Source organism: Myxocyprinus asiaticus, chromosome 34, assembly GCF_019703515.2.
Source record: "Myxocyprinus asiaticus isolate MX2 ecotype Aquarium Trade chromosome 34, UBuf_Myxa_2, whole genome shotgun sequence".
In the NCBI taxonomy this organism is placed as follows: domain Eukaryota; kingdom Metazoa; phylum Chordata; class Actinopteri; order Cypriniformes; family Catostomidae; genus Myxocyprinus; species Myxocyprinus asiaticus.
The window spans coordinates 41,026,803-41,170,981 of NC_059377.1; the positions used below are offsets into that span (position 1 = coordinate 41,026,803).

At 37.9% G+C, this 144,179-nt stretch overlaps 3 protein-coding genes and 1 long non-coding RNA gene across 6 annotated transcripts; all 4 read left to right on the forward strand.

The window, feature by feature from the left end:
• The first annotated feature begins 52,696 nt into the window (after positions 1-52,696).
• Positions 52,697-65,161, forward strand: LOC127425365 (transmembrane protein 196). 3 transcript variants are annotated; one of them, XM_051671290.1, is made up of 4 exons: positions 52,697-53,098; positions 53,719-53,775; positions 60,658-60,927; positions 64,535-65,161. In XM_051671290.1, the coding sequence occupies exons 1-4, from the start codon at positions 52,934-52,936 to the stop codon at positions 64,598-64,600; spliced, it is 558 nt and encodes a 185-aa protein (XP_051527250.1). In that variant the 5' UTR covers positions 52,697-52,933; the 3' UTR covers positions 64,601-65,161. The 3 variants fall into 3 exon arrangements, with proteins under 3 accessions (XP_051527250.1, XP_051527251.1, XP_051527252.1); XM_051671291.1 differs by having other exon boundaries at positions 60,658-60,912; XM_051671292.1 differs by having other exon boundaries at positions 52,697-53,080.
• A 3,815-nt stretch (positions 65,162-68,976) lies between these two features.
• polr1f (RNA polymerase I subunit F) lies at positions 68,977-85,551 on the forward strand. Its single transcript, XM_051671289.1, has 4 exons — positions 68,977-69,295; positions 73,815-73,956; positions 75,771-75,979; positions 80,288-85,551. Exons 1-4 carry the CDS (start codon positions 69,021-69,023, stop codon positions 80,727-80,729), a joined length of 1,068 nt encoding a protein of 355 aa, XP_051527249.1. The 5' UTR covers positions 68,977-69,020; the 3' UTR covers positions 80,730-85,551.
• Positions 85,552-126,708: 41,157 nt separating this feature from the next.
• LOC127425367 (uncharacterized) lies at positions 126,709-130,390 on the forward strand. Its single transcript, XR_007894608.1, has 3 exons — positions 126,709-126,934; positions 127,071-127,278; positions 129,994-130,390. It is a non-coding gene; the product is annotated as an uncharacterized LOC127425367 (long non-coding RNA).
• A 5,320-nt stretch (positions 130,391-135,710) lies between these two features.
• On the forward strand, positions 135,711-137,682 carry twist1a (twist family bHLH transcription factor 1a). Its single transcript, XM_051671293.1, has 2 exons — positions 135,711-136,370; positions 137,160-137,682. The coding sequence occupies exon 1, from the start codon at positions 135,825-135,827 to the stop codon at positions 136,338-136,340; it is 516 nt and encodes a 171-aa protein (XP_051527253.1). The 5' UTR covers positions 135,711-135,824; the 3' UTR covers positions 136,341-136,370; positions 137,160-137,682.
• Positions 137,683-144,179: the final 6,497 nt, after the last annotated feature.

The following is a 144,179-nucleotide window of genomic DNA, read 5'->3' on the forward strand; positions in this document are numbered from 1 at the left end:
TTTTTTTGGAATAAAATCAAAGAAAATTAAGAATATTTTAAGACAATTAAGTTTATTTGCATTGTTAACATTATATTCATGACACTTAAGCACATCCACACATTACATTCTAATTACTGTAAAACAGTCAATTTTGAACTGCATTGCAGTAAAAACAAAAGTACTGTAATACAATTATTTCTTATTGATTTAAATAGACATAAATCATTTAAATAATTTAATTAAATAAAAAATAAAAACAATTTAATAAAAAAAATTAAAGGCAATACAAGTACTACTATGATGTATAAATAATTTAAAAATAATTTTTAAAGAATCATTTAAATAATTTAAGTAATAAAACAAATAATAAAAAATATTATAAAATATTTATTGTCCTAAAAATACGCTTATTTTTTTCTTAACCAAAATCAAATATACAGTTTCATGAGATTCAAATAAATAGCATATAATAATGTTATATATATATATATATATATATATATATATATATATATATATATATATATATATAATGTTTTATTTGTTTTACATTTTAATAAAATAAAAATAAATGAATAAAGAAATGTATATAAATAAATAAATATAATAAAGAAATAAATGTAAATAATTTTATTTTATTTAAATAACATGTCAATGTTTTCTTCACATTACAGTAATTAAATAAAAAAATGAATAAAAAAAATTAAAAGCATTATTACTATGATGTATAAATAATGTTTAAAGAATCATTTAAATAGTTTAATTAAATAATAAAACAAATAAAATAAATTCAAATAATTTAATCTCATTGAAATAATATGTTACTATTTTCTTTACATTACAGTAATTAGAAATTTGGGGGGAAATAACGTCATAAAATCTTTATGGTCCTAAAAATACACTTATTTTTTCTTAACCAAAATGTTCTTTCTCTTGATTTCAGACTGAAATACTGTTCGACCTAAAGACATCTTTTAAAGAATAATTTAAATAATTATTATATATATTATATTATATACTACTATGATGTATAAATAATTTAATATATATATATATATATATATATATATATATATATATATATATATATATATATATATATATATATATATATATATATATTTTTTTTTTTTTTTTTTTTAATTATTATTATGGACTTCAACATATACTTTATTTAGTTTGTATACCAAATGTTTTCTAATATCATTTAAAAATATTTTTTTTTTCTCTTGATGTAAACTTTATTAAAGCAGTATTTCTGCTCTTGGCAAACAAATTCACTACACAGAAAAACAAATCTGTAGTAGCCTGTTTTTCACATTTTCTATGTCTTAACATCTAAAATCTAATGTCACAGAAAACCCCCCACTCAATCCATCATAAAAGTGCTTTGTGGTGAGAGTTAGCATGATTTACTAGCCCAGTTTACAAAGTCAGAGCTCAACACAAACGTCCCCATTAATGCTTTTATAGATTCTGGACTTCACCAACAAGCCAAAAGTCTGTGAGAATGACACAGCAACCACCTTCCTCAGTTCCCACTCGGTTTCAAGTTCAGAGTCATACTATTACATCAATAGCGTGGGTTGTGAGCAGTCAACCACTCTGTGCTTTGTGGAGTCACTGCAATTTCTTCACCGTATGTCTATAATTGAGGAACACAATTGCCACAATCTGACGTAAAATTATGTTTAAACTGAGTTCAGTTTTAAGTTAAGTTCTAAACTGAGGTTTTGTGCTGATGTGACCATGTATGGTGTATAATCTTGAAGACCGCAGAGTGGTGCGATGTTACTGAACAGGTTCTGAGTCCTCAGGGCATCGGTCTGACCACAGGACACAAAAACAACAAGTGAATGAGAAAAATACTGACGCAAGTGGGCTTTCATAAAAAAAAAAAAAAATAAAAAAATAAAATCCCCTGAACTAATGAAACAAATGTCTGTGTGATAAAGCTAAATGATAAAGAAAATACAAGATAAAATTAATTTTAAAACTAATTAAGAACAAGAAATGAGAAAAGTAATCAGATGAATTGAAAAAATAAGTAAAAATTAAAGTGAATAAAAAAGAAAAAAGTATACAGAAATAAAATGATGCAGTGCAATCAGTAAGTGCAGCACAGTGCTCAATCAGTAAATGCACAGTTAAACAGATGTGTTTTCAGACTGGATTTGAATGTGGCTACTGTTGGGGCACATCTAACCTCTTCTGGAAGCTGGTTCCAGCTGCGGGCGGCATAATAGCTAAACGCTGTCTCACCTTGTTTTGAGTGAACCCTCTGTATGTCTAACTGACATGATCCTAATGATCTGAGAGGTCTGTTAGGTTTATATTCAACAAGCATATCTGAAATGTATTTAGGTCCTAGTCTATTGAGCGATTTATAAACGAGTAATAGTACTTTAAAATCAATTCTAAATGTAACTGGAAGCCAGCGTAAAGACCTGAGGACTGGAGAAATATGCTCTGATTATTTTGTTCGGGTGAGAATCCTGGCAGCGGCATTCTGTATGAGCTGCAGGTGTCTTATGGGCTTTTTGGGAAGGCCGGTGAGGAGTCCATTGCAGTAGTCCACCCTACTGGTGATGAATGCATGAACAAGTGTCTTTACTGGACACAAAACATCTAATTCTGGCTATATGTTTGAGATGATAGTAGGCTGATTTAGTTATTGCTTTGATGTGACTACTGAAACTGAGGTCTGACTCCAAAATGACACCAAGATTCCTTACTTGATTTTTTGTCTTTAGACACTTGGAGTCAAGGTATGTGTGTTCACCTTGGGAATTTCGCCTTTGTTGCCAAATACATTGACCTCTGTCTTGTCGTTGTTTAACTGAAGGAAGTTTTGGCACATCCAATTGTTAATTTCATCAATGCACTGGCACAGAGAGTCTATGGGGCTATAGTCATTTGGCGATAGGACTAGATAGATCTGGGTGTTGTCTGCATAGCTATGGTACGCAAATTGGTTCTTTTTCATAATTTGGCATAGTGGGAGCATATACATGTTGAACAGGAGTGGTGCAAGAATTGAGCCTTGTGGGACTCCACATGTCATGGATGTCCACTCAGATTCATAGTTGCCTATGTTCACATAATAACCCCTCCCTTCTAGATATGACCTGAACCAGCTGAGGACTGTCCCAGAGAGCCCTACTCAGTTTTCCAATCTGTCTAGGATAATGTTGTGGTGAAGTGTCGAAAGCAGCACTGAGATCTAATATACCAGCAATGATATTTTGCCTGAATCATTATTTAGCCGAATATCATTAAGGCTCTTTATGAGTGCCATCTCTGTGCTATGATGTGGTCGGAAACCAGACTGGAAATTGTCCAAATAGCCATTCGAGATTACGAATTTGTTCAGCTGATTGAAAACAAACTTTTCAATGATTTTGCCTATGAAAGGAAGGCTGTGAGAGAGGCAGTGGCTCTGATGTTTCCGGAGGCTTAAGTACGTTATCTTGGCTCCCAAGATATTTTCCAGGAAATCGTCCTTGGGTCCTGTATCTTGGAGTAGTTCTGAGTTGTCACAGTCTGACTGTAGTATGCTCAGTGTGTGAGGCTCAGCCTGGATTGTGTCCCTGAGCAGTGGATGTTGTGTCTTTGCTATGTTATTGTGGGATTTATCGATCAAATGTCCATCCAGGTGCTGAAGTGTGATCCTGTGGTCACCCTGACACTGTGGTGGTGTTTGTGTGCCATCCAGGTTGAATGGATTTGTGCACGTTGCAGATGGATGTGGAAGGAGAGAGAAGTCGATATTGTATTTTAGCACTTTTGCACCAAGTTTGTTTGGGTGGAGGCTATCTGATTTAAATAGTTCTCTTTTACTCCAGAAAAGATTGAAGTTGTCAATGTAGTTCAGTCCTCTCATGTTGCAGGTTTTGTCCAGCCAAGTGTTTAGACTTAGCAACCAAGAAAACATATTTGTTCCTCGGGCTGGGAGCGGTCCACTAATGAACGACTGAACTTTCAATGTCTGAAGAGTTTCAGAAAGTTCATTGAAATCCCTCTTAAGGAGTTCTGACTGCTCTTTCCGAATATAATTTTTCCACAAATGTATAACAACCCGATTCACAGTCTTATGGTTCATCAGAATGTTCAGAAGTCCCTTATTTACCTCAGAAACCGTAGCTCGAGGAAGGCAGCAAGTGGAAGTAGCCTTGCTACCAATGTTTCTGGTAACGGAGTTCCCCACTACCAGAGTGCTGGGCTCGGCTGTGGTCTCAGCTGAACGCAGCTGCCTGCTCTACCTTGAGCACCTGCCAGCTGCAATGTCTATGCCTGATCACGTTTGGGGTTTCTTCCTCCACATTCATTAATGGTTCAAATCTATTTTCAAGACATATCGGGGTGGAAGAATATCAGTATTTGTTAGTTGAGTCATATCTGGAGTGGAAGATGCCAATGCTGCAATATGCAATGCTTGTGCCTGTCTGATATGTCGAGCACCTTTTGGGTCTAGCTCCCTGTTTATGCCATTGGTTTTTGCTCTCACTTTCATCAGTCACTTTTGCCACCTGTTCTGATGGTTTTTCTAAGCTCAGCCACAGGCTGAGGGGGTCCACGGTGACGCTCTCCCGTGTGTTCTGTCAAGGGTGGCAGTACTGCAAGTAGTTTTGTTTCAAGAACTGCAATCTTTTGTAGAAGTCTATGGCAGTTTGTGCAGCAAGTAGTGTTTGATCTGAAAGGGGGCATTTTCTTTCTCGTCTGTCTGTGTGAAGGCAGCTGTGTTATCCCTTTTCAGGAATGTAAACTGCAGGTAGTAAGAGGCTGGTAGGCCGCTTTCACAGAAAATCCTCTTTTTGTAGTAATATTTCAGTCCCAAAAGTCTCTGGTTGTAGTGTTGGTGCCAAATTAGGTAGTTTTGAGGACTGTGCTGAACTTCTGATATGAAAATTAGAGATTAGAATGCAAAAGCAAGGGAGCGACGCACGGAACAGTAAGCAGAAGTGTCTGAACAGTAGCGAAGCAGGAAGTAAAATTAGTGTAACACATTATATTTACAATTCCTGTATTCAGATTGCAGTTATTGAAAAGTGCATCACTTGGGTCACACATATTTCTAAAATAATATTATTTATGTATAATGCATTGAACACATGATTTACGTTCCTATGTACGTCTGTTTGTGTTTCTGTGACAGCTAAAGAGTCACTAATGAATCATACTCAGCGAGAAACGTGTGTTTCTGAGTGCATGACTTGCATGTGACAATGACAAGGAGGAAATAGACGTTATTTTGAATTTGCTGAGTGGAAAAACAAACTAGCAGTGTGATTACTTTTTCGATGACATACCTAGTAAAGTAATCTGATTACAATTTTGTGGATTACTTTTTAAGTAACTTACCCAAGACTGCTTATAACACAGTGCACAAATCACATTTTGGAAAAAAATATCAGGACAGGCAGCTGTTAATAAAGGCCTTTAATCACCAGGAAGAAACTATTAAAATAAAGCCTTAAATAAAATTCAACTGCTAACTAAGTTAATCCATTTTTAGTTCCATAATGGGTAGTGTATTTCAGAGCAGTGTCAGAAATGTCAAAAGTGTTTTGAAATGTCAAAGTTTTATTTTAATTTGGAATGCTCAATTCCCAATGCATTCTAAGTCCTCGTGATGGCGTAGTGACTCGCCTCAATCCGGGTGGCGGAGGACGAATCTCAGTTGCCTCTGTGTCTGAGACCGTCAATCCATGCATCTTATCACGTGGCTTGTTGAGCGTGTTACCGCGGAGACCTAGCGCGTGTGGAGACTTCACGCTATTCTCCACGGCATCCACGCACAACTCACCACGCGCCCCACTGAGAGCGAGAACCACATTATAGCGACCACGATGAGGTTACCCCATGTGACTCTACCCTTCCTAGCAACAGGGCCAATTTGGTTGCTTAGTAGACCTGGCTGTAGTCACTCAGAACACCCTGGATTTGAACTCGTGACTCCAGGGGTGGTAACAAAACTTTTTAGAAGAAGATAGAGCTCTGTCAGGTCTTTATAATGGAAGTACACAGGTGCCAGCACTTTGAAAGTCCAAAAGTCACATTTAGGCAGCATAAAAGTAATCCACACGACTCCAGTCAATCAATTAGTGTCTTCTAAATCAAATCGATACGCTTGTGTAAAAAATAAATAGATAATTAAAACATTATTCACTTTTAAAAAGCGCTTCCTGCCAGCAGCTGACACATCACGTAGCTGTCGCGTGACTTATGCATGTCAAACAGCATCAGAGCCCTGGATGAATTATTTACTTGTTTCTTACATGAACCTATCGATTCACTTCAGAAGACATTCATTAATCGACTGGAGTCATGTGGATTACTTTTATGCGGCCTAAATATGACTTTTGGACTGTCAAAGTGCTAACACCCGTGTACTTGCATTATAAGGACCTGACAGAGCTCTTTCTTCTAAAAATCTTCATTTGTGTTCTGCTGAAGAAAGACAGTCATACACATCTGGGATATCATCAGGGTAATTGAATTTTGGGGTGAACTATTCCTTTAATAAAGCTCATTTGGTATCTTTGGATTGTGGACTTTTGAAAAAAGGAGCGTGGGTAAAGACTCCCCTGCTGATCTCTAAATAGAAAACTAGAGGGTTGAGCTCAGCTAGAATTGCTGGAATCTATACATTTTTTAGGAGGAGGAAACCAGCTTTGAGTCAAAACTGGAAATTCACAGTCACCACAGTAGAGCTGACTACATACTGATTGTGTGGTATTACAGCCTGTGGTTTTCAAGAGACAGATAAATATTGATTTCTTTGAGGAACACACCCAAGGACAAAAAGTACAAAAAAATATTTAAATGAACAGTATACTGTAATCTGTTCCTTTATATGAATAAAAAGCCATGGGTCACGGCTAAAATTAGTTAACTGAACGTCACAATTAAATTTTTTTTTTTTTTTTTGCACATCTACCCAAATACTTTGAGTGCTACATTGCAGAACCACTTTTTATATACTATGGTACTGAATCTCTTTTTTATCTGTCTGTTTCACTTTCACTAACAAAAAGAACTAAAAAGTACCATGCACTGAAAACCCTAATAAGTTGACTTTATTGATTGAGTAATCTACTTCCCTCAATTAAATTGAGTAATGGTGTCTCCAAAACTTGTGGAATTAAGTTAACTTAACTTGGTGTTCATATAAAATGAACTTAACTATTTAACCCTTATGTTGTTTTCTGGTCATTTTTTGACCCGGACGACTTTTTTCGTACGTATTTTTTTTTCTTTTTTCACATAATCCAATTGGAATAAAATGTATTGACTTTGTTCACATATGGTTTCTGAAAACATACAAAAAATTTGGACCTTTTTCTTAAAATTTTTTTTTGGTTTTATTTAACTTTGTTACACTTGTTGTGTTCCCGGTCAAAAATGACCGGCCATTGGAAATGAATGGATTACACAAAACAATACAGAAATATTAAGTGTTCAGGAGCATTCCAATCCTTTAGATGAGCACATATGTGAATGTGTTTGCACTAAGTCCTTGGACATGTGCACACACACAACACACACACACACACACACACACACAATGTGTGTTGAGCGCCCTTTTGTGCATCGTCTTTCCATGTTGAGGAATATTTCAAAATCTACTTACCATGTTATGTTGTGTTTGGGCTTGTTTGAATCGGGATAGTCTGCTGTAAGTTACATATGTTATTGTCTATGTAATAGACAGTTTTTTTCACATTTTGTTATATTGCAGCCTTATGCTAAAATGCTTTAAATTGTTATTATTTTTCCACATCAATTTACACTCCATACCCCATAATGACAAAGCAAAATCCAGATTTTTGATAACTTTGCAAATGTATTAAAAAGAAAAAACTGAAATCACATTGACATAAGAATTCAAACCCTTTGCTATGACACTTGAAATTTAGCTCAGGTGCATCCCATTTCTCTGGATCATCTTTGAGATGTTTCTACACTTTGACTGGAGTCCACCTGTGGCAAATTCAGTTGATTGGACATGATTTGGAAAGGCCTGTCTATGTAAAGTTTCACAACTGAAAATTCATATTATAGTAAAAACCAAGCCATGAGGTCAAAGGAACTGCCTGCAGAGCTCAGAGACAGGATTGTGTTGAGGCACAGATCTGGGGAAGGCTACAAAAAAATGTTGTCTGTATTGAAGGTTCCCAAGAGCACAGTGGCCTCTATAATTCTTTAATGGAAGAAGTTTGGAACAGCCAGGACTCTTCCTCTGGCCAAATTGAACAAGGGCCTTGGTAAGAGAGGTGACCAAGAACCCGATGGTCACTCTAGTTGAGCTCCAGAGATCATGTGTGGAGATGGAAGAAACTTGCAGAAGGACAACCATCACTGCAACACTCCACCGATCTGGGCTTTATGGTAGAGTTGCCAGACAGAAGCCTCTGCTCAGTGCAAGACACATGATAAAAGCACCTAAAGGACTCTCAGACTGTGAGAAACAAGATTCTCTGGTCTGATGAAATGAAGATTGAACTGTTTGGCCTCAATTCCAAGTGTCATGTCTGGAGGAAACCAGGCACCACTCATCACCTGCACAATACCATCCCAATGGTGAAGAATGGTGTTGGTAGCATCATGCAGTGGGGGTGTTTTTCAGAGGCAGGGACTGGGGGACTGGTCAGGGTTGAAGGAAATCTGAACGCAGCAAAATACAGAGATATCCTTATTGAAAACCTGGTCCAGAGCGCTCAGGACCTCAGACTGAGCCGAAGGTTCAACTTCCAACAGAACAATGACCCTAAGCACACAGCCAAGACAATGCAAGAGTGGCTTAGGGACAACTCTGTGAATGTCCTTGAGTGGCCCAGCCAGAGCCCAGACTTGAACCCAATTGAACATCTCTGGAGAGACCTGAAAATGGCTGTGTACCGACGGTCCCCATACAACCTGACAGAGCTTGAGAGGATCTGCAGAGAAGAATGGCATAAAATCCCCAAATCCAGGTGTGAAAAGCTTGTCGCATCATACTCAAAAAGACTTGAGGCTGTAATCGCTGCTAGAGGTGCTTCAACTAAGTACTGAGTTACGGGTCTGAATACGTCTGTCAATGTGATATTTCGGTCTTTTCTTTTTAATACATTTGCAAAGATATAAAAAAATCAGTTTTTTGCTTTGTCATTATGGGGTATGGAGTGTAGACTGATGTTGAAAAAATAATTTAAAGTATTTTAGCACAAGGCTGCAACATAACAAATATGAAAAAATGGAGGGATCTGAATACTTTCTGGATGCACTGTACTGTATGGTTCAGGAAGTAATAAGGAAAAACATGACAAAAAGACACTCCTGTTTATTATATTGTCAGTGTCAATGGGAATTTCATCCATTAAAACTCACTGCAGTTTGACCTCTGAGTGAAAATTGCATTCTACAAATTGAGACCTTTCCAATGATACCTAACACATGGCTATCTCATTTTTTGTATGGTTTTACCAACTCTAAATTTAATTGTTGTGATAAGACATTTGCAAATGATAAGAACGAAACAGTTCTTATTTGTCAGCTAATTAAAAATGCATTATTTAAGAATTGGTAGGATCAGCTATATGCATAGTAAAGTCCAGATTCTAAGTGTTAAAATTACACCTAGGATGCGTTTCCCAAAAGCATCACAAGCTTAAGTTGATCATAGAGACCATTGGCACCAATGGTTTCAACGATCTACTTAGGCTTTCAATGCTTTTGGGAAATGCAGCCCTAATTTGTTCAGATCAAGAAAGTGGTTATTCATTTATTATGTAATTATTATATATTTTTTGGTTTCCGCAGGGAGTGCCCCCACTTGCTCGTAATGAGCTCAGTTCAATTAACCCTTCTGTCAATAAAAATATATTGATTTTTAAAATATGTTCAAAAAAAGGAGTACAAAACCTGTCATAATTACTAAAAAAGAAGTTGATAAAAAGATCTAATGCAATATATTGTGATAATATATGAAATATGGAAAATGTATAAACAATCTCAGTGGGCCGGTCATTTTTGACTGGTAACACAAAATGTGTTAGCACAAAACAAACACAACACAAGGGTTAAGGTAACTAGATGCAAGTAGACTAAACTCAGATTTGCTATTTAAATATTGTTGTTTATACTTAATAATTGTAATTAAATTAAACTCAATTTTATATGATACAATATCACAGCTTAAATAAAGATTGTAACTGATTTTAGGTGAATCATAAAATAAACTTAATTCTCCACAGAAATGCATAGACACCTGTGCAATTGCACATAAACAAGTAAAACTAAAATAGTGTTAACAGCGTCCAACTTGACCAAAGGGGATACAGATCAATCGAATGGTGACATCACACGAAACAACTATTTGCAACACGCACACACAAAAAATAAAAATAAATAATAATAATAATAATACAATAGAGCTAAAACCCCTACAACTACTTAAATCCATCTATAAATTCCCATAATTAAATAATTCAAGTGCGATGGATAATGGGTAATCCCCATAGCCTCAATTTTGTACTCACTTAAAATCTTAAATCTATGGATTATTGAGATAAATAAGTTTAAGGAAAATAGATATTTGGGTTATGAGCCCAAACTTGACATTTCAAGTAATTAAAACAACTTGATTTTTCCAGTAAAGACAACATTAGTGTTTACAGTGTGGGAATGCCATAGTTTACCATGTTTACAGTGTGGGAATGCCATAGTTTACAGTGTGGGAATGTCATAGTTTACAGTGTTTACAGTGTGGGAATGTCATAGTTTACCATGTTTACAGTGTGGGAATGCCATAGTTTACAGTGTGGGAATGTCATAGTATACAGTGTTTACAGTGTGGGAATGCCATAGTTTACAGTGTTTACAGTGTGGGAATGCCATAGTTTACTGTGTTTACAGTGTGGGAATGCCATAGTTTACAGTGTTTACAGTGTGGGAATGTCATAGTTTACAGTATTCACAGTGTGGGAATGCCATAGTTTACAGTGTTTACAGTGTGGGAATGTCATAGTTTACAGTGTTCACAGTGTGGGAATGCCATAGTTTACAATGTTTACAGTGTGGGAATGCCATAGTTTACAGTGTTTACAGTGTGGGAATGTCATAGTTTACAGTGTTCACAGTGTGGGAATGCCATAGTTTACAGTATTTACAGTGTGGGAATGTCATAGTTTACAGTGTTTACAGTGTGGGAATGCCATAGTTTACAGTGTGGGAATGTCATAGTATACAGTGTTTACAGTGTGGGAATGCCATAGTTTACAGTGTTTACAGTGTGGGAATGCCATAGTTTACTGTGTTTACAGTGTGGGAATGCCATAGTTTACAGTGTTTACAGTGTGGGAATGTCATAGTTTACAGTATTCACAGTGTGGGAATGCCATAGTTTACAGTGTTTACAGTGTGGGAATGTCATAGTTTACAGTGTTTACAGTGTGGGAATGTCATAGTTTACAGTGTTCACAGTGTGGGAATGCCATAGTTTACAGTGTTTACAGTGTGGGAATGTCATAGTTTACAGTGTTCACAGTGTGGGAATGCCATAGTTTACAGTGTTTACAGTGTGGGAATGTCATAGTTTACAGTGTTCACAGTGTGGGAATGCCATAGTTTACAGTGTTTACAGTGTGGGAATGTCATAGTTTACAGTGTTCACAGTGTGGGAATGCCATAGTTTACAGTGATTGTACCATAGTACTACCACATGAACAACTACCCATCTCACACAAATTTAAGGTGCTTTTGTCATAAAATTAATTCAACTTTTGAGTGTTTAACTGGGATGACCGTGAATCACCTGAGGTGCTGGTAAATCGTTAATGTTTACATTATTAATGACTGAGTTCGTGTCAGCTACATTACCTTGAACTGCATTTCACAATGTTTGTCTTGGAAGATTCACAAAATGTCTTCCTTCGCAGCCTCTTTGATCAAACCAAGTTCTGAGGAAGAAATAAAAATGGGTTGGAATTGTTGATGTGTAAAGAGAGAGCTCACCTCTCGTCTGATGTATTTTATTGAGGAGTTTCCGGTCACATACAGGACTTTGAGGGACTTTCCTTTTGAAAAAGAAACTGACTGAGTATTCCTGACCTCAGCACCTTTAATCTCTCCTGATTTCCTGGACACCTGTGAATATTTGAGGAGCATGTGTTACAAACACTAGATATCGTGCTCGAGCATTCTCAGAATGACAACAGTTGAGAAAAGGGGGAAGCACTACTCCCAGAAAATGACAAACCTGACATTTAATGAACTTTAACACTCTAAACACAGACATTTCCTCTGTATAGTAGGTCTGTTGTTCTCAGAGCGTAAAATATTTTCTAAAAAGCCAGCATATTTCCCCATGTTATCTCCCTACAGCTAATCTACACATTATTTGTTATTTTTAAGAAACAATGAATAGTAGTTAATTATAACTTATATATATTTACCTGTTTTGATAATTAAGTATACAATGTTTTGTTTTTTTGTTTTGTTGGGAGGGATTTTTTATCCCCTTATTCAACCAATTTGGAATGGCCAATTCCCAGTGCGCTTTTAAGTTCTTGTGGTTGCGTAGTGATTTGCCTCAATCCGGGTGGCGGAGGATGAATCCCAGTTGTCTCCGTGTCTGAGACCATCAACTCGCGCATCTTATCATGTGGCTATTGAGCGCGTGGAGACATAGCGCGTGTGGAGGCTTCATGCCATCCACCGCGGCATCCGTGCTCAACTCTGTGCCCCACCGAGAATGAACCACGTTATGGTGACCATGAGGAGGTTACCCTATGTGACTCTACCCTCCCTAGCAACCAGGCCAATTTGGTTGCTTAGGAGACCTGGCTGGAGTCACTCAGCACGCCCTGGGATTCGAACTAGCGAACTCCAGGGGTGGTAGCAAGTGTATTTTTACCACTGAGCTACCCAGGCCCCCTTAAGTATAGAATTATTAACAATTTTATATACATAATGGTGGCCAAAAGTTTGGAATAATGTACAGATTTTGCTGTTTCGGAAGGAAATTCGTACTTTAATTCACCGAAGTGGCATTCAACTGATCACAAAGTATAGTCAGGACATTACTGATGTAAAAAACAGCACCATCACTATTTGAAAAAAGTCATTTATGATCAAATCTAGACAGCAGCCATCTCTCCAACACCTTATCCTTGAGTAATCATGCTAAATTGATTATGTGGTACTAGAAAATCACTTGCCATTATATCAAACACAGTTGAAAGCTATTTGGTTCATTAAATGAAGCTTAACATTGTCTTTGTGTTTGTTTTTGAGTTGCCACAGTATGCAATAGACTGGCATGTCTTAAGGTCAATATTAGATCAAAAATGGCAAAAAAAGAAACAGCTTTCTCTAGAAACTCGTCAGTCAATCATTGTTTTGAGGAATGAAGGCTATACAATGTTTGAAATTGACAAAAAACTGAAGATTTTGTACACCAGTAAGAGAAGACTCAGGGGTGCAGGCCTTATGGGAAGAATTGCAAAGAAAAAGCCACTTTTGAAACAGAAAAACAAAAAGAAAAGGTTTGAGTGGGCAAAGAAACACAGACATTGGACAACAGATAATTGGAAAAGAGTGTTCTGGATCTTAACCCCATTGATCTTTTGTGGGATCAGCTAGACTGTAAGGTGCGTGAGAAGTGCCCGACAAGACAGCTACATCTATGGCAAGTGCTACAGGAAGTGTGGGGTGAAATGTCACCTGAGTATCTGGACAAACTGACAGCTAGAATGCCAAGGATCTGCAAAGCTGTCATTGCTGCACATGGAGGATTTTTTGATGAGAAATCTTTGAAGTAATTTAAGAAGTTCTGAACATTTATTTCAAATTGTAATAGTAATTTTTCACATTATTAATGTCCTGACTATACATTGTGATCAGCTGAATGCCACTTTGGTGAATAAAAGTACCAATTTCTTTCCATAAGAGCAAAATCTGAACATTATTCCAAACTTTTGACTGCCAGTGTATGTATATATATATATATATGGATGGATGGATAGATAGATGGTTAGATAGATAGATATGTATCACCAAATAAAGAGTGCTATTAGCGCCATCGTGTGGCGAAAAAAGTTTATGCAGTTTGTTTCAATCATTAATTTTCTTTATGCAGGAATCTGGGGCTAGTTGCCACTCTTTTCTCTTCAATGTTTATTTTTTGACAGTCTAATTCTGCATAAGATCCTACTTTAAAGTATTGGCTCCAAAAGAAAAAGGAAAAAAGTACAGTTCTTTTAACACCCCTATAACAGGAATGTTGTCACTATAGGAACCTGTTGTTTATCGACACTGATTTGAGAGAAAATAATTAAATATTGAGTAAAAAATACACTCCCCAAAATGTCAGTATTTAAAATTTATTTTAGGCTATTAAAAAAAATGAAAATCATAAACACACTTCAACTTTTTAGGATAAAATTTAACTTCATATATATATATATATATATATATATACATACATACTCACATACTTTATTCATTATATGTGTATCTATTTTTTAATTCACAAAATTAACCTATTTTAAGTTTTGAACTAGCTGTTTGAAACCAACATACAAAACCTCTGCTAGAGAAAACATGTATTTGTGCATTGGACTCTTGACTCAAAGCCTTATATTTATATTTACTGAGATATAGTCCTTGTGACAACTTCCTCGTGTAACAACTTGCCCCAGTTTCCCTAGTTATTATAACCTGCTGCACTGCCTTGTGTATTTGGTTATTTGCTTATTGACAAAGATGTAAACAAATATTCATGAATAGGGGGGAAACAAAGGTGAACGTTTAACATTTATTCAAGTAGCAGACATCATTGAAAACCCCCATACTGATCAATCACTCATTTCAATATTGGGGCAGATATGTCTATGTCTATATAAAATGAATAATAACAAATCAAAATTACAATGCTGTTATGAATCCTGCTGCTCAAAAAAAAAAAAAAAATCATATGATGTGATGTTGAAAATGACACCAAAGGACAGACTAAAACTCTCGTGCAGACAGACAGATCTCTGCTTAAAGTGCTGTGATTGCAAATCTGTCTGTCTGCAACTGTACACAATAACTCAACGTTCATTCAGCAGAGAGAGAGAGAGAGAGAGAGACTGCAGTGTAATGACAGCATAACCTTTATTTAGTGTGTTGAAACAGACACCAGCTCAACTCTAATGACACGTCCTCTAAACAGACTGACGCAGGCTTGGAAATTGCAGCGTAAAGAAAAGTCTACACTGAGACGAGGGTCGTTTTATTATATGTTGCCAGCCTGTCTGAACTTCTCCAACTCTGAAGGCAGAAATTTCTAATCAGCACTATCACTCAAAAATAAATGAGATTTGTACATTTACTGAGGAAAATGCGAGTGCTGTTTGCCCTTGCAAAAATTGCTGCCGCAATGCTGGTTTTGATATGTGGTTGCAAATATGTTCTGAGTGCTTGATTTGAGGCATCATTCATGTATGTAACAAAAACAGTGCAGGATGAGCAGTAGCAATATTAATAGTAGCAAACACCACTAATAACTCTTCCCAAATGAACTCATAATCTCTGTTTAATTCAGTGGAAAGTATCATTGTTAAAATGCACATATACAACACAAAACATCCATCCTCACTACAGTAATAGACTTGACCTTGTTGAAAAGGCTAATGGCTGAGGGTGTGAATCAATGGAAATGGGTTACACAAAGTGCTATTAATCATCATAGATCAAGTTACAAAAGGAAATGTAGATTTGTGCTAATAAAAATCAGCCTATGTAAAATGTATAAGCCTTTGATGATGATGATGATGATGATAATACCATAAGAGATGTAATTAATGAAAAATGCTTTATACATATTTTATACAAGCAATAATAGAAACAGGCCCCAAAATACACTTGATGTTGAACTCAAAGTCATTCATACATTTCAGGTGACTTCCATGTTCAAATGCATTTTTGGGGCCTGAATACATGTGCTTTTGTGCTAAATACCAGCATGGCTAATCACAGGTATGCTAATATTCAGTACAAAAGATTACATTTAATGCAGTGACATTCATACTTAATGTCATTTTAAGTATTTAATGTTTTTGTACAGGGCTCGACATTAACGCTTGTCCGGGACAAGTAGATTTTTGAAGGGGCAAGTGGAAGACAATTTGACTTGCCCGACCGGACAAGCAGACTAAAACGTCAAAAACAAAAAATAACGGGCTATATTTGTGAAAGCATAGGCCTGTGTCTCTTATAAGTTCATATTTTTATTCTGCTGTTGAAAATAATCAAGAGTGCGTAATTTTGTAATTCGCTAGTGATCTAGTAACAGCTGCGCCCAGTTTGATTGACAGGCGGCGTATGTGTGTGTGCTGAACATGCGCACGTGTTCTGAAAATATTCGCGCTAATGCAAAATGCCCGTCTTGGTGAGGTATTCATGTAAACACAGACAGCGATGTCTAAAGTAAACGTGAAGATGTTGGCCATCAGTCATAATTTTAGAAACATATACAACATAAACTTTGACATGTCACTTGAGCATGTAACTTAAATGTCCTTTTTTCTTTCCGGACAAGTAACTTTATTACTTGGACAAGTGAATGACCAATTTTTTATGTTGAGCCTTGTACTAGATACTGTATTAGCATTGCTAATCACAGCTATGCTAATATTCATTTCAACAGATCGTGAGTGTGATATTGTTTTCTTCAACATTCCAACAATTATATAAAATTAAGTAACTTGTGTTTCAGACAAAAATTGACCAGCTATTTTGGTTATTTTTGCTTTGCCAATGAAAATAGTTCAAAATGAAAGATTAGCATTAGCATTGGAATTCTGTGTATTGACAGACAATCGTAGCAAGGGTTGCCATCTGTCCCGTAAAATAGTGGATCGTCCCGTATGGCATCTGGGCCAATGGTGTCACCGCGTAAATTGTACAAGATCATTAATTTACCTTTGATGTTCATCCCTTACCCAAAATTGTGCCTATGGAGGGTAAGGGACTGTCTAAAAAGTCCTCACATTGTGCTTAAAGGTGTTAAACTCTAGAGACAGCGTCCCATATTTTTGTATAACTTCAAAAGTGGCAACCCTAATCGGAGTGATACAAACACTAAAATGTTTCAATGCGGTTACACAAAAGCACTAGAAAGCACAAATCAAATTAGATGACTGGAACTGCTGTATAAATAATATATGTTTTACAAAATAGTGGCATAGAAACATTTTGAAAAGTCTGGGGACCCCGAGGCACTTTTTAACTGGCCTCCCGTTGTTCCACTTCTGTCATCACAGGGCACAAACCTCTCACTTACATTTCACTGAAATATAAACCACTATCTCAGACACATCCTCGGTTAAGCTACACAGTTCCGTTCATCAGAGTTTCACCTAAACGGCCTTAGTGGACAATTCCTGCAGCCTCAGGAGACATGCGGTTCACACTTTTCTTGTGTGTGGCGTTTCATAGTTAATGAGGGTCTTGTTTACTTGGACAGAAATGACACTGACACAGCAGATGTCACCTGAGATACTGTGAGATAAGAGAAAATCAACAGGACTGATACTTTCAGTCACACACTCACACACACACACACACACACACACACACACACACGTTTGTTTTCTTCTATCATAGTAAGGACTTTCCATTGATTTCCATTGTTTTTATACTGAGCTAATCATGTTTTGTATGCCATAAATCTAATCATTAAATTATTAGACAAGCAGACAATCAGACAGACAGATCCACATATAATAAAATAAATACAGGATATTAGAAGCTATAAACTAGGTACACAATATACAAAGTATACATTACAATAAACCAGCCTGAAATCATGAAAATTAAGTGACTGCAGCAAAATGTTTGCAAAATGACATCACGTGTGACAGTAGGTACACATTTCCGAGGTGAAATGTCCACTGCGTGGTGCTAAAAGCAAGTTAAATGTTCTCCCAAACAGATGAGGTTTTTAACGTTAATGAGCTATCGAGTATTAAATCAACAAAACTACCTCCCTACCCTAAACCTTGAACCTAAACCTAAACGATAGTGTCAAACCTTGTCATTTTGTGGTGCTTCTATGACACTTTTGGCTCAAATGTCAACTTGTGTGCTCTTCAGGACTCATACCCCAATTCCTTTACATCACCAGTGCAATGCCTTATCAGTTAAGCTATCGCTCAATTTACTTGCTCTTGAAGAAGCTTGGAAATGTAGTTGGTTACTTTAATGCAAATGTTAAAGTTAGTCATGCACTATAGTAAAAGTGTTTAGATGTCATAAGATAGCATTGTGTGAGGAACAGGACGAAAAGTTAAGTAATTTAAACTGATAATCTGCCATTTTGCTTGTGATTTCTGTGAAAGTGAATAGAATTAATTGTTGTTGTAATGCCTCTAGAGTTCATTTCAATTTGGCGGATTTATTTAAGTAAGTATAGCTGCAAGCCGGAGACCTCCAAATGGGGGTGGAATCTCCAAATTAGGGTGGGGTTTACTCCTAAAGGGGGCATCCCTTCCACTCACAGTTAGGGTTAGGGAAAGGGTTGGGTTAGGACTCCCGCCCCTTTTTGGACCTCTGCCTGCAGCTATACCCTTCTCGATTTATTAGCCTTTTTTCACTAGCAAGGGTCACCTCAAATGTCATCACTGTTTTTATTTATTTTATTTATTTTTGTCATATTTCACAATATCGGTGTGGATATTGTTTTACATTTTGCACACACATGTTTGTTTAGCTATCTAAATGGGGACATACCATAGACTAACTGTTTTTATATCAAATACTAATAATAACAACAACTATAGACTAACCCTAATTCACACCATAACCCTATCATAATATTTTTTTTTTTTATTTTTTTTTTGCATAATAAGAAATTAAATCATCATTATTTAATTAATGTATTGATCGCCTTTCCAAAAAAGTAAGTCACAAAATGTCCCCAAAGGGAGGTTTTGTCTGATTAAGCTCACTTCTGGGTACAAATTTGTCCACAACTATAATAGTAATACAACTATAGTATACACACACACACACATGTTTTCCTGAAGTCATTGAAAGTGAAACACATCCTGTATCCCTCTGGTAGATTTTGGATGGTGTTTTTGTGCCAAAAGATTCCAGCCCTCAATTATTAATGGCAAGTTCATTCATTAAACATCTACCTCTTACTGAAATCTTTAAACAATCACACACCACACACACACACACACACACACGTTGGTGCAGCTATCATTATGAGGACTCAATAGACATGATGATTTTTATACTGTACAAACTATAGATTCTATCCCCTAACCCTAACCCTACCCCTAAACCTAACCCTCACAAAAAACTTTCTGCATTTTTACATTTTCAATAAAACATTGTTTAATATGTTTTTTAAGCGATTTAAATTATGGGGACACTAGAAATGTCCTCATAAACCACATTTATAACATAATACCCTTGTAATTACCAGTTTATAACCTAAAAAAAGTCCTTGTAAACCACTTAAACCTGCCCACACACACACACACACAACCTACCAATGTCCAGCAATGGTTGTTGACTCTCTGACGGCTAAAGTAATTGGCATCCGTTATGGTGGAGAGAACAAATCCGTTCTACAGCAAGACACCAATCCAAAATAGCTAACCCAAACATTCTCATTCCCGTCTAGACTTCTAAACTTAAGGAACAGGAGTGCAACTTCCAGTTAACATGAAAAAGGAGCCTGTTTACTTTAACACACATGCCTTGTTTTACTGTGAGTGATTCACTGCAAGTAATTTCTCTTAATTACAAGATCTAGACTCGCAATTGCAACTATTTCCTGCAATTTTGACTTAATAACTCACAATTATGACTTTCTATTATTATTATGGAATTGCAACTTTATATATCTCGCTGTTTTGATTATTTCTTGTATTTACGAGAACTAGACTCTATTGCGACTTTATATTTCACAATTGGACTTAATATCATGGTATTGCAACTGCATTTCTCACAATTGTGTCTATATATTTCACAATTGTGACTATTTCTTGTATTTACGAAATGTAGACTCACTATTGCGACTTTATATCTTCACAGTTGCAACATTATATCATGGTATTGCAAATGTATTTCTCGCAATTGTGACTTTATTTTTCACAATTGTGACTATTTCTCTTAATTACAAGATCTAGACTCGCAATTGCAACTATTTCTAGCAATTGTGACTTAATAACTCACAATTATGACTTTCTATTATTATTATGGAATTGCAACTTTATATATCTCGCTGTTTTGATTATTTCTTGTATTTACGAGGTCTAGACTCACTATTGCGACTTTATATTTCACAATTGTGATTATTTCTCTTCATAACAAGATCTAGACTCGCAATTGCAACTTTATTACTGTAACTGCGACTTTATATCTCATAATTATGATTTTATATCATGGAATTGCTACTTATATCTCAGAATTGTTACTTTTTCTTGTATTTATGAGATCTAGACTGGCTATTGCGACTATAATTCTTCACATTTGAGACTTTATGTCATGGAATTGTGACTTTTTCATAATTAAAAGATATAAACTCACAATTGTGACTTTCCATCTCACAATTATGACTTTACATCTCTAAAGAGATCAAAAATAAAGTCACAATTGTGAGATATAAAGCCACAAAATTCAGCTTTTATGTAATGTTTTCAAACACCATTATGTGGGCAATCTTACTCCTTTGACGCCCATTCAAAATTAGGTGTGTATTTCGATAAAATAATTTTTTTGTGAGCAATAGATAAATAAATAAATCACTTCTTAAAAGTGTAAATATTCTTCAACCCCTTCTCTCCAATTGCCTGGCTCCATTCTGGTGTGTAACAGCCACTTTTCACAATCAATACCAGATGGGAAAATTGCAGATGCTTTATTTCTTTTAGACAATTTTATTGAACAGATTATTAAAATGTCAGAGCAGTATATTGAGGTTTCTAACATAAGCAATTCCATTCCAATGCTTAGCAAGCAGAAACAAATGAAAAGTGAGATAATAGCGTTTAATGTGCTATTGATAAACAAATAGTGATGAGAAGGCAATGAAAGTGACTTAAAGTTTGTTGTGGCAGACATATCGATTGTACAATAATTTGTGCATTTATTCGTCTGCAACATGTTGGTGTCAGCGCCTACAGTTTATGACTGCAATGTGCATTTGCATAACAGGTCTGTGAATATTTGAATATTTATTTGGAAAACACTTTCTCTCTCTTCTGTTATTGTTTGCTAAAGTACAACACAGGAGTTGTAATGTACCAGGAGAAAGCTATCAGTAAGCATTCCTTTTTGTTTCAATAGCAATATACGTATATAAAAAGAATAATTATATTTATATGATGTTTGTCAGAACACATGGCCACTTTTAAAAGAAATTCAGTCAGTTTTTCATGACAGAATGTTTTAGTTAAGGCATCTACCAGCAGTGGCTAATTGCTCAAGCTAACCAGTCATGCTAATCACTCTGACCCCTTAATGTACAACTCACTAATGAGCTAATATAGATTGGACTTAGTGGAAGCAGATGTTTCGTACTGCGGAGCTTTAAAAATCCTCAGTTTGTGGATTGCCAGCGCATGAAACACACTTTTTGTTTCTTGCATTGGATGAATGAGTGTGTTTATTGAGAGTGTGAATATGGAAAGTCTGATTATGAGTTTAAAGAGGGAGAAGTTGGGTTCGGGGTTCTTTGATTTCTCTTTCTTATCCTTCCACCTACATATGTAATATTGCAATTTGTGTAAGGAAAATAATGTCTGGAAAGGAAAGAATATAAAATATGTTTTGATGTTTATTGAGAACAATCTCACAAGATTCATGTAAGTGTGCAATGTATGCTCAATGTTTGTCTATTAGATTTTAGAGGAAAAATACACAATGGCATACTGTTTATACTATTTTTGCAGCATATAGTATGCTGTGCACAGTCAGTGCCGAAATGTACAGAATAACAAGAGCACACTGTGTGAAAAACTGTATCCCACAGTGTAATGTGCTCATCTTGACCATCTATTCCCAGTGTGAGGAAGTGTGAAAATCAACTGTGATTTTAATATCCCTGCCAAGACATTTTTATGCAAAATATATTAGATTAAATATGGAAAATATCCACATTTATTTCTCAAGATAATTGGATGCCACTTGCTGAATTACACAGGCAACGTAAGGAGGTCATGTGACAACAGTAAGCATGTTACATGCACGTTCTTACACTGATTAACAAGCCGACAATGTGTGTGGTCATTTAAACTGCTTTCATTGGTGCAACGGCCCCAATATACTGTACTTCCGGAAAAGTTCCTCTTCATTCATGGGTAAAAAGAAGTTCTAAACAGGCGAGCAATGGTATACTGTTTGCGAACATTCAGACACCAGCCACACCGCTGTGGGAGGCATTTAGAGGAGCATTTAAATATGAGGACGTTACATGTAAAATCTTAAAAATGTGTTATCAATGACATTATGCCTCATTCTATGAGTATAAATCACATGAGGTCAGTAAAAGTTGTTTTAACCACTCTAAGATTATTTAAAATAATATATATGCAGTAGAGTATAGGTGGAGCTCTAGGTCACAACGATGATGTGGACCAATGGCAGTAAGAAGGTGTTTAGCATCCGGTAAGAATTTGTCCTAAAGGTTCTACCAGGCATGCTGTTACGAATCACCGAAATGAATGCAAAAACACCTTCTTTTTGGCTAGATTTTGTTCTAATGACGTCACACCCGTTCATTCTTCGATTTCGTATGAAGTATATCGAGGCCTTAAGGTCATAAACGGCTTGAAAATAAATCGATCAACACGGGTAGATTTTTACCCATTACCCTGATTTCGTGTCACATGTAAACGCCTTAACCAGCGTTCATACCGGCTTATTCTATGTACGCACAAGTTGAGCGCATGCCTCTTCACGGTTTGATGTCAAAACCAGTGAACAACGCAATTTCTTTTCTTCAAATTTGTTCCTGGGTAGTAAGTGTTATTTCCTAATTGCCTATGCCTCAAAAGTATAGAAAATGGCTATTATTCCCCACAAACTTTGCTTTTGTGACCAGGACAGTGATATTTGGAAATGTACCTATTTCCAATGAGAAAACGGGTGAATGTGTGTCTTTTCGTTCACATAAAGTCAGAAAAAAACAACATATGAATCCAAATTAACATGTATTTATACTAAAGTAATATTCAAAGCCGTGCTGGTCCACAATGGTAACAAGTACCCTTCTCTTCCCCTGGCTCACTCGGTGCACCTCAAAGAGGATTACAACAGCATCAAGACCTTGCTGGACACCTTGAAGTATGATGAGTACGGCTGGGAGGTCATAGGAGACTTCAAAATGGTGGCATTCCTGATGGGTCTCCAAGGTGGTTTTACCAAGTCTCCCTGCTATCTTTGCCTTTGGGACAGCAGGGACACCAAGGCGCACTACCACAGGCGGGACTGGCCACAGCGGACCGAGTTCACTGTGGGGAGGAACAACGTCAAGTGGGAGCCACTGTTGGACTGATGCCACCACTGCACATCAAATTGGGCCTTATAAAACAATTTGTCAAAGCTCTAGATAAGGAGTCGGCAGCCTTCAAGTACCTTCAAGACTTCTTCCCTAAGCTGTCTGAGGCAAAGGTCAAAGCCGGTGTCTTCTTCAGACCACAGATAAAGAACGGTTCTGGATTCATATGTTGTTTTTTTCTGACTTTATGTGAACGGAAAGACACACATTTGTCAGTTTTCTCATTGGAAATAGGTACATTTCAAAATATCACTGTCCTGGACACAAAAGCAAAGATTGTGGGGAACAATAGCCATTTTCTATACTTTTGAGGCATAAGCAATTAGGAAATAACACTTACTTCCCAGGAACAAAAGTTGTGCTATATAGTGTAATCAGATCATTTCAAATCTCCTTTAAGCACGTTTCTTATGTTGCTTTTTGTTGTTGTTGTTTTTTTTGTGTTTTTTTTTTACAATGATTTTTGGTAGTTTGATAGTGCATATTGCTGTGCATGTAAGCACACTTTGTAACTTACTGTTTTTCATTTTTTTCAGATATATTTGTTTTGTATGCAATATATAATATAATATTTAGTAAGTGGTATGCAGAAAGCACTATGCTAGTATTCCATTCCAACCATATTTATAATGTTTATCGTTGCACACAGCACAATGTTTTATTTTTAGAATTGTTTTGCAATGGATTGCAGGTGCAGTATGTGGTTAGCAGTATGCTAGTATTCTGTTTTGAATATACTGTTTGAAACGTTTATCACTGCACAGTGTTTCACATACTAAATTGTACGTTATATACAATACACTCTGTGCAGTATGCAGTAAGCAGTATGTTAGTATTCCATTCCATTAAACATAGCCTGTGGTGTGGACCTCGGGTCAACATAAGGAAGCCCTTTAGTCATTACCATAGACAGTCTATGGTCATTACCCATTAATCTTTAGAAGATCACCTTCAATCCATGTATTTAACTACCTGTCTGCTAATTCATTAGCGCTATAAATGGATCATTGAAGTTCTGCAGACAGCTTTAGGTCTATAATTGAGCCACAGTGGGGGAAAGCATTCCCGTCGAGCCATCCAGCAGAGGGATAAGCCGAAGGCCAATTTGAGCCCTGCAATTAGAGTTAATTATCCGCTCCTAAAGACTGTACTGCAAACGGAAAACTCGCACAGAGGTATGCCACGGCGCATTTACGGACACAGTATGAGTGGATAACAGTGTGAGAGTGGCAGAGCTGACGTTTGCTTATTCTGTGATATGAATGTGGATTTAAATTATGTGAAAAGTGTGAGGCTTGCATAAAAATACCCAGCGTTTGAGAAGAACAAATGTGCTGCATGCTGAGAGTAGTGACTGTTAACATTTAAAGATGATCCATCAGAAGTCCCAAAACGGCTGAGAGAAAACTTACGGCGTATCAGTTTATTCATTGGTGGTTTTACACTTTCAGAAAAATGGTGTCATGTACAAAGACGAGCATCACTATTATTATGACTCATCATACTTAGGGTTGGGAAATTTTAGAAACACTAAGTATTAAACTTTGGCATGTAACTCATCCTGTACTGTTCTATGGACATGAACAATACCTCAAATCATGTGGATTGTTGTAGGGAGTAATAGGTTTGTTGCCATAAATAGGTATGTTGCTAAACTATCAGTCTTGAGTAATTTTTGTTATATTTTATAGCCATAAAACTTGCAATGCAATAACCAATGGGGTGGCAGGGTTTTCTCACATGCACAAAGTTATCATATGTCTTCAGAAGACTTGGAATATAGCACACAAGTTGTATGAATTACTGCTATAATACTTTTATGGTGCTTTTTTGGCCTTTTTGGAGCTTGACAGTCATTGGTCACTGTAGCTGTACAAACTGATTTTGCCTTTTAGTTATCATAACTTAAAATTAGAATAACTACCCTGGGCTGCGTTTCCCAAAAGCATCGTAAGCCTAAGTAGACTGTAGAAACCATTGGTGCCAGTTGTCTCTACGATCAATTTAAGCTTGCGATGCTTTTGGGAAACACAGCCCTGGATTGATCTTGTTACAATAAATAAATTATCCAAGTTTTTGTTGGCTGAACTTGTGATACGTTATTAAACTTAGAAAAACTATTCAGCTGAAATATAAAAATATAAGTCAAGAGAATTACATTCAATTATTCAGATTCCCAGCATGCACTGCAGCATGAATAAACTGTATGCAAATTGCAGTGTTACTGTCTTTTCATTTTTTACAATTTGCAGCTTTTATTTATGGTCTTGGTTGTTGTGTCACTTTCAGTTATTTTTCATCTAATCTAATCACATAACATCATGTGTTTTGATGATTGTCACCATCATTGAGATTTGCGTGTAAAGTGTTGAATCCCATGTGTGTCTCCTTGAAAAGCTTCAGTCAGAAAATGATTGTCTGAAAAGGTATTAGACACTGGTTTCTGATCATCAACTGGCCTTTTACCATCAAACAGCAGCTCTTTTAATACTGACAATGGGATAGCCCTAATTACTTCTGTGGTTATCATCAGTAATATTAAATGAAAATATGAGTAATAGAACTTCTATATTCAATTTGAAAATAAAGTCAAGTTTACATAAAATATATTAAGCTCATTTAACAAGTTATAAGTTAGTTAAAAGTTAGTTAGTTTAGTTAGTTGGAAATTATTTTAAGTCAGTAAACTAAGACTAGTAAACTAAACTAAGTAGTTAGTTACCAACTAGTTAACTAACTAACTAGTAAACTAACTAATAAACTGGTGAACTTAGTTAACTAACTAACTAAACTAAGTTAGTTAGTTAGTAAACTAGTAACCTTACTAACTAAACTAAGTTAGTTACTAAACTAAGTAGTTAGTTAGCTTAATAGTTTACTAACTAACTAACTAACTTAGTTTAGTTAGTTTACTTGTTTACTAACTAACTACTTAGTTTAGTTAGTTTCATAGTTTACAAACTAAGTTAGTTAGTAAACTAGTAAACTAACTAACTAAACTAAGTAGTTAGTTAGTAAACTAGTAAATTAACTAACTAAACTAAGTTAGTTAGTTAGTAAACTAGTAACCTTACTAACTAAACTAAGTTAGTTAGTTACTAAACTATTAAACTAACTAAACTAAGTAGTTAGATAGCTTAATAGTTTACTAACTAACTAACTAACTTAGTTTAGTTAGTTTACTTGTTTACTAACTAACTACTTAGTTTAGTTAGTTTAATAGTTTAGTAAGTTAGTTAGTAAACTAGTAAACTAACTAACTAAACTAACTAGTTAGTTAGTTAGTTAGTTAGTTAGTTAGTACCAAAACAAGATTGATTTCAGGTATCTTTCCAACCCAGTGCCATGAAGTTATGAAGCTGATAGAAATAAATGACACAACAAACAAATTATGCTGTTTCCTAAGTTTCATTTTATCCCAAACCAAAACCTAAGCATAAAGTCTAACTTATTACCCAAACCCTAAACATTATCATGATTTTAATAGCACAATAGCTTTTGTATTCCACGTAAGATAGAAAACACTGGGGTTTGGATCAAGACGATGGAAGCGGGTTACAGGTTATTGATGTGCATCAGTCATTTGTATTGCATAAATTAATATGAAATGAGTAACCAAATTTCAAAGATGTTTCCTCTCTTAAAATATAGTGTTGGATAGGAGGCTAGCTAAAAAATAATAATAAATAAGTTTTAACTGACATGTTTGTCAGAACACAATAAGACTCATTTTTAAACATCATCTCTCATCCATGACTTAAAATCATTTTTCAGGCACAAGAGACCTAATCAAGTCTAAATCCTTTCTTTGGTCTTACAATCTCAGTCTTTTGAAAGGGCTGCAGTGAATCATACATTCACTAGGGCCATACAAACCCCCAACCAACATCATAAGTTACATCCTTTATCTTAACTGGCTCCCTTTGAGCAAATTAGGACATCATACTCCCCAAAAGGCCACCAACATCTTCCATAAATCGATAAGAAAGCTATCAGAATGAATGCCATTGACTGACTCTCTTTCTAATTCTTTGGGTTGCAATTTCTAGATCTAGAAGGTAAATGTACTATATAACAAGTAATAATGTTTTTTTTTTTTTTTACTTGTTCATTTTGAGCTGTGTACTCTTGTGTTGTTTATAGATTAGATAATGAGCATCCTTCATATTTTAATCATCTTGTTTTTTTAATGAAAGGCAGAAAGAGAAATCCCATTTAATATTTCAATTATTTGTCCTAAACAGCAATGAGTTTTAAATCGAGAGCAAATGGAGACTTTTGTTAACATATCCTGCTTCTTAGATGTTTCTCCTGACCCGAGTTCTCATGTGTCTCCTTTAGAGTCTCGGTTTTGAGAGTTTTAGTGCTTAAATTTACCAAGATACCAAATCTGCAATCAGAAGTCAGATCTCAATATGAACTTTTCTCATCATTCTTTCAAGACGAGATGGTCTTAATAATGCTATCCACATTCATTTTATAGCTCTACACTTATACTATGTCAACAATTGTCACTTTTTTGTCTCTTTTTATTTCTCTCAAGTAATTTCAGGAGAAACAAAACTTAATACTTGAGTGAAACAAACTGAGAATGCCATTAAATCCTTTTGAGCTATGAAAGGAAAACCTCTGAGCAATAAAATCAGCTCTTATACTCTCTAAGTCTAGTTGTTATTGTGTTCACAATGAAAGCTCATTTAAACAAATTTCAGATCAAACTGTGATTGTTCTGAATAAAAAAAAAACAAAAAAAAACATTATGCTTATTTTTACAATTGTCATGGCTTCCCCGATTCTAGTCACATCATCTGCTTGTTAACGGTCCACTATGAACCTTTTATAAAAACTCCCCTCAACATCAGATTAAGACAGAAATGTTTAACGTCTCATGTTTTATTCCTTTCCTCTGATCTGTCCATACACTCAAATCGGTAAATATTTAATGTCAAAAGGAGAAAGGAAAAGTGTAAATCGGTTTGGCTTGCTCGGTTTTGAGACTTATGCCAACTTCAAATTCCCATATACAGTATATATACACTGATCAGCCACAACATTAAAACCACTGACAGATGAAGTGAATAACACTTATTATCTCATTGGAAGCAGGAAAAACGGGCAAGCGTAAGGATCTGAGACTTTGACAAGGGCCAAATTGTGCTGGCTAAACGACAGGGTCGTCCATCTCCAAAACGGCAGGTCTTGTGGGGTATTCCCGGTATGCAGTGGTTAGTACCTATCAAAAGTGGTCCAAGGAAGGACAAAGGGTGAACCGGTGACAGAGTCATGAGTGCCCAAGGCTCACTGATGCACATGGGGAGCAAAGGCTAGTCCATCTGGTCCGATCCCACAGAAGAGCTACTGTAACAGAAATAGCTGAAAAACGTAATTCTGGCCATGATCGAAAGGTGTCAGAACACACAGTGCATCGCAGCTTGCAGCGTATGGGGCTGCGTAGCCACAGACCTGTCAGAGTGCCCATGCTGACCCCTGTCCACTGCTGAAAGCGCCCTCAGTGGGCACGTGAGTGTCAGGACTGGACCATGGAGCAATGGAAGAAGGTGGTCTGGTCTTATGAATCACGTTTTCTTTTAGATCATGTGGATGGCCGAGTGCATTGTTTTCTTGGGGAAGAGATGGCAGCAGGATGCACTATGGGAAGAAGGCAGGCCGGTGGAGGGAGTGTGATGTTCTGGGCAATGTTCTGCTGGGAAACCTTGGGTCCTTGCATTCATGTGGACATCAATTTGACACGTGCCACCTACCCCAGATCTCAGTCTGAATGAGCATCTGTGGGATGTGCTGGACCAACATGGAGGCCCCACCTCGCAACTTACAGGACTTAAAGGATCGAGATGCGACAGCCCTATTTAAATACGAATAAAATTGAAATTTTTTTATTCAAATTTTTCACCCATTTTTTTAAATGTTTTCAATTGTTTGTCTGAGAAACTAAATTAGAATTTTCAATTATTACCTAAATGTATTTTCAACACTTATATTTTTGTAAGTCAAAAATTATCTTACTACCAAAATGATCAAATATTTCCAAAATTCAAATATTATATTATCCTGAATATAATGTGTATATATTTTTATTTGATTCAGATTTTTATTTGATTCAGAAATAGATGCAAGATGGATGTCTTAGACTGCTGTGTCTCTTGCAGGAGTGGTGTGCTTTTTTTAGATGCTATGTCATGTTAAAAAGAACTTCAACCTTTAAAAACATGTTTTGAACTTGCGTTAACCTGTGTTCAACCGAATACATGTTGAACTGTATTTGTTGCACTGCATCTAGCTTTTTTTAGCGCAAGAACGGAATCAGTCCGAATGACCCCTCTGTCATCGTTAGTGCTTGGCACACATCTAAAATTTGAATGCACAGCTTTATCATTCAAATGTGAATTTTTCACTGGAAGTAAAAGGTCAAGTAAAGTGCATTACATTAGGGAAACGGGATCTCACGCAGTGTGTTCTGGTTGTATTCTACACATTTTGGCAAATGTGTTCATCCAGGTATTCTATGGCATACAGAGAATGTGCATACTGTCCCAGTGCATACTGTATACTATCAAAATAGTATGGAGTGTGCTGTTCCAACTATACCCCTTTTGATTCCTTCTCTCTTTCTCTGCAGTTCATCTATTTTGGGCAGACTCTGTTGACTCAGGCCCCTTGTGAAAGTGAACCGGTGGTCCAACAGCAGGGCTTTATTCCAAACTCCAACAATGTCATGAGCAGTAGTCCAATTGTTCTGTGCTGTTCTGTCAGTCTCAACTCTTCAGCTCTTTGGAGTCAGAAAGTCTTGTTACGACAGCAGAACAGCACAGAGACGTGGCATCGTGTTGTCCTTAACAGAGCAATTCTTGACAAGGCCACAACCGAGCAGCTCGTATTCAAGTCATCAGCTCAGCGCTTCTGTGAGTTACGTGACATGGATCATGTTTTCACCATGTCAGGTTGTGTTTAATGCATCCCACTTATATAAGGGATGGACAATAATTAATGCCTTATATCTGCTTGAACATACAGTGTATGAAATGGTGGAAGTTTCATAGTGAGTTTGCTATTGTGTTATATTTGTAGATGAATATTGGGGGATTTATGCTACTACATTAATACTACTGTAACGCCACATGGCTGAAAATGGCTTTATCATTATTTTTATATACAATATACTTAATCATTTATGTGCTTTGTTAATTGATCAACATCAAGATTTTTGGTTAAAATGTATATTGATTTCTAAGAAAGTGTAACATTTTTGCTGCTGTAACTGGCCACCAAGTTTTTCACAATTTTTTAATAACCCTAAATGGAAAACCTGTAAATATCATGGAAATATCATGCTCTGTTGTGAAATATTTCATGAGCTAGATATTGCTCTTCTGTAGTGTAAAACATGCTTGCAAATCATAGTGATGTTAAATAATAAATCATTATCCAATAATCACAAACAACTGGAAAAGTCATGGAAATTCATTGGTCAAAATGTGCAGGAACCCTGTTTTTTTACAGTTCACTTCAATGAGTCTTGTGTTTAAACTGTCCATCACAGAAAGCAAGACAAATATTTACCTTTATCTCATTTAAGATAATATGTATCACTGTTTGGCATTTCATGTGAAACTACTGTACCTATATACAGTATTGTTCTTATTTTATTTTTTTTACTGTACGGCATGTTTACAATCCCTTCATACTGCAGAGAGAGAGAGAGAAACCTCATGACATCATGAAGGTCACTCACCCCTGTGTGTAAGTTACAATGCTTTTCAGTAATTCACTCGTTCACATGTATTCACACTCACTGCAGTGTCAGAATATTGAATCTCAGTCCTGCTGAGAAGATCTGACAGGTTTTGACATCTGTGACGGACTGTCACGACTCTTTCTGCTCTTTTGCTGCCATCAGATTTTGGAAGCAGTAAAAAAGTGAGCTCAGAGGAATTCATTTCCACCGGCCATAATAAGACAAAAATATTCCATTCTGTTCTGTTTTTTGCTAATCTGTTTTGTTTCAGTCCATTACGATTCGTTATATTCTATTCTGTTGTGATCTGTTTTTTTTTTCTGTCCTAGTATATTCTTGTCCATTACAATCTGTTCTGATATCTAAAGCTTTTATCTATTCTATATTCTATTCCGATCTGTTCTCTTTCAGTCTCTTCTTCTATTCTGATCTGTTTTATTAATTCTATTCTATTCTAGTCCATTTCATTATTTTTTGTTCTGTTCTGTTCCGATCTACTCTATTCTATTCCGATCTATTCTATTCTGATCCAATCTGTCGTTTTTAATTCTATTCTAATCTATTCAGTTCAGTTCTATTCTAATCATACTCTAATATATCCAGTTCAATTCTATTCTAATCATACTCTAATATATTCAGTTCAATTCTATTCTAATCATACTCTAATATATTCAGTTCAATTCTATTCCAATCTATTCTGTTTATTAAATTCTATTATATTTCTTTATTTCTAATTCTCCTGTTTTCATTTCTCATTATATAATTAATTTCAATCTGTTCTGTTCTAGTCTATACAATTATTTCTATTATAGCTAAAGTTTTTATCTATTCTATTCTGATCTGTTCTATTTCTATCTGTTCTATTCTACTTCAGTCTCTTCTTCTATTCTGATCTGTTATATTAATTCCATTTTATTCTATTCTAGTCCATTTCATTCTATTTTGTTCTTTTCTGTTCCGATCTACTCTATTCCATTCTGATCTATTCTATTCTGATCCAATCTGTCATTTTTAATTCTATTCTAATCTATTCAGTTCAGTTCTATTCTAATCATACTCTAATATATTCAGTTCAATTCTATTCTAATCATACTCTAATATATTCAGTTCAGTTCTATTCTAATCATACTCTAATATATTCAGTTCAGTTCTATTCTAATCATACTCTAATATATTCGGTTCAATTCTATTCCAATCTATTCTGTTTTATTAAATTCTATTATATTTCGTTATTTCTAATTCTCCTGTTTTCATTTCTCATTATATAATTAATTTCAATCTGTTCTGTTCTAGTCTATACAATTATTTCTATTATAGCTAAAGTTTGTATCTATTCTATTCCAATCTGTTCTATTTCTATCTGTTCTATTCTATTTCAGTCTCTTCTTCTATTCTGATCTGTTATATTAATTCCATTTTATTCTATTCTAGTCCATTTCATTCTATTTTGTTCTTTTCTGTTCCGATCTACTCTTTTCCATTCTGATCTATTCTATTCTGATCCAATCTGTTGTATTTAAATCTATTCTAATCTATTCAGTTCAGTTCTATTCTAATCATACTCTTATATATTCAGTTCAATTCTATTCCAATCTATTCTGTTTTATTAAATTCTATTATATTTCTTTATTTCTAATTCTCCTGTTTTCATTTCTCATTATATAATTAATTTCAATCTGTTCTATTCTAGTCTATACAATTATTTCTATTATAGCTAAAGTTTTTATCTATTCTATTCCGATCTGTTCTATTTCTATCTGTTCTATTCTATTTCAGTCTCTTCTTCTATTCTGATCTGTTATATTAATTAAATTTTATTCTATTCTAGTTCATTTCATTCTTTTGGTCTGTTCTATTCTGATCTGCTCTATTCCATTCCACTGTTTTTAGTTCAAATCAATTCCATTCTATTTTATTCCCAACTATTCTGTTGATCTGTTGTATTTAATTCTGGTGATGTGGGCATGGCAGAGCGATGTCTGTGGAGAGTGAGGCCGGGAGAGGAAGAACGGTAAGGATTGACACCTGTAGGGTAATTATCTCTAACAGCTGTTCTGTGATTCAGTGAGAGCTGGAGGGGGATAAAAAGGGTGTCCAGATTGCCAGAGGGGAGAAAGAGAGAGAGAGAGAGAGAGAGACATGACGCTGATGCAGTGTGATTCTGTTTGGGCTGAAAAGCCATTCGTTTGTGTATTTCACTGAAAGAGTGATGTAAATAAAAGACTCACGTTGGATTGTTCACCCAGCTCCCGCTTCCTCCTTCAGAGTGTTAAATAACCTTGTAACATTCATTCTATCATACTATATTTCTAATCTATTCTACTCTATTTAAATTTCTCTAATTCTAGTCCATTTCACACTGTCCTGTTCCAGTCCGTTCTATTATAGATATATCTATTACATCTACACTTTTTTATTGTATTCCAATCTGTTCTATTCTATTTCAGTCTCTTTTATTCTCATCTGTTTTATTCTATTTTAGTCCATTTCATTCTATTTTGTTCTGTTCGGTTCCGATCTATTCTGATCTGTTGTTTAATTTTATTCTATTCTTGTCAATTCCACTCTATTCTATTCCAATCTAGTCGGTTCTGATCTGATATATTCCATTTTATCCTATTTTGATTTGTTCTATTCTATTCTATTCTATTCTATTCTATTCCATTCAGTTCTGATCTGTTGTAGTATTCTGTTCTTACCTGTACTCTTTTGATGTGGATCTCTGCTAATCTTTTCTTTTCTGTGTCATCTAGTGCTGCACCATTTATCAAAAGGATTTAATTTTGATCTTCAGTGAATATTTTCTCTGGATTTCCTCACCACCTACAGTAATGCAGCAAAGTGCTAATGGACCCTAAGGTGGTAGATTTGTGTCTTTGTGTCCTCAGTGTTTAATGTGAGTTGGAGGTTACAGGTCTTATGCTGCCATTGATTTCCAGGCCATGTGTCTGAACCTCCAGAGGAGCTGACCCATTGATCTCTGTCTTTGTTGCCATCAGCAGCAATTGGGCTTCTGTCCTCCACTCGCTGCCTTCTCAGGTTAAGTGACTTTCTCCAAGTCATCAAATGCACAGACAGTGTAACAGGACACTCCTTCTCCTCCTCTTCTCCTTTAGTCCTCTCTGTTGAAGTCAAACCTTCAGGGATTTTATGTTTGGCCAGAAAGAAACCAAGGCAATCAATGGCATTACATCAGATGGAGACGCCATGAGTCTCTCCAGAACTTTTCTTTAAAGTCAACATGAAGGCAAAATAAAACCCATTGACTTAATACAAGTAGCCTTATTCTGAATGATTCATAAGTGCACTTATATACAGTGTATATACTGTATACTGTATGTATAGAACCAAAAACCCAGGACGAGATGTTAGAACTGTCCCTTGTGCCAATAGGTGGTAAGCACTTTTCCGAGATTTGCCTTGTTGTTGGGAGTGGACGATCAACTGGTGGGGATTCTCCGAGTTATGTGGGAGGTAAATGTTGGCCAGGGTACCATTTTGGGTCAACTAGGCACAGGACACATCATCAGTAGTGTGCCCTTGCATAATTGGGTGTTTTGGCCTTTCAACACTATACACCCTCCACAAGGGTGGCCCGCTTCAGGATGACCAGTCCTCAGCTTGTGTCCCGTGCTCAAACTTTCCCGAAATTCACCCTGTTGGTGAAGTCTGCAGCTGGCTGAAAGGTTGACAGGTGGGAGTTCTTGAGTGGTTTATGTTGCTTTACTTGGGGCCCAGTACGGGTCATTCTGCTTGAGCCAAATCCACTGGCTACTTCTTTCCGCCACCTCTGAGACTTCTCTGATGGTCTTCCGCAAAGCCTGACCGTGGATTCCGAGTTCTTTCAACAGTCTGATGATAGATGTATATATAATATATTATCAAAATGTAAACTCACTCTGTGCTTTTGCAGTGAGGACTCTAATTTTTGTTATTAATGAGCAAAATCTATTTCTATTGGATCTTTTAGCTACTTGAGCAGAAACATACACCAGATCTGTGCAGTGTTCCCTATCTGTCACTCACTCGACGTTGTGTCGATGTAGTGACACTAGGGGTCACTCTGGTCTTTGATAAAAGGCCAATGAAAATTGGAAAGTGGTATTTGCATGCCACTCCCCCGGACATATGGGTATAAAAGGAGCTGGTATGCAACCACTCATTCAGATTTTCTCTTCGGATCCGAACGGTCATGCTCACTGAGCTGAATTCCCACGACTGTTCATTCACCTCTGCTGGATCTGACGGTGCATTTCAGCGGCTTCTTCCCCCTCTGCACTGGTGCAATGCAGAGAATGCCCCTGGGCACTTCGGCAGAAATAAAAGAGTATATTTCTCTAAAAGAGTATATTTCTCTAAAAGAGCGGCACACACAGAACGTCTTTTTAAAGACGCGTCTTTCTAACGATGCTTTTCCATTGTGTGTTATTCCTGGTTTCGCTCGTTATCTCTCGCCTTCTGACGGTTACGATCACTGTCTTTCATGTCTGGGCACTGCTCACACGGAGACAGCATTCGTGGATGGTCATGTTCTCATTGCGAGGACATGTCCATGGCAACGATGCGGTCACGGCTCGCCTTCGTAAGAAAGCAAGCCACCACAGAGGCTCCCCGCCTCGGTCCTTTTACCCACGGGTATGAGGCCAGTGTGGCTAGCACTGGGGGCGATTTGGGGACCCCAATGTGACCGCCTCCGCCGGGTATCCCCCCGTGGACCTCCCATTCCCCAGCACGCTCGTCTGCCCCGATCAGGCTTCCGGATGAGTCCGCCGGCTCGTCTCATGGCGAGTTCGACCTCTTATTCGGAGCCCGCGAAAGTGATAAACTCTCGAGCGCAGCATCAGAGAGCGGGCTCATCCAGTCGGAAGCCTCAGCTGGGCTCCTCCCTTCGGGGACGATTGCCCAGTCACAGGCTGATGACGTCATGCTTTCCTGGGTAGCCGCGAGCGTCGGCTAGGATGGAACCCTCTGCTCTTCCCTGAACCCTTGCGGCTCGATGATTGGTTCCTGGGCTCGCGGCACCGCTCAAAGCCACGCCCCACCCCCGTTCCTTTCTTCCCGGAAGTGCATGAAGAGCTGACAAGGTCGTGGGAGGCACTTTTTACTGCCCGGTCCCGATCTTTTCAGCTTCCCCGCCCTCACTACCCTTGATGGTGGGGCAGCCAAGGGCTATTCGGCAATCCTCCAGTGGATAAAGGCCCGCAGAGCGCCGCCACCTGGCGCGGGTGCCCAAAGCCCCCATCCAAGGCCTGTAGGTTTATGTTGTCTCTGATGGCCAAGGCCTACGGTGTTGCTGGACAAGCCGCCTCTGCCATGCACACCATGGCTCTCTTGCAAGTCCGCTAAGGCGCTAAAGGAACTGCACAAGCAACGGAGCGACGGAGGTCACGGCGTGGTCTCTCGGGCGGACAATGTCCACATTAGTGGTCTAGGAGTGCCACCTTTGGCTCAACCTGGTCGAGATGGGTGAGGCCAACAGGACACGATTCCTTGCTGCCCCCATCTCCCAGGCTGGCCTATTCAGCAACAACGTCAAGGACTTTTCCCAGCAGTTCTCGACGGTGGAGCAGTAGATGGATGCTAGCCGGCATATCCGCCCCGGCTCGGCTCAAGATCCCGCACCCCGTCTACTCATTGCCAAGGGCGTCCCCCTGCAGTGACTGCACCGGCTCCACCACAGCCCGCCCCTTCGGCCCGGCCTCGGCGTGGAGCCCACCACAGGAAGCAGATGCCACCCGTCTCGCGGCAGCCCAGAACCCGTGAAAGGCTTCAAAGCGCCCTTGAGACGGGCAACCCAGGGACGACGAAACCCGCTGCTCTGGAGCTGGTAAGCAGATCTCTCCATTTTTTTGTTACCTTTTGCATTCAATTGCACTGCATGCCCAAGTGGCTGCAGTACTCAAGAGTTCAGCAAGAGCGGTTTCCTTGTTCCCTGGGTCACGTATCCGGTGTGCACGGCCGTCATCACGACCATCGTCCACCACTCTATTTGGCAGGTTTGGCGCTCCAGCGGCAGTCTCCAGCCCCTGAGCGCCCAGCTGTGGCACAAATCCACCCCCGATGTGACAGTCTCCACAGGTCACGATGTGGTGCGGCACCTCAAGCTCCATCCTGCCGCGAGGCCCCACCTGCCGGTACGTCCGATGACATTGTCCCTTTGGCCCCCCTTGCGCGGAACTTGGACGCGTGGCTTGCGCTTTCCAATCCGTCGCGATGGCTGGTCCGGACCGTCCGACTCGGCTACACGATTCACTTCGCCGGGCGTCCGCCCAGGTTCAGCAGTGTCCACTTCACCTTGGTGAAGGACAAAAACGCTGCCACCTAGCCACTCACATCCAGGGCAACCTCAACACTACAGTGGACGCGCTGTCATGAAAGGTTACCCTGAGGGGGGAGTGGAGACTCCATCCTCAGGTGGTCCAGCTGATTTGGAGTCGATTCGACAGGCACAGGTGCACCTGTTCACCTCCCAAGAATCCTCCCCACCGCCCGCTCTGGTACGCCCTGACCGAGGCCCCCCTCGGCATAAACGCGCTGGCACACAGCTGGCCCCCTGACATGCGCAAATATGCGTTTTCCCCCAGTGAGCCTACTTGCACAGACCCTGTGCAAGGTCAGGGAGGACGAGGAGCAGATCATCCTGGTACCACCCTACTGGCCTACCCAGGCATGGTTCTTGGACCTCACGCTCCTTGCGACTTCAGGCGAATTCCCCTGAAGAAGGATCTTCTTTCTCAGGGACGGGGCACCATCTGGCACCTGTGACCAGCGACACGATCACTCAGGCTGAATACCTCCAGACCACGCCCCGTTCCCTCATCGGACCTCTCTGTAGTTCTTCAGGGTCTACAGAGAGCCCCTTTTGAGCCTTTGCAGTCAGCCAAGCTTAAGGTACTCTCTTTGAAGACTGCCCTCCTGACTGCACTCACTTCCATCAAGAGGGTAGGAGACCCGCAAGCGTTCTCTGTCAGCGAAACGTGCCTGGAGTTCGGTCCGGGCTACTCTCACGTGATCCTGAGACCCCAACCGGGCTATGTGCCCAAGGTTCCCACGACCCCTTTTAGGGACCAGGTGGTGAACCTGCAAGCGCTGCCCCAGGAGGGGCTGTCGTCGCTGTGTCCGGTGCACGCTTTACACATCTATCTGGATCGCACGCAGAGCTTTAGAATCTCTGAGCAGCTCTTTGTCTGCTTTGGTGCACAGCGGAAAGGAAGCTCTGTCTCCAAGCAGAGGATCACCCACTGGCTCATTGATGCCATAACTATGGCATATGTCACCCAGGACATGCCGCCCCCGGTAGGGCTACAAGCCCATTCTACCAGGGGTGTAGCGGCTCCCTGGGCCCTGGCCAGGGGTGCCTCTCTAAGAGACATTTGCAGAGCAGCGGGCAGGGCAACACCCAACACCTGTGCAAGGTTCTACAACCTCCGGATGGAACCGGTTTCGTCCCAGGTAGTGGCACGCAACACAAGCGGATAAGCCTGGGATAGCCGGCCGGGTGTATCGATTGCACATAGCGCCTTCCACCTCCTTTTGAGCTGAAGACGTGTGCCATTAATTCCCAGTAGTGTTCACAAGTTTGTTCCCCCGTTGACTTCCTCCGAGCCCTGTGGCAGTAGAGTTTTCGGAGAGATTCGCTGCTGACCCAGTACATGCGCTAACTAAGAGCCCTGTTCTGGGGTAGGTGCTCTGCATGTGGCAGTTCCCTGTAAGGCTAACCCCATGCGATATATATCTTCCACTAATTCGTTTCCCTGTTGGCAAACTGCATCTTCCTTGGGCAGAGTTCCTCTGCCCCAGTCTCCGTGTTTGTAGTTACTCCTCCCCCATTGGGCAGGATCTACCTTGAAGACTCTCCACATGGTTGGAAAAACCATATGACGTATTTTTCCACTTAAATATCCCCCCCTCTCTTTGGGCGAGGTGTGGTCTCCGCTGTGTCTTCCCCTTGGGAGGGACACCCCCCTGACTAGACCTGACGGCCCGGTCGGATAATCCCCCTTCTTTTTTAGGGAGTGGAAAAAAGAAGGGGAAAAGAGGCCACGACTGGGTTAAGCCTGTCTCTATCTTTTGGGTAGTCGACTTGTCCCCAAAGGGCCGTTCGACACTCAAAACTATGTTGGGGGTGGTTACGTGTCAACCTGGTGTGCTGGCTATGAGGCACACAGTAGTCTGCCCACCACACACCGCCAGTTCACGTAACACAGTTCAGCCAATTGTGGCGTTTCGAATAGGGACCCCTAGTGTCATTACATCAACACAATGTCGAGTGAGAGACAGATAGGGAACGTCATGGTTACTTGTGTAACCTCCATTCCCTGATGGAGGGAACAAGACGTTGTGTCCCTCCTGCCACAACGCTGAACTACCCGCTGAAATGGCCGGATATGTCCGGGGGAGTGGCATGCAAATACCACTCACCAATTTTCATTGGCCTTTTATCAAAGACCAGAGGTGTCTCGGGCTCCCAAGAGTGACCCCTAGTGTCACTACATCGACACAACGTCTCGTTCCCTCCATCAGGGAACGGAGGTTACACAAGTAACCATGACGTTTCCTGTGCCATTCTATATAATGAAATTCCATAAAAATTAAACACCATTTAATGCAGACCATTTCATTTCTTTATTAGAGTATTTATCACTTTTTTGTCATTTTAATTAAAGCTGTTGATTTATCGCATTAAGTCAGTGTGATTAATTACTTAAAAAATAATTAATCCTGCCATATGTAAAGTCAGCACAGCAAATATTGAAATGTGCGATTAATTCGATTAATTGATCAGCATCTTATGTAATAAATTAGATCACAATTTTTAATTGATTGCCAACCCTAATTTTAATATACAGCAACAAAAAAAGCAGAGACTAAATCTGTTTTTTTATTTGTATCTCACATGTTTGGCAAACAAATGTAATTTGGTTTGGTACTGCTATATGAACTTCTGCGTACTGTTAATCAGCTTTTGTATTTCTACACAAGATTTTATCTCATTCATTTAATCCTTATTCAATAAATCTGCAGCTTTTTTTGTTGCTATTTTGTGCAAACGTAGTTGACTTTAATGGTAAAGCTGTATTTTAGTCTGTCATGGATTATGAACTTCACATTTTGATCAAGACAAGATTTGCTTTGATGTTGACCGGAATGATGGCCATATGGTGTCCTTACGAGGGAAAATAAGACACAAGAGAGCAGATGTCCAAAAAAGGCCTTTTTTTTTTTCCTAGTGTTTTTGTGCCCAAACATTTCAAACACAGAACCTTGTTGTTCCTCGCAATGACAGTTAAGCTGAACTTTACCTTCATCAATTTAGCAAACACTTTTATCCAGAGCAACTTCCAAAAAGCTAATTGTCTAAAAGCAAATAAATGCTATTAATTAAATGTTAAATTAATGTTATCTGTCAGCGTGTATGTGTGCATTTCCACTGCTGCAGTTCTATACTGTGTGCAACATCTGTGTGCATTAATTTCCTTCAAGAAACCTCCAGTATCAGCATATATAACTGCCTGATGTTCGGCCAGTGTGAGGAAAAATGGTGCTCTCAAGCAATTAGCATACAATGCACAAATCTTTCTCACATAAACACTGTCTTCACTGCAGTTCTGCTCATGCAGGAGTCGCCACTGGCTGTTTCTGTCTTTATCATCCTCGGGGGTGTAAAACCGACCCCAGAGTCCTCGTTTCCTGACCAATGCTGTACTTTGCTTTCAAACATCCTTAGGCATTATAACTAAGAGGACTTTTGACAACTAACATCAATATCTCACAAACTGAAAGTTGTTTTCAGTTTGATTTTGATTGGATATATCTGATCAAATCAAATATTTAAAATATAAAATCAAATAAATGATACATCTGATAAAATTGAAAAATAACTAAGGTTTAGGTTAAAATGTATATGTATGAATAAGGGAAATTGCTTATTTTAGGTGCTGTAACTGGTCAGTTTTCACAATTTTTAATTACCTTTTTAGCTTCTTTAAAAATGGATAAATAGAGTACAGAAGTACAAATGTTGCATTTAGTATCTCACTTGAAATATCAATTATGTTACCATGAGACTAGTGAGATATTCTTTTACTAACCTTGTCTGTGCAACTCGTGTCATGACAGAGTACTTTCTCATACAGTATGCGCAAGCATACCAGAAATGGACTTTTACATAGAAAAAAAATCCACCCACAGAAAATAAGTTCATTATCCATAACCAGAATTTTTTATTTTTTTATTTATTTATTTTTTGGAACAATTAATACAGGCACTTTTAACAAAAAAGACAAGCTGCACAATGTTTTCCCCCCATAGACTTCTATTGTAGGTGGGTTACACAAATTATTTTCTAGTAATTTACAGCATGTTGATTGAAATTTTTTTAACTCTGTTCATCCTTTATTCTCCTTTTATAATCATTTGCTTTTTTTTTTTTTTTTTTTTTTTTTTTTAGTATTTTGTCTTGTTTTCCTGTAAAAATATCAATACATTATTAAAACAGAAAACTGTATATTTTATTTGAGAATCAAAATTACATACAATATTATGTCTTATTTTCAGAGAAATCTGACTAAATTTGGTGAGGTTTATGCTTAAATCAAGAACTATTTCTATTATAATATATTAAATTATTATAATATATACAGTATATATACTATTATAAGAAAAAAATATTTTTTTTACCCCATTGGCAAAAAGTTTGTTCATGTTATAAACATAACACTCTTGTAGTCCCAACTCAAATGGATTGAGTAAACTTCCATTTATAAGTATAAATGTTATGGCAGACAGCGCCGTAGTTTCCAGGGGGGATGGGAGGATGTAACCCCCCAATAATCAAAACAAGCAAGAACAACCCCCCCAATATTTACTGTATACCATGATCAATGGAAACATGTAGATGCTTCACGCTGCACTTTAATTGAAGCAAAATGACAAGATACATTGTCTTGTTTTTTAGAGGAATCTCACAAAATGCTGTAAAAAAAAAAAAAAAAAAAAAAAAAAAATTATTCAAAGGGAAAATAGTTTTTTCTTACCCCATTGGCAAATACTTTTTTCTTGTTTTAAGTGTAAACCTCACTAAATTTTGTTAAATTTCTCTGAAAACAAGACTTAAAGAATAATAGTTCACCTCTCATGATTTACTTACCTTTAAGCCATCCCAGATGTGTATGTTTTTCCTTCTTCAGCAGAACCGAAGTGAAGATTTTTATAAGCACATTTCAGCTCTGTATGTCCATATAATGCATGTAAACAGGTGCCATCCTGCTGCTGGCTGTTTGACGGTCCAAAAGTCATATTTAGGCAGCATAAAAGTAATCCACACGACTCCAATCGATCAATTAATGTCTTCTGAAGCAAACCGATAGGTTTTTGTAAAAAATTAATTGATAATTAAAACTTTATTAACTTTTTAAAAAAGCGCTTCTTACTACCAGTCGACGCATCATGGAGCTGTCGCGTGACATAAGCGTGATGGCTCGTTCTCGCGAGAAGTCGGAAGCGCGCGCTTTGTTTACAACAGAGGAACAAACATCACGCGTGAGTTAGGCCATTTCAAACAGCATCCAAGCGCTGGCCGGAAGTAACGATTTAAACGTAAAAACGTTTTAATTATCGATTTGTTTCTACCAAAACATATCGATTAGATTCAGAAGACAATAATTGATCGACTGGAGTCGTGCGGATTACTTTAATGCTTCCTAAATATGCCTTTTGGACCGTCAAACAGCCAGCAGCCTAATGGCACCCCTTCACTTGCATTTTATGGATAAACCGAGCTGAAATGTGCTTATACAAATCTTCATTTCGGTTCTGCTGAAGAAGGAAAGACATATACATCTGGAATGGCTTAAAGGTGAGTCAATCATGAGTAGTTTCATTTTGGGGTGAACTATTCCTTTAATATCTTGTTACATTCTGCTTCTTAAGTTATCTTTTCTTGTTTTAAGGATTTTTTTTTTTTTCTCCAGAAAATAAGACAAAAATACTATGCAAAAACATGATTTTGTTTTGCAATATAGAAGAGAGAAGGTACTGATAGTGAAGACCCAAATCTGCACATATATATTTGGTGTATTTTGATGTATGTAGAGACTCTGAAATACCACCAATTCATAACAATATTATGGAATGTAAGAATTGCTGCACAACAACACGGACACCAATCCATTATTAAAAAAAAAAAAAGAATATACTGGAAAATATACTGGATGTGGTTGTTAGTGGTGGCCGTATCATTATAACTGAGTTCCCACGCATTCACAGGCAGCAATGTTCTCAGTATGTGCCAATAAAACTGCAGGTTGGCAAGACCCCTTTGGATTGAAGCGATCCCTCGTGGACCATTAAACAAGGCTCCAGGGCGATCCATGACATGGGCACATTTCTAGTGTGACAAAACTGAGTTATTGCAGGGAAAATCAGCTCTGGTTTAATGATGCAAAGAGTCACAAAAACATGGGGTTAAATAATGCGACAGACAAGTACAGTAGTCCCAAAAAGTATTTGGACACTTAAGATGCTTAAAGATGTGTGAATGTCAACCGATAGATAAAACAATGGCAAAACAAATGCTGCTCAAGCTTTTCTCAGAACTGTCTTCACTTTTCAGAGCCATTCTTGCTCAGTAACTATTAATCAACTGGTGTCAAGGTGATTTTAAGTGGATGTATAAAGTATTTTCCCCCTTAAGTTCACACAGGTGTCCTAGCAGAGTTAAGTGTTCCACTAATGTTGTTTTATGATGCAATTATGACATTCATAATTTTCTGTGTGTGACTTCAGTATGTCAGTGTAGTGAGACTGTGATTTGTGGATGACTGTAACACTTCTGTATGTTTACAGTATCATGATGTTGTTTTGTGTCTGTCTGAGCTGAGTTGCAGTTTTCTGGTGGACGGGAACACAATGAATCACTCCTGTATGAGATCCTCCACCTTACAAGAGGAGAAAGGAGGATGAAGAGACACAAACACACTGTGGTGGATATAAATAGACGGGGAGGATGTGTGTGTGTGTGTGTGTGTGTGTGTGTGTGTGTGTGTGTGTGTGTGTGTGGAGGAAGCAGCTCTTCTGTCCTGCTGTAAAGATGTTAATGGAAGTTAATATGGTGCAAAGAAGCATCCTGACACACAGGAGGAGCTTGAGCAGCAGAACAGATTTTGCCAGAGGAGACAAAATTACACTCATACACACACAAAAATATTGTGATCTTTATCATTAAGAGAGTATTCTCTCTCTTTCTTCTGAAAAGCATTCAAACTGCATTCTACTCATGTTGGAATGATCATATTTTTGGGATGCCACCCCAATTTCGTATTACATGATTACAAGGTTTTCTTTCAAGCTCCATCTTCGTGGGTTGGGGGCATGCCATTTAAAGAATCATGGCGGAACCTAATTGGTTTGAGTCATAATTACTTGTTTAGCTTTTGTACGCATTTTGTGTACTCTTGATGAAGAATTGAGATTGAGATGAATGGAATTGCAAACAGAAAGCTCGGGGTTGGTTGGATATGTTTTCAGTCTCTGTTGAAGATCACTAGTGGAACAAACGTTAAAGGGGCATTCATTCTCTAGCTAGTGTTAGCATTGCTCTTCTTCGTGTACTTTAAGTACTGATACGACAGTGGTGTTAGACACTGTACTGCCATCTATCGATGTGGATCAGCATGATCGTCTTTGCTGCCCACATCAGCTCTGGAATATCATTTGCATCTGGAAAATGTCGGAGTTTGAGGTAATTTGTAAAGTTATTTATTACTACTATAATATACTGTAATTGCTTTACCTAAAAACAAACATCAGAATTCAAGTCTTTTTGGTTGATAACCCGGTTCCTGCTTCCTCCTTTCCGATGAACAAGAGGCTTATCTGCCACACTGGTGCCGAAATCCGGGATTGGAGGAAGACCCGCCGTCAGAGAGCCCTCGCCTGGAGCGGTTCACCAGGAGCCAGACGGCAACGGGCTCCTCTGCCTCCTGGCGAACCGCTCCAGTACCACCAGATTGCGTATCCTCGGTGTCGCCATCCTCCGTCAATGGTGAGGGCTCTCTGACGGTGCGTCTTCCTCCAGTCCCAGGTTTCAGCACCAGTGTGGCAGACAAGCCTCTTGTTCATCGGAAAAAAGGAAGCAGGAACCGGGATACCAACCAAAAAGACTTTTAATAAACAAAACACAACATAAAACTGCTTTCCAGCATAACCAAACACACGTCGACACTCACACACCGCTCTGTGTATCTCTCTTTCTCTCTCTCTGGCATCTCTGGCTCCTCCTTATCTCTCTCTCCCACAGATTGGGGAAACTCAGCGCCAGGTGTGCATCCTCATGGCCTGGCCACACCCTCCTCCTCGTCACAGTGGTCTAAACAATTAATAATTTCTTACCTGTCCAACAAAAAAGAAGCAACATCGGCATCACTACTCATGTGTTTCTCCGTCATCAAATCTTTCCACCTTGTCTATGCCGTACTGATGTTACTTTTTTTTGTTGATTTTCTCCCCTTTTCTCCCCAATTTGCAATGCCCAATTCAATGCGCTCTAAGTCCTCGTGGTGGTGTAGTGACTCGCCTCAATCCGGGTGGCGGAGGACGAATCTCAGTTGCCTCCACGTCTGAGACTGTCGATCCGCGCATCTTATCACGTGGCTTCTTGAGCGCGTTACCACGGAGACATAGCGCGTGTGGAGGCTTCACGCTATTCTCCATGGCATCCACGCACACTGCAAAAAATTATTTTCAAGACAAGTATTTTTGTCTTGTTTTCCTGTAAAATTATCTAAACATTCTTAAAACATGATTTATTTACTTGTCAAGCAAAATGGGATAAAATATTAAGTCTTGTTTTAAGATAAATCTGACAAAAGTTTGTGAACTTTAGACTTAAAACAAGAAAAAAAATCTTAGATTTTAAGTCTAAAGTTCACTAAATTTGATTAGATTTCTCTCAAAACAAGACTTAAAATCTTTAGATATTTTTACTGGAAAACAAGACAAAAATACTTGTCTTGAAATCATTTTTGCAGAACTCACCACGTGCCCCACCGAGAGTGAGAATCACATTATTGCAACCACGAGGAGGTTACCCCATGTGACTCTACCCTCCCTAGCAACTGGGACAATTTGGTTGCTTAGGAGACCTGGCTGGAGTCACTCAGCACACCCTGGATTTGAACTCACGACTCCAGGGGTGGTAGTCAGTGTCTTTACTTGCTAAGCTACCCAGGCCCCACCCTTGTTGTTTCATTAAATATCTCGTCCTCTGAGTGGACTAGAATCTAGGTGTCATTGGAACACTGAGATTCTCCCCCTTGCGTTGATATAAAAAAATGTATCAGCTATAGTCGATAACATATATTTCAGATGATTTGTTTATCATGCTTTTCCTGCTGGATGGCATATCTTGTTCTGGACAACTAAGATATAACATTGGATTATTCAGCCAAGCAAGTGCACAGACAAGTAAAAAATGGCTAATATTTTAGAAAGGGCTTAATGTAAATGCAGATATAAATTATTTGGCTACTTGGGGCTTACCGCAGCAGTTATCGGTGCATAGAAGAGATGTTTGTATTTGATGACTTACAGAAATCATATTTCACTGTGTGATTCTTTTGAAAATCTTTTGAACTGTGGTATTAGTGCAACATAATAAACTGTACAGTCACATTCCTGAGAATGAGAGCTTTCATTTGATATATGACTTGTCCATTTAGGTGCTATGTGAAAGACTTTTATTTTCATATAAATAGTTCTAACCCATAACCTCAAGGGGGCACTAATTTGCGACACCATTTTTTTTTAGGCCTTATTTTATTTTATGTAACATAAAGCAGAAGTGTTGGTTATCTCTGAAAAGTTCAGATTCTAAGCTTTCAAATGATACCTCATATACCTGACCAACAGTATATACCATATACGGGGACTTTTTTTTTTTTTGTGATATAGCGCCCCCATTTGGATCCACCAGCGAGTCCATAGAGTTTACATACTAACACCACTCAACACAAATTTGCCTGATTGGATTATTTTTTATGTTTAATATAAGGAGTTTTTTTTTTTTTTTAAAGATTAAAAACTCGACAGGTTTTAATCTATGATAGATTCAACGGGTGTTCATCAAGAAGGCAAACATTTAGATGTCACAATGTTTTAGTCAGCACTTAATTTTGACCCAGAAATTTCCCTGATCCAACCTCCCTTATAAGTTAGTTTCCGTTCTGAACATTCCCTATGTCAAAAAATTGTACAGTCTTTTATAATTGTATTTAATCCTAACTGGTACAGCAATACCTGAAGAGCAAATAATACATGCTGTACTTTCTTTCTTAACACATCCACAAGTTCTAAAAATATCTCCAACACTTCCATCCCACTATTTTCAGTGTGCCGGTCACAACTGGGTCTCGAATCTGACAATCAATCCACATTCACACAAACTCTGCAAATAAGAGAGAAAGAGAGGAAAATGTGGCCATACTCTGTTGTAGAATGAGCGAAAACCAGATGGAAAATGAAAGAGTTTGATGACTCAGCACATGGGGGTGCCTCGTTAACCAATCAATGCTGAGATTCTGGTCATCTAACGTTACCAAGCAGATCAGCAGACAGCGGAGGCGGTGCAGTATGGCAAATTACTACACACGAGAGATAAATGGAGAAATGTTCTGCTGTTCTGCATACTGGATTACACGTATTACGGCAGTTTAATCAAAATTTAAAAAGACAACATAAAAAACACTCAAATTTCAAATTAGCAACCACCACCACTTTCTTTAGAATATGTAAAAGTAAGTACAAATATAAAAAATAGATAAGGAGAGGGCAGTTTGCCTGAGGCTATATTGAACATTTACAACATAAACAAAGTCCTGTGGTTTTGTTTTTTGTGATGTCTACAGTTGTTATCCTGTAATGAGGCTGAAGTGTTGATACGCATTTTAGACATGTTTCACACAGTACCAGTGTTTTCATTTTTGGTTATTTCTTTCAGTTCTCTGCATGAGTGTTGGCTATGAATTATTTAGGGCATCCATTTAGCTGGATAAATTAAATTCCTTTGGCAAAGACTACAATTTCCTGTTCTGGACGTACACTAACCAAGTGCTATTTTTAATGCATGAAATAAAAGTTTATTGTGGAATCTGAGATAAAATAATTCACCTAAATAATGCTATGTAATTCTCAACTGTATAATAAAAATCCTCTTTAATGTCCATCTTGCTTAGATCCTTGCTCTTCCATGCTCATCTCTAGAAAAATAATGCTATAGAATAATGCTCTTTACTGCTTAGCTTTAGAATGATGCTGTAACTTGCTCAAGAATAATAATACTGCTCAGTTCTCAAATAACACTATAATGTTAGCTCTACAATGATACTCTAGCTAACGCCTTATAGTGCACATCTCTGGAATGATGCTCTAGATAATTCTCAGCTCTAGAATAACTCTCTATAATGCTCAAATCTAGAATCACACTTTATAATATTCAACTAAAAAATAACACTCTAAGTTATATTCAATAATGTCCAGTTCTAGAATAACACTCTATAATACTGAGCTCTAGAATAATGCTCCAAATTATATTCAATATTGCACAGTTCTAGAATAACACTCTATAATGCTCAGCTCTACAATAACACTCTAAATTATATTCAATAATGTCAACTTCTAGAATAACAAGCTATAATGCTTGGCTTAAGAAAAATGCTCCAAATTATATTTAATAATGCTCAGCTCTAGAATGATGCTCTATAATGCTCATCTCTAGAATAACCTTCTAAATTTTATTCAGTAATGCTCAGTTCTAAAATAACATTCTATAATGCTCAGCTCTAGAATAATGCTTCAAATTATATTCAATATTGCTCAGTTCTAGAATAACACTATATAATGCTCAGCTCTAGAATAACACTCTAAATTATATTCAATAATGCTTTGTTCTAGAATAACACTATAATGCTCAGCTCTAGCATAAAACTCTAAATTATAGTTAATAACGTCCACTTCTCGAATATAACAATCTATAATGCTCGGCATAAGGAAAACACTCCAAATTATATTTAATAATGCTCAGCTCTAGAATAATGCTCTATAATTCTCAACACTAGAATAACGCTCTAAATTATATTAAATGATGTCCAGTTCTAGTATAACACTAATGCTCAGTTCTAGAATAACACTCTTAACTGTATTTAATAATTATTAGTTCTAAAATAACACTCTACAATGCTCAGCTCTACAATAATGCTACAAATTATATTTAATATTGGTCATTTCTAGAATAACACTCTGTAATACTGAGCTCTAGAATAATGCTACAAATTATATTCAATTTTGCTCAGTTCTAGAATAACACTCTATAATGCTCAGCTCTAGAATAATGCTCTAAATTATAGTCAATGATGTGTTGTTCTAGAATAACACTAATGCTCAGCTCTAGAATAACATTCTAAAATATACAGAAATGCATTGTTCTAGAATAAGCCTATAATGCTCAGTTGTAGAATAACGCTCCAAATTATATTCAGTATTGCTCAGCTCCAGAAAAACACTACAATACTCAGCTCTAGAATAATGCATTAAATTATATTAAATAATGCTAAGTTCTAAAATAAAACTCGATAATGCTCAGCAATAGAATAATGCTCCAAATTATATTTAATATTGCTCAGTTCTAGAATAACACTCTATAATGCTCAGCTCTAGAATAACGCTCTAAATTACATTCAATAATGCTTTGTTCTAGAATAATACTAATGCTCAGCTCTAGAATAATGTTCTAAATTATATTCAGTAATGCTCAGTTCTAGAATATAATTCTATAATTCTCAGCTCTACAATAACACACTACATTATATTAAATAATTCTTTTTTCTAGAGTAACACTCTATAATGCTCAGCTAAAAAATAATGCTCCAAATTATATTCAATATTGCTCAGTTCTAGAATAACACTATAATACTCAGCTCTAGAATAATGCTCCAAATTATATTCAATAATGCTCAGTTCTATCATAACACTACAATGCTCAGCTCTAGAATAACGCTCTACATTATATTCAATAATGCTTTGTTCTAGAATAATACTAATGATCAGCTCTAGAATAATGTTCTAAATTATATTTAATAATGCTCATTTCTAGAATAACACTAATGTTCAGCTCTAGAATAGCACTCTAAATTTTATTTAATAATGCATTGTTCTAGAATTACACTAATGCTCAGCTCTAGAATAACGATCTAAATTATATTCATTATTGCTACATTCTAGAATAACACTCTATAATGCTTATCTCTAGAATAATGCTCTAAATTAAATTAAATAACGATTTGTTCTAGAAAAACACTATAATGCTCAGCTATAAAATAATGCTCCAAATTATATTCAACATTGCTCAGTTCTAGAATAACACTAAAATACTCAGCTCTAGAATAATGCTCCAAATTATAATCAATATTGCTCAGTTCTATAATAACACTACATGCTCAGCTTTAGAATTATGTGCTAAGTTTGATTAAATAATGCTCTGGTCTAGAATAACACTCTATAACAATCAGCTCTACAATAATGCTCTAAATTAATTAATGCTTTGTTCTAGAATAATACTAATGATCAGCTCTAGAATAACTCTCTAAATTTGATTCAATAATGCATTGTTCTAGAATAACACTAATTCTCAGCTCTAGAATAACGCTCTAAATTATATTCAATATTGCTAAGGTCTAGAATAACACTCTGTAATGCTCAGCTCTAGAATAATGCTCTAAATTAAATTCAATAATGGTCAGTTCTAAAGTAAAACTCTATAATGCTCAGCTCTAGAATAACATGCTAAATTATATTCAATAATGCTCTGTTCTAAAATAACAATCTATAATGCTCAACTCTAGAATAATGCTCTAAATTATATTAAATAATGCTCAGTTCTAAAATAAAACTCAACAATGCTCAGCTCTAGAACATGCTAAATTATATTCATTAATGCTCAGTTCTAAAATAAAACTCTGTTATGCTCAGCTCTATAATAACGAGCTAAATTATATTCAATAATGCTCTGCTCTGTTCTAGATTAACACTCTATGATGCTCAGCTCTAGAATCAAGCTCCAAATTATTTTCAATATTGCTTAGTTATCGAATAACACTATAATGCTCAGCTCTAGAATAATACGCTAAATTATATACAATAATGGTCTGTTCAAGAAAAACACTCTGTGGTGCTCAGCTCTAGAATAATGCTCCAAATTATATTCAGTATTGCTCTGTTATCGAATAACACTATAATGCTCAGCTCAAGAATAACACTAAATTATATTCAAGAATATGCAGTTCTAGAATAACACTAATGCTCAGCTCTAGAATAATGCTCCAAATTATATTCAGTATTGCTCGGTTATCGAATAGTACTTTATAATACTCAGCTCTAGAATGACACTAAAATATATCAAGACTGTGCAGTTCTAGAACAACACTAATGCTCAGCTCTAGATTAACACTCTAACTTATATTTTAGAATGTCCAGTTCTCGATTAACACTATAATGCTCAGCTCTAGAATAATGCTCTTATGTTCTAATTCTCACCTCTAGAACAATGTTCTTCTACTCTTTAATACATTTAATATAGAACTCTGTTCAGCTCTGCACAATTTGCATGACAGCTTTATATGGATTCCAAATCACTGACTAGCCATTAAGCAAATACCTGATTTCCAGGCAGCAATTTGACTAGCTTTTAAAAATCAGATCACTGTAGCTTTTAAGAATGTTTCCTCTTTCTTAATTGTCCCTGTATGTCTTGATCAAAACTGCTGCACTTTTGCTGGTGTGTGAAGAAACAAATGTTCCAGAGAAACAGTAAGTGTTAAAAAATAGTGCATTTCTTTTTTTGTGTAGCTATATAAAGCTCTCCAAGAAAATTTATTCGCATGACTATTGATTCAGTCTAGTCAAACCCCTCTCTAATAAATTATAAATGTGATGGCATGTCTTAATGTGCTGTGATGATAGGTGCTGTTAAGTGTTAAACTCAATGGTTTCATGCAATAAACTGCCCAGGACAGATTTACTCTGATCAGCGCTTTTACTCACGGTTGCGCATAAACGCGTCGGCAGTGTGTGCGTCAGGACATCTGCCCCGCTGTGTGACAGTGTTTTGCTCTTCACAACATCTCCTGCAAGATCGACCTGCCAGATCAGATCTAAAACATTTAGAACATCACTGTTCTAAAACTTGTCAAATACGTCGCGTCAAATAATTATGTAACGATTATAACATTATTTTAATAACATACTGCAGTAGTAGCTGCTAGTACCGTAGAAAGTGCAGGCTGACAATGGGAGGGGCTTTTACTCCAAACTGAGGGTAAATCACATGGGCAGGAGAAGAAACATGGTAAACAGTGTGAGGAGGAGGGTAAAGTTAAACTGGTGGCGTTTACGCACCATGGAGAGCGTCTTTGCGCACTGATTCATGGCCATCTAAAGACCCATATCCTCACATCTGTAAATCTGTTCGAGGAATACTACTTTGTTATGTTCATCTGCACACTTCTCAGGATCTAAATGTGTTGTGTTCATCTCTGAAGATGGAGTGAAGCGTTGAAAAGACCGTATATTTTTGCGCACCTGTCAGGAAGGATGCCCGATCGAAGATGTGCTCAAGCCGAAAGATCATCTGGAGTTTGTTGGTTCTGTCGGTGCTGGAGATAGGGCTCGGGGTGTCCAGCATAGTCCTGGGCGCGGTGGGCATCAGCCGGGCGAAAGCGAAGCACAAAACCCAACAGGGCGACGCATCTCCGGTATGGAGCGGAGTGTGTGTACGTCTCACTTCTTTTAGTCTTCTTCCAGCATAAATTATTGATCCGAATAGCTATTCAATGACGTTAAGGAAACACAAAACTCTGACATTAGCCTACATTTTCATGCTTATTTTTATTTAAACACTTAGAAGGATATATAATCATCCAAATCTATTAATCTAAACTAGATGGCACACTTTTTCATCTTTCATGAGATTATGTGACTTTCAAATGTGAGCTGTTATGACTTTGTTGTTTTAAACTTATCTTAGGTTATTTACTCTGGCTCTTCACAGACACAAAATCTCTGTACATTTGCTCTAAACTCCTCATAATATGTATTTTTAGTGATTTTGACATATTGTGGCATTTTCAGAGTGTTATGTTTGAGATAATTCTGGCATCATGAACTCATATTCATGAACTCCTCATTTGTGCACGTTCACGTCTAGTTCTGTTTTGGTCTCTCTGAAACAAGTCTTATAGGGATTCCACTGTAATCTGAACCCAGTATGAGTATTTAAATCCCACAACCTCCTGTTTTCTTTTCTTTTGGTTTATTTTGAGTGTGATTAGAAAATAGTTCTGACCGATCAATCATTAATGATCTCTCATTTGTCTGTTGCTTTGTCTTCTAGTTTCTCATCTGTGGAATGTGTGGCATGCTGTGTGCACGGAAAAGAACAGGATTAATCGTGAGTACACACACTCTGTAGTATTCTACTGTACAAATAACACACACTTGACTGTATGCACAATCTGATGTACATGTACTGTATGGTTTCTATCATGGTTGAGATCTTCCATTAGCTTCTGTCACTCTTATCCTAAGCTAATGATATTTTGTATCCTCTACCCGTCAAATTAACCCTCATAGAAACTATTCAATATTTTGACATTTTCATTAAGACATTATTTTGATTATTATGCCTTTTTCCACGTGGGGATTGTTGCTGGTCCACACAATGTTACTGATTTCAGGTTGTTTTATCATTGTAGGGACAAGCGGTACTCACATATCCTAATCCACACACACTTTAGTATTCTGGAAAACATTTTCTACTGTACAAGTACAAACATGCTACTGTAGTGAAATATACACTCATCGACCACTTTATTAGGTACACCAGTACATCTACTTAATGATGTGATTATATAATCAGCCAATCGTGTGGCAGCAGTGCAGTGCATAAAATCATTCAGATACGGGTCAGGAGCTTCAGTTAATGTTCACATCAACCATCAGAATGGGGAAACAATTTAATCTCAGCGATTTGGACCATGGCATGATTGTTGGTGCCAGATGGGCTGGTTGTAGTGTTTCTGTAACTGCTGATCTCCTGGGATTTTCACACACAACAGTCTCTAGAATTTACTCTGAATGATGCCATAAACAAAAAACATCCAGTGAGCAGCAGTTCTGCAGACGGAAACACCTTGTTGATCAGAGAGGTCAACAGAGAATGGCCAGACTGGTTCGAGCTGACAGAAAGGCTATGGTAACTCAGATAACCACTCTGTACAATTGTAATGAGCAGACTAGTACACGTAGAACATGTAGAACCTTGAGGCGGATGGGCTACAACAGCAGAAGACCATGTTGGGTTCCACTTCTGTCATCCAAGAACAGAAAACTGAGGCTGCAGTGGGCCTAACATTTGTGTACCTCAACAGAAATCCAGATTTGTCAGACCAGGCGATGTTTTTCCAATCATCTACTGTCCAGTTTTGGTGAGCCTGTGCCTACTGCAGTCTCTGGCACCAAAAAGCATGCCACGGTCGAAATGACTGAGATCAAATTTTTCCCCATTCTGATGGTTGATGTGAACATTAACTGAAGCTCCTGACCCATATCTGCATGATTTTATGGATTGCACTCCTGCCACACGATTGGCTGATTAAGTAATCGCATGAATATGTTGGTGTACAGCTGTACCTAATAAAGTGGTTGGTGAGTGTATACTCTGTATGTAGCTGAATGTAACTCAGATTTGTTTTGTAAGGATGAGTGAAATACATTTTTGTGGTAATCAACATTATGCCACAAATGCTGTCCATTGAGCTTAACTTGAACCCGGAATATTCCTTCAGTTATTTTTATCACTTGGGTTTCAAATAATTCTTAAATATTATTTATGTAGAATACATTTTAAACATGAGTCTGTTTGTGTTTCTGTGAGAGCCGAACGACGTGCGCCCCATAACGAGTCATTCTAATAAAGAAACACGTGGTGCTGAGTGTAAGACTTGTGTGTAACAATGAACAAGAAGGAAATATATAAATCTTTTTTGAATTCGTTGGGCGGAAAAACAAGTGTTGAAAAGTGAAAAGTGTTTTAGAAAGGAACTTAAAAGTAATTTGTAATGCGATATATTTTTCGAAATACTTTTTCGTAATCAATAAGTCATTTACGTAATCACAAGTAATTAGTCATTTGTAGTGGATTACTTTGTTGAGTATACTATACTACTAGTACACACACTCTAGTGTACTAGAACACACAATCCATTATATATGATCGCACACATTGTAGTCTCCCAACATAAATTCTACCGTACAAGTACAAACACTCTAGTATTTTAGAACAAACTCTTTTGTACTAGTACACACAAACTCTATTCATTCAGTACACAAAATCACATTGCTGCTGTACATTTCAGTGATCTTACTTTAGGATATTATTGTTTATTGACTTTTCAGAATTATTACAGGTTCTTCAAGACGTTCGTCAATGAAGAACACTGAATTATTTTGCTGTTACAATAAAACATCAATACTAATTAAACCACAATTTTAAAATAAACAAAATTTAAAAACATACAATATTAAGATATACAATTTACTAATCTAACATCAAACACCCCATATTACAAAGGTGCTTTCTAAAATCCACAATCATTTAGAAGTCTGCACATATAGGGAATGGGTGATATCCGACATCTCTCAGTTCGACATCTTGGTCAGTTTATTTGAATTCCTTGTCTGGTGACCTGTAAGCTCCTCCCTGGGGGCGGGGGGGGGGGGGGTAGCCAGTCTCTGAAACTAGACTTGTATAGCTTTCAAGCAAAGTCAAGACACAGTTGAATTCGTCTCTCTGCTAGAGTGCACAGTCCAAGGAGACAGAGAGCATCTGTGTATCTTAAATACCTTTGACCAAGTATAATTTTACAGACCCGTTTCTGCACACTTTCCAGCCTTTTAACTTGATCTGCAGTCAAAGAACTGTGCCAAACAGGAACTGCATACTCCAGCACAGGGCGCACATATCCTGTATAGATGATAACCAGTTCAGGGTCTCGGACACCACATTTCTTTAACCGACGGAGAACAAAAACCTTTTTGTTGGCCGAGGTCAACATGTGATCCACTTGACTATCCCATCTCAAATCACTCTGGAGGGTGACCCCCAGAACTTTAACAATGTCATAGACTTCCAAGACGTTCTGTTCAGTAAAAATTACTGGCCAAGCTGATACCTGTCTCATACTAGTGACATGTAAAACCTTGCATTTCTTTACGTTTCTTTAGAACGAAAATCTCAGTTTCCATCTTAATCTAGAACAGATTAGTTAAATTGTTAGTTTTGGGATGCAGTATCAAATGCACGTGGCCACAAAAGTCCACATCAGGTGCCTAAGAGACGAACTCCAGCTCGCAGTGAGCATGTGTAAATATCTCAGGATACTTCACTTGTGACAGGAGATACAATTAGCAACCTCAGAGTGGAGAGAGCCGCCCCAGCAGAGAGTGTTACTAACAAATCAATACTCATGTGACACTTTAGTCTGAGAGAATCCAGATGTCTCCTATTCCACTATCCAGTTCTCTCATATCTTATATCTTATACCAAATATTTTCACACTTGCTGTTATTTCTACAGCTTTGTTGTTTACAAGCTTTCAGATATTTCCTCATGCACAGTTCACCAGCTCTCTCCTGTTGATTCAATTTGTTTCCTGGGCTTTTATGTACTGGAGAGCTTGTACTGTTTCCATACAGTATTGAATGGCTAAAAGGAAACTCGCTCCATCAGCCCATAAAAGTTCCCCACATTTACGGAAGGAACAACTTGAGCATCTTGTCTGTAAATCTGTCTGTAAATATTGAACTCTTCAGTAGCCTGTGTAGATATTCTCATGTCAGAAGAGTTCAGAAAATGTAGATAAAAACAACAGTGTAGTACATTTTTAACATAAACACAAACATTGTGTATATAAAGGTGTGTTTGGATATTCCTCAACAGTGTTTAATGTGATATGGGCTATGTTAAGAATGGAATACTAGCAAAATGCTTGCTGCATACTACGCAGTATATAATGTAAAATAAAATAGTATGTGAAACGGTGTGCAGTTTTAGCAAATTCAATCTTGCATTAGTTTTAGGAAATTTGCCCATATGACACAGAATGATTGTTCGGAATGGAATACTAGTGAATTACTTATAGTATACTCCACAGTATATATACTGTATACTTCCTACAGTTTTCAGAAAACAGAACCGTGAAACAGTATGGAACTGTAAACATTTCAAAGAATCAATATATACTACAATCATGCAACAGTTTTAGTAAATAAGGCCATGTGACTAGTGGTCATCTGATATGTGTTTCAATGGCCAATACCGATATCTGGAGAGCAGGATGGCCGATAAACGTAATAAATTTAACAATACTCCAGCCAGGTCTCCTAAGCAAACAAATTGGCCCGGTTGCTAGGGAGGGTAGAGTCACGTGGGGTAAACTTCTCGTGGTCACTATAATGTGGTTCTCGCTCTCAGTGGGGCGCATGGTGAGTTGTGCGTGGATGCCGCGAAGAATAGCGTGAAGCCTCCACACGTGCTATGTCTCCGCGGTAATGCACTCAGCAAGCCACGTGATAAGATGCGCGAATTGACGGTCTCAGACGCGGAGGCAACTGAGATTCATATTCCACCACCCGGATTGAGGCGAGTCACTACACCACCAGAAGGACTTAGAGTGCATTGGGAATTGGGCATTGCAAATTGGGGAGAAAAAATGAACAACAGCAAATCAGACACAAACTTTTGAAAGTGAAATACTTATTTTATGCAATATTTACTAAAATGTGCAGAAAGACAGAAACAGAAAGTGCTGACTATCCATTGCCAAAACTGTAGGTAGATTTTGAAACTGACTCAAGGGAAAGTTAACAATTCTGTTAATAAGCCAAGCGAACATGGTTACCATAAGTAGTACGCTAGTATTCCATTCCGAACAGTCATTCTGTGTCACATGAAGTGACAGACCAATATATTGGGCAGGCCAATTAATCGGCCGATATTTGGCCATTTTGCCATTATCGGCATCGGCCGATTAATTGGCCTGCCTGATATATTGGTCCGTCACTACATGTGAAACAGAATGACTGTTTGGAATGGAATACTAGCATACTACTTATGGTATACTGCACAGTATATACTGTATACATCATACTGTTTGCAGAAAATAGAACATGAAACAGTATGCAACTTTAAAGACGTTGCATGTTTAATTCAGCAAATGCCCTCCAGTTATCATCTCAGAAATAATAAAATATAAATATATAAAAAAGTCATTTTGCACTTTTTTTTATAACTATTTTAACTCTAAAATATTAAGAATGATTCAATATATTATTCAAACATGCAATAGTTTTAGTAAATTAGCCCATGTGAGTGGTGGTCGACCAAGATGGGTTTTAATGGCCGTTGCGGATACCGATATCTGGAGAGCAGGATGGCCGATATAAATGCCGATAAACATGCCGAATAACATAATACAATTTACTCAAATTTGCATAAACTTGAAAATAAAAAGTGTTGTCGATCCATTGACAAATCTATTAGTAGATTTTTGAACAGACACAGGGGAAAGTTAACACTTCTGTTAATCGGCCAAGCGAACACGTTATGGGCTGAAACGATACTTGCAAAATTGCCAAATATCGTCCGATATATCGGTCTATACATGTGACACAGAATGACTGTTTAGAATGGAATTCTACTTATGCTATACTGCACAGTATATATTGTATACTTGCTACGTGAAACAGCATGCAACTTTAAAGACATTGCATGTTTAATTCAGCAAATGCCGTCCAGTTATCATCTCAGAAATTAAGAAATAAATAGTCATTTTGCACTTTTTTTATCCATTAGCCCATGTGACACAGAATGACTGTTCGGAATGGAATACTATATTGTATACTTCCTACTATTTTCAGAAATTATCATGTTTAACAGTAAGCAATGATAAACATTTCAAAGATGTTGCATTTTTAAATCAGAGAGCGGCATCCAATTATCCCTTATGTAGTTATTTCACTTTTTTTTTTTTTATCCAATTTGGGCAACCCGAACAATTAGTAAGTCAAGTGAGTTTAAAAAAAAATGATGGTTTCAATTATTACTGATTCATTAATCACACTGGAAATCAGTGAAGTTGAGTGCATTGCATTGGTGGATACAGCATTGCGAGTCTTCCATGTATGCAGAACATTTGCACACAGTGCACATTATTTATACTGCAAACTACAAAAAATAGTATGGTAGTGTGCTATTCTGAAAATGCCCATGGTGTCTACCAATGGCAGCATTTGTACTGTGTGTGCCGTCCAGGATAGCGTGTAAATGTGTCCGCTGTACTGCAGAATCAGAGTCTCTCTCTTTGTCTCTGTAATTTGTGGTCAAATCTGTCCTGAAGTGTTGAATTAGCAGTTTGCTGTTGGCAGATAATACCAACATGTCTGTACGCGGCCTAACCGATTGCAAAATCACAGAGCAGCACAATCCATTCTACTGGTATACAATGGTCTCGTCATCTTGCCCCGTATACAGTTATTCTGCTGTGCTGTACGCTTCTCGCTTAATATACTTTGACCTTTATAAGTATGGACAGTATGCTGTTGAATTAATGCGCAAAGATCACAACTTTCTCTCTTCTTTCTCTCAGTTCAGTACAATGTGCTTCATTAGCATGACTTATTACAGAATATTGTCTGAGCATTTAGTTGATGAACAGTATTGGTAGGAACAATAATAAAAACAAACATTAGTGCACATTATAAAGAACAAAGGCAGTTCGTAGAGTGTTTACTTATTATTATAATTGGATAGCTCCAGCTCTAAGATTTGATTGGATGAGCCACAAACAATGCCTTTGTATAATAGTTGGTATTATTCAGATTGCAAATGCTTTTTAATCAAATTATTCAAATTAATTATTTGCCATAAAATGACAATTGCAGAGGGCAAATATTGCCCTTAAATAAACAAAAAATATATTTAACACTGGCTGGGAGTCCCATATTTTGTTATGATATCATGTATTTTGGCGGCGAGATGCGGATGATGAAACGACTTCCCAAATTCAAGGCTTTCTGTCCTGTACTAAAGCATAAAAATGCTATAGGGGGAACTGTGCTGATGACAATAATAATAATAGCTGTAGACAATTATAAGAATATCAGCTGACAGAATGATTGCTTATAGTTGAGATTATACATATAGCATGTGCGTATGGCATACACATACAACTAACAATTATCTAACTCTATTTCTCACTCTCTTCTCTCTCAGATGATATTATTTTCCTCCTGCTGTATTTGTGGGTTAATCAGTGGAATCCTGAACTTCCAGTTTGTCCGTGCGCTGCTCAAGCGTTCAGATGCCACGCGCTCTCTTCATTTGGCCGTCATGTCTCTTTCGTGTCTCGGTATCAGCAGCTGCACTCTGTCCACCTGGTTGACCTGCAGGCTGGCCAGCAGCGAGCAGCAGCGCATGTTTCTGGAGCGAGAACATTCACTACATCACTCGCACGAAATGGCAGAGAAGGTACGCCAGGAGCTGGTATGTTTGTGCTGTTTTGTGTGGCAGTATCTTACACACTTAAAGTCAAAGTGGAATTGAATTTGACCCGTCACATTACTAAACTTATTGTAAACAATTCATTAGTGCATGTTATTCCAGAGAAAATAAAAAATAATTGTTTTTGCTATCTTTCAAAAAACTTGCTCTGCCTCTGAAATGACAAATATTTTCACCTGACATCACCTAGGCTGGAAATAATAGCCAAATAGCTATTTAAGCATAAAATCTTGGCAATATTTAACACAGTATTTTAATGCCGGATAAAGTTTACATCTTTACGCCAATTGGTGGCAACAAAATGTGTGTAATGTGTAATGAGTGGGTCATTGAATCATTGATTCAACTGATTTGTTAAAAACAATGGAAGTGAGTGAGAACGATTAGTTCAAAAACACTGATTCGTTCACGAACACTACTAGAGCAGTGAAAAGATTGCACAAATCAATCATGAAAGTATGATGCACAGTACGTAAAACACAGATTCACGCTCATTCTGCTAAATAGCTAAATATTTCCGCAGTGTTCAGAACAACTTAAGCTCTGTGGACAACAACTAAATTTGACATGCTATTGATTACCACAAAAGTAATTTAAACTCTTCGCTCGGGTCATAAATACAAGCAAAGTTTATGATTACAGAAATGCACTTACAATTGAAGTCTATGGGTCCAGGATAATGGAACCACCATCATGGTCAGTTCAGTTAATTTAATAAAGTTTATGCCAATAATAGCAAATCATGATGAATTTATAAGCAAGGTTATTGGGACACGAAATATTCTGTTTCACACCAAAATATATCACATTACAGAAGCAAAATGGATTGCAGATCATGCGTCTTGTTGAGGAGAGGTGTGCTTTTACCTTTCAATGTGATCAAACTTACTATTTTTGCCTGGTGAGTGATAAAACAGGCAGGAAAAACCCCACTGACTTATATTGGAAGAAGGGACCCAAGCCATATCTAAAGGGGTCATTTCTAAAGTTTGGTGACTTTTAAGTCCCCAGTACAAGCTATGGTATTTATCATGTTTAATTTCAACCGAAATTTACATTTAAATTTAAATAGGCTTGTTATAAAGAATAAAGACTGTTTGTATTGTACACATTGCTGTGGGCCTAAAAGTGCAATTTTAAATCATTGAAATCATTTTAATTTATTTCGCTAGTTTCATTTTCTCATGTCTTAAACATCTGACAAACAAAATTGCTACTGTAAATAATAACATTTCTAAACAATGTCCATACAATTGAGTGTTAAGTATTACATTCTCTCAATAGCATGTATTATTTTGTGGTAAATGTGTAATTTTAACAATGATAGTGGAGGTTTTTTGTTTGTTATATTTACTTGATATATGTTTCCATGTCCATCCTGTTATGGAAACATATAGGGACAATTAATGTAATTTTAAAATGTAATATATTTATGTTAACAGAAATAAAATCATCACTTTAGCCCTCCTATGGTATTGCAAAATGCCACCTCCCTTTAGTATTCATGGTGATTTTTGACTGGAAGATGTGTAACCTTTTTTATAAGTTGAAACATGAAGAATATATGAGCATGTGACATAAATTGAAGGCTGATTTCTGCCATCTGTTGAACAAAATATAAATAATATGACTTGAAAACCATGTCATGCCAGTAACAGCCAGTAGATGGCTGTAGCCACCTACTGTGTAGTCTGATGGCTTGTTGTAACCTAATTTTATATTTTATCACAAGATATGCATTTGGATGCATATTTAGATATTATCAAACTATTATTTGTCAAAGTTTAGCATTTGATTAGAAGTGTCAATTTTTGCATTTAATTTCATTATACTTGCAATCAAACCTGACCATGGTGTTACAAAGAGAAGACACAGAATAAGCATTTTTCTACCAATATTTTATTTGAAACATGAAAATGTAATAACTCAAAGTAAATGCATAATAATGTCAAGAAACAGTAATAAACTGCAAAAAGAGTATAAACAGAAGAATCAGAGTAAACATTTTGCAATTTAAAACTTTCTATAGTAAAATGTATTTAGCAAATTTGTGCGCACGTGTGTGTGTGTGTGTGTGTGTTCTGCATTGTGAGTGTGTTGTTGTCTCACCCCTTCATTTCTGAGTGTGTGTGTGTGTGTGTGTGTGTGTTTAGCATTGTGACTGATTTATTTGTTTGTTTGTTTTTTGACAAATGTAAAAAAAAGCTATGTGTTATAGTCTCACCAGTTTATTATTGTGTGTGTAAGTGTTTGTGTGTGTGTATGTGTGTGTGTGTGTGTGGGCGGGTTTGGGTGGTTTACGAGGAAATTTTTTTAGGTTACAAACTAGTAATTACAAGGGTATTATGCTATAAATGTGGTTTATGAGGACATTTCTAGTGTCCCCATAATTCAAATCATTTAAAAAACACACTAAACAATTTTTTATTTGTTTGTTTTTTTAATGTAAAAATGCAGAATGTTTTTTGTGAGGGTTAGGTTTAGGGGATAGAATCTATAGTTCGTACAGTATAAAAATCATTATGTCTATGGAGAGTCCTCATTATGATAGCTGCACCAACACGTGTGTGTGTGTGTGTGTGTGTGTGTGTGTGTGTGTGTGTGTGTGTGTGTGTGTGTGTGTGTGTGTGTGTGTGTTTTGCTCTGAGGATGTTTTAGAGTCTCACCCTGTAATTTCTGTTTTTATCTGCATTGTGGCTGATTTATTAATTGTATTTTGACAGATCAAAAAGAATTGCTCTGTTTTTTGGTCTTTCCCATTCATTTTCAATGGTCGGTCAATTTTGACCGTGAATATTTTTATTTTTTATTTTTTTTTAATTTTTTTTTATGACCACTTATCGACTTATCGAATCAAGCCCATTTTTTATTTATTAATTTTTTCTATTTGTTTTTTTTTTTTTTTTTATGTTCAGATGGCAAATTGAGGAAATGTTTCCAAGTCTTTTACTGCTCAGATAAAGGGAACCATTTTTATTAAATGAGGAAAATTTATTTCGATCAAAAATGACTGAATAACATAGGAGGGTTAAGTTTACATACAGTATGTTAGCTGGATATAATTCACAGATCCTGTAGTGGCTAATTTTACCCACTCAATGTCCACCCTGATGCAGCCCACCTAACCCAATGGACATCTGAATTTATTAAGTCATTAAGCTTGACCTGTATGATTTATAAAATCTCTAACATGTCCCTTTAATGTTGAAACATAAAGATACCTATAAAAGTATGTTTCATTTTCAAAATGTTCAAAGCCGGAAAGTCACCGAATTGTAGGAATGACCCAGAGACCAGACTATCATAGAGCCTTTTAGGGATGGACATCAAGCAAAAACCTAGCAGATACCCAGAACACCCTATCAACCGAATAGCAACATGCTGAAACACACTCAGAACACCATAGCAACCAAATTGCAACATTTCGGCAACCACCCATAACACCCTGACATTGTGACAGCAAAGACATGCAACACTCATTTTCTTCCGAAAATCTAGTAAAATGGATCTTGTCTCTCTCTTGTCTTTTTGAATATACATTTCATACCACTTTCTCACAAACTCTGCTGTTGTTTCTCTGTGTTGGCAGGAGGTTTTGGACACCAGCAATGGCATCTCTCAAATCTCCTTCAGTGGACGGAGCGCCTCGCCGTGACTGCTCGCCAATGGTGCCGTGCCCACACACTCTTAAAAGCACAGTTCTTCCATTTGATTGGCTGAGGCAGGCTGACAGTCCTACATTCTGACTGGCTAAATCCGACTGACAGTTCATTCTGACTGGCTGAGGCAGACTGACAGTTGAGTCAAGTGGAAGTATATTCAGAGAGCAGATGTAGTGTCAGATAACAGTATTGAACAGACTGACAACCAATCAGTGTCTGGTTACCTGATGACCTCAGGAGAGGTCAGTGCAGAAGACCTTGATAAACAGCCAACAGAAAGCATTCCACTGAGTGTGAAATAAGCATGCAATTTATCTCTCCCTCTCTCTCTCTCTCTCTCTCTCTCTCTCTCTCTCTCTCTCTCTCTCTCTCTCTCTCTCTCTCTCTCCCTGTATCTAGATAAAGGGAATGTTGAATCTGAAATTGTAATCCTGATATTGTATGGTATACTGAATGCTTTTATCCTGATTGTTAAAAAGTGCACACTGTACAATGCCTGTAAAATATTTATTAATTTACAGTATTTTTATATGGAGGCTTCATATGAAAATGAAATAAAGATGTCAAATGTAATTAGTGGGATATTGGCTGGTCATTAAACAATTAAAGTTCAGCTCAATCGACAGCATTTGTGGCATAATGTTGATTACCACAAAAATAAATCGTTCCTCTTTTTCTTTAAAAACAGCAAGAATCAAGGTTACAGTGAGACACTTACAATGGAAGTGAATGGGGCCAAGTTTTGGTGGCTTTAAAGGCAGAAATGTGAAGCTTATAATTTTATAAAAGCACTTACACTAATTCATATGTTAAAACTTGTGTATTATATGAGCTGTAAAGTTGTTTAAATCGTCATTTTTCAGTCATTTAAGGGTTTTAGGGTTTGTTGAAATGAAAAGTTGTAAAATTGGCCATAACTTGGCCATAACAGAAATGATTATTAAGTGATTTTATCACACTAAAATCATGTAAACGTGCATATTGTTTACGTCTTGTGGCTATACTTTTGAAACAGTGAGTATTGTAATGTTTACAGATTGGCCCCATTCACTTCCATTGTAAGTGCCTCACTAGAACTGTGACTTTTACTTTTTTTAAAGAAGAGGAGCAAGTCAAAAGGAAATTTTGGAATATTATGCCACCAATGCTGTTGATTGAACTTGTATTGACCATAAAACACACGTGCTAACACTCAACCTTGTCTTTTCGGTGACTTGCCTTTCACATATATTATGTGTAATAGTAGATACATACAATTTCTAGCCATAAAATAACAAATTCTGGAATTTTGAAATAAAGGATTTATATGCTTTGGGTTTAGAATAATGTATGCATCTGAAAATAATATCAACTCGTCCCTCATATTCCTTCTAAGACCTTATCTTTTTCTGGTTCTGTATGATTACCATATACAGTTGAAGTCAGAAGTTTACATACACCTTAGCCAAATACATTTAAACTCAGTTTTTCACAATTCCTGACATTTAATCATAGAAAACATTCCCTGTCTTAGGTCAGTTAGGATCACTACTTTATTTTAAGAATGTGAAATGTCAGAATAATAGTAGAGAGAATGATTTATTTCAGCTTTTATTTCTTTCATCACATTCCCAGTGGGTCAGAAGTTTACATACACTTTGTTAGTGTTTGGTAGTACTGCCTTTAAATTGTTTAACTTGGGTCAAATGTTTTGGGTATCCTTCCACAAGCTTCTCACAATAAGTTGCTGGAATTTTGGCCCATTCCTCCAGACAGAACTGGTGTAACCGAGTCAGGTTTGTAAGGCCTCCTTGCTCACACACGCTTTTTCAGTTCTGCCCACAAATCTTCTATCGGATTGAGGTCAGGGCTTTGTGATGGCCACTCCAATACCTTGACTTTGTTGTCTTTAAGCCATTTTGCCACAACATTGGAGGTATGCGTGTGGTCATTGTCCATTTGGAAGACCCATTTGCGACCAAGCTTTAACTTCCTGGCTGATGTCTTGAGATGTTGCTTCAATATATCCACATAATTTTCCTTCCTCATGATGACATCTATTTTGTGAAGTGCAGCAGTCCCTCCTGCAGCAAAGCACCCCCACAACATGATGCTGCCACCCCCATGCTTCACGGTTGGGATGGTGTTCTTTGGCTTGCAAGCCTCACACTTTTTCCTCCAAACATAATGATGGTCATTATGGCCAAACAGTTCAATTTTTGTTTCATCAGACCAGAGGACATTTCTCCAGAAAGTAAGATCTTTGTCCCCATGTGCACTTGCAAACTGTAGTCTGGCTATTTATGGTGGTTTTGTAGCAGTGGCTTCTTCCTTGCTGAGCGGCCTTTCAGGTTATGTCGATATAGGACTCATTTTACTGTGGATATAGATACTTGTCTACCTGTTTCCTCCAGCATCTTCACAAGGTCCTTTGCTGTTGTTCTGAGATTGATTTGCACTTTTCGCTCCAAACTACGTTCATCTCTAGGAGACAGAATGCGTCTCCTTCCTGAGCGGTGTGATGGCTGCGTGGTCCCATGGTGTTTATACTTGTGTACTATTGTTTGTACAGATGAACGTTGTACCTTCAGGCGTTGGAAATTGCTCCCAAGGATGAACCAGACTTGTGGATGTCTACAATTATTTCTCTGAGGTATTGGCCGATTTCTTTTGATTTTCCCATGTTGTCAAGCAAAGAGGCACTGAGTTTGAAGGTGGGCCTTAAAATACATCCACAGGTACACCTCCAATTCAGTACACCTACTATCAGAGGCTAATTGGCTAATTGTCTAAAGGCTTGAAATCATTTTCTGGAATTTTCCAAGCTGCTTAAAGGCACAGTTAACTTAGTGTATGTAAACTTCTGACCCACTGGAATTGTGATCTAGTCAATTAAAAGTGAAACAATCTGTCTATAAACAATTGTTGGGAAAATTACTCAAGTCATGCACAAAGTAGATGTTCTTAATGACTTTCCAAAACTATAGTTTGCTAATATTAAATCTGTGGAGTAGTTAAAAAATGTGTTTTAATGACTTCAACCTAAGTAAAATGTAAACTTCTGACTTCAACTGTATCATGGTATGTTTCGTTTTCTCAGACACCTGTCAATTATGTGGATTTTGATTCATGTCACTGATGCAAATCTTTTGATTGCTTTCACCAAACAGACTCGTTTAGATTCTCGGACAGAAAGAGCAGTACTTATTAAAAGATTAAAAGAAATGGGTGACACCACATTTAATTTACAGAGCCTGCTTAAAAATTAATGAGGGGAAGGAAAAGCAAACAATGCTATTTTGAAATATCTTAAAGCAACTGGGTTGGACAAGAGAATTTAATGGCGTGCATGGTTTAATGTAATTAATATATATATAATATATGTACAGTGTTGGTGAGTAACGGAATATATGTAACGGGATTACGTATTTAAAATACAAAATATAAGTAACTGTATTCCACTACAGTTACAATTTAAATCATTGGTAATTAGAATACAGTTACATTCAAAAAGTATTTAGATTACTGAAGAGATTACTTTGCATTTTATTGTCATTTGTTTCATTTAATATTTAGTCCTTTCAGATGGAAAACATTTATACATATAAATGATGCGATCCAAAGTGCATTTGAACAGCAGTGAAACACTTTCTTATGATGTGTTACATTCATACGAGCAGACAGAGAAGTAAGTTTGAAGTAAGTTTGGAGCAGAAGAAATAGAAATAAACCTTGTGTAAATTGTCAGCTTTACGCTACGCTAAAATGCTATTTCTAGCCATTTTACATTCACATGTTACCAGACATGATCATATTTTTTTATCAAGAAAATTCACGTTAGATCATAATTTCTTTTTTCTAGTAAGACCTTTGATATTAGGGCAAAAATCGTATTCTTGATAATAATTTTTGTATTGTTTTCCTATAAAAATATCTAAAAATCCTTAAAACAAGATCAATTTGATTTATCTTGTTTTAGAAACAACACTTCATAAGATATTTTGGTTTTTCAGAGAATGTATTTATAACGTGTATTTTGTCTTACTGTACTGGCAGAGTTTTTATAGTCAAAACAAGTGAAAAAATCTACCAGTGCTGAAGAAGTAATCCAAAGTATTTAGAATACATTACTGACCTTGAGTAATGTAACAGAATACGTTACAAATTACATTTTACAGCATGTACTCTGTAATCTGTAGTGGAAAACATTTCAAAAGTAACCCTCCCAACTCTGAATATATTTATATATATAATATATATAATAATATATAATTATTTGTATCTATTTATTTTTGGTCCTATCAGTTTTTGTTCCCACACTCCAGTCCAGGTGGTGGCGGTAATGCACCAAAGTTGGTTTACCAACCGCCAATAAACAGTAGAAGAAGAAGCAGAAGAAGACCAGTACCACGTGTTCGTACACATGTGTGAGGGATGGCGAACTGGACGGAGGAGGACGGATCTACAAAACCAGTCACAAACTCCGCAGATGTGTCCACCAAGGCGCAGATATCAGGTGGAGATGCCGCGGTGGTTCCGTGTCTGATCCCGTCGTTCGCGTACGCGGTGAAGCTGCTGGACTCGCGTTACTCGTGTCTAGTTCTGGACACTCAGCGCAAACACATCGCGCTGCCGCCCGTGTACCTGCGCAAGAAACGCACCGGAATTCAGGAAGAACTCAACGCCGAACTGCTCAAATACTCCAGCAGGTAAAACAACAGACAACTAAGAAAATACCATGGTACAGTGATGGTAATACTACGTTGCTACTTTGGCTCATTGTGGCATTTATATGGTCTTCCCAAAATACCATGGTATTACCTCTAAGGTCAAGTCTAAAACCACAGTACGTTAACCTGTCCAAAGAAACAAACAAGAAGTATAATGGTACTGAATAATAACTTTATTCACATGCAATGTTATTTTCATTGTACTCTACTAATATCATGTATTGCCATTGTACCATACCTAAATAACATTGCAATACCATAGTACTATGATATTTACCATGGTGCTGAATTAATACCATATTTTCACTGTACTCTGAATATCGTGGTTGACTCCAGAATACCATGTTACTGCCATTGTATCAATTATCACAATGGTAATATATCACAGTACTTTTCTGTGTTGCATGCCTTTGGGTGTTAGTGTTGCTACTTAATGGAAGTCAGTGGTATTTATTTATATGGTACTGCATTATAAAGTTTTAGAGTTCATGAAACTATGACAACGCCATGGTGTACTATCAGTCTAGTGGTTTCATAAATGTCAGACATGTGCTATTTGATGAAGTCAGTTGAATCTATTTAATTTATAATCAACTTTTGAGTGAATTAGAATAGAGGCATCACTTGGTTATGGTGCACTAGATTTGTAGACTCGCATACAGTTTACTTTACTCGATCTGTATACTGTTTAGTGTTTTGCTCAAGCACTCGGGTGAAAGAACACATACTGTGAAATCAGTTCATGGGTTACACCTTGACCTTTGAGTTTGTCATGTTTCTTTTTGTCCTTCTAGTTACAGGTCAAATGTAAAATGTACGAAAAACAAAAAGTTTTTTACACTTATATTCAAAATACACTTATATTGAAGATACATTCTCTTAAAGTAAGTCTAAATATCACATATGTTGCTTCTCAAGTAAATGTATCTTGTTTTAAGGATTTTTAGACAATTTTAAATGGAAAACAAGACAAAAACACGATAAAAATAGGATTTTGTTTTTTTGCAATGAGTTTCTTTACTGAATTAAATTTAATAAAAAGTATTTGATTTTTAAAGATGATTCTGTCCTCTTTATTGTTAGTAAGCACGTTTAATACAACCTTTTAAGTCGGGGCACAAGCTGAATAATCAGTTAAGAGTTAATGATTAATCGTTGCAATAATCGCAGAATAATCATTCTAATAATTATTAATCGATTATCAAAATAATCATTAGTTGCAGCCCTAATTAGGGATGCACCAATATACATTTTTGGCTGATACTTTTTTTTTAATTTTGTCATCAGATTTTACTTTAGAATTATGCTTTTAAAAATGTTCAAATATGTTAAATTCAAGCTCTTTATTGTAAGTACAACAAAATGATTGTCCTCCACTGGCTGTTGCATAAATTTAGAAAAGAGAGTAGAGATTAGACATAAATAAAAGTACAGAAAATATTGAATCTAGGAAATATCTAAATATACAGGAATGCAGAAAAATACAAATATACAACAAATAATAATAAGCCTGAAGGTGCTTGAAATGACTGGATCAGATGTGCAAAATATTGTAGTCATAGTGAATGAGGAAGGGCAGAATATTGTTGCGCAAGCAAGTCTATGGAGGAGTATGATGCAGATGTAGATGCAATGTACGATGGTGTGCAGAGTGTTCACGGTGGAATAGAGGTATACAATAAATAAGTTAACATGAAGGTGCACAAAATGAGTAGACCAGATAAAAATATTTTAGTCATAAATGTATGAGGCAGTGCAGATTATTGTTGTGCCAAAACAAGTCTTTGGGTGTGTGAATGATGCCCATGTAGATCAAATGTACAGTGGTGTGCAAAATGTTCACAGTATTGTGCAAAGATGTCATCAGCAGTAGTGCGATATAACAGTTCAAGGATGACATTCCGTTAGGGAGGTTATGTTTTGGGATCGCAGGGCAGCCGGGGGGAACAGAGGAATGAGAGTTCAGCCGGGAGACAGCTCTGGGGAAAAAACTGTTCCTTAGCCTGGTGGTGTGTGTGCTTTGATGAGTCTGTACCGCCTTCCAGAAGGCAGGAGGATGAGCAAACCATAGCCTGGATGGCTGAGGTCCTGGATGATCCACAGTGCTCTGGTCTGGCAGCACATGCTGTTTAGGTCTTCAACGAGCATACAGAACATCACCAATTCAAAGTTTATATGTGGAGGCCAATGAACCTTCCTTGGAAATCATACGCCTAAAGCTGGCCCTACAATATGCAACCAAACTGAAAACAAATAAAGGAAATCCAACCTATCCAGCAGTTTTCTCAACTCAACATTCAATACTATATGAAAGAAAACCAAGTTACATTCGTCCATTTGGTCTACGTATAAAAATCCATCTGGAGAATCTGAAAGTGGATTTAAACATTCTGGAGCAGACACATTTTTTGCAAAATCCACCCATGGGATCTCAAAAAGCCCCATTATTATCAGTATTCTCAACAATTCCTGGATATAAGAGCAGTGTTCCCACAACATATCCCAATATATACAGATGGATCCAAATCTGGAAATCAAGTGGCAGCAGCCTTTGCAACAAGTGAACTGTGTCAAGGCATACGCGTCCCTGACCAAAGTTCAGTTTTTACTGCAGAGGCAAATGCTTTATTACTAGCACTGAAGTTCATTGAGACCATTAATTCCAAATCATGTCTGGAAGCATTGGAGTCTATAAAAACCGACCACCCAACAATTGTGAAGTTTTTAAACCAATTGTCATCTCTGGAATCAAAGAATTTTAGTATTATTTTCTGCTGGGTACGTGGTCACTCAGGAATCTCTGGTAATGAACAAGTAGACAGAGCTGCCTAAGAAGCATTATCCTCAGAACCAGTAAAATGCTCTATTCCGATCACACACCTAAAACCAACATTAAACGTATACACTAAAAACAAATGGCAGTCGGAATGGGATCAGTGTTTAAACAACAAATTACGGGAAATAAATCCTGTTGTTGGGACAAGACACATATTCCCTTTTAATAATCGTTGGGATCAAGTCACTTGCACTCGATGCCGGATAGGTCACGCAAGGCTCACACACCAATTTTTACTATCTGGAGAAAATTCACCAAAGTGCCCATCCTGTCAGAACCCACTATCCATTAAACATGTCTTACTGGACTGTAACGCTTCTACACACTTGAGGAACCTGTATTATTCTGTTGACACTTTTGAAAAGCTTTTTAACCAAGTAAATCCAAATGTAGTTTTAAGGTTTTTAGAAAAAATGAATCTTAAACACCTTTTTTAGTTTTGCTCTTGAATAACTAAACTGGCTCCCGCCATGAATATAGCCATTGAAGCTGGCATGGTGTTAAAAAGTAAAGAAAGAAGAAAAAAAGGTCTTCAACGGCTGGTAGCTGGGTGCCAATGATGTGTTGTGCAGTCTTGACAACACGCTGAAGGCTTTTGCGGTCTACTGAGGTGCAACTATCATACCAGACAGTGATGTAGTATGTCAGGATGTTTTCAACTGTACATCTGTAGTGGTTTTCCAACAGTCAGCAGGGGAGGTGGAGTTTTTTGAGACTTCTAAGAAAATAAAGGCACTGATGTGCCTTTTTAACCAGTGTAGAGGTGTTGAGGGTCCACGTGAGGTCCTCTGTGATGTGAATGCCAAGGAACTTGAAACTTCTGACACTTTCCACTTCGACCCCACTGATGTGTATGGGGGAGTGGTCTGTGGCTCTGTGCTTTCTGAAGTCCACAATGAGTTCTTTCGTGATCTTTGTGTTGAGGGTCAGGTTGTTCACAGCGCACCATTGCACGATATTTTGTACCTCTTCCCAGTATCATTGTTGGTAATCAGTCCGATCACTGTTGTGTCGTCTGTAAATTTAATGACTGCGTTCCTTTATCGGTGTGCGGTCATAAACGGCGTTACAATAAATCAATCAACACAGGTAGATTTTTTGCCCATTACGCTGATTTTGCGTTGCATGTAAACAGCTTTACCGGCATTCTTACCGGCTTATCCAATATGCACATATTGTGTATGCATCTTCACGGTTTGATGTCAAAAGCAAAGAATAATGCGATTATTTCAGTTGTCTTGTAAACGCGTATTTCTTGCTATGCAGATAATCAGCGGATTGGTGTGCATGTAAACGCGCTCAATATTGGGGCTTACTTTTTTGAATACAAACTAAACTTTTGTAATCTTTTTCCCTGCCAGATTTCAAATGTATTAACCCTCTTTGTTAATTTGCGTTACTAATTTTGTTTATCACCCTAAACATGCGCTGAAATTTCAATACATTTGTACAGAGATAAATGTGTCTTTTAGTGACTGCAGCAAAGACTGAGCCAAATGAACAGTCCATTGGTAGATTGTCTGATGGAGTTATTGAGTTGTCTGACTACTTCCGAAAAGACATAGTTCCATTAACCTTGTAGTTTTAGCCTTAATGGTCCTTGCTTAATAACCGCATGCTTAATAACTCCTATTTGTTTATCTTTGTTGTGTTCTTTTTCAGTCTGAAAGGCGTTCCTTTAGCTTATGATAATATCAAAGTCATTGGACAGCATGGAGATATATATGATGATCAAGGATTTATTCACATAAACATCGAGGCTTCATTTGTGATCTTCAGACCGAAGAAAGGATCTAAGCTTGTGGTATGTCTTTCTTTTTAACCAATATTTCGGTTTTCGTACAAGTTAAGCTGTATGGACAGCATTTTGCACTCGTACCTCAGGTTGTAAAAACAAACATTCACTGGTTGCCCAACTGAATACCATTGTAAGTGCATTTCTGTACACAATTATTAGGGCACCGGTATTAAAACTTTTGACCTATACCGATATTTTGCACTTTCCTTATTTTGTCATTAGATCACTGTTGTACTTAGGAATTATGCTTTAAAAAATGGACAAAGGCTATGTTCAGACTGCAGGCAAATCGGATTTTTTCTCAAATCAGATCTTTTCAGGCAGACTGTCCACACTATTAATTGCAAGTGATCAGATTTGCGCGTTCAGACATAACCAACCAATCTGCATGGGTTGCTTTGGTAATGATGTAGGCATACCCACGTGACGCTGCTTTCAAAACAGATGCGGGAAAAATGGAGGTGCATCATCTCGCTCTCCAAATAAGCACCCTGTCCAGTCGCGGTGCAGGAGGCTGGTAAATATTGTGATGTTCCGTGCTGCAGTCACTGATTTTTGACATCATCGTTATGTGTCACGTTGAGAGTGACGCAAAAGACCATTTGAAATCCGATTTGAGCAGCCAGAGCGTCCGGACTGAGACGCATCTGAAAAAATCTGATTTAAATCGCGTTTGAAACCACCTCCCGATGTGGTTTGAATCAGATTCGGAAAAATCAGATTTCATGTGGTTTTTTGCTGTCCAGACTATCAAAAACTCATCTGGATATGCAAAAAATCAGATTTTTAGTGGCAGTCTGAACATAGCCAAAGAGGTACAAAAGCTTTTTCACTGTTCTAACAATTAATAATTTCCATTGAACATGGATTGTATCTGTTGAACAAATGACAGGCAAACATTTTAAAGAGAGCCACAATGAAAGATAAATGGAAGATAAAAAGAATGGTAACATGATGATTTATATGTAAAAAGGTAATTTTGTTCTAAAACACTTTTACACTTCTGTTTTTACAGTTCAAACCAACAGAACTCACATTTGACATGTATGTACTGTATAGAACATTACATGTTCATACTATGCATATGTTGGGCAATTCCATGGAAATGCCAACCATATCATGGAAAAATAAGCCGTTTAAATTCTGTATTGTAGAGATATAATGGATAATGCCATCTAGAACGCTACAGGGCGCCGCATGCTCACACAGCGCTGACTGAAGCACTGAATGCATAAACGCAGCCTTTTAAGGTTTAGTAATCACACAAGGCTATATTGCGATTTCAGTCTTAATTCAATTAATCAAGCAGCATTAATGGATATCATACTGATATGATCAGGAGTCAAAATCTGCTAGTTTCAAGCATTTTTAATGGTTTACCTCATCATGAAGCCTATAGGTAAGTGCCGCTTTCACAACTGTCACGTCCGTTTATGGCGGTTTTTCTGCATTAATGTGAGAATGTGAAAAATAAATATTACATGTTCTTAGGAGAGCCAACCCTTCTACTTATTATTATTTTTGGATTGTGCATTTGAATTCACAGAGTTTTAACAGTGAGTTTCTAATTAATTATAAATAAACCATCGTTTTTTTTATATCAGCGTTTTCATGCATATAACCGTTACGCCGATGATTTTAATTTGGTCAATAAGTGGCAGATAAATATTGGCAGACGATACATTGGTGCATCACTAACAATTATGTTTTTGCAAACTGAGGTGCACTTTTTTTGGTCATTTCATACTCTGTGTACGATTACAGAAGAATTCTTAAATTTGCGTCTGTGGTCTCAATATGTTGTTTTCTGTGTCTCTCAGGGTGTAATTAATAAAATCGGAGTGGGTCATGTAGGATGTCTTGTTCATGGATGCTTTAACGCATCAGTAGTGAAGCCCAGTCTGCTGACCCCAGAGCAGTGGAGGGACTCTGTACTGCGTTTTGGAGGTAGTCTGGAGTTTGAGGTCTTCCAACTGGACGCTGATGCTGCAGGTGTGCTGCTTATCAGAGGAAGGCTGGAGAAATCCAGGTATGTGTTAAAGACAATGACAGGCATAAAGTTCTAGAGAATTCATGTTTTGTTCAAGGAATATTTACTCACCTATGTTGTTCCGAACAGGTATGAATTTCTTCCGTTAAAAACAAACAGTGAATTTTTGAAGAATATACCAAGTCATTGTGAATAAAACTGTCTCTCATGTTAAAGCAAGAATTTGCGTGTGTTTTTTGTTTTTTTTAATTGTTTTTTGCTGCAGTGTTAGTTTCACATACAACCGCTATGAAAAAATAAGTAGCAGGGCTCCAGACATACAGTCTTGCAGTAATTATAACATAACTGAAAAGTAGAGATGTACTGTATTTCTGATAAATGGTCACGCTTGATCACAGTAGTTTAATTAGCTTCTTATTTAAATTCTGGTAAAATGCTCCTCCGTTGATGTTCTAAATGCAATAAATGAACCGAACTATTGAGCATCTACATTTGAGATGTTGTTTATGAGTAGCGCTCAAATATGAAAATAGCCGTGAACACTGAGGGCTGAAAATAGCCGCGACTAGGCTTGGGATCGATGTCTTTTTTACGCATCGATAATCAGAAGATTTTCCCAATGATTAACAATATATATATATATATATATTATTATTATTTATTTTTTTTTTTCTCCCAGATATAAGTAGGGCTGCTCGTTGCACAATATTCTGTCACTGAATTTCGAATTAAGTATTAATCAATTAATGACTTATCACTTCATTCGAAATTCAGTGACAATTCTTCTAAAAATCTTCATTTGAGTTCAGCAGAAGAAAGAAAGTCATACACATCTGTGATGACTTGAGGGTGAGTAAATGATGAGAGAATTTAAATTTTTGGGTGAACTATCCTTTAAAGGGCTCTTGTCAGATCTGGATGAATTTGACAATAAGAAGAGAGGTTTTGAAACCTTTCTAGTAATTATTATGGCGAAAATGTGAACAGTGTCCCACAGGCATATTATATATAATGCTGAAATATAAACCAAAGCAAGATCATGTTTTATTAATGCCTACTTTTGCTATTTCATAGCTTTTATAGTCCTGCATGGATTCTTAGTGTAGTTACAGTTTTCAGTGTCGAAAGAATTTAGATCATTAGTTCTGTACACAGTACCGCTGCTCCCTAAACGCAGAGTACGCAGTCTGCGTAGGGCACCACGCACAGAAATGCTGTCTGTTCACGCTCCAGTTGTCAATAACACGTTCGGCAGAGCAAAAGGCATTTACACTAACGTGGATGTTTACATGGACTTATACAGTTAATCAGCCCGAAGTAGCTGCGAAAGTTGCCAGTACCCCCGCGAGGGCACGGGGTAAATGCATAAATACTGCTTGCGGGACAAAGTGCACTGATATATTTATGCAGATTTTAAAATGTACACTTAAAAACTGATGTCACAGGAGCCCATATTTACAGAATCACCTTGAAAATGACCATCACATTACACAGAATAATTTTCCCAAAATGTAAACAATCTGTTTATTATCAATAGGCTCGAAACATGTAGATTAATAACGCTAATTTTAGACGGGAAAAAATCTTTTCTAGACTAAAGGCGCTCTGGAACCACGATGAATTGTCCTGTCACAAACCTTGCCATATCAGACACATGAAGATTGTTTCTGCTTCATTTTCATTTTCTGCAGTGTATTTTAGCGAAAGATGCTCACTGTATTTCTCCACTACGGTCTACTGTCGTAAAAATAACCACGTCTGCAGCTCTACTATCCGGCGCTTCACGTCAAGGGCCGGTGGAGAGAGAGGCAACGTGTGCGAAGCGTGAAAAGGCATTAATAAAGCGTGTTCGTTGCTAGGGAAAAATATTCAAGGATATAGCGCTGAAAGATTAGTGCTATCTACCCCCGGAGTGCTTGCGGTGTACACCGTTCCATTGTTTTGCCATGCTGCTTTCCTAAAGTGTAGAAACGGTGAGATGGGACAACCGTTGTCATGATGTCTCACGGTCCGGGTCTGAATTCTGAACCACTGATTTTTTTTCCATCCAGACCGTGAGACATCATGACAACAGTTGCCCCATCTCAATGCTAATTGGTGACTGCTGGCATAGAGTATTGTGATGTTTATTGCAACTTCAGTATCTGCATTCTCACCTTTTGAAAACAGCTTGTCCTCTCAGTGTTGCGTCTTTCTCTTGCTGCTTTCCTCTTGCCCACGAATACAGAGTACAGTGTTGATTGGCCATTTACTCGTGACATGCGTATAACCAATCCGATAATACTTTGGGTGGGACATTGAGCCAGATTACAAGCAGTAACCTTTCAGAGAGAGGCGGATTCAGAGCCAGTGGAGCGTATTTTAAATTGTATCGGCAATCAGTTCAGACAAAATAATGTTCCGATAATTAGAAAAATTATGAACATCAGATCCGATTATCGGGTGTTTGACTGTAACCAGAGAAGTCTCCTAGCAACCAAATTGATAAAAAAATTCTGCAACACTAGCATTCGTGCTACAGGTGTACGATTACGAAAAGAGAGTATAATGTACCATGTTTTATAAACCTGTTTCTGCATGTGTTTGTTAAACAAGCTTTAATATCATGTAATGTAGGAACTTTGACTCATTTATTGATATTACTTAAAGTGAATGTTTATCACTTACTTTGTACATCTCCCTGAGTGCCGACATGTTTGTTTGACGTCACAAACCTGCATCTCGGCAAGTTGAAAATTTCTGCACGAGTTTCCCAGTTGGAATTCCGACTTCAAGTGGCGTTCCATTGCACTTTTCCTTGTAGGAAGTTAAAAAAAATCTGACTTTCCTCGTTGAATGGAACTCTGCATAAGTGGCTGCAGCTTGTCCTTTGTGTGTGTGGGTGGGTTTAAGTGGTTTACTAGGACTTTTTTTAAGTTACAAACTGGTAATTATGAGGGTATTATGCTAATAAATGTGGTATATGAGGACATTTCTAGTGTCCCCATAATTGAAATCGCTTAAACATACTAAACAATGTTTTATTGAAAATGTAAAAATGCAGAAAGTTTTTTGTGAGGGTTAGGTTTAGGGGTAGGGTTAGGGGATAGAATCTACAGTTCGTACAGTATAAAAATCATTATGTCTATGGAGAGTCCTCATAAGGATAGCTGCACCAACGTGTGTGTGTGTGTGAGTGAGATCGTCCTCTTGTGGTCTGCCAACGCTATTACACCAGACTGTTAAACGGCCAACTGAGTGAATTGGAAAGCATGCCAGTTTGGCTTCTAATTTAAATGTCGACTAATTTTAATATATCGATGCCTCAAAAATGTATTGATAAAATAAAGTGCCGATCAGTAATCGATATATCACCAGCCTGCACGTGCTATGTGTCACTAAAATGCACTGCGCATGCATACTGTATATTTACTTAATAAATGCAGAGTTTTGCAATTCACAAAGCTATCGCATGTCTTTAAGTGGCTTTGAATAAAATGCACGAGTCGTATTGACTACTTAAATGGTTCTTTTATGGCTCTTTTAAGGAGCTTAACAGTAAAGAACATGACTAACACACAGTAGGCTATCGGGCTTGGGCTCGTCGGACCGATAAGACAGTCGCACACCGGACAAGAAGCATCGCGTCTAGGACACGGCACAGGTATCAAACACAAGGCATGTCGACGCGGTTCAGGTGGCAGACAGTATACACAAAAGTTTCCAAGCTTTTTCACCTTCTTCAAGAATGAACAAGGCTAGAGTAAACAATATATGTCCACTGATAATGATTTGGGTCGAATTTAATGGAAAATATGCAAGTTGCGCTCTGTGGCACGGCAGAAATTTGAACAGCCTCCGGAGTCGTAGGCCGGTGTCTGCTTGCGGCGGTGTGCGTACATCAATAGAAAACAATTGTTTTGAATTTTAGAACGCGGCATGTCGTCCGCCAGATGCGTCTGGTGTGCGACCCGCTGTGCCCGATCCGGCTAAAAACATCAGTATCGGAGCTGATACTGATCCAGGTATTGGATCGGGGTATCCCTATTTTAAATTGATTTTCAATTTTGTGTGAAACACTCAGCAACATGTTAACAAGATTTCCTTCAGTGTGCCTGTATATTGTGCTGTGTTTTTATAATTATTTCCAATTTTACGTTTGACCACCTCTACGTGTCATGTAAAAAATCTAACTGTGGTTGGTCACTTGTCACTTAGATATTTTTGTCTAAGTGGCGGTTCTTGACCAAAGTAAGCCGCAGTGTGGACCGGAATTTATGCTGATAGTCAGAAGTTTGGCACATTTATCCAAACGTTTGCAGATGATTTTTCCTTTTTACTAATGCTTTTATTTTTATTTACTTTCAGGGTGCAGGAGCTTGTGGCCCAAACTGAACAAAATGAAGCCCTTAAAGAACCGACAACAGAATCAGAAACCACAGAAGATACAAATGACAATCCAAAGCCCAAGAAGAAGAAAAAGAAAGACAAACGCGAAAAGGAGTCTGCTGTGGAGGTGTCTATAAACGACAGCAACTTGCAGGAAACATCTGAAAACCATGAAACGAACGTGGACACAATGGAGGTGGACTCCAATTCAAATGGACATCACAAAGAGAAAAAGAAAAAGAAGAAGAAAGACAAAAGAAAAGAGTCAGATGAGAGATTACCCTCCGATCTTCTAGCGAGTGACTCCAGCGGGTATATCAGTGATAAGACCAGCAGGAAGAGACGGGCGCCTGGGAGCGAAGAAACCCTCCAGGACTCCTCTGAAATGCCTGTTGCTAAAAAGAAAAAAAGGGACAAATGATTTTCTTTCAGAAATAAGAGGGTTTAATAAACTTTTAACAGTGATCTGAAAGAGGCTTGAATGTCAGTAAGATACTAAAGGGTATGTGTGATTTATATTTACAGAACATAATAAATGCTGCCTTTTTAACAAGTCTGGAAAACTTGTAATGCTTCTTTTTACCTGAAGAGGGCAGTATGTATTCAAATTTCTCTGCACTGTTAAACTCAAAATCCTAAAACGTTCTCAATTTCCCTTTATTATAAAAGTCTTGATTCTAGTGTTGTAAAAGGAAAGCTCATCAAATGAGATTTTAGAATCACAACTATCTATTTTATTATTATTATGGACATACAGGTGCACTTTCCTGTTCTGCCAGTATTTTCTATTTTTACACATGCACAGAACATGGTAAATACCAGTAAAATTAACCTTAAAATAACATATATAGTAAACCTATAGCTTATTATCGTAATATTAATAGACTATGAATATTAATACTTATAATGATGTTCAGTGCAAACAAATAACATAACGGTCGACCTATTAAACATGAATGTAGGTGAGAGAGGTCTAATATTAGTGTTGAATTAAGCTTTTACATGTACGGTAAAACTTTATAGCTTTATTAATTTAAAAATTCACGCAATGATTCTGTATACTTTCTGTCAAGCAAACTCTCCGTCCTAAACCGATGCAGCTCCTATCGCTATTACGAGTGAAGATGAAGTAATGCTTGTTTGCAGTCATTAAAACTTAGGACGTACTCACACTAGGCCCGGTTGCCTTGTACCATGCCCAAGCATGATTGTCCCCACTCCCCCGCTGGCCTTCACTCACATTGCATTTAACGTTCTGGGCCTGAGCACGTTTACGTCATTATGATGTGACTTTTTGTTTTGAAGAAAACAGGAAGCGCTCTCGCAGAGCACAGTGGAGTCCATCGTTGTAATGTTACTTACTTTGTGACTTATTTTGAGTTGTGTGGGGCACGGTGACACGCGGCCTTCTCACATACCTAATTGTCGGCAGCATCGTACCACTGGGATTTACCATTTTGTCCGAGTTGCCAGATTAATGGAGAGCATCCCGGTACCTTCAGATTCTGAATCCGCAGTTTATTCAGCTTGTCACGTCATTGCTCAGTGGTTCTTTGATATCCACGAGCACGAAGATAGTTGTGAATTCTACCACATATCTCGTAGTTCTTGTGTGTTCTATCCAGTTTTTCCTGTATACTCTCGTCTGCCCAAAAAGACTAGGAAAGCTTCAGTCCCAGACGGTGTTTCACCTGCCTGTCTGAAAGTCTGCGCTGACCAACTGGCCCCCATCTTCACACAGATCTTCAATAGATCACTGGAGCAGTGTGAAGTTCCCTGCTGCTTTAAACGCTCCACCATCATTCCGGTCCCTAAAAAAATAAAAAATCACAGGATTTAATGACTACAGACCTGTCGCTCTCACGTCTGTGGTCATGAAGTCGTTTGAGAGACTGGTTTTGGCCTACCTGAAGGTCATCACTGGACCCCTGCTAGACCCCCTTCAGTTTGCTTACCAAGCCAACAGGTCTGTGGATGATGATGCCAACATGGGACTTCATTATATCCTGCAACACCTCGACAGACCTGGGACTTATACAAGGATCCTATTTGTTGACTTCAGTTCAGCCTTCAATACCATCATGCCTGATCTTCTCTCAACCAAACTGACCCAGCTCTTCGTGCCCACCCCAATCTGTCGATGGATCACCAGCTTTCTGACAGATAGGCAGCAGCTAGTGAGACTGGGGAAACTCACATCCGGGACGCTCACTATTAGCACTGGTGCGTCTCAGGGATGCGTTCTCTCTCCACTGCTCTTCTCCCTGTACACAAATGACTGCACTGTAAAGGACCCCTCTGTTAAGCTCCTGAAGTTTGTAGACAATACCACGGTCATCTGCCTCCTCCGCAAAGGTGACGAGTTTGCATAAAGACAGGAGGTTGAACGGCTGGCTGGTGTGGTCACAACAACCTTGAGCTGAACATGCTCAACAGTGGAGATGATAGTGGACTTCAGGAGAAATCCCCCCACACTCCACCTTCTAACCATCCTGAACAGCACTGTGGCAGCAGTGGAGTCATTCAGGTTCCTGGGCTCTACCATCTCTCAGGAGCTGAAGTGGGACACCCATATAGATGCCATTGTGAAAAAGTCTCAGCAGAGGTTGTACTTCACCAGCTGAGGAAGTACAACCTGCCACAGGAGCTGCTGACTCAGTTCTACTCGGCCGTCATTGAGTCTGTCCTGTGTACATCTATAACTATCTGGTTTGGTTCAGCCACCAAATCAGACAGAAGGAAACTACAACGGACAGTCCGGTCTGCTGAGAGGATTATTGGTGCCCCCCTGCTCACCCTCCAAGACCTGTACATCTCCAGAGTGAGGAAACATGCAGGTAGAATCACTCTGGCCCCATACACTCTGCCCACTCCCTCTTTGAACTGTTGCCCACTGGCCGCGCTAGAGAGCACTGAGCGCCAGGACATCCAGGCACAAGAACAGTTTTTACCCTCAGGCCATTTTCCATATGAACAATTAAACTGCCTTCAGGACTCCCCCTTAGTGCAATAAGGTAAATAAATATCTCACGTACGTATGTAAATTCACTCATATTTAATTCAATAACTGTACATACCCCTACCTTGCACATATATTACCACTTGCACATGTACATGCGCCATTCTGTGTTATATGTCCTACTATTTGTATGTCTATTTATACTCTTACCTTGTTTTATATTGTGTCTCACTGTAATGTTCTGTGTGCACTTGTTTCTCCTATCACCCAAAAAAATTCCTTGTGTACGTGAGAACACTTGGCAATAAAGCTCATTCTCATTCTGTACTTTTATGTCGCTTGTTTACAATGAAAATAGCTACCCAGCCTGCCTGACAGCTTTCCAAAGATGCCCGCAGAGTGGACTTGCTTACCTTGAATGGGACTTTGAAATATTAACCAATCACGACCAAGTACACTGATAAACAAGTGCATGTGACTGCGCACCGTTGCCGCAGGAACCTAGAAAAGAGGCCAATGTGAAAGCCCAAACGCAACGTGTTGCGCACGCCTCGCTCAAGGAGTATGTGTGAGTCCAGCGTAATATGCCATGGGTTCCCTCGGGAATTTCACTATGGGTTTTAGGATTGGGGATTTTCAATTTATGAGTAAAATCTGACTTGACACTTGGATGTTTTGTTCTACAAAATAAATGACACCCAGTTGTACCTCAAACGTGAATTTTGAAGCTGCCGTGCTTAAAAAAAATCTGTTGCTAACAAGTAGCTAAATAAGGACTACAGCTCCCTCAAGCATGTGAGCAACGTAAAACCGTTTTAGTTCTTATCTAGCAACTTGTTAGCAAAATAAAAAACAGCGGCTTCCAAATTCACGTTGAGGGTGTGACTACATGTAATTAACTCTATAGTTGTACTGTTCAAAATGAAGTCATTTTAACACTTTCTGTTTGGAACAGACTTCATGTATCCACTAAAAATCACGTTGGGACGAATGAGTTAAGTCTTCGCAAAAATGGCTAAGTATTCGAAGTTTGTTGGATTTGTTTGCTGATACCATGTGTGCAGTCAGTGTGATTCATGTAATGTTCTGGACTGCCAGGAATCGATCCTGAAGACATTGAGGTGTGTGGGAATGCTCTCCTCCTCTGTGAGTAAGTGTGCGTAAGGGGAACAGTTTATGAACATCAGTACAGTAAATCAAAGAGTTTTACTGAAAGATCAGTTCTTCAGCCAGAGCGGCCCATCAAATACACTGTGTGGTTTTCTTTTATCACGCGGGAGTCGGCTGACGTCACATTAAGACCACTTCACACCCTATGTTGCCATGTGCTCTAACTATAACCGACTTCACAGTTTTTATTTTTTATTACTATTATTATTTTTCCTTAATTCCCATATAAATATGGGCATACTCGTTGAGTTTTGGGGGGAATACTTTCTGAATACAGTAGCATATTTGGGTTTTCAATAGTGGTTGGCCCCTGCAGCACATTACTGACCGATCACTAAAAGCAGTTGTCATATTCTACTGTTTGTGACACTATACAAAATGTTATTGTTAATTACCGTAATAGTAATCAGCGTATCGCTGTGCATTGTCTATCAAAAATCAGCGCATTAAAAAATGACAGCGCAAGAAACCGTGTTTACATATATATGAAATCATCAGGTTATTCTCTGCTTTTGTCATCAAAACATAAACAGGCATGCACACAACATTGCACACATTGGATAAGCCAGTTAAAATGCTGGTAAAGGTGTTTAAATTCAATGCAAATTCAGGGTATTAGGATCTACCTGTGCCGATTGTTTTTTGTTTAAATCATCTGACTTTACTCCAATAAAGAAATTCAGAAAGTTTTGTGCAAAACAAAGTTTATTTATGCAATCCTGCTCTGTGGCACTAGTTGTGTAGAAATTACACACTTCAGCTTTAAATAACATGTTACAACAAGGTTTTTATTAACATTAGTGAACTATATTAGTTAACATGAACTAACAACAAACAATACTCTTACAGCATTTATTAATGTTAATATCAACATGTACTGATGCATTTTTCAAATTAAAAGTTTTATGTTCACATTAGTTAATGCATTATGAATTAGCATAAACTAACAATGAAAAAATTTGTAAATTAACAGTAACCATATATATTACCATTTTTATCAATGCTGTGAAAACATTTGTTCAAACGTTCATTGTTTGTGATACCTAATGCATTTACTAATGTCAATGAATAAAACCTTATAAAGTGTTAACAGACATTTACATGACTTTACACGCTGTCGCCTAATTAAGCATAATTGATACGTGCATGTAAACTTGCATGGTTTTAATGTTTTTCATTGCTGTTCAGTTAAATTAAGCAATTCTCCTTATCCATAATTAATAAACAATACACTCATGCAAAAAACTGGGGTCACTTATTTTAGTGCGTCAAGTTAAACCAGGTTGCTTGTTTCTCTTGCAAAATCTGGCATCCTCAATTATGTATGTATGAGGAAGAAAACTAAAACCTGGAGGCATTTCAGTTGCAAGTCAGTTGGGATTAGGTGTAGACTAATACATTTTGCTTTTCTTTTGCCCCTTTTGTTTGAAAAGACTTAGTGAGTCTTTTTCACAGCTTCAGGGGAGTTTGGATCCAGGAGCCCCGTGGGATGTGTTGGGTCGGATCGTGGCCAGCATGGCTCATAGTTTGAATTGTTCTCACTTAGTTTTTCAATTGCTGGGAGTGCTGCGATACGGTGTGGGGGTGAGAACGTGACATTTTGTCGGTTTTATTAGGCTGCTCTTCTGATAAGTGGCCCTCATGCTCATGAGGTGAATTATGTCTTTTTGAGGTTATATGGGGTTTGAGACAAACAAAAGCTCCTGGACTGAATCATCCGGGGTTGGGGTCTGATATTCAGGGAATCCAACTGATAACATAGATGTGAGTCTCGCTTTGCACTGACCCGGAACTGGTCTGCAGATTATACTATAAGACTTGCAAGAAGCAGGGGCGTGTCCAGGAATTTTGCATCAAGTAACTTCGTCTAGGGGGTGGGGGGGTTGTTGGGGGGTCTTGTTTGTCTATTGAGGCAGAACACTGTGTCCTCCCAGACACGGGCAGAATGTTGGACCATGTGCAACACTGATGGGTTAAGCCATTGCTTAACAGTCTCCAGGACATGAGCAGGGTACGAGTCTGGGTGGCAAAGCTTATTTTTGGGGTGGCAGCTGCCACCTCTTGCCACCTTTCTGGCCCTGCAAGAAGTCATTTTTGTATTGGAAACATCTCCTCGTGCAACCCTTATTGTCTTTTGTTGCCCCTAGCACAGTTGTCTACTTGCTGTTATCACAGTCAGATCATCTGAGCGGAGTTGATTCCCTTGATCAGAGTCGAATATCAATTCCCAGTGCCTCAATCAAATAATGATTCTTTTGGAATAGACTCCCAGCCCTAGTAAAATAGTTTACAGCACCTTAAAAACACTATTTACATATCACAAAAATGTTAAAGTAATAAATAATGAGAGTATTTAGCTATTTGTTGATGTCTCATCAAATCCTAAATGCTTGAGTGGCCAATGGTATGCTATGGTTACCTACTTGTTCATGAGATTTAGCAGTTTGGTGTAAGGTGAAAACAGTGCTCTGACAAACAAAATAATAACATTTTTGTGGTTACTGGAACATTGTTTGAATGCCATTTTACGTATTTGTTTAAATTATTTTTTTTAGGTATACAGCACATATATAATGTATTAAAATATAAAGAACAAGTTAACTATTTGTACTTTTTTGTAAGACATGAAAAGTTGCACTCAGTAATTTTTGGGCATACAATGACACCTAGTGGTGCGGATGCAGCATCATTTAAACGCAACTGTTTTCGGTTATCAATGGCATAATAGACATTCACTGTTCACAGTAGGGCTGGGCGATATTGCTTCAAATTATATCTCAATATTTTTCAGCCTATTGTTGATATTTAATATATATCTCTAATTGTTTTTTTTTTTTTTTTTTTGTTTTTTTTTTTAATCAGAGGAACCATAATTTCATGCAAACAGCCATTGTAGCTAAGTAGATTCAATATTTGAAAGGCATTAAATAAAAATAAATTTAAAAATAAAAAAGGCATGTTTCCCTACATTGTTGCACGAAATGAACACAAGGGAGTGAGATCTAATCATTGTCACTGATATGCACTTTTATATATATATATATTTTATATATTATGATACATAGTAGCTTAAAAAAAAAAAGTCTTTCCCTTCATATATTTTTACTAAAAAATATTTTGTAAATGAACGAGGTGTGCAAAAACTTCTCCACTAATTTTTTTAAATAATCCGGATGAATATTGAATATTGCAATTCCCTTTGCACTTGCATTTCCGATGCCTATACTGAGACACCTGTCAATCACTTTTGGGGGTGGGAGTTTATACTGTGGGGCATGTTTGTAACTGGAAGTGACGTCAGTCACAATCGACCGCATTTAAGAGCACATGATGCCTTGCTGTTGACGGCCAAGAAGGAGATGAGTGTTTGTGTACATTATTTAAACTTTCCACTAAGGATGGGAAATGAAGCCGTGTGAAGATTCGACAGAATCTGTCATCGACAGAAAAGGCAGCATGTGCTCTACAATGCAGTCGATTGTGACTAACGGCACTCTCAATTACAAACACCCCCTACAGTATAAACTCCCACCCCCAAAACTGATTGACAGGTGTCTCTCTGGCATCAGAAATGCATGTGCAGAGGGAATTGTGATTCCATTTGAAGTCTGGCAGGCTCCATACGGAACGTCGAGGAAGTGAAATAGCAAATGGGGTAATTGCTATTGGTTTTTCAATATGACAGGGTCATAACTCGTAAGACATAGGAAATGCAATTGCAAATGGACTTTGCTTTTCCAATTTAAATTTGGCAGATTTTGAACATTTGTGTAAATGAAAATGCAAACAGTAATATGCAATTTGCAATTGCATTTGGATTATGTCACAATTTATGCATCCACAAAAATTTTGGCCTGTTTCTCTCTTCTTACTGCTGTTATCCAACGCTGTATATTTCTGTCTTCTTTGCAAAGATGTGAAAGCATAATCGTTGATTATTTCTTCTGCTGTTGGAGCAAATGAGTAAGCAAAATTACATTTGCTGTGGTCCCCCATTCACCGCCATTCAAGTTTAGCCAACTATGGCGACTTCCACTTCGCAGCACGTGGACATGTGAAAAGGGTCCATTGCCATTTTATAATCACATATGACTATATTGCCATTTTGGTGTTATTTGGTGCCATTTTGCTGCCCGGAAGGAGAGTAAAATTAGTCTACTGATGCGCTTTTTATGAAACTTAATGACCAAATAAAAAGCACATTGCATATTGCTTAATTTTATATCGTCAGCCAAATTATCGTGAAAATATCGTGAATATGCAATATGTCGCCCAGCTCTAATTCACAGTCAGCCATAAGCAGTGTTGGTGAGTAACGGAATACATGTAACGGGATTACATATTTAAAATACAAAATATAAGTGACTGTATTCCACTACAGTTACAATTTAAATCATTGGTAATTAGAATACAGTTACATTCAAAAAGTATTTTGATTACTGAAGAGATTACTTTGCATTTTATTGTCATTTGCTTCATTTAATATTTAGTCCTTTCAGATGGAAAACATTTATACATATAAATGATGCGATCCAAAGTGCATTTGAACAGCGGTGAAACACTTTCTTATGATGTGTTACATTCATACGAGCAGACAGAGAAGTACGTTTGAAATAAGTTTGGAGCAGAAGAAATAGAAATAAACCTTGTGTAAATTGTCAGCTTTACGCTAAGATAAAATGCTATTTCTAGCCATTTTACATGCATGTTACCAGACACGATCATATTTTTTTATCAAGAAACTTCACGTTAGATCATAATTTATTTTTTCTAGTAAGACCTTTGATATTAAGGCAAAAATCGTATTCTTGATAATAATTTTTGTATTGTTTTCCTGTAAAAATATCTAAAAACCCGTAAAAACAAGATCAATTAAAGGGGGCCTGGGTAGCTCAGCGAGTATTGACGCTGATTACCACCCCTGGAGTCGTGAGTGACTCCAGCTAGGTCGCTCAGTCAATTGGCCCGGTTGCTAGGGAGGTAGAGTCACATGAGGTAACCTACTCGTGGTCGCGATTTGTGGTTCTCACTCTCAATGGGGCGTGTGGTAAGTTGTGTGTGGATCACGGAGAGCAGCATGAGCCTCCACATGCGGAGTCTCCGCGGTGTCGTGCACAACGAGTCACGTGATAAGATGCATGGATTGATGGTCTCAGAAGCGGAGGCAAATGAGACTTGTCCTCCACCACACGGATTGAGGTGAGCAACCGCGCCACCACAAGGACCTACTAAGTAGTGGGAATTGGGCATTCCAAATTGGGAGAAAAGGGGATAAAAAAAACAAAAACAAGATCAATTAGATTCAACTTGTTTTAGAAACAACACTGCATAAGATATTTAGGTTTTTCAGAGAATGTATTTTTAACATGTGTATTTTGTCTTACTGTACTGGCAGAGTTTTTATAGTCAAAACAAGTGAAAAAATCTACCAGTGCTGAAGAAGTAATCCAAAGTATTTAGAATGCAATACTGACCTTGAGTAATCTAACGGAATACGTTACAAATTACATTTTACAGCATGTACTCTGTAATCTGTAGTGGAATACCTTTCAAAAGGAACCCTCCCAACCCTGGCCATAAATAGCTTGATTCATTAATGAAAGTGTCCAATAACAGGGTGGTTACTGAAGTTAAGCGAGCGGTCATGTGATCCTAACATGACCGCCCCCATGTGGGGACCCTCTCCGTGTAGAATAAAACAGCTGGTATAAAGTTCCTGTTATGACTGGAGTCTTTATCTCATGTGAGTGCTCATGATTTTATTCATCTGTTTAAAACTTACAATTTTATTATATGATTCTGGGTTAATTATCTATATATGACTTTTAAGGTGTATGAAGCACACATACAATACACCTTAAAAAGTATGACTTCTTGTATGACAATGAATCGTTATAATCGTGAAAGCCCTAAAACCGACAATTAATCATCTGCCAAATTTCATAATTGTGATAGCCACAGCTGTGTATTTTTATGCTTATTAGTGTTGCATAAAGTGTGTTGTGTTATTAGCTTAGCAGCATGTTAAAGCTGAACTCTACTGAAATCAGTTGTGCACTAAAGAGTATCAAAAAGCAGTCATTGCATGTGTCCATATGAGCTCGTGGTCAATAGAGTATACTTTGAAAGGCTAGAACGTTTGACCGTGCACAAGACGTAATGCCAGGTGTAGAAAATGAAGTAGGCTTTAGATGAAAGCAGGGGAGCTCACTAGTTTCTGGAATAGAGCCATAATCTCTGTTTTTCTTTCAGAAATTGCATTTGTACCATAAAAATCCCTCAGAAAGGAGACACTGAATCTTTGAGGTCTTGCCAAGACATTGACGATATTCTTCTTGAAACTCTCACTTTATATACATTTATAATTTCCTGGCAGATATCCTTATTTCCTGAGTCTTAACTTTGTTAATTAATTAATGATTTAAAAAGCCCTAGCTGTCATAAATCGGCGAGTCCTCATATGTTCCTGTCACCTGAATGCAGCATATAGCTAATAATGACCCAAAATAACCCATCTCGTCTACTTCTAGCAGACAGGGGCGGGCTTCACCTTCAGGTCAGGCTTTCTGGGTTGTTTGGTACCTGTGGGAAACAGCTGACTCATCGGTTGGGTTCAGACTAAACTAAACCCACAGCCTATTCCCAAATGCCTGAGGTTTCACGTCCGAGCATGTAACTGCCCGAAATTCCCTGGAGGCAACAGTCAGCACTCTTGCATCTCCATGATACGCCACTGTTTTTGGATTGGGTTAATGTGTAATGCCACTCAGGTGGGTTGAAGGGTTAATTCATAAACGCTTACAAAAACAAACATGAAATGGTTACAGAGTTTGTAATATACCCAAACTTGGACAGCAACCTCACTGTGGTTTAATGCTTGTCTTTGATGTTGGTTCTGAGTGCAGGCACCCTTGGGGATAGAACAGGAAGTGACCTCATGTGTAAGTATGATATCACATCTTTTGAATCACATCTCTGTGTTTGTTGATTTGTGGTTTGAACGGCTGATTGGTTGTTTATGACTGAATCACATTAATCAGAATTTTATTCTGCACCACCCAGACTAACACGGCCCTGTTTTACTGGTTTATTTATGAAATGAAATGTACTCGTTTTGAGCTGTGTGAATAGGGCATCTGGGAGTTATATTTTCCATTCTCTCTCCCTCTCTTTCTATTTAATATAATACACTGTTGCCAAATTAGACCATTTCACAGCCAGATTAGCTATTTATTTTCTAAAGCAGTAGAACTACGCTTTAAAAGGTACCTAATTATTGAGCAATTGAGCAATGATATTGTTACTTACAAAGCGAATTGCATTCATTTGTTCCTCAGTTTTTAGAAGCAAAAGTATGATTTACCTTATAAGAATACACATGGAGATATATATATATATATACACACACACACACACACAGAAAAAGTATGTGAACCCTTTGGAATTAGCTGGTTTTCTGCATTAATTGGTCATCAAATGTGATCTCATTTTCAACGAAGTCACAAGTATAGACAAACACAATGTGCTTAAGCTAACAACACACAAAAATGTGTAATCTTTCATGTCTTTATTGAACACATCCCATTAAACATTCACAGTGCTGTGGAAAAAGTAAGTGAACCCTTGTATTTAATAACTGCTCAATCCTCCTTTGGCAGCAATAACCTCAACCAAGTGTTTCCGGTCTCTGTGGATTTGACCTGCACAACGTTCAGAAGGAATTTTGGACCATTCTTCCATACAGAACTGCTTCAGCTCAGACATATTCTTAGGATGTCTGGATTCCACAGCATCTATATTGGGTTCAGGTCTGGGCTCTGACTGGGACACTCCAAAAGGTGGATTTTCTTTTTTGAAGCCATTCTGTAGTGGATTTACTTCGATATTTAGGGTCATTGTCCTACTGGATCACTCAACTTCTACTGAGCTTCAGCTGGCGCACAGCCACCTGATAAACTTCGAAATTAATTTTTCCCTCAATGACTGCAAACGGTCCAGAACCTGAAGCAGCAAAGCAGCCCCAAATAATGATGCTCCCTCCACCGTACTTCACTGTTGGGATGATGTTTTAATGTTGGTATATGGTGCCCTTTTTACGCCATACATAGTGCTGCGTGTTCTTCCCAAACAATTCAACCTTAGTTTCATCAGTCCACAAAACATTTCCTCAGTAGCGTTGTGGAGTGTCAAGGTGGTCTTTGGCAAACTTCAGGCATGCAGAAATGTTTTTGTTGGAAAGCAGCGACTTCCTTCATGGTGTCCTGACATGGACACTAGGGTTGCAACTAACGATTATTTTGATAATCGATTAATCAGTTGATTATTTTTTCGATTAATTGGATAAAAAAAATAATATAATAATTTTGATAGCATTACTATTTGTTTATTATGAATAAAATGACAAAATTGTTACAAATATAAACTTTACATTAAAACAAAACTATTTTTTACTATTTGTACAAAGTTTTTAAGCAGCAGAAACACAAACTGTCAGTGTCTGACAAAGTAGTAGAATGACTATCACTGTTCATGTAAACATTCAAACATTCACTCTTCCAGAAACTTTGCACTGAAATACAAAAATGTTAATGTCCACATGTTCCTGGCTGAGGCTGGCTCTCTTTTTGCAAGTTATCTTGGCTGCAGCGTAGAAGAGGCGCTCAAATGTTGTTGAGAAGGCTGGGTAGGAGTAGGAGTTTTTTTTTATAATCCCCACAAACTGAGAGTTACAAATATAAACTTCACATTACAAAATGCACTTTGAAATAAAACAAAGCTGTTTGTCCACAGTTTTTAAGCAGCAGAACATATTTAAATTACTAAATTATAAATTAGCTCAACAAAACCACAAACTGTCTGTGTTTGACAATGAAGTAGAATGCAGAAGAGGTAGACTATCAGTGTTCATACAAACATTCACTCTTCAAGAAACTTTGCGTTGACATGCAACAATGTCAACATGTCCACATGTTCCTGGCTGATGCTGGCTCTCATTTTGCAAGCTATGTTGCCTGCAGCATTCAGATGGTGCTGAGGTGGCTGGGATGCATAAGTAGGATTTAGCTAATTTCACCCAGGTGAGATATTTGTCTTTGTTAGCTATTCACCATTGTAAAGGGTTTTCTCCCTTGGCAAGGGGCCTCTCTACAAAGTAAGCCAGGACTTCATTTCAAACTTGGCTGTTTATATCCTCTTCAGCTTGCCCCTCTCTATTTTCTTCCTCACTGCTGCCTCCAGACTCAAGGAGTGAGTCAATCAAAGAGACAGATGTTGAAGGTTCAGCAGCTGTAGTTGTGGTTGAAGTGGTCATTTGCTGCTGCTGCTGCTGCACAATCTCCCTTCTCTTCAATCTCCCTTCTCAATGAACATTTTTTATTGATTCATATATACACAACAAAGAAAAACCCAACACATAGACAACAAATCAACATTTAACATTTAACCCCCACTAATAAACCTCCCCAATCACCAACCCCCACCCTGACCCCCAATGAACACCCCTGTGGTCACATATAATAATACACATAAAAAAATAAATAAAAAAAAAACAGAAAACAAAAAAGAAAATATAATAAACATACATATTTAAACTAAACTTCTCTCTCCACATCCCCTCCACGAGAGTCCCCCAAAAACCCTAAATAATTGCCCCATTTCTTATCAAACAAGTCACAAAACCCCAGCCTTCTTGCCACCTCTTCGAAAGCTGCCACCCTCCCCATCTCCGCACACCACTCCGGAAATGAGGGCGCTCCATCCGACTTCCATCCCCATAAAATAATTTGCCTGCCAATCATGTGACTGGTCAGAACACAATTTTTGGTGTGATTATCACCCCAAATTTATGATTGCCCCATCACCCAAAATACAGTGTCTGGGGCAAAGTAAAATATGAGTGCCCAAAACTTCATACATACAACTCTGAACCTTCAACCAAAATTCTTGTAACTTAACACACCCCCAAAAAACATGGGTTGTGTCTCCATCCTCTGATTGGCATCGCCAGCAGGTGGGTGTGTCTTTAAGACCAAGCCTATACAATCTAGAGGGGGTCCAAAAGAATCTATGTAAAATCTTGAATTGCACAAGGCACACCCTTGCATCTCTAGATGCAGACTTGACATTTTTTAGAATCCTAGCCCACACATCCTCCTCCAATACCAAGTTTAAATCTGTCTCCCATAATCTCTGGATAGAAGTAAAAGCTCAGATCCTCAGACTCTGAATTAACAGGGAGTATTACACTGATGCATCATGACCTTTTCCAAAAGCAGTAATCACCTTTCCCAGAGTATATGCCGCTTTAGGGGTGTGTGTGCTACTCCCAAAAACAATACAGAGCAGGTGACACAGCTGTAAATACCTATAGAACTTAGATCTGGGAATCCCAAAATAACCAAATTTTCAAAAGATCTCAACACTCCACTCTCATATAGGATACTGAGTGTAGCAACCCCCCTCACAATCCAGTCTGACCAGCAGAAAGGGGACTTATTAATACATAATTTTGGGTTCAGCCATATGCTTGAGGCAACATTTAAATAAATGTCCGAGTTCAACACTCTGGACACTTTTGTCCATACCGAGTGCAAATGCGAGATAACGGGGTGTAACTTAACTTCTCCGATTAGTTTGATAGAAAGGCGAAATAGGGGCAAGAACTTCCTGTTCAATATAAAACCAGGGAGGGGCTCTCTCAGGTGGAAGTGACCAATGAGCCAAATGTCTGAGACCAAATGCATAATAATAAAACAAAATCTTGGGTAGGCCTAGCCCACCTTTGTCAATCGGCCTATGTAACTTCTTAAAATGTAATCTAGGACACTTACCATTCTAAATGAAGGACTTTTCTATGCTATCAAATTGCTTGAAATAAGAGAGGGGGACATCTACAGGGAGAGATTGTAACAAGTAGTTACATTTTGGAATACAAATTATTTTACCCACATCACTCAAAAACCTTTTTACTAAGGGGTCAAAATTAACTCTAACTAAATCAGACAAATTTGCTGGGAATAAAATGTCCAAATACTTAATGCCCTGTTTGGGCCACTTGAAAGCGCCTGGCTAGAAAGCCGTTCCTGGGCAGTATGCTGTCAGTGCCAAAGCTTCAGATTTAGACCAATTGACTCTGTATCCTGAGAATTTAGAAAAGGAATTAATAATTCTATGGAGGCAAGGCATAGATCTAATGGGGTCGGAGACGAATAATAAAATATCATCTGCGTAAAGCAAAAGCTTATGCGCCACACCTCCCGCCACCACCCCTGGCAAATCATCTTCCCCTCTTATCGTGGCTGCTAATGGTTCCAGGGCAAGACAATAATGGGGAAAGAGGGCAACCCTGCCGTGTGCCCATATCCAGAGTAAAATAATCTGAAATGAATCTATTTGTTTGTACCGCCGCTACCGGGTGTCTATAAAGTAACTTAATCCATCCAATAAAAGTATTCCCAAACCCGTATATTTCCAAAATCTTAAAAAGTTAATCCCATTCTACCATATCAAATGCCTTTTTGGTGCCAAGTGAGATGGCCGCGACCGGAGTCTAATCGTTCGTCACTGACCATATAATATTGATGAAACGCCTAATGTTATCAGAAGAGCTCCAGCCCCAAATAAACCCCACATGATCTATATGCATAAGAGATCATAACTTTACTTAATCGGTTAGCCAGAATTTTTGACATTTTTACGTCTAGCTGGATCAGGGAAATTAAGTCTTACACTCGCTTGGATCTTTGTCCTTTTTAAGAATCATGCTGATCTGGGCTTGTGTCATGGTTGGCGGAAGCTTTCCATTCTTTAATGATTCTGTATAAACTTCTAACAAAAGTGGAGCCAGTTCTGTAGCAAAGGATCTAAAAAATTCAGCAGCAAAGCCATCTGGCCCCAGAGCCTTGCCTGTAGGTAAGGCCTTAATTACCTTGCCAAGCTCCTCCAAGGTTATCTCAAAATCAAGTGAATTTTTTTGCTCAGTTGTCAGTTTAGGGAGTTCTAATGGTTCCACAAAGTTTCTAATGTCTTCATCAGTAGACGAAGACGTGGAACTATAGAGATCAAGATAGAATTCTTTAAAAGCATTATTAATATCTATGGCTGAGGTAAATATTTCACCACCAGCAGCTTTCACTGAGGGAATGGTAGAAAAAGACATTCTCTGCTTTATATATCTAGCCAAAAGCTTCCCTGCTTTGTCCCCGGACTCAAAATATGACTGTCTTGCCCTGAATAGCCAAAACTTCCACGACAAAATAGTATTATATCTGTATTTCAGTCGGGTCAATTCTCTGAGGCCATCAGACGACATTCGTCACTTCAGCTCTGCCTCTGCTCTTTCAATATTCCCTTCCAACTCCACGAGTTCTCGTGCTTTGGGTTTTTTGATGAATGAGGCATACTGTATGATCCAACCCCTAAGAACCGCCTTAAGTGCCAAGCCACGCCCACAGAGGACACTGAGGACCAGTTGGTCTCCATATAGACTTTGATTTCAGCCTTTAGCATTTGCTGGAATTCAGGATTTTGCAAAAGGGATACATTATAGCACCAACTATATGAGTTCTTTTTCTCCATATGTGGCAACACCTCTAAACTCACCAGGGCGTGATCTGAGACTAAAATGTTTCCAATTGAACAATCAACAACAAATGAAATGAAAGAACTTAGATATATATAAAAAATCTATTCTAGAATAAATCTTATGGACTGATTAAAAATGTATAGTCCTTACCAGATGGGTTCAAAAGTCTCCAAATATCTGTAAGACCAATATTTTTACACATCCTTTGAAGCGTCACTGTTGCTCTAGGAGGCTTACACACTTTTGCTTCACTATGATCAAGTACTGAGTCCATCAAAAGATTAAAGTCTCCTCCCAATATTATATCATGAGGGGTGCCAGCGGCTTGCAACATCCCTTCAAGATCTATAAAAAAGCCCTGATCATCAGCGTTAGGTGCATAAATATTAGCCAAAATCAACCTTAGCCCCTGAATTTCTGCTAAAATAATAATGCCTCTTCCTAATTTATCCTTAATCTGTTTGAGACATTTGAATTGTAGATGCTTACTTATCAATGTAATGACTCCCCTGCTCTTACTTGAGCCAGCACTAAAGAAAACATGTCCACCCCATCTTCCCAAATTTTTCAGCTTCTGCGGGGAAAGATGCGTTTCTTGAAGAAACACTATATCATATTTCTTACGTTTAAGAAATGAAATAACCTTCCTTCTTTTTATGGGGTGCCTCAACCCATTCACATTCCACGTGGAGAGAGACAATCCACTCATATTAACATTTGACATTGACATATTATACAAAATAATAGATTGTGTCAAAAATAAAATTATAACGACCACATTCCAACATTAGTGCAACAATCAAACCTCGAACATCCCCCCCCCCCCCAAAAAAAAAAAACAGAAAAAAGTAAAATGTGCATATTAACCCCACACACGACAGCGCCAACCGGCGTCCGTCCCTGTAAACTCAAACAGTCCATGTACGCCTACGAGAACCCCTGCGACAACCTTGCTGTCGGATTGCTCAAGTCCGGTGTTTCTATACACTTTTTGTGAGACAGAATTACACAACAGAGAATAATCTATAAAACAAACTCCAGCCAATAGGAGGCATAGGCACAAAGAACATGCAGATTCATCCACAAACTGTCCCAAAGGTGTGTTATTCCACATAACAAACTCCAGCCGCTAGATGGAACCAGCACAAAAAGAAACAAAAAGGTGCTCAGTTCCTCGGACAGTCAAGTGAATGTTCAGTGAGTCAGGCACACTCGGCTGTTACCTGAGTGCAAAAAAAAGAGATCTCAGAAGACCTACAATCAAGAATTGTTGCTTTGCACAAAGCTGGAAAGGGTTACAAAGTTATTTCATACTGTGGCTACTCTCCCTCATCCAGCCAAGATGACTCAAAAGGCCACACCTATTTTTTGTGAATAGCAAACTCAAAATGTTCGAGTGCTTTTTATAAGTTAAAATAGCTCTAACCCTCACCTCCAATCTCATTTCATTAATTGGATGCCAGGTTTGCCAACTCCTGACTCTAAGAATAAGCAATAGTGTGCAACAGCGTACACCCACTTTTTCAGCTGCCCTAGTTCCGGAAGTATTTTCCAATTCTTTTTCCATAGGGATTTCATAAAATCCTTCATAAAAGTGTTCAAAGCCAAGATTCTAAGAAGTTCAAATAAACACAGACTGATGGCTTCAACAGAAGCATATACCACCGATCAACAACCTCAGAGCTCACGGTATGTTTTTAAAGGTTTAAATTTATTTAAAAAAAATCTACTTTCCTTTGGAGAAAACAAATGGGATTTTAAATTCTGTAACCAGAATATTTTGTGTTGGTAACTGGACAAAATCTTGCGATCTGAAACTCTTGTGAATGGACATGAATTCAGGCTGAGAGAGAGAGAAGCAGGACAGCTTTTACACATGTGCTACGGCACTTTTACGCCCTCTTGTGAATTGCTATTACCACAGACACAATTTCCCTTTGAGTGTAGTTTTCTGATGACAAATACTCTGACTGGGACAAAGATAAGATCTTCTCCATGACTCATAGAGAGATAAACACCACCATTAAATAAATGGACACCTACAATTAGAAGCGTTGACAGCAATAAGAGCATAAACTAAATAAATACTAGATTTTTTAAATATTTGGAATTTGCCCGTACAAAACTCACACCCAAGTCTATGATATCATGGTCTCTAGATATTACACTGGTCCCTCCTTCAATGTAAATCTATGGTATTTGTTGTCCATTTATCACCCGCCAGTCCAAAATCGTCAGTTTATTCGCTTAGAAAAGTAATAACACACCTCTTCTCAAAAAGCCACATGATTTGAGGTTGCACGATGAAGTTTTATACTTAGGCTTAGGGGTTTGTTTAAATCGCTAATTAAAAGTATGAGCAACAGTAATAGTGAGGTTTGCTTTACAAGCGCCATTAATTATTATGTTTAGTAGATTATTAAATTAGAATGAGATGTAACAAACAAAACCATTTTGGACTCGTCTGAGAAAATCTAAGTGTCAAAGTATCCAAGTTAAAAAACAAAGGTGCCAACAGGCCAATAAATTTCCCAGAAATGCCTTTGAAAAAAAGCCGTAAAAAGATTTCATGGATGTCAGTGACCCTAGAGAAGCGCCTTTGATATGATTCAATCCCACTTTTTGAGCCAAGATACGGGCCCATTTCGCGCAGGCAGGTCAGGCTGTTAGAACACTTAAGTGGGGTGGGGGTGGGGGGGTTCTGTCTTTTTGCTTTTACGACTTTCCAGTGCTGTGAGCTTGGAAAGACAGAGCAGAACTGCTTACAAATCACTAATTAGCAAGGGAGGTAGTCGGCAGAGGGTCTCGGGGCCCATGAGGTGGGGAGGAGGGCTGTGTCTGGACCCACACATCAGAACCCACGACCATTTCCTATAAATCCCTGCTGCTTTCATGTGTGTGGTTCAAAGCCCGTCCGCCTGGAAACTCTGACAAAGGATATGTGAGGAAAGCCAGAGCCAATTAGCACTTTCATCCCTGCGGCAGAGCCAAGATACAAGTGACGCTTCTCCAGAACTCATCCATGGATCCAACCAGAGTGCCAGCAACACAGCAGCCCCAATGAGCATCTCTACAAACCCTCTCCACCCATCTCAGCTCCTCTCTCTCCTCCACAGATGGACATAAATCTCAGCTCCAGGATGATCATGTGTATTATTATGTCACTATTATGTGTTGGCAGCAATCTGCCACTGAGATCTATGAGAGCCATTAAATTGAAGAACATCAGCCACAGAGAAGCTTCATTTGAAGCTGAGAATTCTACTGAACATTATTCAGTAGAACATTATTCGATATTAAATCAAATCTATCTATCTGTCTATCTGTCTATCATACCCTTTGGAATAAGCTGGTTTTCAGCATTAATTGATTAATTTAAATGTGATCTCATCTTCAAAGTCACAAGTATAAACTAGCAACAATGTGCTTAAGCTAACAACACAATTATAATCTTTCATGTCTTTATTGAACACATTGATCCCATTAAACATTCACAGTGCTGTTGAAAAAGTAAGTGAACCCCTTGGCTAATGACATCACAAAAGTTAATTAGAGTTAGGGATTTGAACCAACACCTAATCCTGAAGGCCCCAACACACTTACGGAGAAGTTCTTCTTAGTTCAGAGGTAAAAAGAAAAGTTTGAAACAGCTGAGCAACAACATACTGTTAGCGAACATTCAGACACCGGCTACGCTGCTGTGGGAGATGCTAAGAGGTACATTTAAATATGAGGACGCTCAAGACTACATGTAAAACATCAACTGATGTGACATTAAAATGTGTTATCAATGACTTCACACCTCATTCTATGAGTAGAATTCACTCTAGATCAGCAAAAATGCTGTTTTAACTACTTGATGATTATTTAAAGTAATATACACTGGCTGCCAAAAGTTTGGAATGATGTACAGACTTTGCTCTTATGGAAAGTAATTGATTCTTTTATTCACCAAAATGGTATTCAGCTGATCACAATGTGCAGTCAGGACATTAATAATGTGAAAAATTACTATTATAATTTGAAAAAAATGTTCAAAACTTCTTAAACTACTTCAAAGAGTTCTCATCAAAAAATCCTCCACATGCAGCAATGACAGCTTTGCAGATCCTTGGCATTCTAGCTGTCAGTTTGTCCAGATACTCAGGTGACATTTCACCCCACACTTCCTGTAGCACTTGCCATAGATGTGACTGTCTTGTCGGGCACTTCTCACGCACCTTACAGTCTAGATGATCCCACAAAAGCTCAATGGGGTTAAAATCCAGAACACTCTTTTCCAATTATCTGTTGTCCAATGTCTGTGTTTCTTTGCCCACTCGAACATTTTCTTTTTGTTTTTCTGTTTCAAAAGTGGCTTTTTCTTTGCAATTCTTCCCATAAGGCCTGCACCCCTGAGTCTTCTCTTTACTGTTGTACATGAAACTGGTGTTGAGCGGGTAGAATTCAATGAAGCTGTCAGCTGAGGACATGTGAGGTGTCTATTTCTCAAACTAGAGACTCTGATGTACTTATCCTCTTGTTTAGTTGTACATCTGGTCTTCCACATCTCTTTCTGTCCTTGTTAGAGCCAGTTGTCCTTTGTCTTTGAAGACTGTAGTGTACACCTTTATATGAAATCTTCAGTTTTTTGTCAATTTCAAGCATTGTATAGCCTTCATTCCTCAAAACAATGATTGACTGATGAGTTTCTAGTGAAAGCTGTTTCTTTTTTGCCATTTTTGACCTAATATTGACCTTAAGACATGCCAGTCTATTGCATACTGTGGCAACTCAAAAACAAACACAAAGACAATGTTAAGCTTCATTTAATGAACCAAATAGCTTTCAGCTGTGTTTGATATAATGGCAAGTGATTTTCTAGTATCAAATGATCAATTTAGCATGATTACTCAAGGATAAGGTGTTGGAGTGATGGCTGCTGTCTAGATTTGATCAAAAATGACTTTTTTCAAATAGTGATGGTGCTGTTTTATACATCAGTAATGTCCTGACTATACTTTGTGATCAGTTGAATGCCACTTTGGTGAATTAAAGTACCAATTTCCTTCCGAAACAGCAAAATCTGTACATTATTCCAAACTTTTGGCCGCCAGTGTATATGCAGTAGATAATATGTAATTTGTCTTGTTTACATTCTGAAGTCATGGAGCTAATGTGCTAACACTCTATAAGTGGCCATAATATGAGACGATTAAACTCTGTTATTGTAATTTCTAATGACACTGATACTACTGCAAAGACTGGTGTATAAAAGAGTGTTAATGAGCAGAATACAGACTAAAGAATTATGATAGGCATATCTTACTTTGGGCAGATGTGTGAATGGTTTTCGCTGCAGATGGCACATGAGTGAATGGGAGTATTTGAGTAGAACTGATTCCTTTTGTAAACTAATTAAACCAAAAAAGTGGCATGACATGGTCTTGGAAAATGTTTCTATGCGAATGATTGTACAGATGTAGGTACATTTGCACCAGCTCACTAATAACTCTCAATGCCGGTGTGTTCATGTTGACTGATCTCATCAGACTGAACAGTAATTAGCTGTCGGCCTCAAAGTAGGTGGAGCTCCTGGTCACACTTACCGATGACAGCCGGTAAGAAGTTTTCGTAAAAGTTCACCCTGGCGATCTATTATAAACCACCGAAACAAAATCAAAAACAGCTTCTTTTTAGACAGGTTTTGTTCTAAATGACGTCACACCCGTTCGTTCTTTGATTTCGTAGGAAGACTGCTGGGCCTTAAGTATTACAGTTCGTCACGTAACTCAACCCGCACCATTTGTGCTATGAATGGATCATGCGGCTTGTTGAAGAGAGGTGTGCTATTACTTTTTGAAGTGAATTCTAACATTAGTTTCCAAATTGGATCTTTTGACATGGGTAAGTAACCACCTCAAAAGCACTTAAAATTTTTAGCAACAGCATGGCAACATGCTAAAAACTACTCAGAACATCTTCGCAACTGCATACTGTAACAACACTCTCGTCGTGGTGGTACACGTTTTCTTCAGAAAATAGTTACCTATATAAGCATAAAAAGCTCAGAGCTATATGGAACTCTTGTCACAATTAGGCTTTGTCTAGACATCTTTAAAACCAGTGAATTCCTGTAGATTAGAAAGACCAATTAATCAAGTAGAGTTGGCAGAGGTACAGAAGACTGAGACAGCCTTAAAATCTGTGGCCCTTCTGGAGAAAAAAAGGCATTAAAACTACATTGGATAAGGAGGGAAACATCAACAAACCCTACACCAAAAAAAGCCAGCCATGATGAGCCTGAAAAACCAAACATAGTCCAGTCACGACTCCCTCCAGTGACCAGAGGGCTGTTTATTTGTGTCATCATCACCCAGAGTGACTGTGGTATACAGCGGGGTGAATATTGTTGTAATACAGGATTATTTTCAAATGACACAGATGGTATAAGATGGTTTGCATGGTCACACATCTCACTGGTGTGAAAACCACTAAGATCAACTGAAGACCTGGTTGGCCAGGCCGAGAGACCAGCTAGACCATCTTAAACAAGCTAAGACCAATTGAAGACCAGGATGGCCAGGCCGGGAGTTGTATTAATTTGTTTAAGATGTTTATTTTAACCATGTTTATACTTTTAAACAAGTTTCTGTGTTGTCTACATCCACCATGGGAGATCTGAATGGGTGGAGTCATTAACATCAAATAGCTAGCCTAGCACCTGCGGGATCCATGAGATGTTTGGCTTTAAATTGACATCACAAAGATTCTTGTATTGTTCTGAAGAAGACTCGTTACACAAGTCGAAACGTTAACCACATGATTTTGGATTAAAATTATTGTTGGAGTGAGTGTGTTCAAGTTTTTTTGTTTTTGATGGCCAGACCGGGAGACCAGCTAGACCATCTTAAACCAGGTAAGGCCAACTGAAGACTAGGTTGTCCAGGCCAGAAGAGACAAGCTAGACCATCTTAAACCAGCTTAGACCAGGTTTTCCAGGCCAGAAGACCAGCTGTACCATCTTAAACCAGCTAATTCAACTTAAGGCCAGGTTGTCCAAGCCAGAAGACCAGCTAGACATCTTAAACCAGCTGAGACCAACTGAAGACCAGGTTGGCCAGGCCAGGAGACCAGCTAAACATCTTAAACCAACTAAGACCAAATGAAGACCAGGTTTTCCAGGCCAGGAGACCAGCTGGACATCTTAAACCAGCTAAGAACAACTGAAGAACAGGTTTCCCAGGCCAGGATACCACCTAGACCATCTTAAACCTGCTAAGACAAGCTGAAGACCAGGTTGGACAGGCCAGGAGACAAGCTAGACCATCTTAAACCTGCTAAGACAAGCTGAAGACCAGGTTGTCCAGGCTTGGAGACCGGACAGACATCTTAAACCAGATAAGACAAGCTGAAGATCATGTAGGCCAGGCTGGAAGACCAGATAGACCATCATAAACCAGCTAAGACAGGCTGAAGACCTGGTAGGCCAGGCTAGAAGACCAGCTAGACCATCTTTAACCAGCTAAGACAAGCTGAAGACCAGGTTGGCCAGGCTGGAAGACCAGCTAGACCATCTTTAACCAACTAAGACAAGCAGAAGGCCAGGTCAGCCAGGCTGGGAGACCAGATAGACCATCCTAAACCAGTTAAGACAAGAGGAAGGCCAGGTTGGCCAGGCCAGGAGACCAGATAGACCATCTTAAACTAGCTAAGACAAGCTGAAGACCAGTTTGGCCAGGCTTGAAGACAAGCTAGACCATCCTAATCCAGCTAAGACCAGCTAAAGACCAGGTTTCCCAGGCCGAGAGACCAGAAAGACCATCTTAAACCAGCTAAGATCAACTGAAGACCAAGTTGGCCAGGTCAGTAGACCAGCTAGACCATTTTTTCAAAGCAGCTTAGGGTGGGTTTAGCAGGGAAGCTTGTCTCATATAATCACAATAAAAATCCAGTGTAATTACCCCTATTTAAATTCAACAGCAATATTAGTCTAGAGACTTTTGGGGTCTCTGGGCTCGTTTTCTGCGGCTGTGGGTGTTTTTCTCTGGAGGTGAACAGAAAATGCAAACTGCTCTGGAGGAGTGGAAGATTTATCTGCTCAGCTCAGGGAAGGTTGTGAGCTATCTCTTAAGGGGAACACATGAATTCCTTTGCTCTCTTGGGCTCTGAGATCTACAGCACTCCTCTTGTGGAGATATACACCAGCTGAAGGTTGGTTCAAACTTTCATTCATTACAGATGATTTACTGCGGCAGGACAGAATGCTCTGGAAGTTTCCTTCTGTGTTACTCAGTGTGTAGGAGCTGTACAGCTAACTTCATGCATTTATGCAGATGTAGGCTGTACAGTTTGTGCAGATTTGTGTTTATATTTCAAACACTATTATATACTAGTAATACTTAAATGAAGCAGGAATGGGAACTTCGATAAGCCTCTGGGCTAATACACAGTTGAGATATACACGGTGTGTGTGTTTATAACGGTTGCTTTTTTGACAGGCTTTACTAACACATCTCTGTTTTCTCCATCTTTCTTTCACTCCTACACTGGGGCCCCTAGACGGAGACGTCATGCTGAGAAAGAGGCTCCTGGGAGAGCCGGCCCTGCGCTGGTGTCCAATAAACCAACTTTTCAACTTCAGCTAATGATTTACACCAACAGCCATTAGATTATTACCAAAACTAACCCTCACATTGGGAATAAAACTCTGCAATTCTTGATTGTAAAGAGGGACACTTTTGTGATAAATTTTTAGTTGATCTACAAGACATTCTGTTTATAGACTACTTCAATTGTTTTACTATATTGTATATTTATATATTTTGTAGATTCTCATCCCATACCGTTTGTGCTAAGGGCATTAGTTTTAGCATGGTAGACGATAAAACGGCAAAATATCCTAAAGACTTGAATAGAAGGAGGAACCTTACCCATATTTAGAGACCAGAATATAATGGAGACTTAAGTGTGGACTCTTTTAACTTGGGCCAGTAAGTAACCACCTAAAAACCACCAGAACACCCTAGCAACTACCAAACAATGTGCTAAAAACAACTCAGAACACCTTAGCAACCACACATAACACTCTGGGATTGTGGTGGTGAGTTTTGCACTGGCAATCCAACATGGTCTCATGACAGCACATTATAATTAGTACGAGATGGCGAAATCGTAAGATATCGTATAACTTGGTTTGTACAAAAAGGTAAAGACTTTTGTTCCCATGCAGACCAACCAATCAACAAACTGAATTTCTAAATTTATGCAATACAAATGACGGATGTATGTCTATAACCTGTAATACGCTTTCCTCATCTCATTCCAAACCCTGATGTTTTCTTTCTTCCAAGGTAAGTTATTTTCCTATTAAAATCATGGTTGATCTAATGCAATACATTTATTAAGTGACGTAGGTGTCCAAACATTTTTGGAGCCACTGTACTTTGATCTAAAGTGTGTTTGTAAGAGCTGAATGTTCTGTGGTTGCATACTGTATGGTATTACACAGAATTGTCTGTATTTTTGTTGTGTCTTTAGATATTGCAGGTTTTTTATTTATTCTGCTGTGGTTGTTTTTATGTCATGTGACGAGTGAAATGGGGGACATGGACGGAGGCTGTGATTATTTCACAGTTGGTACACTGGCAGCGAGATGCTTCATGACCTCACAGCACCCATAATGACATCAGCAGACACTGACAGATGGGTCAGAGGCTCAGGTGCATGTGTGTGTGTTAATAGTCTTTCCAGGATTTTCCCTGTGTTTGTGTAAAATGAATCCTTCCACCCTGATTTATATCCTAATTTTTGACCCCATCCATCTACTGCATTATCACTTTACACCCACAAGCCTGGTAGTGCTGCTGGCTTTCTAACTTGAATAATCTCTGGCAACATACTGACTAAAGTTAATATGAAATCATAGAAACATGTTACTATACCTACTTTTTTGCCAAATTAATTTTAAATGGCTTGTACGTATTGCGGCAGTTTCCTGGTGAATTGAGCACTAGAAGCGCTACAACAACAATGACTTTTACTAACTTTCACCCAAATCACAAGTAAAACGGCAGATTATCATTTTATAAGCATTTACTTTTCTCTCTGTTACTTACACAACGCTATCTTATGACATTCAAACACTTTTACGCATGACTCATGTTAACGTTTACGTTACATAACCAACTACATTTATAAGCTTGTTCGAGTGTGATCAAATTGTGTGGTAGTTCAACTGATAAAGCGTTGCACTTGCGATGTAAAGGAATCGGGGTACGAGTCCTGAAGAGCACGCGAGTCGACACGTGAGCTGAACGTGTCATAGAAGCACCACAAAATGACGTTTGCTTCAGCAATTGCGTTTTTTATTTCACATTTGCTATTGGTTAGTTTTATACAATACACACAAAATAGAATACACAGTATACAATAAAAATAATATATATAAATGTGCAGTAAGGTTGTATTGTACTGTATTGATATTCAGGCAGCGGCTGATAGTCAGTTGCCAGTGTTGTTATGAGAAATATAATTATGACAGTCCAATGTGAGATTAATAAAGTGCAGTGCTGATATATGTTGATCATGAGCGATCAAGAGTTCAAAAGTCTGATTGCTTGGGGGAAGAAGCTGTCATGGAGTCGGCTGGTGCGGGTCCTGATGCTGCGATACCGCCTACCTGATGGTAGCAGTGAGAACAGCCCATGGCTCGGTTGGCAGGAGTCTCTGATGATCCTCCAAGCTTTTTTCACACCGCCTGGTGTATATGTCCTGGAGGGAGGGAAGCTCACCTCCGATGATGTGTCTGGCAGTTCGCACCACCCTTTGCAGGGCTTTGCGGTTGAGGGCGGTGCTGTTGCCGTACCAGGCGGAGATACAGCCAGTCATGATGCTCTCTACAGTGCTGGTGTAGAACCGTGTGAGGATGTGGTGGTTCATTCCAAACTTCCTCAGCCGTCTCAGGAAGAAGAGGCGCTGATGAGCCTTCTTCACAACGACTTCAGTGTGGACGGACCATGAGAGTTCCTCAGTGATGTGGACACCGAGGAATGCAGAGAACAGACTTGCATTCTTATGCAGACTACTCTTGCCAAGCCACCTTGGTAGAACGAAATCGGAAGGACAGGAGGATGTAGAACACAGCTATCGCGAGCTTTGAGCTATGATCTTCCAGTTGCGCAATTAACCGTTTCAGCACATTTGTAGCCAGTGAGAGATCTAGCATTATCACACACCAGTGACAGCATGAATATCATCACACCAGTGAGGTTTTGCAGAACTAATGACACGTTAAAGAATAAAGTCTGTAAACACTCATTTCCTCAGTGTGTTTATTACTAAATTAAAATGATGCCCAACAAAACAAACAATTTTGAGGGAGTATAACGACTCTCACAAGCCGCCAGACGTTTGCAAGCTTACAGCAGGAAACACTTGAGGGAAAGCTAAACGATAAATGTCCTTCGTCTGCCACTGTAGTACTGGGTTCTTCCCACAAGTCACCATCTGATGCATCTTGGATATTCGGCCTGATTGAAAACCCATCCGGGTAATTTTCTGCACTCTCGGTACTTGAGTATTGGAATTGAACTTCGGCAGTGGATGATGATGTCGAACCAGTCCACGAGAACATAAGAACACAAAAGAATGCACATTGAGAAACAGCTATTGTGATAAAAAATGACGGAGGCAAACTTTTTATTTATTTGCAATAATATGCACTGTGCATTCTGTAGATTTTTCAACAAAAAATCAGCTCAAAAAGTGTGGAAAAATGCCCCAGCAGATTCCGTTTGTGTCTGTTCTTTATTAATTTTTCCCGAGTAGAGCTAGCTATCAGCAAGGTATTGTTCACAATTAACTAACTCGTTTTATAAGCGCACTTATTCAGGTTGTCCCCATGCTACGTTGTCTTTCATCTTTTAACTGTTGTGTCTGTCGGTTTCTGTGCCAAACATAGCTGATGTTTTTTCTCTACCGCTCTCACAGTCGTCAAACGCTCTGGCCTGAACCACTCCTCAGCCCCCTTTAAAATTTACAGTGGAAAAACTTTCCTCTGCACCTTTTTTTTGGGGGGGGGGGGGTCCTTTTTCCAAAGCCTGTTTCTGGTGGTTAAGCGCCCATCGTTTTATGTGTTTTGAAAGCAGAAGAAATGAGGGTCACAGGCAGGTTTCATACACCTGCGTAGGAAGTCGGGGAACCCAGCATGGCGGTAAAATTTCTGCTGCCGTCCACCAAACAGCAAGCTTTCTGTTTTCAGCAGGAACCCGATACCGGGACAAAAGGGATTGTGATCGTGGAACTTCAAACAAATAAACAAGTCCAAAACACACCGTATGTGTCAGACAGAGAGACACCGTTCTCCTCATTTTCTTTAAATGCACTTGTGAAAAAACGTTTTAATGAGAACATTTGCTTGTATCTTATAAAAATGCCAGAATGTTAGGTAATAAAATGTTTAATGAGGTGACACCCAAACTTCCACTCTAAGAGCCAAAGGGTAAACAAGTCACTCTTATTGGTGTTATTATAGAGTTTTGCCTCAGAATTTATGTCTATAAATATAAGATTCCTCAACCACTTTGCTGCACATTAAGATATACAGAGCCTTTTATACTGCCTGCAATTTAATTTGTACCCATTTTAAAGTTCTGAAAATCCCCAGTTTTTGCTGTTTGCCAGTTTCTAAACCACATGATCAATAGTGTGTTCTAAGACTGCCGTTTTTTGTAGGTTATGATGGTACATGAATTCTGCTGTATCAACGAGGTTCTGTTGTGTAGCGTACAGAACTCCGGGAACAGTCTGTGGTTGGCTGCTGTTCACTTACACGAGCTTAGGTCAAACCACAACATTATATTTTAATATTTCAACAAGTTGCAGTGGGTGAGTGGGAGAGCCGAGCACGTTTCCTGCCAGACGACTTCGTCTGCGTTGCCACAGCCCACATTGGAAGGGATCCTTTACATGTTTACGGTATGTACAGGTACAGTAAAATTACTTGAAATGGATAGTTCACCCAAAAATGTAAGTTCTTTAATCATTTCCTCTTGTTGTTCCAAAGCCATATTTATTTCTTCTGTTGAACACAAAAGGAGATTTTAGTCCAAATGTTAACCTCAGTCACCATTCACTCTCATTATATGGACAAAATGAAAGTGAATGGTGACAGAAACTAAAGGCCGGTACGTCTTGCACATAGTGCACATGGTGCACATGGTGTTTTTTGTCAACGATAACAAAGACAAGAAGAAAAAGACGCATCGTGATGTTTATCAGACGCTTTTAATTTAAACATATTGTTGATTATTAAAAATTCACCAGCACTGAGTTTTGTTTTTTGTTTTTGTTTGTTTTTTTTTTGAAGAAAGAAAAATCTAAAATAGAACCGATTCATATAATCCAGTCATAGTATGTTGGGGATCGAGGGGGCGACTTGGCAAATTATTTTGACGATATCCCTAACCCTTGCCGAATAAACAGGTGAACGTAGTAACTCGCTGGTCAGAATGTGTAACTTGGATTGTGAATAAGCAGTTTCCTTAAAAACGTGCTACACATAACGCAATCTGCTAAACTGTCTAAACGCGAGGAGTTCACGGCAAAAAGTAGTTAATACTGCAACATTTTCATTCAATTATATTATTTCAGGAACTCGGGTTTTCAGGACAGTTTTCACATATTGTTTAATCGTACATTTTAAACATATTAATCTTTCATATGTTCGGTACATGTTTAAATAATTGTAAGCACTTTATATATTTTTCTAAATATTTGAATATTTGGTTGAAATTTGGTCTGTTACAGTTTGATACATGTTTTTGGCATTTTGCACATTATCGTCAACTGAAATATGTTTTGTCGACTAAAACTATACGCATTTTAGTTGAGGAAAATTGACTAATATTAGGCCACATCCACACTAATGTTTTCATTTGAAAATGCATCTTTTACTCTACGTTTTGGCCTTCTATCCACACTGAGACTGCGTTTGTGACAGCAAAAACTGAGCTTTTCGAAAACGCTCTCCCAAGTGGATAAATTTGAAAACACCGTCTTCGCATTGTTGTTTGGAAAGGGAAAATGGATATATTAAAAAAACGATGATGTATTTGTTGTCATGTGATGCAATCATGTGATCCGTTCAACCCAAAACAATCAAGGCCCATGTGCTAGCAGTGTTGTTGTGCCTGCTATTCACCTTAATAGCATTGATAAAGATAAATGTTACTTTGTACAAACTTTACAATGCATTCCTTCAAAGGCGACGGGAAGTTTACTCGTAATTGCTGTCCGATGACGGAACAAGAGGACAACTGTGTTTCAGACCATACATGAAACGCCGATTCGCAGTAAAGGGGATTTTAGCGTTTTCATAGGTTTCAGTGTAAACAAGCAACTTTTGGAAAACGCTTGAAAACGGCAGTGTGGATGGAGAGCATTTCGAAAATGAAAATGCTGTTTTCAAATGTACCTGGATTACTATGGACGTATACTTAATGAATATGACACGATGAAATATTTTTCAAAAGACAAAAATGCTAGTTTAATTACAAAACAGTGATTGTGTCTGATGCAAATTTTACAGAATGCAGCCAAGTTTTTCTAGACTCGTGGACAATCGGGCAACTTTGTGTGTCGTCGGTGCATGCACCTATTGTTGACAGCTAAAAGAGTATTATGGTGCGTTCATGTCATATTGGAATTATTGGAATTACTGTAATTACAAGGTTCCACCTTGTAAAAAGCCGTCACGTCTCCGTAGAGCTCAAAATTACAAGTTGTAAACTTGGAATTCAATGAAAGCTCCGACTTGACAGTCGTGACATCATGTGAACAGAGCCAATATGGCAGCAGCCTCAACAGTTAAAGTTAGTTTAAATATTTCTGTTTAATATGCTATTTTATTATGCCATTCGTGTCTGGAGCATTTCTTTTTGTTCTTAAACATTTATCAAAAGCATATAGAGGTGAAGTAATGAAGTGATAAACATTTTACTGTTATCAGCTACAAAGCCGTTTTGGCGTTATAAGTGTTGCCATAGAAACGAATAGGTCTGATGAGGTGAACGGCTCAGAGTAGAACCTCTGAGTTGCCATCTGGTAATTACAGTAATTCCGACATGACGTGAATGCACCATTACAAAGCAATCATAGTGCACATTTGTCAAAAACGTCCGTATGGGCGTGCGGTCAGAAAGAGTATACTTTGAAAGACTGAGCACTCGATTGTATGGACCTACAGAGCTGAAATATTCTTCTAAAAATCTTAGTTTATGTTCAACATAAGAAAGTCATATACATCCTGGATGGAATGAGAGTGAGTAAATCATGAGAAAATTTTCATTTTTGGGTGAACTATCCCTTTAGTTGCCACATCAACACAGATACAAGTATTTTTAGCATAGACAGGCTATGGATAACTTGATGCCACACAAGTTATCGGGGTCAAGCTGATGTCTTTGTATCACCATCTGAAAAGATATCAGCTATATTTGTAATGGAAGCTTTTTACTTACTAAATACTGTGCAGTATATACTGTATACAGCTTACTATTTATTTTATTTTTTTATTCCATTATGTATATATATATATATATATATATATATATATATATATATATATATATATATATATATATACCAACAAGCTTTATTTTTGTCACATGACCTCATTATGTTGCATGTTAATTTAAGCAAGAGCTGTCCAGTTACCATCTCAGAAATAAATACAACTAACCAACATGTTGTTGACTTTTGTATGACAAATTGCTCATGTTCCTCATTTGTAATTTGCTTAGGATAAAAGCATCTGCTGAATAACTAAATGTAAATTATTTTGCATTTTTAATCTTATTTTGTTGCCAACATTCATCACACTGGAAATGAAAAGTAAATCCGTGTGCATTGCATTCCAAAAAGTCTTGTCAGCAGGGGCGGAGTCAGACATGAGTTGTCGGAGCTGCCCCGCCCCAAACTGGCACCACAGCCTTTGCACTCTAATATATTTAATGACTGTGTTTGGTTGATGTTTTAGATACCTGTGTTCTTTTCCAACATTTAGAGATTAAGCGTTTCGAGAGAAGTCTCTTTGTTTACTAGTCTTGTAACAGATTATTCTGGGATGTTGCTCTGGGCAGCGAGGGGGCAGAGTGTATGAGTTTATGTGGCCAGTGAGATCAGTTAGTGGTGTTTATGAGTTTGTAAGAGGGATCTTTAGTAGATTTTCCCATGCTATGTGTATATGTTTTTACCCTGAATCAAAGCTAATTAGTCTCTCTCTTTCTAGCTCTCATTAACTCGCTCAGATTTTCCCAGTGGCACGGCTCCCATGATGCACTCTGGCTTCCTCGCCACAACCCGTTGATAAATGGCCCCATGTACGGCTTTCACGATTAATTTCTGCCCGTCAGCAGTGTGAGGGCTGTAGCTTTGGGGGTTTGTGTTGGCAACGGAGGAGAGAGGGAGAGAGACATGGGGTGGGATTTGAGTGTTTGAAGGGTGTGGCATCACTCCAAAAACAACATTTCCTGGCGGTGGGTTAAGGCCACCAGTGCCTGACAAACTGGCACGAATCCGGCCAAACATGGATGCATGTGAAGTTACACAGATGGGTTTGAAATTTAGTTTTTGATCTATTTTTTTTTTCTAATGGAACAAAATACATAAAAGATGATGAAAGCCAAAATATTAAATGCCGTGGATCAATATTTACTGAGACTAGATTGTCATTATTTTGTAGAGGGGGGTCAAAATGACGGGAGCACAACTAAGGGTAAAATAAAACATAACCCGAGAAAGAGATAGCTAGGTCTATTACTATGATCAGTTGGTCTTTTTTTTAGTGGAGAACCTGTATTAACTGAGCTTAAGATGTGCTTCAAAGGATCTGTGTTATTGCACATTGATATCAGCCGTACTATAGAAATCCTGTGAAGTCGTATTCATATGCACTATTTTACATTTTCATCTAGGAAAGTTTTTTTTAAACTGCTTATTACCGGCAAAGTTCAAAACGGTGTTTTTTTGTGCTGTAGTTTAATTGACAGATAAGTAGGCGGTTCCTCGTTGTCTGGAACACATCAGGATGAATTAGTGTTAATACTACGAATACAATGTGGTCACATGTTTTTGACAACCTGGTTTGAGTGATCTGATCACAAAACCTTTTCAACCAGTTCATGTTCGAAAAAAAAAAAGATTTGCAGAAATAAGTGGGACTTCACATCAGTAAATGCATTTAGCTACATGCTCACCAAAACTACCAAAATCAGCTTATTCAAAATAAATCTGACAATGCAAGAAAACTGCATTTACAAGAGATTTGAAATCATTGGATTATTCCCTGCTTTTTAACGTCAAAACGTAAACAGTCATGCGCACAACGCTTGCACACATTGCCGGTAAGAATGCAGTTAAAGGTGATTATACACAAAACGAAATTGGAGAAATGGGCAAAAATCTTTGTGTGTTAATTGTTTTTTGCTTAAAAGACCTCAATAAAGGAAAACCATTTAAGGCGTTTACAAGACCACACACGCTGCTGGCTTATTAAGCAAAGTCTTTAAACGCACATGTTAACACGCTCATTGAATGAACTGTTCAAAAACCGATTCCCAGAAACGAGTCGGACTTAACATCAATATTCTTCACTGCTCTATATGAAACAAAGTCTGGCTCAACCTCCTCGCATTCAGATGGAACTGGGCTCTCGTCCTCTAAATAAAGTCTAGAAGGTTTTCCACACATGATGGAGAGCGCTTTGACGTCTCCGTTTGAATGTGATGCCAAAATCTCAGGGCCTGAACCTAACATGACAATATCTGGGGAGAAATTCAACAAACTGTGTGTCAAAGTGCCAAAAGAGTTCACATAAAAATGAAGAGCACATTGATTTGTTATGAACTTCTTGTAAACATTTCAGTATTGAGGCTGAAATCCTACAGAGTTTGTGTTTGTTTTCTGTACTCGTTTGCGTTTTGTTTTGTGTTCTTCGGCCATTATTGTTAAGCATAGCGAGCCAATGAGGGTAAACGTTTAAGAGAACGTTAAATAAACGTTAAAAAACGTTTATTTTCGTTTTTGAAGTTTACCCCATATGCACTCAAGAGTCTTAATGAATTATGATGTATTATGTTGGCTTCAAAAACGTATCTACACTAGGCTTATTAGGGTTTTTCCAAAATCCCTAAACATAGACTAAAATTTACTCCAGCCAGGTCTCCTAAGCAACCAAATTGGCCCGGTTGCTAGGGAGGGTAGAGTCACATGTGGTAACCTCCTCGTGGTCGCTATAATGTGGTTCTCGCTCTCAGTGGTGCGTGGTGAGTTGTACGTGGATGCCGCGGAGAATAGCGTGAAGCCTCTACACGCGCTATGTCTCCATGGTAACGTGCTCAACAAGCCACGTGATAAGATACGCAGATTGACGGTTTCAGATGCGGAGGCAACTGAGATTCGTCCTCCGCCACCCGGATTGAGGTGAGTCACTACGCCACCACGAGGACCTAGGGCGCATTGGGAGTTGGGCATTCCAATTTGGGGAGAAAAGGGGAGAAAAAAAAGCCTCAATAATTTGCTGCAACTACAACACTAAGATAACGCGCAAAATGATTGACAGGCAGAAAGCATCAGAGACTGCGGACACATTTTATTTGGCTGTTTACAAAGTCTAGAGCTTTCGCAGAGTCCGGTGAGATATCTCATGACACTTATTTCAGTGATATCTTTCAGGGAGTAGGAACATTTTTGCATACCTTTCCATGAAAAAAATCACTTACAGCACCTTTAAAATTTGTAATTCGATTTTTACATTTTCTGAAGGAAACATGAGTGCTGCTTACTTGCCAGGGATTTTGCTGAAAGTTACCGACATAATGCTAAGGTGTGCTTGGTGGTTGCCAGGGTGTTGCTATGCATTTGTTAGGGCATTTTAGGTGGTTACTAGGGCAATTTGGTTGGCTGCTTGCTTACTTAGTCAAAAGAGTCCACCCTCAAGTCTCTATGATATGGCTCCTTCAGTGTAAGAAAGTTTAATACTTAGGGGTTTGTTTAAATTCCTAAATGTAAAGTATGATGAAGAGTAATCGTGAAGCTTGCCTTAGGCAAGCGTGTTTGGAGGCATGTCAAAAAGATTTTCATAGCTTAACTGTCAACACTGAATTAGATTAAGTTTAGTGTATGGGGTATTTTGTTTGTAATGTTGGGTATTTCTCTGTTTCTCCGACCAACAGGAAGTGAGCCCAGAGTCTGCATTAGTCAAGCGGGGAATTCTGAGAGGATTTTAAAGTCTTAAGTTTTGTTAACTGCTCACAAAAATATATTTACACCCACCAGTTTAGTTTTCAGTGATGTAATATTTCCTGAGCATTTGCTGGGCCGTGTTGGGTTGCATTCAGAGCCGTGTGCATGCAATACGCTCCAAAGGGGGGCGAGTAATTGAAAATGCATGTTTCATGAACGACAGTCAAACAGACATCTGTTTGGGATTTTTCTCTAGCTCCTTGCTGAATGGATTCAAAGAACTGCAGAGGTGCGAAAAGCCCCAAACTGACCTGCACCCCTTCATCACAACAAAGACCCTAAGCTATTTTCACAAAATCCAGTGGATCCCTCACTTGGTATAAATTGTACTTCACGACAGTTAAGTTCATAATAATTCTTATAGCCAACTCTTGTTAATCATTTTATAATTTATGGACATTATTAGACTAAACGTTCAATATAGTAACCCAGAAATCATTTTATTTTCTGTATTGAGTTGCAGCTCTGTCATGCAGCAAAACAACAGTCACAGTTTCTTGTGCTTTCTGCTTTGGTTTGCAGTGTGAAACAGGTGTTAGTTTATGGGTCATTGACAAATAAGGCTGTTCGAGGTGTACCAAAATAGTATTGCCAAATTTTCATGCAAAGGCATATACAGTATAGTGATAAAATAAATGGGCTACCTGCTATAAAAGCATGTTTTGTTCAATTATGTGTTCATTTACGAAAGCATATTAATACTGCATTAATATAAGTATATTGAGTTTCATGAATGACAGTTGCATCATTAGTCGTTCTCTTAAATTAGATGAAAACAATAACATTAGCTCCAGTTTAAAACTTTCGAAGACACTATTCCATTCTTGACAAAAACAAAAACAAAAAAGCCTGAAATTTGTATCACTGTAGGGTTGTCCTCTTAAGCAAATACATACTTACGCAGAGCTGTGCACCTTTACAATTACGCCGAAACAATTCAGCAAGTGTAGAAAAGGGAATTGGAAGGTTTGATATTTTTGAGGTAGTTAAATACAGGGGAGCGGGGTCTCTCTCTCTCTCTCTCTCTGGTCACCCAGCTGTGCAAACATCCTTCAGGCTTTTGTTGAGGAACAGCAGCCACTAATCCAGGGAAACAGCAGGAAGGTGGCAAAGTCTAGAACGCAGGGGTCTAACACTGTTTTCTCGACAACTGTGGTTCCACTGGTGGATTCAGGAACCCGTGACACTGCTGAATGAACCACCATTGAACTGCCACCTAAAACGCAGAGCATACAGCCAATGGCAATGTTTAGTTTTCCTTCTTTAGTTTATGAAGACCCAATAAGGGGTCAGGTTTTACAAAAAAGTTTCATAAACAAATGTCATCAAATAGATTTTTGTGAGTGCTGTTTGCCTGTATAAAGCTCACTGCCACAATGCTAGGGTTTTCTGAATGGTTCTAGGACATTGACAGATGGTTGCTATGTTCTGGTGGGTTGCTTGGTGGTTGCTTAAAGTTGCTCTCATGGTGCTAGTGTGTTGCTATGGTGTTTTAAGTTGTTGCTAGGTGGTTCTTTGGAAGTTTGGGGTGGTAGAGTGGTTTTGGTGGTTGCCAGGGCACTGCTAGGTGGTGGCAAGTGTGTTTTGGGTAGTTACTATGTTGTTGCTAGGGTGTTTTGGGTGATTGATAGGACATTGCTAGGTGGTTGCTTGGGTGTTTGGGGTGGTAGGGTGTTTTTGCTTGTTGCTAGGTCATTGCTAGGTGGTTGCTGGGTATTTTTCATGGTGCTAGTGCGTTGATAGGTAGTTGCTAGGGTGTTTTTGGTGTTTGCTAGGTGGTTGCTACAGTGTTTGGGCAGATAGGGTGTTTTCAGTGGTTGCTAGGGCATTGCTTGGTGGTTGCAAGGGTGTTTCGGGTGGTTACCAAGTTGTTGCTAGGGTGTTTTGGGTGGTTGCTACAATATTTGGACTGGTTCCTAGGTGGTTGCTACAGTGTTTGGGCTGGTAGGGTGTTTTGGAGGTTGCTAGGGTGTTTTGGGTGGTTGCTAGGTGGTTGCTACATTGTTTGGGCTGGTAGGGTGCTTTGGGTGGTTTCTAGGTTGTTGCTAGGGTGTTTTGGGTGGTTGCTAGTTGGTTGCTACAGTGTTTGGGCTGGTAGGGTGTTTTGGGTGGTTGCAAGGTGGTTGCTACCGTGTTGGGCTGGTAGGGTGTTTTAGGTGGTTGCCACTGTGTTTGGGCTGGTAGTTTTTTTGGGTGGTTTATAGGTTGTTGCTATGGTATTTTGAGTGGTTGTTAGGTTGGAAACGATGTGTGTTGTGAAAAGCGCTATACAAATAAAAATGACTTTACTTGTTAGGTGGTTGCTACATTGTTTGGGCTGGTAGGGTGGTTTGGGTGGTTGCTAGGTGGCTGCTACCATGTTTGTGCTGGTAGGGTTTTTTTTTGTTGGTTGCTAGGGCATTGCTAGCTGGCTGCTATGGTGTTTTGGGTGGTTACTTGGTGGTTGCTAGTGTGTTTTGGGTGGTTGCTAGGGCATTTTTGGTGGTTGCTATGGTGTTTTGTATGGTTGTTTATGGCATTGCTGGGTGGTTGCCTAGATAAGGTATAGGAACAAACCCCTTACCCCAAGTTTGAGTAATCGTGATACTCGCCCTAGTAAACACCACTTACTACAACCCTCTCTCTCTCTCTCTCTAGCTCTCTCTCTGAGGAGTTCCAGCAACCCCTGACAGCTGTTGGAGTTTGTGTGTATGTTTCAGCAGGTTTTTACTCGTGTGTTTGGAAAATATCACAAAAATGTTCACACATACAAATACTCAAAGCCCAATTTCTGCAGGATATTAAACAGTGTGGTTTCTCAAACATACCCCATTATAAACTGGCAGAGGAATCTGGCAGAGTCAAGCCAGTGGGTGGAGCCAGCCTCCAGCGTAAATGTTTATTGGTCTTTTGTATTGGCAGGCTGGGAGTTTAGTCTGACAGTCATCTCACTCACGCTGGGGGGAATAAATCTCTCCTCACTCTCCAAACAGCTGAACAACCTCAGAGAACCTTCTGAAGACCAAGCTGGTACAACACATTCTTAAAAATACAGGCTCTTCAATGGTTTTTTGCATTTGAAGTTCAGTGAAAAACCCTCTTGTAATCACAAACCAGTTCTGTCTCTGTGTGTGTGTGTGTGTGTGTGTGTGTGTGTGTGTGTGTATGTGTGTGTGAGAGAGAGAGAGAGAGAGAGAGAGAGAGAGAGAGAGAGAGAGAGAGAGAGAGAGAGGTCCTGTCACAATATTACTGGTTTTACTTGGCTCACACCTCTATGAGGATCATTAGTTGTCTTGAAGCACACTGGACTTTCTTTCGGTGTTTTTAAGCAGTATCACTCCACACTTTAGAGTAGTTCTCATTTCTATATCCTTGTCAGAGTTATCCTGCTAAAAAAAATTGATTTTAAGATTAATCTCACCAATAACATTTGCTACAGTGTTAGAACTACAGTTTACTCCTTAATTTAAAAGTAAATTCCTTTGTCTAACAGGCCACACAAATCCAGGACACAAACTGCTAAAGTCAGAAAATACAAAGGGAGAGTTAAAGCTGGATAGATAAAAGTTTAAAAGTTAATTCTATAGAATATAGTGTCTTAAAGTAGTGTTTGTGATGCATTGCTGCCTAAAAACTTGTGATTCAATCACTGCTATATATATAATCCACAAAGGAATATTTAGCTAAAAAAAAATAAAAAGTAAAAAATCCGAATCTTGCTCTCCGTCACAGCTTTTAAATCTCATTTGAAGCTCTGCATATATGCTGCAACCTGGCACATTGCGTGCAGTTACAAGACACACGAAAACCGACAGTGGTTGGCTTTATTGACGTCAAAGCTGCCGCAATGTGTCTTGAGGCGGCAAGTTTGCGAAAGAGATTTGAGCAGGCTGATTATACTTATAATTTGGCAACAGTAGGTCAAAAGTTTTGCTTCTGAAATCGGTCTGTGCTTACCAAATTCAAACCACTGCCCCCAGTGGTCGAATCTGGAAGTGTTGTTGAATGCATGGGCACGTGTGAGCTCCAGTCACAGGGTGGTGCCAAAATTTTTATAGTAAATGATGTAAAACAGTCAACATGCATATTTTATAAACCATATGCCTTAACTCAAACCCCAAACCAAATCGTAAGTGGAGAAATTTTTTATATTTTTGAGTGAAAATGCATCGTCCAAATAGCACTTGCCATTGTTTATGTGAACATGATTACTTCCTGGTTCCCACGAGACCACTTCCCATTATCAGTAGCGCTAGAGGGAAATGTATTCACACTTGAACTGATTCAAAAATGTCTGATGGGAGATGGTGCTTGTTAGTAATTCTTCTGAATGGCGTTGACTTTCGGAAGCAGCCTGTCGATTTCCTGTGTGATCATGATGGATTTGAGAGCTATATTAGAGGGAAAGATTTTCAGCGAATATTGACTTACATTTTGATGTATGTATATACATGTGTCTAAACTTCTCTTTTGTGTTCCACAGTGGAAAGTATGTCATACAGGTTTGGAATGACATGAGGTTGAGGAAATGGTGAAATTTCACTTTTTAACTTACATTAACAGTTTATTCTAGTATTTAGTGACTTATATTAGTGTTTGTGGTGTTTTTTCCCCATTGTTACTGTATAAAACAGGAATTTAAGACAAGTTCACAACACTTGCACAGGAGTTAGCAAACAAAAAAAGAGGGAGAGAGAGAGCAAGGAGGACAAAGGGACACATGAGGGAGGGAGAGATATTTAATTTCAGATTTATCACTGCTGTGCGGAGGTGCTCCCAAATGCACCATGAACAAAGCCCTGAGGAAATGGATAAACCCAAACCTTTAAAACACCAGTAAGGTTAGGTGTAAACCTTTCTAAAACAATGCAGAAACCCTCAGTCTCGCTGATCTAATCTGGTAGCTGCTTATTTGTTGTTCGTGATCTTGTGCGATAGCAAAACTGGCAGAGATTCCGAACAAATACAGACTGATCACACTGGAAATTCGGTGACAGTAGGTTGAAAATTCTGCTGATGAAACCACTGCCCCCCAGTGGCCGAAGCTGGAAGCGTTGTCGAGGTAAAATGTCCACAGGGTGGCGCCAAGAGCGAGTTGTATTGTTAGCTATAAATGATGCATTACAGTTAATAGGAATGCATATTTTATTAAGCATACACCCAAACCCCAACCCTAAACCTAACCATCAGTGCAGTTAAAATTTAATACAGTCTGAATTAATGCTAAAATGTCTAAGGATGGTGCTTTTGGCAGTATGGGGTTGATTTCAAGGTACATGAGCTTTTGGAAGCAGCATGTCAAATGTGATCATGTTGACAAATCATAGCAGCATAGCATAATTTTTATGCCAGTTTTTCTTTAGAAAATGCTAAAATCTAGTCATAAAAGTATAGATTATATAACTTAATGGAGCATTAATGTTTTGTTCAGAATTTCTTCTGTAAGTTTCTTCTCATGAGAGTATTCATTTTTGTGGTGGGTTTGTATGTTCTCAGCTCTTGTGGTGAACTTCCCTTCTCAGCTGGTCATTAAACACCACCCTGAACATACTTCATCACCACCATCTTTCTCCCCAGCCACAATTACGTTCCCTGTTTGTTTTGTATTCCACTCAGTCGAGTAATAGCCGAGTTTATCCGCAGATCTACGACAACAAAGTGAGAAGAAATTATCCCCGACTGGAATAATGGGAGGGAGAGCGGAAATGGACGGCTGAGCTTCAGCGAAGAGGCCCGTCTTATCTGCGGGACCGCTCCGGTTCCAAAGCCCCTGGGCTGAGAGAACTGGATCTGGCAGGTCTTGGGTTTACTGTGGTCCCTGACCGCCCAGTACGTGCAGGGCTCAAATACCCAATGCAGTCAGTGCAGTTGTGTTTTTAATGTGCTTTAGTGATGCATGATTGGAATTGAAAGTTCTTGTGAGACCCTTTTCTGAGAAAACAAACCTTTCCCTCCTTTTTATGGCAAGTCAGGTGGCAAACTGTTTCCTTGCAACACTTGATCTGTAGAGGACGTTGGCACCCTTATATTGACTTTTGAGTTGACCATTAGCCATATTTTAAAGTAGGTCACCTTCAAATTAAAATTCTGTTAAGCTGTAAACAATATTTACGCTGGACTTACATAAAATGTAAGATATTCACTTTTCATCTACTGTAACCATTGACATTATTATAGGTTGGGTTGCAACAAGGAGACCAGCGGATCAACAGTGCTTGTTCTCATTTTGTACGTTAATCGATCAAATTATTAGCGACAATTAATTGATTAATCATTAACATCCCTAATCCTTACATTAACGTTTTCCCAAGTATGCGGTACTATAAAGTGTTTCGTAAAGTTTTCGTGTTGATGTCAATGCCATTTGGTCACAAGACATGGAAGAACCAGTGCCGTTTGCTGCCAAATGGCATCAACACACAATATTTGTAGTCGTATGGACTAAGTCCTACTTTTATGATATATTTATTGTGCACTTTTGTCATTTAGGAGCTTTACAGCACCCGTCCCCATTTACTTCATTAAATGGAAAAGAAAATGTGTGAAAACATCTTATGTTGTGCTCCACAAAAGAAAGAAATTAGTAATATGGGTTTGGAACATGAGTTTGAGTAACGTCCACACTAATCTGTTTTCAGTTTCCTAGCTTCATAGTTTTCCAAAGTATCCAGTACTAGACAGTGTTTGCAAGATCTCGATGTTCAGTACAGGAAAATGCCGTTCTTGTGTGGATTAAAGCAGGGGCGTAGATTCCAGGGGGATGGGGGAGGTAACCCCCCAATAATCAAAACACGCAAGTACAACCTATCAATTATACCATGATAAATGGAAACATGAGTAAATGCTTCACGCTGCACCCCCCCTCCCCCCACCCCAAATCTACGCCCTTGGATTATAGGTGTAAACATGGCAAAATCAATGCGCTTTCAACCAATAATGTATTAGTGTGGACGTTGACCTATATTATAATAGACTTTTCTTTTTTGGGTGAACTATTCATTAAAAAATTGCTTGACATGCAATACATTTATAATGTATCATCTTTAAAGGTGCATTCAGTAATTTGGGGCTAATTTAAAAAGTTTTACACATTAACAAATTAATTGTGTTTTTGTGAAGAGTAATCTGAATAGTGTGCACTCACATGAGATGAAGATTGTCCTCATAATAGTTTTATATAAAAAGTGTTTTTATTATACATGGTACGGGCCACCCCTTCAATGTGTTTCGCCATGTTGAAATGACACGACCCGCCGTGTTTCACTAAACGTCGAAGAAGCGAATCCTCACGCTCATTGGCTGCCGCCTATGTAGATACGCCTGGCTATGCTTAGCGCAGTGTTGTTTGGTGATGCGAAGAGCAAAACGAACACAACGAAACATATATATTATTGTGCTTTAGAAGCAGAGACAACAGGGGTTTCAGTAGTTGTACTGCCAAAGAAGCGAAAAAGGTCCGAAGCAATAAGACAGAAAGACCAGCAAAGGCAAAAAACTAGAGCACGCATCGGTACGACATACACAAGGTGGAAAGATTTGATGACGGAGAAAAACATGAGTAGTGATGCCGATGTTGCTTCTTTTTTTTGTGGACAGGTAAGACATTATTAATTGTTTAGAGCACTCTCTAAAATAGTATCAGTGAAATTTACAGAAAACTCATACAAGTTTCCCTCGAACTTTTTAAAATTACGTGTGCAGTCAACGTATATTAATAAAGGACAGCTGTGTTTACAAATGCAAACGGAAAGCAACATGCAATTTTCTTTTCTTTGTTATCACAACTATAGTAAGGGGGGGCCCATCTACCTCCACCTCTATGAAACGGCATACGTCTTCATTCGTTTAGGAGCTTGGCACAGCAATTATTGTGGATTTTGAGTAAACCATGACGTTGGTTTGCTTGGAAACAAAACGAGTTCTTCAAATACAGTATTCATGGACATGCTAAATTTGACAATTCTATCAAAAACAATTCTAATCTTTCCTTTACCATTTATCATTCTGTATCACCAGATAATTGAGGTTTTTAGAAATAACGTGAAACGTAGACAGTCTCCAAAGATTATTGATATGAGGGACAATAATAATCTGTCCTTAACTGTAGAAGTCTGTTCGCTTGAATTCTGACATTTGTTTTTAGGCAAAGCAATTATATTATAGTAGTAATAAATAACGTTAGAAATTACCTCAAACTCTGACATTTTCTAGATGCAAATGATATTCCAAAGCTGACGGGGGAAGCAGAGATGATCATGCTGATCCACATCGATAGATGGCAGTACAGCGTCTAACACCACTGTCGTATCGGTACCTAAAGTACACGAAGAAGAGCAATGCTAACGCTAGCTAGAGAACTACTGAATGCCCCTTTAAGTCGTGGTAACACTACAGTTTGCGTTCCATTGATACGTAACCAAAAGGGGTAGACCGTAAATGCAAGCCTATGCGAAGAAAGTTCAGATTTCGCTATGCATGAAAGTTAAAAACTCTGACCTGCGAATTTGTAGGTGTCGAAGATGTGTGACCAATTATTTGCGATATACATTATATTATTTATTAAAACTAGAAGCTCTTGAGCATGACATCAAATCCTGTCAGTTGCGGTGTCTGAAATAATTTAGCATGCTTAAAGCCTAGCGTGACTGCAACTTTAGATGCATAACACTCATCTGATTGCAAATAGAATTGACTGATAATCATTACATGTGTCACATGATCTCACCAAATGAGAAGGTTTGAATTTTTAATACAGAGAACAAACTTAACACAGGTATCTGTGACTTAAGTTAAAGACCTAAGAACCTTTTCTTAATCTCTCTCTCTCTCTCTCTCTCTCTCTCTCTCTCTCTCTATTTTCCTGGTAGTAGGATAAACATGATGTGCACATTCTTGAGGTTGCCATGGAGATGCAGAGAAAGCACAGCTGGACGCGGAGAATATGAGGTAATCCTAAATGGTGGGGGCTGCTGGGTAAATACTGATCGTGAATGAGAAATAAAACTAGAAGAAATACAGTAAAGACACAATTATAGCGGCCGGCTGAGTAGTTAATGTTTTGGTGTGTGAACGGTAGGTACTGAAAGCACTGGAGGCCGTTTATCATAAATACATTTAAAGAAATAGTTCACCCAAACATGACAATTCTGTCAACATTCACTCATCCTCATGTCATTCCAAACCTGTATGACTTTCTTTCTTCTGAGGAACACAAAAGCAGATATAATTCTGCCTTGCACTTTCTTTTGTATTCCACAGAAGAAAGAAAGTCATATGGGTTTGGAAGAGCATGAGGGTGAACTATTAACTTTCTCGCCTCTCATTCGAACTTAAAGATGGTTGGAGAATATTTCCTCACATTATGAAGTCATGCCAACATCATATACCCAAATATCCCCCTCCAGCCCTTTAATGATGATGGAGTGTTTTGGTTTCCGGCTGTATTTAGCCAATCAACATGAGTTTTTTTGAACGAACTCAAGCCCACATAAATCAAAACACACATACACACATACACACATACACACACACTGACTCGTTTTAGACACACACCGCGATCGAAACCCACCAGCCACCCACATGCAGACATCAGAATATCTTCTGTTCCACACACACACTGTCTGGCATAAGAATAGAAGCTGAATCTTGACTGATCCACTTCCATGTTTGAATGTTGCTACTTCATCAGAAACACTTTGTATTTGTGATCAGCGAGCCATAGTCACCTGCAGGATCTCTGAATCTACAGTATAATGAGGGACTTTGTTTTGCTAAAATTACCATTTGACTGTACAATCCTGCTTGCTAAATAAATAAATAGAAGGACATGAAGGGGCCTGGGTAGCTCAGCGAGTATTGACGCTGACTACCACTCCTGGATTCGCGAGTTCGAATCCAGGGTGTGCTGAGTGACTCCAGCCAGGTCTCCTAAGCAACCAAATTGGCCCGGTTGCTAGGGAGAGTAGAGTCACATGGGGTAACCTCCTCGTGGTCGTGATTAGTGGTTCTCGCTCTCAATGGGGCGTGTGGTAAGTTGTGCGTGGATCGCGGAGAGTAGCATGAGCCTCCACATGCTGTGAGTCTCCACGGTGTCATGCACAACGAGCCACGTGATAAGATGCACGGATTGACGGTCTCAAAAGCAGAGGCAACTGAGACTTGTCCTCCGCCACCCGGATTGAGGTGAGTAACCACACCACCATGAGGACCTACTAAGTAGTGGGAATTGGGCATTCCAAATTGGGAGAAAGGGGGATAAAAAAAATAGATGGACATGAAATACTGATTTGAGCTGTTGTGATTTACAAAACAAGAAACTAGCACAGCTATTCACTTTATTCAGCCCCGCCCCTTTTCCATGCTCTGCTCTTCCTAATTTTGTTATCTAACTTCCTGTTTGTATTGAAGCTAATGAGAAGAGTCGATCAAAATGGATTACGTGTGGGAGCACAGAAAGTATTTTTCCCCAAGAGTTGATGGTGTGAGTCTACAGCACCCCTTTACTACGTGAAAATGCTCGTGAAGTGTTTTGCTGTCACTCTAAATGCTCTTTTTTTCCGACACCTGCAGAGGTAAAATGGAGATCACATTCGAACAGCTATGACACACTGCACTTTTTCACTATACAAGCGTGTAATTCTGCTTAATTTGTGTAAGTTTCAACTTAATAATTTGTGTTAAAAATTTCAAACAGTGACAGCTCATATTATTACGCATGCAAGTTCAACATTAAAGAAAATTATTATGATGTACTTTTTAAAATTAATTTGTCACCCTGCATTTTTTAGTAAATGCACCCTCCAACAACAACGGAGGGCAGAGGAGCGAAGCTCACAACAACGAGCGGAGCGTCGGGTGGCTAAAGCACAGCAAGTTGGCACAGTAGGGGGCACAGGTGGTCCATCAGCCAGTTGTCTCAGTCAGTCAACCCGTGGCACCTGGGTCTGCCCCGTGACCTCCTGTCAGCGGGCTTTCGACACTTCACGTGGCCTCAAGGTGCACAAAGCCTGGCACAAATGTTGTGGTGACGTCACCGCCACTTAGTGGCGAATGGCGGTTGTTTTGTGTGTATAAATGTAGTTGCACCCTTCCCCAGTCCCGGTTTAACGCTCAAAAAATCTGCTCACCTTAACTATAACACGATGGGTGAATGACATGAGAAGATGGTCAGAGGTGTCGTGCAGAGATATTTTTAATGACTTTGTGTTGTCTCTTGGAGTTTCGTGAGCACAGAGGCACATTAGTACGTACACAGTGTGAAGGTAGGATCTTGGGTATTTATGAATGAAACTTGTTTTAAAATCTCCCCGCTCTGCTTCCAGTTGTTATGATATCCCCTGAACACTTTCAAATACTCTTGATAGCTTATGACAACTCTATAACCTGTAAATCCACTTCACTAGCTAATTACACTTTGACAGCAGCACCAGAGATATCTATATATAAAATGCTAGAACGGAAGTTCAGAGACAATATTTTCAAGATGGCTGCATGCAAGTTTCTCTGGCGCATAAGGTGAATAGAGGAAACAGGGGCAACAGCCAATTATGCAGTTAAGTGCTCATTATACAAAAATATTCAACAGCAGAATACAGCAATTAACCAATCAGAGCAACCTGGTCTCATAGTAAAAACTTGACTCTATATACATTTTTGCAAAACTTGTTATTCGTGTCTCCAGGTACAATTCCCTTCAGTTTCCAGGTGAAATGAACACTAGAGGTGCTACAACAACAGTGTGTTTTATTCACTTTCAGTCAAATCATGACTTCAGTGGCTGATTATTACTTTATAAACACTTATTTTTCGCTCTATTACTCAGACCCTTCTTTGTTATGATATCGACACACATTTACTCTAACGCTTCTTTTGAAAAAGTACACATTTTAAAGCTTGTATTACAGACCCACCTACATATATTCAAATATGATTAGCTTGCATGGTATCGCACCTCATAGAACACTGGACTTTGAACTCGGAGGACCACGGTTCAAATCCAGACAAGAACTCAAACTGACACGTGAAACGACAGAGATATAAAAGCAACACAAAATGACGTGGTTGCTTCAGAAAATGAATTTTTCACTTCGCTTCTGCATTTTAAAACACTATTGGTCAAGGTTAGGTGTTGGTTAAGGGTAAGGAGGTCTGTTTTGTTAAATTCTCATTTCTCTTTTCGGACACTATTGGTTAAGTTTAGGGTAAATTTTTAGGTTAGGAAGGTACGTTTTATTAAAACCTCCATCTATAATTCGCCTTAAAAACCTCGTCTGATTACAACCTCATTTAGCTCAGTTTTTGGTGCCCCCTGCTGGACATTTCACTTGAAAAGGGCAGACAAATGTGTTATGAAGCACATAATTTCAGTTTTGCAAAAATGTTGCAATGATCACGTAAATTTCATGAGACCAGGCTGAATCAGAATCAAGTATTCCAGACAGCAATACAGCAAATAAATGCTATTTATTATGTTAATACAAACAATACAGTAGATAAAGGCTATATATAATGTTAATATAAACAATACATTTGACTAATGTTATATATTGTGTAAAGGAATTAAAATTCTCTCATCATTTACTCACCCTCATGCCATCCCAGATATGTATGACTTTCTTTCTTCTGCTGAACACAAATGAAGATTTTCAGAAGAATATCTCAGCTCTGTAGGTCCATACAATGCAAGTGAATAGTGACCAAAACTTTGAAGCTCCAAAAAGCACATAAATGCAGCATAACAGTAATCCATAAGACTCCAGTGGTTAAATCCATATCTTCTAAAGAAATATGATAGGTGTGGGTGAGAAACAGATCAACATTTATGTCCTTATTTACTATAAATATCCAGTTTCACTTTCACTTCCACATCCTTCGTTTTTGAAGATTCGCATTCTTTGTGCATATTGGCACACACTGGTCAGGGAGGAGAATTTATAGTAAAAAAAGTGCTTAAATATTGATCTGTTTCTAACACACCTATCATATCGCTTCTTAAGACATGGATTTAAGCACTGGAGTCAAATTAATTACTTTTATGCTCCCTTAAGGGGGTCACACACTGGACGTGTTTGGCGGAAGACATGGAGTGTCCTAAAATTCAAAACAATTATTTTCTATGAATGTACATACACCGCCCCCACTCACCGTCTGTCGGTGGCACCCAGCAACAACTCTGGAGGCTGCTCACATTTCTGCCGTGCCACGGAGTGCAACTCGCAAAGTTTTCCATTCCAATGCGACCCAAATCATTTATTAAAGGGCATAGATTAGTTACTCTAGCCATCACTGGATTATATATTGTGTATATGTATCTTTCATATAGCCTACACAGTGTAATTTCAGTTCTAGGATGTCTTATTGTGGTTTTACAGCTTGAATGAATCTTATTCAATGCTACACACAGGTAAATTTCATAATAAACATTGTCATTTCTAGTCGTTCAGTTTGCGCAGTTACACCAGTTTAATACACTACCCTGCACACTCATCAACGTTATTTAATTTTTATTTTTATACAACACACCATGTTCTGCATTTATATATCACTTGAATGTTGTTTCTCTTACAAGTGACCAGTAGAAACTTTGTCTTTTCCATGGAAACGGGACACTATTTGCACGAATTTGCAAAAGAAAAGCTGCTGAAGTGTAGTGCTGTGCTTGGGGAATGTTATATTTGGTCATTCTCAGTAATAGAAGTCTCATTTCTTTAGCCTTTCAGTACACCAGGAAACAGAGCAAACATGACAGAGTGACCTTTTGTCAAGCACCTCTCCTCTTCATTGTGGACCTCGGCATCAAATGGCATAGTTCAGATCCGAGAGGGCATGTGGACTTCCCTCAAGTGGGTTTCGTTGAATTTGTAAAATAGATTTTGTCCACATCTGAAGGTATGAAAACGGACACACTCTGGGTCGAATTAAGAGACATATTAAAACAGCAGGAATGGGATCATGGACTCTTACCAAAGAGGATCTAACTTCATGTTGCTCACTGGATTTCTAAATTGAATTTGGTGATCCACGCGACCTAGAGTGGTAGAGAGAAACTGCCCGCCTTCTCAAGACCACCAGCCTTTACTCTATGGGGATAAATGCATGGAGTCTTTGGGATGTGAAACTGTTTAACTATATTGCATAATCTATTTTAGACTTTTTGTGTAGAAATATGGATATCCAAAGGTCAATTTTGAATCCAAGTATGTTTGATTTGGTCAGTGATGTGAACTTCATGGAGTTGATGCCAAACATGCACAGCACCGACTGCAATGGATGGTCCCAGGACTTGACTTCCATTCACGCGCTCGACATCTCAGTGCCCCAATCTAACGACTTTTGCACGCTGTCATCGACCGCCACATCGCCAGTGATCACCGGTACTGGGAAATCTAAGCGGAAACGGGTGATCAGCACCGTCCAGCGGCAGACTGCCAATATCCGAGAGCGCAAGCGGATGTTCAGCCTGAATGAAGCATTTGACCTGTTGCGCCGGAAGGTTCCCAAGTTCACGTACGAGAAGAGACTCTCGCGGATAGAGACTCTGCGTCTGGCCATCGTTTATATCAACTTCATGATGGAGATGTTAAAAGACAATTAAGCTTGCATGCAGTATTTCCATTGCATTATCATGTTTAGATAAACGTTTATTGAGGTACTTAAAGATTTTATTATGGAAAAAATATTATTATTTCTATTTTATTGTTATAGTTGACTTTAAGTGCCTGTAATGATGGCTCATTTGAAACATGAGTTATCATAATGCTATTACAATTTAGACACCAAGAAGTAGCCTATTAGGCCTATATAAAAATGTAAAAAAATGTCACAAATAAATGCACATTTTAAGTTCAGGTCTGGCTTATTCAAGATTATATATATATATATATATATATATATATATATATATATATATATATATATATATATATATATATATATATACACACATATATATATATATATATATATATACACACTGGCAGCCAAAAGTTTGGAATAATGTACAGATTTTGTTCTTATGGAAAGAAATTGGTACTTTTATTCACCAAAGTGGCATTCAACTGATCACAATGTATAGTCAGGACATTAATAACATGAAAAATTACTATTACAATTTGATTTTTTTTAAATTACTTCAAAGAGTTCTCATCTAAAAATCCTCCATGTGCAGCAATGACAGCTTTGCAGATCCTTGTTATTCTAGCGGTCAGTTTGTCCAGATACTCAGGTGACATTTCACCCCACACTTCCTGTAGCACTTGCCATAGATGTGACTGTCTTGTCGGGCACTTCTCACGCACCTTACAGTCTAGCTGATCCCACAAAAGCTCAATGGGGTTAAGATCCAGAACACTCTTTTCCAATTATCTGTTGTCCAATGTCTGTGTTTCTTTGCCCACTCGAACCTTTTCTTTTTGTTTTTCTGTTTCAAAAGTGGCTTTTTCTTTGCAATTCTTCCCATAAGGCCTGCACCCCTGAGTCTTCTCTTTACTGTTGTACATGAAACTGGTGTTGAGCAGGTAGAATTCAATGAAGCTGTCAGCTGAGGACATGTGAGGCGTCTATTTCTCAAACTAGAGACTCTGATGTACTTATCCTCTTGTTTAGTTGTACATCTGTCCTTCCACATCTCTTTCTGTCCTTGTTAGAGCCAGTTGTCCTTTGTCTTTGAAGACTGTAGTGTACACCTTTATATGAAATCTTCAGTCTTTTGGCAATTTCAAGCATTGTATAACCTTCATTCCTCAAAACAATGATTGACTGATGAGTTTCTAGAGAAAGCTGTTTCTTTTTTTGCCATTTTTGACCTAATATTGACCTTAAGACATGCCAGTCTATTGCATACTGTGGCAACTCAAAAACAAACACAAAGACAATGTTAAGCTTCATTTAATGAACCAAATAGCTTTCAACTGTGTTTGATATAATGGCAAGTGATTTTCTAGTACCAAATGATCAATTTAGCATGATTACTCAAGGATAAGGTGTTGGAGTGATGGCTGCTGTCTAGATTTGATCAAAAATGACTTTTTTCAAATAGTGATGGTGCTGTTTTATACATCAGTAATGTCCTGACTATACTTTGTGATCAGTTGAATGCCACTTTGGTGAATTAAAGTACAAATGTCCTTCTGAAACAACAAAATCTGTACATTATTCCAAACTTTTGGCCACCAGTGTGTGTGTGTGTGTGTGTGTGTATATATATATATATATATATATATATATATATATATATATATATATATATATATATATATAGTTTTGATCATTATACAATTTGGGGCCTGAGAAAAAAAAAGTTTATCAGAACTCAACTTGTATTGCAACAATGTTTTGCTGCTGCACAGTTAATGACATCTAAGAGTATAGTAGGGTACAATAGGGCTAAAGGTCCCCAATGGTAAAAGGCACTTTTGATTTTATTTTCTCCCAAAAACACTAAAAAGCAACAAAAACTACCTCAGTGCTTTCCCTAACACCTGTTTGTCACTATGCACTGCAAAATATTCCTGATCCATGAGATCCTTGCATGTGGTGTCTAAAGTTTGATTTTGAGGAAATTTGAACTAATATTGAATCATTTTTTTAAATGTTGCAAATTTATGTAACTAATGAGAATCCCTGAAATTATCACATTTATTGTTTGTTTGTTTGTTTGTTTGTTTTTTATTTTATTTTATTTTATTTTTTATTGTCATTTTCAGTTATTTATTTTTTTTATTTATTTTAAGGTGTTTAATAATAACTGTCCAATAAGTGAAAGAATAGTATTTGGGGTACAAAAAAAAAAAAAAAGATAAAGCACATTGTTTTTCTTAAGACACATAAGCACTTTTTTTTTTTTTTTAAGTGGGTCGAATAGATTTGTTATGAAAAATGTTAAAGTGGGCTCACATTGACTTATCCAATCACAATGGAGATTAATTTGTTTATAAAACACTTGAGAAGTTATGAAATGGCAAATGACTGAAATTAACCGGAAATTGTTAATCCTTTATTGAAGTGAATATTTTGAATATGTCTTAATAATCTTAATTTGTTATTCAAAAAAGCATCTTGCTGTCTCAAAAGTATTTGCCTAAATTGACTACTTTTGTCCTATAACTATTGTTCCTATATTTACACAATATCACTATAATCCCCCTGGATTTTACCCCAAATGTGGGAGCTCTTTACCCTATGTTTGGGGTAAAAGGCTCCTTCGCCACCTTAAAGTAATAATAATAATAATTTTTACTAAAACAACCTTCTTTTCACACAAATTGTTGCTCCATCAATAATATATATATATATATTATTTTTTTTTGTTTGTTTTTTCAATCTTAATACACTTAATGACCAGAAAAAAGCTAATTTCCCTTAAGCCCTGTTGTACACTACCTTTTCGTGCCCTACAAGGGCGTTTTAACATATTGTTAATCATCTTAGTTTTATTGGAAACTGTGACGACCTGTTGCTTTTTTTTTATGTTAGAATCAATTTTATACATTGCATTCCTTTTTATCACGGTCTGCCGCTCATGCAGGTGTATACTAGATCATATGTGTGGATTTGTTTCAGGACCCTGGACAGGGCTGACGGCACACCTTTTACAGGTGCATCGACTTGGCAAACTGTTAAGATTAACATACCTGTAAATGTGGACGCTTTAGAAGCACTATAGGGGTCTCCAATCAACAAAAACAGTAAGAGCAGGTTTGTTCGACAGAAAAAAACACGTGGCTTCGATCATTTATATAGGCCAAATGTAAAATAAAATCACAGCAAATATGGGCATTCCTCGATGCATTTATGGTGAATCCGGAAGCCACATCACAGATGCGCTTTTACGCACGATGACACTGTGAATCATGGATAAGTTTAATCAGTGCGCCCCCTTGCGGAATCTTTCAACTTAAAAGGGACGCGTGAGATCCCCACTGTCCTTTGACATCCAGAAGCCTTTCAGTGGTTTACATATGAATGTATAATGCCGGTATATTATGTAACATTTACAGAAACTTAAGTAAGACCGCTCTACTTGTGTCAGTCAGACATTGCAGAGACTTTGGATGCACGGACAGTTTTTGGGGAGTTGTGTTTGTGTTGGAGTGATGAGGCCACACAGTTTGCGCGCGACCCGTTGCGTATGAAAACGCTGCAGAGGGGAAACCTGACGCCGCAATAACACTAAAACAGACATGCATTTCAGAACATGTTCAAATAAACAATGAGCTCTACTTAGCCAAGCCAGATTCGCTCTGTTCTTTTACAGATGGATTTCAGCCCACTGACTGAGAATAATGACACAGTTCTTCATAACTGCCAGTGTGCAAATTGGCTGTAAATGATGTTAATACTATAACTGCATTGCTGACATGTTATGCATTACGATTGACACAAGAAAAACCCTTAATCCTAAACTAATTCAACGTTTTACTTTTTATGCATGCGTGCTGTATTTCCAGTTTTTGAATGTTTAACTATTTAATGTTTCAGTATTATTGTTGGATCACATAGGCTACTTCCAAGTTCACAATTTTTCCATGAAGCATGTTTGATATTTTTATGTTTTATACCATATAATACACATTATGCATTTTAAACACAAAATAAATATTCTATTTCTATTAATTCTGTTCTATACTACATACACATCAACGTTTGCAGTAAGACTATATCCTACTTATGAGTCTGAATATGTCATAATTGAATAACTCATTTAAAAATTAATCATGAAACTTGGCAAAATAGCCAATGTTTCAATACTGAGTGTTTAAATATTGCTGTTGGAACATACTGCTAAGTTTTGGCATAATGGCATTTTTTATGTTTGATATTTTCTTTTGGTTCTATTCTATTCTATTCTATTCTATTCTATTCTATTCCAAATGTATTTAATGACAAAACAATACCATCAATGCAAGACTATGTGAGACTAAATGGCATCAGTGTGTATGTTGTGTTGTGTGACAGCATTATTATTATTATTATTTGCATTTTTGAAGTTTTATATTTTTTTTAGGTGTGTTCTGTTATATTGAAGGCTATTGTATTATATTTTTAATGATACTAATATAATCAATGCAAGAGCATGTCATCAGTGTGTCTGTTGTGTAATTGCATTGTTTTTCCTTATATATATATATATATATATTCTTTTGATTGGATTTAATTCTATTCTATAATATTTTATTTTATTATTTTTGTAATGACAAAAATAATATCCATGCCTGTTGTGTTTAGTTTAAATGATGCACTGTGATGCTTGAAAAAGTTGAAAGAATGGCTTCTTGTATAACCGAAACCTTTTGGATCACCCTCCTCTCCCTCATCTCTCTTACGTCACGCATCATCTTGTCCAATCACAGGCCACTCCATAAAGTTTGCGTCTTCCAGACTATAAGAGACTCCAAACTTTCCTTCAAGTTTGAGAAACACCTCCGTGACGCACAAGGAGAAACCCCGAAATACTGAGAGTCAGGGACACAAAATCACTGCTTTGGACCCCATTCAGGAGGAGTGGGAATTTTGGGAGTTTAATCACTTAATAAGAAAAGGTGATGTTTGAGGAAGAGGCGATGCATGAGGAGTCCAGCTCCCCGGAGTCTCCACTGGACAGTTTGGGAAACAGCGAAGAAGAGCTCAACAGACGCCCGCCGAAAAGAAGCGGCAGGAAAAGACGACCGAGCAGGAAAAACGGCGAGGATTCGGACAGTCCGACGCCCGGGAAGCGAAGCAAAAAGTGCAACAGCAGCAGCAGCAGCCCGGAGTCTCTGGAGGACCTGCAGACGCAGCGCGTCATGGCGAACGTGCGCGAGCGTCAGAGGACTCAGTCTCTGAACGAGGCGTTCGCATCCTTGCGCAAAATCATCCCGACGTTACCTTCCGATAAACTAAGCAAGATACAGACTCTCAAGCTCGCGGCCCGGTACATCGACTTCCTCTGTCAGGTTTTGCAAAGCGACGAACTGGACTCGAAAATGTCCAGCTGCAGTTATGTGGCGCACGAGAGACTCAGTTACGCATTTTCCGTGTGGAGAATGGAGGGCGCGTGGTCCATGTCAACATCCCACTAATGCATGGATGCACTTGTATAGTGCAGCACGGTATGCGATGCAAAACGTCATGCATTTCAAATATATTCTATCTAACATGTAGAAACGGGCAAAGGAGTGTACCAGAGGGTTACGAATTTAAAAGCTGAGAATAATAATCATATTTCTGCACTACCTGTCAAAAGTTTGGACACACTAAATGTGTTTTTCGTGACCTTGAAAAACTTCTCAATCTAAAGGCTAATGCATCTTTATGTCTGGTGAAGGAAAAACATTCAACAAGTGTCCAGCATACATGGAAACTCCTTCAATGCTGTTTAAAAAGTATCCCAAAGTATCTAAAGATTATATAAGATATGTTTAACAGTTCTTGATCATCTTATCTATATATTTCTCAGACTTCCATTTGTGCTATTTCACAGTCTTAATGAGTGTATTATTATTGTGCTAACACCGGGAAAATAGTAATAATAAAGAATGTATAGGTTTGTCCAAACTTTCGACTGGCAGAATCATGTATAGCCTAATTTGAAGAATCATTGTGTGCTGTAAAATGTTAGTTGTGGTTTGGTTTCAAGGTTCTTTACTCCTGCACTTCTATTTAGCACTAAAAATGGTTCGGAATCTGGTTTGTGGTTTGCACTATTTTTTGGCCATTTTTAATGCATATTTTAAATATCTGGTAATTACCATTAAAGTAACCAGTTAACAAGTGAAGTGCATATTATTTTGAAGTAAAAGCTAATTATATTGCATCGATTTTTGTGGATTATTAAACTCACTCTCTTCTTTTTTTTTTCTTCTTCTTTTTTTTTTTTTTTTTTTTTTTTTTTTGCGCAGATTTTTGGCCTCAAGTATGGAGTCTTAAGAATCGAAATGAACCCACTGTAAGGACCAAGATACAATAATGACGGAAATCGATAAGGATTATCAAGGGAAAATTCTGGAGCATCATGACGTCGTTGCAAGCACTTACAATTGTGAAACGCGACATGGGAGCAGGAATTACAATTAAATCTGGGCTTGTTATTACAATTTTGCTGTTCTGACGCTGAATGTGGAAACCATGTGCTTCTGTAAACATGCATGTCAGCCTTGCCAACTCATTCCAGCACACAGCAGGAAAAGACATCGCATTTACTGAAGCAGCAACAAAGTGCATGTCGTCATATTTATTTAGTTTTACGAAACGAACGAAGGAAGGGAATATGAAAACTGCTCGGCTCATATCTGTGTATTTTCGTTGTTTGGTCCAAGAAAAGACTTTTATTTATTTATTAATGATTGCCACAATGCAGAATAGATCTGGTGTCTACTTGCATTTCTATTTTAAATACTGTGTACATATGTGTATATATGTTCTGCAATAAAACATGTTTTGAATATCTATTTCAAAGTCGTTTTTATGGATTATAAAGGAGGAAACGCAAACGAATGTGTTGCAATAACCAGTCTATAAAATGTTTGAATTTTCGACCTGCTCTTTAACAAATTTGCTCTTGGTTGGGTCTCACTTTTTAGAGTACAGTCCTTTAAAGCCTTCTTATCAAAATAAAATATGATTAAGCTTATTTTATATTGTAGAGATATGTTTTTAAAATCGGTAAGTTTCTGTTTTGAAAATCAATTTTTAGAACATTTTTGCAAATCATGATATTTTCATCAGGCCTTAAAAATACAGCAATGAAATCGGAAAATAAAACGGAGAATGTTTATTCTAATCAAGAAGGCTAAGCTATATATATATATATATATATATATCTCATTATTAAATGATGTTGAGTTCCTTAAAAGAAAGATAACAATAAATATTTCTGCATAATTAAGTTTTTTGTGGTTTTGAACCCAAAGGGTCCCGTGTAATGTTACAGGATTTCTGGGAAAGCATTTTAGGATGTAGTAAGGAATCATTTGAAGAAGGTGTGTAACGAGGCTCCAACATGTATGGAATTCCCAGATGTCTATAAACTGAGGGGGTCGGGAAGGTCACGGAAAGGTGCAGCAGGTCAAAACGACAAAACCCGAACATTTTACCGCCTGAACCCCGGTCCCTCCCCGGTATGAGAAATATGAAGAACAAATTTAGAAAACACTCAAAATTAAGAAACAGGCTAGTAAGAATATTATATAGGCCTATGTCAATATTTCTATATAGCTTCGAGAAATATAACAAACATTTAGAAACATGAAAATAATAATAATAATAATAATAAAATACCTCAAATAAAAGAAAGGTCAATATTTGTGTTTTTCTATGTCAAAATGATAGCCTATACTGTATATTCCAGTACAAAGAACCCCTTATCTGAGGCTGAGAGAATTATATATATATATATATATATATATATATATATATATATATAAAATATTAATAAACATTTCAGGAAATAAATGTAAGAAGAAAATGTAATATAAATAATATGTAAAAAAATAAATAATAATAATTAGGTAAACATTAAGTAATTAAACAAAAAATAAATACATACATTAAATATAAATAAATGGTAGATTTGTGTAATTATTGATAGGCCAAATTATTGTATGTAAAGAGTTTTAAAGAGGCAAATCCGCCGTTTTATTTCTCTTTGGTGGTATGCACTGATTTCCCGACAAAAACATTCCAGAAGTTTGTGGACTTGGAGAGGGAGAGAGAGAGAAATCTCAGGCACCTGAATCAAACTTCTTTTTCCAGATGTTGTTAATATGTGTCTTAAAGTCACGTGAAGAACACAGATGTTGAGATGCACAGACCCGCCTTCACATTCACAGAGTTCAACACAAATTGACTTTTCTTTTAATAGAAGTTAGACTCGATGGCATAGATGGAATGATATATTTGTGCATTGCTTGTGTGTGTTTTGAAATGCGCAATCGACCTGCAAAAAGGGACGTGGAATAGACACACCGCCTCCAATTCTCCTTTGAAGTCCTTTAATCTGGAATTATATTGGGTTTCCACACAAGCACCGAGGATATACCGACGAATGCATTTGGTAATTATTTCTGTAAAGCTTCGACTCTCGTTTGCATCCGGACAATTTGAACATTGTGTCTCGAGTTAAAGAAGTGAACTGCTGAGATTTGTTTTTGAACACAATATGGTGTGTGTTTCATGGGTATCATGTGTTCATTCAGTGCTTTTAGAACAGGCTTGTTGTTGTTGATCTGTTGATCATTATATTATTCATTTTCTATGCAAAATTCTAGAACTGAAATGTAACCACTTTAAATAGAAAATCAAATAAAGAAATCTGAATTCACGTTCTGTCCTTTACTACTGGGTCAGCGTTAAGACGAAAGAAGTTAACACGTTAAATGGTTTATTTTAGGATTTACGCATACGGAGGCCTTCTGCGTGATCAGCTTGAAAACGGAATTGTCGTATAAAGTGTCAAATACTCTCTGACAGTTCAGGAAATAAATGGGCTTGTCCGGTTAAACGATTTGAAGTATGCTGATGTGAAAGCATCGGTTCTGACCTTTGGCGCAGTAAAGATTCGACCGAGCTGAATCGATTCACCATCTTCAAATGAGCATGTCCGTGTTGTGTTAAACTTGAGTGTGTGCAGAGAAGTGTGTGTGTCACCTCTGTGGACTTGACTGCATGAGATTCCTGACCTCTGCCAATTATAAAGCAGTGCATGGAGAAAACACACACACACCGTCGGCTCTTTGATGTGTGTTATCAGTCTCTGAATTCAAAGGCCTCTAGGGACATTAATGAACTGGTCATCTGCTATCAACAGACTAGAGTTCAATGGGAGGAAAAATACAAAATTTTGATAATGTGTAAGAAAAAAGATGCATAATAAATAATATAACTGTGGGGAAAAATGGCAGATGCTTATTTTGTTATTAACTGCACATTTTTGCTCCTGTTTTGCTAGAGTTGTACAGCACTTTGGGTTTGTTTTGTTTGTTTGTTTGTTTGTTTGTGATTTAACGCCATCACACCATCATATTCATGGCGAAAAACAAGTTGAAATACTATTAAAGATATAATGTTAATGATTAAAAACCTGTATAAGGTTTTTTCAATAAAGTTATGATAAAAACTCAATGCGCTTCATTTATAAATAAGCATGACTTGCATTCATTTAACATTAACATTTATTTTAGCTAATATGTTTATAAGAATAAAGAGTAAAATTATTAGAAATTACACTGAAATTATGATAACAACTCAAATGTATTAAGAATAATCAGTTAAACAGAAATTATAGTAAAACTGTTTACTTTTTTTTCGTGTTTTGGTGTTGGGGAAATGCACAGACAGGTTCACTATTACTTTAACAGGTATCAAATTGATACTTGCATTTCCAATAATGTTTTTATTATTATTATTATTATTATTATTATTATTATTATTATTATTATTTATAAATCACAATATCAATGTTTAAAGGAATATTCCGGGTTCAATACAAGTTAAGCTCAATCAACAGCATTTGTGGCGTAATATTGATTACCACAAAAATAAAAGTTTGACTCGTCCCTCCTTTTCTTTAAAAAATAAATAAATGCAAAAGTCTGTTTTACAGTGAGGCACTTACAATGGAAGTCAATGGGGCCAATCTGTATACGTTAAAATACTCACTGTTTCAAAAGTGTAACCATGAGATGTTATCAATATGTGGGTTAACGTGATTTTAATGTGATAAAATCACTTAATAACCTTCTCTGTGTAAACTTACAGCCAATTTTACAAGTTCGTTGCCATGACGATGTAACACCGTAAACCCTAAAGCCCTAAAAGGACCATTTGAACAACTTTACAGCTCAAATAATACACAAGTTTTAACAGAAGAATTAATACAAGTGTTTTTATAAAATTATAAGCTTCACATTTCTGACTTTAAACCCTCTAAAAATTGGCCCCATTGACTTCTGTTGTAAGTGCCTCTCTGTAACCTCCATTTTTGCTTTGTTTTTTAAAGAAAAGGAGGGACGAGACAAAACAGCTTTTTGTGGTAAACAACATTATGCCAAAAATGATGTCGATTGAGTTTAACTTGTATTTTTTGTTTCATTTATTTAATTGTAAAATATATGAACAAACAATTCATATTTTCACGTTAAGGTGGAAATTATGCATATGTATCTGAATAATTAATATTTTAATTGTCAACCGCAAATTTCCATCCAAACAGGTGTTATATCTATATCTAAATATTAATGCTAATATTATATCTAAAATCGTTTCTCAAATGCATGGTCAGGTGGACAGAATTTGTTTTGAAGTGAAAACACAATGTCCATTTTATTAATAAACACATCAACCGTTAACATATTTATATCCAGAACACGCACATATTTATTGTTTTAACCACAAACAAAATGTGTTCATCTTTAGTAATAATGACTATGATGGAGAGTTATCCTTAAAACACTTTATTGACAGAGTTAAAGTCAATAATAGTTTTAACAGATTCTTATTTCTAACTCATCGTTTTTTGTTAAGTTTAAATAGTTTAAATATGGATAATATTGATTATCAGGTGAATCAAAATGCATAAAAAGAAAGTCTGCCGTCTTGAAGGGTGAGTGCACACTCAGAAATGTGGAAATGCAGTGGTGTAGTAAATCAGTATTAACAGGGTGGTTTGTTGATTTGAGCCTTCATTGAGGTCAAAGTGAGGTCAAAGGTCAGCTCTAGTTGTGTATTCTTGGAGTAACCGTTGTAGGTCTGTTTTATAACACGATGTGGATTTTGTTGAGTTGAGATTGTCCACGACATGTTGCTTCAATCTTTCCCTTTGAAGTGTCTGTTCTGCTCAGTGGAAACTTCTAGCACATAAAGATGCCTCAAACTGTATAGCTCAACTCAGTGTGTTCAGACTGAAAGACTAGATTAATATATGATTTCATTTGAGTGAAGGCCTTTTCAATTTTGATTTAATGGGTTCTGGGACAAAAAAACAGAACCACATGGATCTGGCTCTTTCATGTCACTCAAGCTTTGTTCTGACGAAATGGATTCCAATCATATTCAAATTATTATGAGCAGCCAGATCATTTGTTCCTATTTTAATTGTGTCCAGAGATTCAACTCTCTACTTTTCCTTTATATTCAATCTGTACGTGTCAGTGAAAACCACAGATCTTTCCTTTTTAGCACTATTCGGATATGCTCGGAATGCAAAACTTGTGCTATTTCTGCAGTATGCAGTATGTATAATGTGCACAGTATGTCGATTTTCAGTATGCATGGAATACCAAACTGTTCTAGCAACTACATTTGCAAATGTGCACTATATAACCAAGCACACAGCGTAGATTATTGTATACCATAATGCAAAATACTTAATTTGACCTTCCAGTATCCAATGTGAAAAATAAACTAGAATCGATATGAACCATGATCAGTCTCTTAATTTCTTGACTCATTATTTGATCACACTATCAAATGTTGGGATGTTCCACTCAAAATGTGATTCAAAATGTTAAACAAATGTATTTCTGATATGATAATTGGGTACCACTTGCTGAATTTATCATACATCATATTAGGTCACATTAAAGAATGTATGCATACTGTTCTACATACAATTTTTTTTTTTAAATAGTATGAAATATACAGTGTACACTCTGCAGTATAAGTTAAACAGTATGCTAGAATTCCATTCTTGGTTTAAGTACTCTCTTTCACAATTCCTCGATCATTCTATAATAGTAATAATAATAATTGTATGAATTATACAAGGCATATTTGCTATATGGAAAATCTAAATGGAATAGTTACATTTAGAAATTGGCTTTTCATATAGTTTTGACGCACTTCCTGATTAAATCCCATCCGCATCCGGTCATATCTGAATACAGATACATATAATTTTGCCACTGCAACAGATACAGATATGCATTATGACTATGTTGCACAGCCTTACTAAATACCCTATTAATAGCTATGTTTATTCCATGTTTTGTATATTTACGTGCATTCCATATTGTTTATTTATTTACATATCATCAATTCAAATCAATCACTCTGGACCCCGTTCACCCTGCCCATTACCTTTTTGAACTGTTGCCTTCTGGCCGATGCTACAATGCTCTGAGCACCAGAACCGTCAGGCACAGGAACAATCTTTTCCCTCAGGCTATCCATCTCATGAACAGTCAAGGATTTTTAGATATTTTTATAGGAAAACAATACAAAAATTATTATCAAGAATACGATTTTTGCCCTAATATCAAAGGTCTTACTAGAAAAAATAAATTATGATCTAACGTGAATTTTCTTGATAAAAAAAATATGATCATGTCTGGTAACGTGCATGTAAAATGACTAGAAATAGCATTTTATCTTAGCGTAAAGCTGACAATTTACACAAGGTTTATTTCTATTTCTTCTGCTCCAAACTTACTTCAAACTTACTTCTCTGTCTGCTCGTATGAATGTAACACATCATAAGAAAGTGTTTCACCGCTGTTCAAATGCACTTTGGATCACATCATTTATATGTATAAATGTTTTCCATCTGAAAGGACTAAATATTAAATGAAACAAATGACAATAAAATGCAAAGTAATCTCTTCAGTAATCTAAATACTTTTTGAATGTAACTGTATTCTAATTACCAATGATTTAAATTGTAACTGTAGTGGAATACAGTTACTTATATTTTGTATTTTAAATACGTAATCCCGATACATATATTCCGTAACTCCCCAACACTGTATATATATATATATTGTCTATTGTGTATTTCTATATATATTTATATTTTCTATTCACTTTTTATTTTTATTCTATTTTTTTATTTTATTCTCTCTGTCTTGTATTGTTGTACACTGGAAGCTTCTGTCACCAAGACAAATTCCTTGTATGTGTAAGCATGCTTGGCAATAAAGCTGATT

Coding starts and splice junctions, on each gene's coding strand:
- LOC127425365 (XM_051671290.1), top strand. CDS start 52,934: ATGTGCTCAAGCCGAAAGATCATCTGGAGTTTGTTGGTTCTGTCGGTG. Junction 53,776..60,657: donor GGAAAAGAACAGGATTAATC/GTGAGTACACAC, acceptor CTTCTCTCTCAG/ATGATATTATTTTCCTCCTG. Junction 60,928..64,534: donor AGAAGGTACGCCAGGAGCTG/GTATGTTTGTGC, acceptor CTGTGTTGGCAG/GAGGTTTTGGACACCAGCAA.
- polr1f (XM_051671289.1), top strand. CDS start 69,021: ATGGCGAACTGGACGGAGGAGGACGGATCTACAAAACCAGTCACAAAC. Junction 69,296..73,814: donor CTGCTCAAATACTCCAGCAG/GTAAAACAACAG, acceptor GTTCTTTTTCAG/TCTGAAAGGCGTTCCTTTAG. Junction 73,957..75,770: donor AGAAAGGATCTAAGCTTGTG/GTATGTCTTTCT, acceptor TGTGTCTCTCAG/GGTGTAATTAATAAAATCGG.
- twist1a (XM_051671293.1), top strand. CDS start 135,825: ATGTTTGAGGAAGAGGCGATGCATGAGGAGTCCAGCTCCCCGGAGTCT.